At 38.0% G+C, this 132,430-nt stretch overlaps 1 protein-coding gene across 1 annotated transcript; it reads right to left on the bottom strand.

The window, feature by feature from the left end:
- Positions 1-26,527: 26,527 nt before the first annotated feature.
- Positions 26,528-100,422, bottom strand: LOC149782390 (uncharacterized). Its single transcript, XM_089935126.1, has 3 exons — positions 100,292-100,422; positions 30,452-30,805; positions 26,528-26,568 (listed from the first exon to the last, which is right to left on the bottom strand). Exons 1-3 carry the CDS (start codon positions 100,344-100,346, stop codon positions 26,528-26,530), a joined length of 450 nt encoding a protein of 149 aa, XP_089791252.1. The 5' UTR covers positions 100,347-100,422.
- Between the last annotated feature and the right edge of the window lie 32,008 nt (positions 100,423-132,430).

The raw sequence follows: 132,430 nt of genomic DNA, 5'->3' as shown, positions 1-132,430 counted from the left end.
TGGGAACCATGTTGGGAGGACTGGTGGGAGCAAGATAAAAAGGCCTCGGAAGTTCCAAGATCTCAGAATCGACCCCTGACAACCCCATGGAAGGACGAAAACTAGCTTTAGTGCCTTACAAACGATGGATGGAATACCATCGGTGGCAAGAACAACACACCCCGCATTTACCTCCCAATCCCCATTTGAGCGAGATGTCCCAGTTACAACACGAATTGCAGTCCTTGATGGATCGCCAAGATTTGTCCGAAACAGAAAAATCGCAAAAGTACGGTCAACTCTTGCAACGACTGCAACTCTTTCACCAGAAAGCTTTAGACGAAACAGCTCTACCCACTCTGAAAGATTTTAAGACCTTGATGAAAAGTCCAGCACCATCACCAGTACCAGTACCAGTACCAGTGACCAAGACAGAAAAAGGAAAAGAAGAAGAAGAAGAAGGGTTTCAAACTCCACCAGAAAAAGTACGCAAGTTAACAACACCACCTACCTCCAGAATTGGATGGATTAAAAAGATGATGACCACCCCTTCTTCATCACAAGAGAAAAAGAAAGTGAAGACAGAAGTGAAGACAGAAGTGAAACAAGAACCGATATCCCCCGCTCAGACATCCTCCTCCTCAACACCTATTGCCGGTCGCACACGCAAAGCATTGCAATCCAAGAAAATACCCCAAGAGAAAAAGAGTAGCATCCTCCAAGAGTGGGTGCCTTATTAACACACCAACCAACACAAAAAAATGGAAAAAGTCTTAGCCAGCATTTACTACGATCCCTCCCATCCTGCAGGTTACGCAGGAGTTCAAAAATTGTATCGTGCTGCCAAAACGCGACTGAAAAGTCTCCGTTTACCTCAAGTGCAACGATGGTTACAAGAACAAGCTACCTACACTTTACACAAACCCATTCGACGCAAGTTTGTCAGAAGTCGCACCCGAGTGGAAGGCATCGATCATCAATGGCAAGCCGATTTAGCCGATGTCTCACATTTGGCCAGCTACAATCGTGGCTACAAATATTTGTTTTGTGTCATCGACGTCTTTTCCAAATTTGCTTGGGTCGTACCCTTGACTTCCAAATCGAGCAGCGAGTTAGTGCGAGCCCTGCAACGAGTGCTGAAACAAAGCGGTCGTCACCCTCTTCGATGGCAAATGGACAAAGGCACCGAATTTCTGAACCAAGCTTTCCAAAAAGAATTAAAGAAACGTGACATTCATTTTTTTACCACCGAGAATCCCGAAACCAAAGCCAGCATCGTGGAACGTTTTCAACGCACTTTGAAAGAACGCATGTGGAAATATTTTACGCATCACCACACTCTGAAGTACATCGACATCTTACCGCACCTGGTGCAAGCGTACAACCAATCTTACCATCGAAGCATTGGACGAGCCCCGCAAGACGTGACTCCCGACAACGAAGTGTTGGTGTTTGAGCGCCTGTTTGGTACGTCCCCGACGAGGGCTGTCCCCAAGAAAAGTGGAGAGTTGGCCGTAGGAGATTGGGTGCGCATTGGCAAAACCAAACGCACTTTCGACAAAGGTTACTTACCTAACTGGACGACCGAATTGTTTCGCGTCACTGGACGAGTGCATGGCCGTCATCCTGCCGTCTATAAATTGGAAGACATGAACGGAGAAGTGCTCAAAGGAACGTTTTATTTGCCCGAGTTACAACGTGTCACCAAAAAAGAAGACGACGTGTACGACATCGAAAGCATTCTCGAACGCAGAACCCGTAAAGTGGGCAAACGACGTGTCAAAGAAGTCAAAGTACGTTGGAAAGGATACCCACCCAGTGTTGATTCTTGGATCGACGCTTCGCAAGTCATCGACTATAAAAAGAAGTGACCATCATGCCTTTTCACACAGACGCAGCTACGTCGACCACTCCTCCTTCCCCTAGTTCTTCTGTGCAAGATTTACAAAAACAACCCTTGTGGGTGTGGTGTGGAGAACGTGTGCCTAAAACGCAAATCGTCTTTTTCTGCCAAATCTTCGTGGTGTATTGTGTCATCGGGGGAGCCATCGCCAATTTGAGTTTGCAACAAGGAGACAAACAATTGTGGACCATTTTATTGAGCAGTTGCATCGGTTACCTGCTTACTAATCCCTCCCTGAAATTCACCTCGAACGGGAACCACGGGAACCTTGTGTCCAGTGCCAGTGCCAGTCACCACTCCAACCACAACCAGAACCCCATTTTGGGCGGAGACACGCATCTGACGTCCACTAACCCCTCGGACAGCCACAGAACTCTGGAATTATGAGTCACCAAAACCAATTGTACTTAACCTTACCCAGTGACAGTTCCATGGAGGTGTTTCCCAAGAACACGTTGTGCTGTTACACGGCCAAATTACCTCAAGCCATCCCCTTAGATCACGAAGCCCATTGGGAAGTGGCTTTAGTAGAAATGATTCACCCGACCCAACTCCTCAATGTCCTTCCCAATCAAATTTTTTTTGATGTGGAAGTTCATGACGAACAATTGCAACAGTGGATGGATAGCAATGTCAAATATGACAAGAAAACCCGTACACAAAAGTACACCACCTATCACTTGTTCATTTCCCCAGGCTATTATTTTAGTGGTCAACATTTGGTCAGCACCATAGCCTCCAGGTTTAATGCCGTGTTTCTGAAAGCTTTGGAGCATGTTAACAAAAGTGTCACCATGGAGTACCACAAAACAGCTCGTCGCTTCTTGATGAAATTTGAACGGAGTAAAATCCTGTCCATTTTATTTTGTCCTGAATTGTATGACATGTTGGGCGGAGACATGAACCTGAGAATGAGCATGATGAAGAAAAGCGAATTACCCATCGTTTACGACAACGAGTCTTTTAGCAAGTTATTTCGTGCCCCGGTAGAACTGAACCAAGGACTGAATTTGATGTTTGTGTACTCCGATGTGGTGGAGTATAACGTGGTGGGACACACCTCCGTACCGTTACTGCGTGTTATTCCTTTCAAAGTGGATTCTGCCACGAACACTGACGAGGAAGGTGGAAACACTTACCACGTCCACCGCGAATTTGTACATCCTCACTATTTGCCTGTCAGTAAGTCGTATTTGGACACGGTCAACATTACTATAAAAGGAGATTTGGGACAAAATATTCCATTCACCAAAGGAAAAGTCACGGTGAAACTCCATTTTCGAAAACGGTTTTCTCACGATTCGTAAGTCATGTATCCAGTGTACCGAGGGGTTGCTCGACAGCGAGGACACGGCTTAGGAGATATGTTAAAATCGGCCTTTCGTTCGGTGGCCCCGGTGTTGAAACCGATGGTGACACGCGGATTGCACGCCTTGAAAGATGCGGCACTGACGCAAGGCAAAGAATTTCTCCAAAATGTCATCATCGACAAACAAAACCCTAAAGACGCCTTCATGAGGGCAGGCAAAAATGTCTTGCTGCAAACGGGCAAAGACATTTTAGGCCAACGAGAAACACCTATAAATGCCCTGCACGCTACCGAGTCAGGCATTCAGCAAGGACAAGGCAGAAAGAGACGACGAAGAAAACACCCTTTCACCAGACTTCAAGCGAGAAAGGCCAAGAAAAGAAGAACCGTTCGAGACTTAGACGTTTTCGATTATTGAGAAAAGAGACAAAAAAATGATGCACCGAGAATCTTGCGCTTGTTCCAAGACGGAACTGGATCTGTTTGCCATGCCCCCCACGATGATGACGATGCAAGAATCCCAGTGGGTGGAATTTCACCCCCTCTCCTCACTGACTGATTCCGCTCCCATCGAGTTTGAAATCAAAGGACAGCCCGAAGATTACATCGATCTGAATAGCAGTTACTTGTACCTGAAAGTCAAAATTCTAGATAAGACTGGAGGTGCTATAGACGATGAAGCAGTAGCTCCCGTCAACATTTTCATGCATTCCTTGTTCAGTGGAGTGGACTTGTACTTGAATAACAAACTGGTCAGTAGCAGCATGGATACTTACCCTTATCGTGCCTACCTGGTAAATCTCTTGACGTACGGAATAGATGCGAAGAACACTCATCTCAATGCCTGTGTGGTATGGGAAGCTGACGAACCTACCAAGTTTGAAATATTGGAAACTGATGAAAAGAAAGACAACAATGATGGATTTGTAGAACGAAGAAAGAGAATCACGGGAGCCGACACAAGTTTAGAACTGATGGATCGTTTGCATTTGGACATGTGGTTGCAAGAAAAGTATTTGCTGAACGGGGTGGATGTCCGCCTGAGACTGAATCGTAGCAGTGCCGCTTTCCATTTGATGGCTGATAGTGACCGTTACAAAACCAAAATCCTAGAAGCCAGACTCTACGTACGCCGTGTGGAAGTGTTACCTAAAGTGGGAAACGACATCAGTCAGACGTTGAGCAGAACGACTGCCAAGTATCCCATACGACGCGTGGAAGTGAAAACTTTCACCATTCCCAAGGGACAGCGATCCATCATCGAAGATCATCTGTTCCAAGGACAGTTACCCAAACGTTTGATCGTTGGTATCATCGAGAATACAGCCTTCAACGGAGCTGCCGAAAAAAATCCTTTCCACTTTCAACACTTTGGCGTGTCCAAAATCGAAGTCAGTCGCGATGGCAAGACCTTGTGTACCCGACCTTTCGAACCTGACTTTACCAAGAAGAATTACTTGAGATCGTACTTGTCCCTGTACGAAGGCACCGGACAGTTAGGAACCAATACCAGTCATGGTATTACGTACGAGGATTATGCAGGAGGCTACGCTTTGTGGGCTTTCGATTTCACTCCAGACCAAGGCAGCGACGAGGGACATTTCCACCCTATAAAATCCGGCCAGATTCGTGTGGAAATTCAGTTTAAAGACCGAGACCCTGATGAAACGGTGAACGTCATCCTGTATGCAGAATTCGATAATACCATAGAAATCAACAGTTTGAGAGAAGTCATCCTAGATTACTAGAAACCATGGAAGACTGTTATCCCTCTTTACCTAGTGGAGAAACTTTAAAGATGGAATGTGAGGAGACTGTGGAAAAAATGTTGTGTTTTGAAAAAAAAATTGTTTGATGTTATGCTGTTGGATTATTGTTAAAAATGTTAGAGTTGTTGTTTAGTGTTAAGTGATTTTTGAATAAAAAATGTTGTGTTTTGAAAAAAAATGCCTTTGTGGTTTGTTTTGCAATAAGAATGTTGGATTGATGCTCTTTCATTTCTTACTATCCCTCGCATGACACTCACTGAACGTTGCGGCTCGAAAACCGTGTGGGGGATGTTTTCCTTCACGTCCGCGCTTTGACTTTAAGAACTGGGGTTGTTTCCAGTCTAACCATCCACTGTCGACTCATCCTCCTAAGAAGATGTGTTCCAAACTAGCTAAACTCAACGAAGCCTACGTGAATTTGCATAGGGTCAGACACAGTCTGATACCGAAGCCAGAAGAAATAGAGAATGTGAGAATGTTAAAAATCACTGAAGACCTGATAGAAGAGCTCTTCAGAGAAGAAATGAACAGGGAGAAAGAAGAATGGACGGAGGAGTACAGACTTCAGAGATAGCAGCAACAGCAGCAGCAACCTGAAGCTGACAGAGGCTTTGTCGATTGTCGTATCGACACCAAAGAATTCTTCTTCTCTTTTCGAAGAAGCAGACCTATCGCCAGAAAGTCTATCCTCAGAGGACATCGCATTCTTAGAAACTAAAAAAAGAATGCCATAGCAAACAAAAAAAAAAATAACAGCCCTTTTCAGGGCTACCCAATACTCTAGAAAAGAAATAACGATCGATTTGCCAATGTGTGTAGGTAGAGTAGTGTGAAAATAAACACTAACTCTTTTTTAAAAATGTGAGGGTATGTGTTTGTGTGTTTGTGTTTGTAAGTGCTTAAGTAAGTTGGTATGGATAGTAGATTAACATGATGTCTTTTTTTTTGGTGTTTGAGGTGTAAATTTGGGGTTAGATTGGATTGATTTGAGTATGTGGATAGTCTATTGAAGTGATTTATAAAAAATTTAAAAATAGTGATGGATAGCATAAAAAAGTGAGTGTTTCTTTTAGGTCCGCGCGTTGTTGTTTTTTGGTTATGATCTAGGTAAGATCAATTTTATGTTTTTAGGGGATGTTTTCCATCACGTCCGCGCTTTCACTATAAATTGAAACTCGCTGGGCAGTCTAGCTACCCTTGTTGATTGTTCAACACAAGAATGAATAGCAGAATAAGCAAACTTCTTGAACTCCAGATACATCTGGAATATGTCAGGCGCCTGTTAAATGAACTGGCCGCGGAGGCTATAGTAGAAGAGGAAAGAATGAAGAACGAAGAGGAGGAGAGAAGACAGAGGGAAGAGGAGGAAAAGAAACTAGAAGAGAGGATGTCGTACAATATTCCCGAGACAGAGGATTGGGGTGTTGAAGCGAATCATCCTCCCTCTGCGCTCCCCAGAAGAAAGGTGAAAGGAGACTGGGGAAGAAGATGCGTGTGTGGCGCCAGGCCAGGAAGGTGCAACCATTAGATAGGTGCATCTGGAGTTCAAACAAAAACAGCCCTTTTAAGGGCTAAACAATACTCTAGAAAAGAAATAACTATCGATTTGCCAATGTGTGTGTGTGTGTGTGTGTGTGTAGGTAGAGTAGTGTGATTATAAACACTAACTCTTTTTTCATAGTGCGAGGGTATGTGTTTGTGTGTTTGTGTTTGTAACTGCTCACGTACGATTGTGTGGATAGTAGATTATGGATTTTGTTTATTGTTTCTTAGCGTATGTGGAGAGCATAGTTTGGGTTTTGTAACCGCTCACGTAAGATTGTGTGGATAGTAGATTATGGATTTTGTTTATTGTTTCTAAGAGTATGTGGAGAGTATAGTTTGGGTTTTGTAACCGCTCACGTACGATTGTGTGGATAGTAGATTATGGATTTTGTTTATTGTTTCTTAGCGTATGTGGAGAGTATAGCTAGGGTTTTATTATATGAAATGAAAAAGTAGGGGGATGTTTTCCTTCACGTCCGCGCTTTTCGTATAAGAACCCACAGTATTCGTCGTTCAAACCATTCTGCAAAGAATAAAAAAAGAAGATGGCTTCTAACCAAATGGACAAAATGGAAAAATTGCAAAACGTCCTCGACAATTTAGGAATGATAGAGCAAATGTTGGTTAACCTAAACGAGGATCACTATTCTTACAGTCCCCATCGAGTGAAGATGGAGATAAACAATTTACGAAAAATGAAGGTAATCATCAGTGATCTGTTGAAAGAAATAAAGGAGGAGGAGGAGGATGAAGAGGAAAGGATAAGGATGAGAGAATGGAATGAAAAAATTGAAAAAGAAGAAGAAAATGAAAAGAGGAAGAAAGAAGAGGAGGAAGAGAAGAAGAAAGAAGAGCAGGAGAAAAAAAAGAAAGAAAAGAAGAGAAAGAGTGTTGGAGATAAAATAAGAACTTGGTGGAGAAAAAGAAGAAACTAGAAGCAGAAGAAGAAGAAGAAAACCCAAAGGCCCTTTTCAGGGCCAGCCATATTTCTCGAAAAGAGATAGCCTTTCCATTGCCTACCCCTTTTTTAAAAAAAAATAAAAAAAAAAAAAATCCCATATTCAATTCCCCTTTGTCCCTAAACAACCCCCAAACTCTATTCCCATGTTAAATTCCCCTTGTACGTATATCGGCCCACAATTTTTTTCCCATGTTAATTCCCCTTGTACGTATATTAACCCACGATTTTTCGCCATGTTAAATTTCCATTGTACGTATATTCACCCAGGGGTCTCTGTAATGCTAATTTCCATTGTACGTATAGTGCCCCACCTTACTACTAACGTTCAAGATTATACGCAATACTGTCAAGGACGCCACAATGAATGACAAGCGAGCGGCAACTATCATTAACTACATCGCTGAATACGAGGGCAATGAAAAATATTTCTTCAGAGTAAAATTTATTGTATTAACAGAAACAGGTAGTTGGATTATCCGTGACAAATATGATCCTGTCCTTGGCAATAATAAAACTGTCATATTAAGTAAAAATTCCAGACCGGGTCTACTGACGGGTATTGACAAACCGTATTATGAGCGAGCGTATCCTGTAACAGCAGTTATTTATGGAATCTATGAGATAAATAAAAAACCCAACGTTGATAAACTGGCACCAATGAAATTTTCAAGGTTAAATTGTGTACCCGAACGAGTAATAGAACACTTTACAAACGCGATGCGTGGAAATGGATTAACTGATTTAAGGCGTGAAAAAATAAACTCGTGGGCTGATTCAGTTAAGGATACCGGTGCTACAATAAAAGATGTTGCTGAGTTAGGAAAACTATTAAAATTTCCAATAACCGTAGCGACAATAACGGGAGAGGTACTGTACGAATCGAAATATAAATCGAAAGGAGCTCCAATAAATATTATTGATCATAACGCGCATGCATGGACTAGCGCAGTAACAATATTTCCACGTGATCGAACTGTTAGATTTTACCCCTCAGATATGAGTATGTTTGATTTTATTAACGAAATAAGTAAAAACGATCCTGTATCGGTATGGTTATTTAAAAGTAATGAGGAAGGTGAATTTGATCAGTTTGTCAGACCAAATGGTGAAATATATCGAACAGAATCTCTCCATGACGAGATGAAAAATCTCGCGGAGAAGTTTTTAGAATGCAAGCACGCGGAAAATACTGACAAATTACTAACTAATTGTTTTACAGTTCCATCTGTTGCGGCTCATTTTGCTAGAGAAAAAAATTCATGGAAACCAACACGATTTGATTTACTCGAGGACGTACGCGCAAGTTGCGTCGAATACGGACACGGTGGATTATGGAATACCAAATATAATTACAATGATGTTATTTCGGTTGATATGGTTGCATGTTATCCAGAAAGTTTTCTAGGATACGGAGATTGTTCTGTATACTTTAAAAGATTTGGTCACCCAACAAACGAGATGACGCGAGTGGCAATTAATGGACCATTACCTGATTTTGATCTGACTGGATTCGCTTGTGTTGAATCATTCGAATTTAACGAAAATCTTCATAAGATTTGTTATGTTTGGTTTGGTAGACATTTTTGTGAAAAACGTTGGGCACCTAAAGTTTTATTACGATATATGCTAGATTGTGCGATACTGACATCGTTGGTGGTCAGTGAGGCGATTATATCATATCATGCACAGACCAAAGTTTGGTTGCCCGTGTCAGATTCTATCAATCTCGATGAAGTTATTAGCGAGTTTAAGGAAAAATATCTTGATGTTTCCGAAGATGATATTCCTAAAATTCTCGAGAATAAACTCAAAACTGCAAAAGATCTCGGTAGAAAAATTATAGGTAAATTTACTCAAGGTGGTGCATATGATCATAGAAGACTTCACGCACGATTAATTCTAGATGATGCCGAGTACGATTTTATAATTGCTGATACAACAGCGAGAAATATATTTGTAAATCGAGAAAGTTTATTTATCCGACGGAACAAAATTGGGTACGATCGTTAGTTACATAAATGACGTCTCCTCACAGTATACTCATCTAAGATCTTCCATGTTGGCTTATGTTTCCATAAATTTATTATCGATGATTAATAGATTTCCTGAGACCGCAGTCAGAGTCGCAACAGATTCGTTTTATATTTCAAGTAAATATTTAGAATCTGTTATGAAATTTACAAGTAATGATGAACGATGGGATTCGTGGAGAATAAAAAAGAATTATTACACAATTATACAGAATCAGCAGATGTTCCAATGAGAGATTTTTATCGTAAGGGTAATAAAATATCAGAAATGTCGAAAGCGCCATCATTGAGTGATCCAATAACTAGATATAAGACAGTATATCTCAATGGACCTGGTGGATGCGGCAAAACGACTCGAGCAATTAATGTTTTTAGAAATTCAGATATGATCGTGCTGACACCCACACATAGACTTGCACGCGAGATGAAACAGCGGCAAGTACAATCGTGTACGTATCATAGTTTCTTTCGATGGCGCGGTGATACATGGACTCCTGAACGAATGGGAGAAAAGTATATACCTAAAATAATTATTTGGGACGAGATATGTACGGTGTCATTGGATACATTAAAAACGTTTCTTGATTGGTTGTTGACGAAAAATACCGCTATAATAATGTGTGGCGATCACGGTCAACCGCCGCCTTTTCTTGGACCATCTCCACATGATTGGTTAAAAAATTTCGTTGATTATTACGAAGAAATAGATGATGATCATAGAGCTCTCGATGCAAATTTAAAGGAGTTTAAAAAATTAATCAGATTACAATCAAACAAAATTCAGTGTGAAATAATACGTGGAGTGATCTCAGAGACCTCAATGAGTGATTTTCTTAATTTTATGGAGACCCACTGATTTGATCGTAGCAAGCAGAAAAATAATCAGAGACGATTTACAACAGCAGTTATTTCAACTATATAAAGAAAAATACTCAGAATTACCCATACCGTTGTGTTATAGACCATCAGATACACGAAACAGAATATTAATGTTGATATTCCAGGACAGACTGAAAAACAGAATCTCGTATTAAATGATATTGTCGCCGTTGATATCAGTGTGGTCGAAGATGCATTACGCGCTGACAAATCTCCATGGGTGTTTGGATACGCCATGACGATCCACTCGTCTCAGGGATTAACTATTTCTGACACACGAGTCTGGATTGTAGACGATCGCATCGAGTGGTCAAATTTAGTTTATTTAGCGGTATCGAGGGTCAGAAAAATATCTCAATTACGTAGAATTATAATTCCTGAAATCGTTGATAAATTTAACATCATCGATGATGATATAATAAGAAAAAAATTAATCGGATACAAACAATCTGATAAAAAAGATAAACGTGACTTGATCTTGATGTTGAATTTATTATTGAGTTTAAACAGCAGCAGAATAATCATTGCGCCAGTTGTAATTGTATAATGTTGTGGAGGTATTCGAGTAATGATTCAAGACAATTTACCGTAGATAGAAAAGATAATAGTCGCGGTCATACACGAGAAAATACCATGTTGACCTGTCTTCAGTGTAATCGACGTCGGGTGTGGCACTAGTGTGCTAGTTAAGAAATCGCGGTGGTAGTTGTGTATCCGCGGGGATTATTTGTAGTTGTTCACGTACAAATCCACGTTGAGGAGCAGCCGAATCTAATCTGTAAATTGCAGGTCTACCTGAGGATCTTGTCACGGTGGATATTTTGTGTGTGGTAACACTCCAAATAGGATCAGTCGCTCTCGCTTTACCACCTTCAAGTTCACCAGGCTCATATAAATATCTAACTGTAACATCACCCAATATTTTCTGTTTTTCAACATCTTTTCGTTGTGTTGGTATATTTTTTTTCGTAATTGCATTAATGGGTTTCATGTTGGTTGTTCGTGTAATCTCATTATTTAATGCAGCTATCACGCTTGGTAATCTTGCAACCCACTCGCGAGGTCTTTTATCCTGAATAAATTCCCTCGCGTATTGATATTCAAATAACCGCTCAGCGAGTGTTCGATTAAATCGCTCAACAATTGCCTGATCACGATGAATTGCAGTATGACCTTGTCGTATTTTGTTATTATGTTGTTTCATCAACGATGATACTGGACCAAGAAATTCCTTACCAGGATCAACCTGTAGTAGCTGTGGCCATCGTAATGGTCCTCGTTGATAAATTCGTTCAAACGCATCGGCTACTTCAGATGATATTTTCGCTGATAGCGGCTCTACTTCTTTATATCTACTTGCAACATCAACTACGGTTAACGCGTATTTGTATGTTTTTCTACGCACAGTATCATGCGGTAAAAACAGAATATCAGCTTGATGAACTTCATTAGGAACACTGACATCGAAATACGCGTACTGAATTCGTTTCGGTGGTGGTGGATAAATTTGCCATATTGCTTGTTTGGATAACCACGTTTTAGCAGTAGAATGTTTAATCGCTGCTGCATCAGCAAGTTTACCAATTACTGCTTTGCCTCTCCAGTATCCTCTTGGTGAATAATAAATCGATTCCATTATTAATTACCAGCCCCAAGCGCTAATTTACCTTTCATCGCGGATCTTACTAACCAATTAGCTAATGATTCTCTAATATTTTTATTTTTTATGGAATTTAACGCGTGAATTAATTCCACATCTGCAATATGTCTATCTTGTAGATTTTGACTTTTATAAGCTACATCATGAGCGTGACAAGCTCGATCAATAGCGTTTATTGATTCTTCGCCTGGTTTTGGTTGATCTTGATTATCGAGCCTGATATCAAGTCTGGTACCAGGACCGCAATAATTATATCCTGGTAGATGTTTTTCTCCGCTGTATTTAGTCCATGGAGCACCTGGAAAGTTTGACATCATTTTAGCAATATCACCACCGCGCTTATTAAGTAAAAACGAAAATTTCTTTCTACCGCATACAGAACATTTTCCACCATACGCTATCTTTTTTATTTTTTGTTGTAACCGTAGCTAAATCAGTAGTTGGAGTTTTAACTCTACAGCGTAAGCAATATAAATTCATGACATAATATATATGGATATAATTGATTTCTCAGCAACAAGAAAACGAGAGCCAGTTAAACATCACCCTGCGTTACCAAATTCCATCAGAATGATTATCATAGGACCATCTGGATTGGGTAAGACGCAGTTATTACTTAATCTGATAATGAGATGGTTGAAATGGGATAAATTGTATTTAGTAGCACCATTCGCTGATGATCAACGATGTTATGATGTACTTAAAGATTTCAATGAAAACGCGCGATTACTGGATGAAGGTAATGATGTTATAGAGTTTATAACCGATATTGATGAAGCACCATCCGTAGATTCCATAGACGGATTTATTAATAATTTAGTTGTATACGACGATGTGATGCTAGATAAACAATCAAATCCAGCCAGAATATTTTCCCGAGGTAGACATAAAAATACAGACGTGATCTATGTTACTCAACGATATAGACAAATTCCGAAGGTGATTAGAGACAACTGCAACATTTTAGTTGTGTTTAATGGCGTAGACACACACACACTTAGAAATATTCATCAAACTTGGTGTGGTGGTGACATGGATATAATTAAATTCAAAAATTTCTTCTCACGAGCGCAAGCTACTCCGCACGGATTTATAACAATAAATCTACATGATCCAAGAACAAGATATCGTGTGGGTCTTGATAAAATATTTGGATAAATTAATAAATTTAATTAAAAAGATATCATTCATATAATGAACAACTGTGCGTGGCTGCGTCAAGGAACTACTAACAAATGTGATAAAAAATGTCGTGGAGAATATTGCAGAAAACATAATTATCTTATAAAGAAAAATCCTCATGCTGGTCCACGAAGTTGTGTTGGATGTAACAACGGCGTTAGAGGATTATATCAGATTTGCAAAAATTGCGGTGGAGATAGATACAGAAGTTTGATGATATATTATAAACACAGAAAGAACATAAATCCAAAAATAGAAAAACCACCATCAGAACTTGAATATTACTTGAAACATAGAACAAATAAAGATGAAACAGATGAGGAGAACGCGTTAAGAAATATTCATCAAACTTGGTATGGTGGTAAATTTACATAAATTAATAGCAGCAGAGAGGGTTCGTCTACAATTCTGTTTGGGACAAACAATAATCGTAGACGTGGTATTGACCTCTATGAAAGGTCACTGTTGTTTTTTGGTCCAAACACAAGGGTGACCACTCCCTTAAGTGGTCTGATCGCCCTCTCTGCTGCTGATCTAAATAAATACAGATTGGCTCAATCTCTACTGAAACATAAAAGGTACAGTACATACATCATGGTTTATGGAAAATCCACATTCCCATGTTGGTCCGTAATCTTTTCACATTGTTTCTGTCATGGATTGAATATATATATATCTATATATATATATATATATATATATATATATATATATATATATATATATATATATATATATATAGAGAGAGAGAGAGAGAGAGAGAGAGAGGTCATCATGAATTGTTCACATTATGGCTCATTGTAAACCATATATATTTGAGAAACTTTGTCAAATACAGTTACAAACATATGATTCGGGGGATTCTGTAGAAAGCTTATTAGCACTGTCTCCCCAAGTGTAATTCATTTTTACATTCTTATTTATTAAATTTATCTCAACACCTATAGCTATGCTCAAGATATTTTGAAATTCACATTTTAAGAACTATTAACTTTTTGGGATTTACCCTAAAATATTACACCAGGAGCTGATTAAAAATTGAAATCTAACAATGGCACGTAGTTAAAAGTTTCAGAATTTGGATAGCAGCAGTTTTCTCAACAACAGAAGAGAACTTGCAAACATGTCAAAATGGTAAACACTTTTTGTAGTACCTTAAACGAAATAAATGTTGTGATATCCATACATTTCTTCAAGTGAATCAAAAAGATAGTGAAAACATGTATCCCTGTTATTTTTTGTCGAGAATAATCTGGTGGTAAATTGTTCCCAACTGTACATTAGAAAACTTTGAACTGATTTACCTGAAATAAACACATAGTCCAGCAAATCAAAGATAAGAATTTGTGTAACTATTCATTGTTTCCATTGCATGTGTTCTTGTACCTTAAAACTGTGTAGTATATTAAAAGTCGAGACAACAACAGTCCTCAAGAATATGAAGGGGTTAATCTTTGTTTAGAAGTCCATAGGTTGGCACTAACAATTGCCAAATGAACAGTCTTGAAGCTTATGCCTCTCAAGCTGGTGACCAGACCTATTAAAAAAAAATAGATAGCCCCCGAATGATGTCATCAGCAGCCATATTGGTTGTTGTTGTAGGGTTTAATGCCATTTTTCAGTACACCATAGGCTATGCATAGCGGCCATTATTAATGGTGGAGGAAGAACCCAGGAAAACTCCGGAAAGAACCACCGACCCACAAGAAGCTACTGGCAAGCTTTCTCATATACCCACATTAGCCAAATCCGAGACTCGAACCCATGCAGACAGAGGTGAGATGGCAGTGATCCGTAACGGAAAGCGCTTTAGACCACTCGGCCACTTGGGGGCCCGCCAGTCATATTGGTGGTATGCTGGCAGATTTACCATTGAGTTTATGTAGTAATTTGAAAGTTGAAATAAATTTATTGAATCTCAAGATACTGTTACAAATATAATTTATAAACATAATGCAAATTAGGCTTTCTGTTAGTATCTGTAATTGTTGTTTATAACTTGATTTTGTTTCAGTAAACAGTGTTCAAAATGGCCAGTTTTGGTGGTCGCATATAGGAAAAACTACCATCGTCCAGGTCAAATGGGCAGAATATCATCTGCTAGTGACCTTATCAGGAAGCATCTATTACACATCTAGTGTTTGAAACGTTATGACTTTATATGGAACGCCGATATTGATAAAAAACTTGACATACATTTGCAGTGGAACATATTTTCAAGCATTTAAAACTGCATCACTAACTGTATGTACTACTTCAGTCATGTTGACAATGTATCTTTCTGTTCTGAACTTAATTCATAACTCAATCTGAGGCAAGACACATCAGCAAAATTATCTTTAAGCACGTTTCCAGCTCCAATAATCTGATATACTTCATAGCTTTGAAAATAAATTGCCGTCATTACTATCATCAGCCAGTATTTGCTGAATTAAATCTTCATAGAATGATGAACTACGCTGGGATTCAGCCATTTGGGGTTTTCTAGGTAGCCCATATTGAAGCATGCATTTGTAAAACTTATATGATGCATGGTTCAAACTACAACCGAATTCTTTGTTCAGGCCCCAATGTGCCAATTAAACTTAGTTCAGTAAAACAGTGTACATGTGTTAATGACATCAAGTGTTGTTGTTGTTGTTGATGGGTTTAACGCCATTTTTCAGCACACGATACATGGCGGCCAGTATTAATGGTGGAGGAAGAACCCGGGAAAACCGTGGAAAGAACCACTGACCCACGAGAAGCTACTGGCAAGCTTTCTCACATACCCACATTGGCTGAATCTAAAACTCAAACCCACTCAGACAGAGGTGAGATGGCAGTGATCTGTAATGGACAACGCTTTAGACCACTCGGACACTCGGGGCCCCGGCATGAAGTGAAGAATGCTCTATACATAATATCTGATTACTTCCTGTGGATTGTGATAATGGTGGAATTGCTAGCACATGACAGAAAAATAAAATCGTACTTCAAACTGTCACACAATGTAAACTAAATGACTCGAAAATAAGATTTTCCATCATACATGGTTCCCACACTTTTTAAAAAATAATTTTCCAGGTCATTTCCAGGATGAAATTAACTTTTTCAAGGTTCAAATATGACCATTACTGAATGGAATTAAAGAACATTTTAGCTTAAAAAACATGCATTTAAAAAAAATCAAAGATGTTTCTATTCTGAGACTGCCAAAACATGTTAGAAAAGATGATTATGCATTAAACCACAAAATGTATCACACGAAACAAGTTCGACTCATTATATTCCTGTAAATCGGCATGAAAAGTCATTTCAATTTACATAATGCAAATTCTAACTTTAGTTTGCAGACCTGCATTATGTTGCTATGAGGAAACAACATAATTAACATGAATTAGTTTTGTTTCCTTTCAAACATTTAATTCTAATCAGATCAGAATAATCAGTTGTACGTCAAGATAACAATCTATATATGCATGTTATACGAAATAAACATTTCCTATCACAGTGAGAAGAAAAACAAACAAAACAACGGAGAGTATTAGAATCTTACTTTTCTACTAAATCATTTTAAACTGTCAGAGAATGAAACACAGTTCAAAAGGATAAAATATACTTTCCCCAGGTATATTTACCCTTGGATGTAAGAAAACTGCAAAATGATGCAAGTCGAACACAAAATGAATTCCATTTTATTGTTCAGTTTGGTTAAGATATTGATTGATGTAGTGGCATTGTGGTCTATATGATATTATAGGAATTCTAATGATCCATTTTGCTTTATGTATTATTAATTACTAATAATATTTATTAACGGACACTCTAAAGATTACATAAGTAATATTCAAACAGATTATTTGAATTTAACTATGTACAACTGATCTTAACATGGTTACTATCCCATATGAACAAATATCCATATATTTGAGAATGTTTGGGATCGAAAGTTCACATTCAGTACATCATATAGGCTGACATAGTACCTATAGTGAATCTGTAAGGCACATATCTGGATGTGTGCACTTAAAATGTCCCAAACTGCTATTTTCATTATGAATATGCCTATGTATCATACCCTATTTCAATTTAGTACTTTGACAGAGTGCTGTATTGTAACATGCTGATATCTGATTCCAATGAATCATTGAGCTTAATATGTAATCAACACTCCTAAAAATACACTAAAAATGTTCAAACAGATAATTTGAATTGTGTTTGCACATTTGATCTTAAAAAGTACATTGTACATGTCCCACATATGCAAATGTCCATCCTTGTGTGCAAGTTTTGGGGATCGGAATTTCACATTTAGTTGATGATATAGGATCTACTGGTACCTATAGTTCGATCAGTGTAGCCACATTTTCCTGTATTGTATTCACTTGCAATATCCAAAATTGTTATTTCCCTCTTGAATAAGATTGCTTTAGTACACTGTCCCTTGGCTTTCTTGTATACCGATATGTACTAATGTTTGCACCAATGATCAAATCTCACCGTCCCAACATTGACTTAAACCCTATGATATATAGTCTACCTAATTAGTTATTCAGCCTGTAAATGGCTCAATATGCTTCTAGAAACCTCATATATTTTTCGGATGAATTTATCACTATTATACATGCCCATTCAGCTTTATATTGCTCAGCGCCACTCTCTTAAGTTTAATATTTTTTGTATGATTGTACCATTCATGTTATTTTGAAATCACCATATCTAACACATTTCAACTTCATTTACCTACATCATTCTGTTCACTAGAATTAAGTGAAACATCCTATCTTTGCAGGTCTAGCCTGGTATCTGGAACAAAGTGTTAGAGTTGGATCAGCCTGGAAGCTCTCCAGTAGTCCGGTGGTGATAGCAAGGTTTCATAAGGACATGTGCAGGGTACTGCCATAAGTGACCAAGATAAGTTCATATCACCACACTGCCAAAATCATTGAACTTTCTTGCTCCACTAGCTCTGGGAAAAAATGCTATCAGTTGTACATACCCAAACTAACATTTGTTTTAAACAGCATTCATTAGTCAACTTTGCTGTCTAAAATTTTTCAGTTTGAATTATAAAACACCAATGAAAATGTAATTTTTCAAAAAATTTAGTATTAAAAATTTTAATGTTTATTTATATTGTTATGAGTTTAGGCTCTTACAAAAAGTAACATGAAAAAAGTTGAAACAACAAGCTTTGTAAAATTTAACAAATAATTTTTTCCCTAGAATATCAAGTAAAAATAAGAAAAAGGAACTTACGACTTTAGAAATCAAATCCAAAAATAATCCAAGAATTAAAAAGTAAAAGTCCTAGTAATAAAAAGTTCTGAATGAATCTTGATGAAATCCAAAATGGAAGACGATGATATCTATTGTAATCTGTGAAGTGCTGCAGTGTCAAGAGTCTCTTGCTGAATCACAGAAAATATTATTCCAGTTTTTAAATTCTGTATAAATTTTGATAAATGTCATTGTCCAAGAATTAATTTAGAGCCCTAGTATTTCCAGGGAAAATAATCACTTGAAATCCAATAATTTGAAGAAAATAAAATCTCAGCCCAAAATGGTCACAACAACACAACTTAACGTGTCAAAAGTTTAAAGCCCACTGACTACTTCTATACATAATATTGGGTATAAGGCTAACTTAAGATGCAAAACAGATTCCCAGATGGGGGTCAAGAGTTCAACCTTCCAGAAGACAATTTAAGTTTGTTACAATAAAATTATCACATAGTCCAGGTATGACCTTGGCCCAACTTAACAAATCTTACTCTGAGAAAGATTATTTTTTTTATAAATTGTTTATCAAAACTGCCACTGATTTTAAAACAAGGTCAGGAACTAGGTCAGCATTAGATACAATGTTACTATTATTAGTTGTTTACGTCAAATTTTAAAAAATTAGTCAGAACTGAACTCTATTCTAGACAATATCAAATACAGTAAATAAATTTACATTACAATAGTATGTAACAGAATTTTAAAAAATTAAAAAAATGAACAAAGAAATAGTTAAATTAAATATACATAACAATATTTCCAATTTAATTTATCAATGTTTTTAAATTTCTTGTATTACAATTTGGTTTTTACTGCATTGAAAAATTCCTATAATTAAGGAAGATATAGCAAATTTAGTTTTGGTTTCTCAAAGGACTTGGACCAAAACTTACACCCTGTGGAACACCAGCACTACACACTTTGTGACAGCTGTCACATGTCTTGTTTGCAAGGAAATTCAAACAGTCTTCTTGTATAAAGTTGAAATAGTTTGTGGTATGCAAAGTTTGCCTAAAAATTTAAAAAATGTGAGAAATGCTCAGCTTTATTTTTTTCATTCCCTTTTAAATTATTTACTTCAATCATTGCTCAGCAATGACATGTATATCTGCTGCATACATGTACCTTGCCTCCACCTGCTGGTTATGCTCTTGAGTCCATTGTGAAGAATAGATATGCCCGGTACGCCCATATTACAATTGGTCTTATTGGTCAGTAATGAGAAGTGAAAGAATATTTATGCAGAGTTAACAAATGATTGTTCTAACTAAATGTGAGCATCTTCTGCAATTCTGCACTATGTGTTAGTTTACAGCTTTTGCTTGAGATTCAGAATCATAATCTTAAGGTTTTCTGAGAACAAACTTGACAATATTTCATAAAGTGTTTTCAGTGACATTAAACTATCTTCTTTGTCAAGTCTATTTGAAATTGTGATAAAATGTGATGACGAAGACAGTAACGTATTTTAGATAGGGGCAAGAAAGAGATTTTTTTCTTGAATTTTTTCCCCCCCAAGCTAATTGAAGCAACAGTGGCAGAAACTAAAGGATATGCAGCAAGATGTATGGACAAAACCCCCAATTCACTCTGGCAACCCATGACAACAGAGGAAATGCTGGTCTTTCTAGGCATTCATTTCATCATGTCAGTTGTGGCACTTCTAACCAGTACTAACTTGGTGATCTACAAGGTCTTTCCAGATACAAGAAGTCCCACATTTATGACCAGAGTACATTTTGAAACGTTTTCCAAGTATATGCATGTAAATAACACCAGAAAAAGTCCACCAAGATGCCAGCCTGGACATGACAAGTTGTGTGTGACCTAAGACCATACAGTTATTGAAGAAGTTTGTTACATATTACAAAGGTAATAAAGAGCAGAATGGATGAAGAGATGATTGCTTATAATGGTGGTTTATCCTTCAAGCAATATTCGCCAGCAAGTCTAAATGAGCAGACACACACAACGGTTATGTGCATGAGTTCCAGGTGTATAGAGGAAGAGAAGGCCAGGCTAGATGAATGCTAGAAGAGGGCCTTGATGTCTGTGTTGATACAGATCTTACTGAGAAAATGTGTGAAATCAAGCCAAGCACTAGTTAAGTCACTAAGAAGAGAACAAATTTATTGCCTTGGTAATTAAAGCAAGTGCTGTATATGAAATTTGTCAATGTTTTATGTTTGTATTCTGGTCCTAATCAACATAGACTTTGCCCATTTCTTCCAAGATTTTCAGCAGAGACAGATTAGTAAATAAATGTAATTTGTCATACTGTCAATTGTAATTGTGACAAAAGAATACATACATTACACTTTTTCGCTTAAGCTTATACGTCTCTAGGAGTTACATGTACTTGTAGATAGTTTTTAGCATAATCAAAATTAATGACATGTTGGCTAATAGTGCTTTTATCTGACATTTATAAGGCATTGTCCAGTTTCCAATATATTTCATGTGCTTTGCAGTGAGTTGTCACACATCAATATTGCTTTCAAAATACAAATTTAAGTTAACTTCTGACTATTTCTGGCCTCATTTCAGGATACGAGAACTGTATCCATTTACATGTAACATTCTTTTATCTTTTTCACTTTATCTCTCCTGCAGATGAGCTGATGTTGTGCAATATTTAATCCATGCCCATAAAGAGATGAAAAATCGATACAAAACAATGCAAGTTTCTTAAATCTTCTGCAGTTGTGAATAATTATTAGTTGTTTGCCTTTTTATTCTTAAAGTTGAGACTTCATATGACACACAGGCGTATGCACTTATTTCTGCCATATTAGATAAATAATGTCGACAACACACACTTGCCTCCTAAAATTAGCACAAATTGACTCACTTTTAAATCTCCCTCCTTATCCCACCCCTTTGCCAATTCCAAACTAATTATTTCATTCTGTCATCATGTTCAGCCATTGATAACATATATCAACACATAAAGGAGACATCCCAGACTAGATTTCATGTATGATTAAAACATTTACTGAAACTTTAATAACCACTACTTAGATTGAATTTGAAAGCTATACTTCTGGTGTTTCTTGCAATGAAATATGTTATATTCAGTTCTGATTGGGTCCTTATTGTTTGTTCAAGTCCAGTGTAACATAATAACCACCAATTAGAACTGTAGGTTATTCACCACATGACACACCATGAAAATTGGATCAAAACTCAATCCAAGTAGATACAAAATAACAAAAACTCTTGGGAACAAGTTTGGAATATTTCCTAATCAACGACTGACAAAGATAACAGAATTAAAAAAAAACAAAACACAGAACTGGCGAGGGAACATATACCGTAGTGCAAGAGTTATATGGTCACCATGTTCATTTCTACAAGGCAAGTTGGTGTTGTCAGTACTTTCCTTCATCACTGACAAAAATGAGTGCTTGTGGCTGTGGCAGTTGTTTTGCATATGCAGTAAATACAATATGATGGATTTGGTTGTTAGGTATGCTACCACACTCAGATTTATTCCAGAGAGAGTTTTCCTTGCACAAGGAACGAGGAAGTTGCACTATTTTCTCACTTTTGAAGAGAAGATCATAATACCTTCCTAAATTAAGTGAAGACACGAAATAAGGTATTTTTAAGCATTCATGCAGTGCAGAACAAAGGGCATGGTGGCCAGGATGGGTCCTGCATCTGATCAAATGGAGCAGCCTGGAAATGGCTGAATGGTTAAATTACAATTACTAACACTATTGTGACTTTTTGGTCTTACATTAAGTAACAGAAAAAGCAAAACCAACAAGTTTAGTAAAATTCAACAAATAATTTATTATCAGTACAAGGGGCCCTGAGTGGCCAAGTGGTCTAAGGCACTCACTGTTAGAAATCATTGCAATCTCACCTTTGTCTGCATGGGTTAGAGTCTCGGATTCGGCTAATGTGGGTTATGTGAAAAAGCTTGCCAGTAACTTCTTGTGGATCAGTGGTTCTTTCTGGGGTTTTCCCGGGTTCTTCCTCCACCATTTATACTGGCCGCCATGTATAGCCTATCTTGTGCTGAAAAATGGCATTAAACCCTACAACAACAACAACAAGAATCCTAGAGTATAAAGTGAAAGTTTAAAAAGAACTCACAGTATTGTGAATCAATCTCAGATAATACTAAAACTTCTGTTACAAGTCCAAAAGTAGAGTGTTCCGAATGAATTCCAGTATATAACTGCTAATGTGCCAATAGTCTTGGTGTATCATAATGATATAATCCAGAAGAACCTTGAATGAATAATCCCAAAATAACGATTTAGTCCAAAATGTCAATAAGCACTTTGTAATTCCAATGAGTAAGTTTGAAAGAAATGATTTCTCTCAAATTATACCTGAACATAAACGTAAATAAATCCAGAGACTGAATTTAAAGTAGGGATGGTTAATTTCTGTTTACTTTATCATTATACAAAACTAAGACATGGTAATATGACTAGGATGTGGATCAAAAGCTTATTTCCAAAACATTGTAAGTCGTAAAAAAGATAAGGGTCTTTATCTTAAATTTCAGAAAACAACACGATATCTGATAGACCATGGTTTTTCTCCAAGTGAAAAAACGATGTCCAGGACTCAACTCCAAGTAAACATACTGTTTACAAATGATCATTATCTTAAGTAATAATCTTGTATCATGAAAACCAGTGATGTGTGTCATAGCAAGACAATCTGTGTTTAGAGAGTTATTAAGAGTCTATGCTCTTAAAATATATAACAGAAAAGAGTGAAAGTCCAGAATAAATCCAAACACTGAAGGTGATGATGTGTCTGTGATAGCTTATAGAGTATTGATGTGTCAACAATCTTTTGTTGAATGACAAGAACATAATTCCAGATAGAATTCATCATAATTTCTAGAGAATGTCTTGATCCAAGAATTTTATCAGAGCACCTTTGTATTTCCAGAAAAAATATTCACTTGAATTCAATAATTTGAAGAAATAAAATTTCCAGCCCAAAAATGAAATACCGTATGCAACATATAATACAATTTTAAAGTACTAGATCTTAAAGCATGACTGAAAAATCCTCTCAGTTACAAGATACTATAGTTCTCTACTTGACCCAGGTCACTGTATTTTCTAGATAAAAAAACAACTATTACCCAATGGAAAAGAACCTTCTAGAATGATCATTATGTTTACAAAATATAAACCATAACCGATTATGTAACCCACACTAAGGAAACTCCAAAACCTAGACCTAGACTTAAATAAATATATTTACTTCTATTAACATCATCCCTTGCTTCAACCAATTAAAGACTGCTATCTGACTCACTTGAGTAGGTGATTGGCTCAGTTTTTATCCTTAAAGACCTTTGTTTTTGATAGCGTAGAAAATCCCTCTAGCCTGCTATTTTTGCTTTAAACCTAAATATTTATAACCAATAATATGTTGAAATGTATTCACTAAAATTTCCAAGATTCATTTTGTGAAATTTTGTGATGATAAAATTACACTCTTGTAAGGCAAGATGAAGGATAAGAACATAGTAAATAATGTGCTATCCCCCTACTGGAACCAGGCATCAAGCCTGTTGTAGCTCATACGTTGCAATTATCAACACACTTTGGTGAATGAACAGCTCATCAGAGAAATATTTTGTACAATGTATGAAAATTTGGGAACCAAGTATTTCTATTTGAAGGAAAAATGGGGAATGAATCTTGGCTTCTTGCAGAATATTTGAGCTGGTTTGCCCTTTGGGTATGGCAAAACAATCGTAACTGAAGGACTGCCAAGTGCATGTGTTATTACTGAGAATAGTTTAAATGCAGTTTTTGAGCAGCCGACTTAGCACTGATGTGTCATTGATAACGCAGTCATAATAGCTCTTGAGAATCATGGAACTGAGGCAGAAGAGTCCTCTGTAAATGTGCGTGGATTAAAACATCAACAGTGGGTTTGAACAACAAAATGTTTAACCAACAGTAGACTCATGTGCTAAGGGTGTCATACCCTCAGTTTATGCACCACCATGAAAAATGTATATGTACATAGACCAAAACCACATATTCCCATGTGTAGAGAAGTGATTCAGTCCAACGTGTGGGTGGTACTAGGCTATTATAGTCTGCATATAAACAGTAAGGTCTGTGGTAATAGTAAACAGATGTCTAATTCTTCAGAAAATGCGCTGCAAGGACATGTATATTTGGGTTGCAAGTACAAAACAAGCATGACTAATAGCAGTTGTTTTTTGGGATAGTGCTGTGTATATATAGTGGAAACTTGTTAACTACTAGTAGTTGTAGTGGCTCACTGCTCTGCCTGGCTTCTGGGGTCACTACTATGGGCCGACTGCCAGAGCCTGATGCTGCTGCAGTCAAATGACATATGTCTTGTTGATACCTTGGGGAAATGGGCCAATTTTGTTAGTTATATTTTACTTAGAAATGACTAATTTATATATTTAAATCATGCATGTATTAAAACTGTAACTGTTGGTTTCTTTTATCCTGTTGGCATTAAAACCCATGAATAGAACACAAATAAAACTATTTTAAACACTAAAAAGTATCTGTCAGTCTTTTATACAAAGTGATGGTCAAATATATACATATAATTTATTTTAAAATGTCTACTAGTCATTGTTTTATACTGCTTCTCATGTTGCTATTCATTGTATTTAAAGATGCAGTTATCCTTTATACAGACGGACATCATATTTTTTAGACATGGACAGACCATTGGTGGCCTAAGTGGTTAGCGCTTCCACCTTGGATACAGGAGATCGCATGTTTCAACCTCGTCCGAGTCATATCAAAGATTTATAAAAATGGTATTAACAGCCACCTTGCTTGGCACTGATCATTAAGAGATTAGTGGTAGGACTGGTTGGCCTAGTTTCAGGATAATGTCACATGTCCGTGGCATGATACCTGGGTGCTAGACGTCACTATAAACTGCATACATTGTAGCGATATGACTGAAGAATTGTTAAAGCTTTTTAAAAATCCTACATGATAGAAAAAATCTGTTTGAATTTGTCCAAAGGATGCCATCTTTATCTGTTATTCAGAGAGGGGAAATAAGCATTTTGCCAGACTTGGCAATACCAGTTTTATGAAAGGGCAATGAATAAGTGACAAAATATATAAAAAGTACAGGCTCGTTCTTTACCTTATAACTCTAGGAAGTCAAAATGACCAAACCAGCAAGAGCATATCTTAAGTAAGGCCAAGGTGTATAATCTCTAACCCAAGTTACAACTATCAGCTATACACAAAATAAAGGGAATTAAAGGTTCTTCTAATTAAGATATACAAGGTCTTTTGTAAATAGATATGATAACCAGTCAGGAAAATCTGGTAAATTATTTTCTTTAAATATCTAACCCTATGTAAAATATTGAAACTGCTGAGTGTCATTTTAATGATTCACATCTAGCACCATTTAAAAAAAAAATAATAGTCTACTATCTTATTCTCTTCATATAATGAATTTATGACACAAGGTTTCATTTTGAAGAAAATGATCTGTTTTCTTCAAGATGTATCATATATATATATATATATATACACACACACACACACACACACATATATATATATATATATATATATATATATATATATATATATATATATAATAAGGAAAGTAAACATAGGTCTATATTGGTCAAATGTAGTCTTATGCTATTCTTACACAGCAGTTGTCTTTTTTTATCAGTCTCAAATTAATCTGTTTGGGGTTAAGAGATAATAATTAAAAAAAAGAAAAAACATTTTATTTCTTTCTTTTTCTTTTTAAAGTACCCAAAAAACTAATTCCTATACAAGCAGATGTAAAAGGTGTGTGTGTGTGTGTGTGTGATTTGGAATTTTAATGCAGCTTTAACAAGCTGATGTAAAATGTGCAAACAAGTATAATGATCACTCCAAAAGCGTAATGATTGGCTCTAAATATGAAATTCTATTCATTACTAAATGATATTTGTACCCAAAAAATGAAACTTGTACCCAAAACATTTTTGCTGATATGAATCATGAATACAGCATCAAAAGGTGATGAAAAAGAGAATAAATTCAAAATTTCAACTTACTAGGTGTTTTTGCTGTAGCTGTAGCTGAAAGAAAAAAGATAATGTTTAAATAAAAAAAAGCCAAAGCTATAATGGTTAACTATACTGCACTGGCAACAGTGCCAATTCACTTTTCTATACACTGGTTATGATAAAAATGGTGGAAACAAGAGCTATGGAGAAGCTTCCTCCATATTAGTCACATAAAAATATATTACTCCTGCTGGTATTACTTGTAGTTTAACTTTAACTTTACTTTCTACAATAATAAATTCCTTATGGCTTGAAACTGAAAACCATTTCACAACCACACATTTGGATTTGCCTAGTAAGCCATGATTTTCTATTTTTGGAAATTATTTTGAGACATGTGGCCAGTTTCAATACTTGCCATGAAAGAACACATAATCATCATAGCATTCTGTGTATTTATTACAATGCAGAGACAGTTACTTGTCATTATGTGTGAAATAACACCTGTAACTGTCATTTACAGTGTATTTGACATTTTGAAGCAAAGTAATTGCCTTTATGGAAATGCTCGATTTAGAGAGGACTTAATTTACTTATATTTTGCATATGTAATGAAGTGAGAAGTACAAGTATAGTACAAACGAAAATGCTTAAACAACAGTTTACTAATAAGTTACATATATGACATTAAAATTTGGTACAAGCTTTTATCATCTGAGTATAAGAGAACTTTAAAAGAAATCACAACTTGCAACCTGATTCAATAAAAGCCATATCAAACTAAAGCACAATCAGGTTTCAATTGAAATGTTTTATAAAAATAAAACTCTCAAAGGGACTGGAGCTATACTGTTATAAAGAATATCTAGGAATTCAAGAGAACACCATCAATTTGTTCTTTTCAGCTGCAGAGTGTTGAAACCATATATTATTGACAAAAGTTTCAAATTAACCAATACAGTAACCATACTTGATGAATGAATGACACCATTAAAGAACTTTTGGTGAAAATCCCATCTATATGGCAAGCCATTCAGGAAAATTAGTGACCAGATTTTCAACATGTTCATCGTGGCAACTGTACACAAGTTCAGGTCAGCACCATTTTCATTCAGGACCAAAAAGATACGATAAATAGTTTTCATGTGAAAATCATGTCAGTTTGACTTTCCATTTAGCAAAAACGAGGTTTTCATGATGGCTGTCATGGTAGCCATAATGTATATGAGATCAGCACCATCTTCACTTATTACCAACTAGACAGCACAAGAAGTCTTCTGGTGAAAACACACTGGTCATGTGATGTCATAAATGAAGAGAAGAGGTAAGATTTTCCAGGTGGCTACTCTACAGACAAAGATTGAATACTGAACTTCCTATCTATAATGAAAAGGGATGTAAATCATATCCATAGCTGCCAACCTTCCAGGCTCACAATTAGTGAAAATAGGGATAAAAAGTCGTGAAGTTGGACATGAATTAGTGAAAAATACCATCACAATAACTCCATCCACTCTGACCGTCAATACTACACTATATCAAGTTCGCAATATAAAACTAAAACACTACATATATGCAGAAATATTTACTGATCAAGACATGATACTGTGGCAGACTTGAACTTCCTCAACTGCTTGATTGTAAATTTGTTATCTAAACAGTTCAGATTTCTTGCCTGCTGGTTGATCTTGGTGACTAAAATTGTTGACAACTTTTCTGCAGCTAAGGAGGCCCTAAAGTCTGTCTTATTTTTCCTCGTTAGAGAAAATACTCTTTCGCTCTCACTCACAGTTGCTGTGAGGAATGCACAGGAGCTGCAGCACTTTTGGTTCTTCCACAGGAAAATTTGGAAGCGATTTTCGAGTCCGGGAACATTTGTCAGAACAAATGTTTAGCATGGTCTCCAGCTGATAAAGGTAGACTGTCTTCGACAAGGAAACTCACAAATAATGCTTCAGCACTGGAAGCCTGCAGGTCTTCCGCCGATGGCTTAAAATATTCCAGAGATTAAATCTGCGAATTCTTAATTTTCCCAACTTCTACATGTTTTTTGCAACTGACGTGCTTCCTCACATCGTCTCTGCGATGGCACACTGAGTGCAAAAAGCATGATGAATATCAATGTTTAATGGCAGAATGCACGGCCAATTTTTGATATATTCCAAATTAAACTTCACTTTTTGAGTAATACATTTATTTTTCTTTGGTGCTGAAGACATTTTCAAAATCTTACATGCGATTCTGAACGGTAACTCAAACCAGTGTTGTTGAGGCATGCGCGGAGCAAAATTCTGGTTAGGCCCCGGTTTCTCTCAAAAGCATTTGTAAAACTACTCTTATACATATAGATCAAAATAGGCTGAAATGCATGCTACCGGGCCAACTGTACTAATCGGCTGTAGATCTACTAATATCGTGACCAGCAGTACCAGACCGTTTCAGCAACTGCAAATATCAGGACTAGCGCTTAACGGGAAATCGGATATTTTATTAAAGATTTAAAATAATTGAGGATTGGAGAATTCGTGAATTTTTGGCTTGCAGCATGAATCCGGGAATCGATGAAAAAATCATGAAATTTATATCAAATTCGTTAGGGTTGGCAGCTATGCATATCTCTTCTCAAATAAAATCCTTTTTCTTCTGAGAGAGTTTTAATTCACAGGAAAATATACGAAAATATACGGGTCACATTAACACAAAAGGTGACTTCCGTTTCTGATGCTATAACAATTTTCCCACCACCGTAACTTATAACCTGCTTCAACAGTGTACCCTAATGACAAAAACTGCTTCACTTTTGAGTTTCACTTAATGACACCTCTGACTTATACTATTAAAATGACTGGAGTATGGTGAATTACTTAACGCCAATTTTCAGCATCAAAAGGTTAAAGATGGTGGCCAGTAAAACCAGTGAAGGAAGAACCCAGGATAACCCCGGGAAGAATCACCAATTCACCTGAAGCTACTGGCAAGCTTTCTCACATACTCACATTGGCTGAGTCAGAGCCTAAAACCTATGTGGACACAAGTGAGACTGCAGTGATCTGAAAAGGCACAGGCTGTGACTAAATCAAGATAAGAAATGTTTGCATATAGATTCACTTGATATTCCTTAGTCTAAACAATACCTATATCTAAAGCAAAACTGAGCAGTCACTGCTGCTGATATGCGCCAGACAGGGAGAAACTGCAGAAGACAGGTGAGCATTGCATGCAATACAATTATGGAGGAAATTTGCTGGGTTGTTGTTGTTGGGTTTAATGCCATTTTTCAGCACATGATAGTCTATGCATGGCGGCCAGTATTAATGGTGGAGGAAGAACCCGGAAAAATCACGGGAAGAACCACCGACCCACGAGAAGCTACTGGCAAGCTTTCTCACATTGGCCGAATCCTAGACTCGAACCCAAGCAGACATTGGTGAGATGGCAGTGATCCGCAACAGAGAGAGCTTTAGTCCACTCGAGGCCCCTGTGGGGGGGGGGGGGGGCGAGGCAGATGCATTATCATGGATGTTCTGAGACTGCTGAGTGAAGGTGAGCTACAGGACTGGTTTGGCTGTAGTTACAAACTTTTTTTAATTAGTAACTGATATTTGATGGCAAAGCTCCATCATTTAAATAAATTTGAAGAAGCTTATGCCTGTATGTAGTCAAATTTCGTCCAGTTCTGGTTTGCTGTGATTAGAAGTACTTTTAAGTTACACCTGTGAACAGATGATACAAAACAAACGATACAACAGATGACAAAAACTATTCCTTCATTGTACACATTATTTTCTTTGCCGTGGAAAGATTTGTGATATTATATATCTTTCTTTATTCATGTCAAAATATATTAGTTTTATGGATAGAAGATGTATGAAAAATCATAGAAACTGCAGTACACCTAGCAAGACAATAAGAAATGACCTTTCACTATTTTAGAATTTAGAAATATTAAACTTACTTGGATAAGTTACTCTAATCACTGTTGAATCCTTTGGTGGATCAGGATCAGCGGTTGTTAATGACACATCACAGTCCCATCTCTCATTATTGTTTGCCTCAGAAATAGTTAAAATTGTTAGATTTACATGTTTTGTACCACAGGTGTGATTGTACAAACTTGTGTTATAACCTATTGCAAAGAGAATTCTACAGGTAGAATTCCTTATTTGTAACCCACCAGTATCAGGAAACAAGTAGAAGTTGAATGTAGAAACACTGAATTCTCCCGAGTATATACATTGCAGCGTTAGTGACTCTCCTGACATGACATTAGCAGTGCCATTATTTGGCAACAAGGTCACATTATTTCCTTCTGAAATGATAAAAAGAGAATGCTTCTTTTAAATAAATAAAACGGTGAAAATAAGTGTGAAATGATTCACTGATACATTGATGCACCAATAAGTTTTCCATTTCAGTACAGCACAAACATCGATACTAAACATAGAAAAGCCATTCAAAATCAATCATATTTACCATATTAAAGTAGTTTAATCTTCAATGGCCATAATTAATTATTAATTACGTACCTGTTTTTCTTTACATGAATGGATATATATTATATTTTTTTCCTGTGGACTATGATAAGTATAATAGGCATAGGTGCATGTAAGTGAAAATAAAATCATTCATCTGTACACATGAAATTCACAATCAAATTCTGTTGAAAGTTTTCTTTTTAATTTTTTAGTAATGTTGGCCATATTTAATGGATGACATACATGATTTTAAAAAAATGAAATACATTGTTTTCAGATTTTCTGTCAAATTCTATCAAAGTCTTTTTTTAAAAAAAGTCAGTTTTATATCTGTTCAGGTTTTAATAACAGCAGCCATATTTCATGCTGAATCTGCATCATTTGTCAGGATACTTTTTGGATGAATTTAATGTAGTTTTGTCAAACATCTTTTGAGAAGAGGCAATTTCAAGGTTTTCTATATTTTAATAACAGTTCCAACATTTAATCTCAAATATATGTATCTACATTATTTGTAAAAACTTGAAAGGCATTCTGTTTGCTTTTAATGACTATACTGCATAAAAACCATTATTCTTTGTAAAGTCTTAGGCCTCAAATGTATACATGGCATTTTATTCTGCCACTGGTGGAAACGCGTTCTTCGAAGAAGGCAATTTGTTTTTACCAGTCACATAAAGTATCATATATAAATTGGACAAGGAAACATTTGTTTCATTGTTATTCTGGTGATGCAGAGGAGTGGTAAGATATTCAACTGGTAGCGCCCATTTTGTTACTATGGTTTTGTTGTAGCCAGCTTAGTACATAGTCCAAGTTATGGTTGTTGCGTGCATTATTTTTTCTTGTTCATTGTAATGGTTACAAAAGACGACAAAATCCTCTCAATTCCCGACTCAGAAAGTTTTGGTCCAGAAAATGTACCTATTTTTATGAGCTTGAGGCAACTCCCTCCAAGGTGAGAGGAGTTAAGAAGCTGGAAAACAACAAAGAAATAAATGAAATGAAACCTACTGTAACTAAGGTTCAAAAGTCAATAAAACACAATCCTGTTATGGTGGCCAAAAATGATGAAAATGTTGGACCGTCAATGAAATTCTGTCTCATATACTTAAAAAGCCTGTCTGTAACAGACGTCGACGATTTGAAGCATAAATTGTCTTAAAACGAATGCCTCTAGATATGGATAGTGAATAAGAATTTGACATCTTTTTCAAAATTACATATAGAGGTTGGAAATGAAGAGCCACATAGTGTCATTAATGCTAACCCTCCAGAGGCTAATCAAAAGTAGACCACATAAAGCAAACTGAGTAGCAAAATAAATGGAGCATTGTTTCATGTTTACAACTAGATTACAATGTACATGCAATCTTGATAGAATGTTGCAGTTGCCCAATCTGAAAGCTCCATAAAAAAATTGAACCAATATATAAATCTTTGTCAGAGTAGATCAGTGGGGCATGCACTTCTCTGTGCACAACAGATGAGATTAAGCATAGGACTCCAGAAAACTGTGACAAAGTTGTATCCCTCTACTTGTCATCAATGATTTGGAATGATATAAACAAAATAGTTATACTGATGACAAAGCCTTCAGGGATACACAGCACCTTGTTGCCTATTGTCAAATTAGGAGACTTACTGAAGTCATAATCTGACACTAATATGGAAGCAAAATCCTTAATTTCAGATGCTGTTATCCTCATGGGGCAGGTGCAATATCATTTATCGTTTATGAAGAGGTACATGATATATCCACACTTAAAATGAAAATATTCTGATCTTTGTAATATGAATACCCCAATATCATCAATGTTTTTTTGGGATGATGTTGCTGCTGAAATCAAAGATGTGATACTGGTGTTGGATAAGAATATTACTGTTTTAAAGTGATTTCAATAGAGGCAGTGGTACTAGGGGTAGTGGACCCATGAGAGGACAAGGTTTCAACCAGAGGGCAAAATATGGGTCTCAACCCTATAATGCCCAAAGCAATTTACAGGCACCAGTACCAGAATGCTAATAGGGGAAGAACAGCTGCTTACACCTGTGCCTCAAACAAGACCACAAATTAAAACCCACGGAAGTAAGTTCTGTGGGGAAGCTAAAGCACTGTATTACTATATTTAACAGTTTCACAAGTGATTTGTGGATTTTACAGACTGTCTCAGCGTACAAAATAGTTTGAATCCATGCCTTTCTAATCACTTTTTCAAAAGAAATTCCTTTTCCTAATAACAGAGAACCATTATCAGCAATGAAATCAACGAAGTTCTATCCAAAGAAGCTGTACTTCCATCCAAATGGGAGAGGGATCACTATGTTTCCAACATTTTTATTGTATCCAAACATAATGGAAAAGTCTGACCAATTATCAACCTGAAACATTTGAATAAATTTGGTCATTATGAACATTTCAAGTAAGAGACATTTGAAGTTGCTTAAGATCTCATCCAGGAAAATGACGTTATTTCTATTGATTTGGAGAATGCTTACTTTAGTATTACCTTACATAAAGATTATCAGAAGTTTCTGAAATTTATTTGGAATGGGCAAATTTGTCAATCTGTGTTTACCCTTTGGGCTTTCCTCTGCTCCAAGGATGTTCACTAAGATCCTTAATCCCTTTATACATGGTTCAAACAACAGTGCATTTAAGTGTTACTACTCCATATGCATGTAATGATGCCTCATTGAATCTGCACGGTGACACATTTGTTCACAAAAGGCATGGACTATGATTGAAACACTCAAATCTTTAGTTTTCACAATAAATGTGGAACAAGTGGTGCTTATTTCATCTCAAAGAATTTATCTTTTTGGTTTTATGGTGAACTCTATACAGTTTAAGCTTTTTCTTATGTGGAAAATACAACTGATCTCACCAAGTAACTTTTTCTATATAAAACATATGTTATAGTATGCCAGTTTGACATCATTTATTGGTATGCTTATAATGCTTTTTATGCAATACTGAAAGCCCCAATGCAAAACAGATGTTTGGAACATCATACACTAATAGGAATTTGTGAATGCAACAATTGTGATTATAAAATAAAATCATCTAAACATAATGTTATGTATATCTAAATTATGTGTGTTCATTTTCATGATTACGGATTGTAAGGGTCATTTAGTAAATAATACATTAAAAACTAATTTTCTTTATGGCTGTAGGTTTGTACTTTAAGATGAGGTAATTTTAGTAAACACATTACATTGTTTCAGGATAGAAGCAAACAAGTTGATGAGATCTGAGTACAAGTCATGTGTTTTCTTGAGGGAAAAAAACAACAGCTAACCCAATTTCTGATTTTTTAAAATAATGGATGATCGACTGAAAAATAGTTATTCCTAGTGGAGTCAAATAGTTGGGTTCAATTCAGTCCAGGATTTAATTATTTCAATTATTCATTGGAATTACAAATTGCTCAGACATTTAGGATTTAGTGTAGCTGTTTTGGAATTACTGTGTATTCGTTTAAAGACATTTTAGATTATAGTGTGCTACATCAAGACTACTGGCACAATAGTACAATAGATTGAGCTTCCTTCAGAATACCAATGGAACTCATTTGGAATACTCAATATTATTTTTGACTTTTGACAGAACTTAAGGACTATTTAGGATTTCGTTCACCATACTGAGATTGTTTAACTTTTCAATTGAATTTTAAGGAAATAAATTATGTCTTGAATTTTTTATAAAAAAAAAAACATGTTGCTTTCACTCTTTTGTGTTACTAAGTTTAAGACAACAGAGTTGTAAAAATAGTATCCAGGAACTGAAATGGTATAATCAAAAATGCTGCATATAAGAATGAAAACTTGATCAGACCAGATTGCTTTTACTTCTTCAACTGATGCATCACTCTCTGGGTGGGGAGCTTACATTTGTTTAAAAAGGTCAATCTATAGTAGATAGGCAAAGAATGAGGATAACTTTCCAATAAGTTACCTTCAGTTGTTAACAATTGCTTATGCCTTAAAAGCTTTATATTCAGATCACAAGAAGGATAAACAATATTTGTGCATCTCATATATTAACGATCTGGGTGAAATACCGCCATACAGTGGATCAATTACCTACACTGATGTTCGGAAATGAACATATTCATATTAGTGGTTCATATTGCTGGTAAACATAATATATAGGCCGATTTACTTTCCAGCAATTTTTCTAACTCCACAGAATGGCTGCTAAAGAAAGAAATTTGTCAAAGACTGTGCACTCAGATTTTTATCCCTGATACAGATCTCACTGCATCTCAATTAAACCATCAATTAAAGTAGTTGTATCATAGTTTCCAGAACTAGGCACTTTTAAAAATAAAACTTTTTTTTTTCTCATGCCACTGGTCAATCCCCCTTTTAATCGTGTTGCAAAAATATTGAAATATAGTCGCCAATTATGTTAGTAGAGCATTTTTAATTGTTCTGCATTGGACATCATAGTCCTGGTTTCCTCACGTCTTGTCATGTTTGATTTCTCTTACAATTATACTTCTAAGCATAAAATCCTACTGAAACTTATCACAATGGTCAACTTCATCCTCTCTTTAGCCACAATGACTATCAGGAGATTGCTCTAAAACTAAGGAATTCCAGGAACAGCCGTTGATGTCATAACCAATTCATGATGTCCAGAAACAAGCTATACAATTTGACATGGAAAAAATGGAGTGTTTGGTGTGAAGTGATGAGATTTGGATTTTTAACGTAGCTTTAACAATTTTTCAGTCATATCGCTGCGATGTCTGCAATGTGACAGTTTATAGTGATGTCTAGCACTGGGGGATCATGCCGCAGACATGTAGCATGATGTCCCACCCAGTCACATTATCCTGACACCGGGCAGACCAGTCCTAACACTAACCTCTTAATGCTGAGCGCCAAGCGAGGCAGCTGTTAGTACCCTTTTTGTAAGTCTTTGGTATGACTCGGCCGGGGATCGAACCCACGACCTCCCGCATCCGAGACGGTGGAACGTTTGGTGTAAGATCACATAAATTAGATTCTTTTGGTAAATGATGGTAAGTCTTACAGTGTCACCAACACTCACAAGGCACTGTTACTTTAGTCATTGATATTTTGTTTAAATGACCAGTGCATCAATCCTTTGCTTATCAGCAGATATTTGAAGGGGGTAGAACTATAGAAGTCCACTAAAACTATGATACACTGATGCTTAGGATGTAAGCCCAGTCATGAAATATCTATGTACAGTATTATTTTTCGTTTGGAAACTATATCTTTAAGGTTATTAACAATGAAACTGGTTGCTCTCATTTCTTTATCTACACCTCCTAGAGCACAAACTTTAATATCGTTGAATATATGTAATATAACAAGTATGACAGATAAATCCAGTAGTGTTCAGATTTTCTAAGTTGTTGAAAACTTCAAGACAAATAGCCGATTCATTATAATGTTGAGTCGCTTTGTTTAATGTTGTTGTATTATATTGACAGGACAAACAATATTCAGAAATCTAATAAAGTTTTCGTCTTAATGTTCATACAGAGCAGTGACAACAAATACTATTGCTAGATGGTTAAAAACAGTATTAGAATTTTATGTTCAAGGCTCATTCTTACTGAACTGCTGTGACATCAGCTGCTTTTAGACAAGGCTATTCCTTGCAAGAAATCTTGAAAAAAAAAACAGAATGGATGTCAGCAAAGACTTTTCACAAGTTTTATCTGAGGAATATTCAAGATGATAACAATGCTTGCAATAAATAATTTAGAACCTGTCTTTACTATTTAGAGAAATGTATGACAGTATATGAATAAGCCATAAGTAATGGTATCACTTGTTCTGATGTTGATTTACAAGTTGATATGTAGCAATTCTGTACACTTTCCATTTTACTGTAAATCTTTAATGTGACACGAAAGCTTTACAGAAAATAATGATCCCCTCATCCAAACATTTGTGAAGGATGATGGGCATTAATGGAGTAAAAACAGAAGCAAAGCATGTATACACACACCCTTCACACCCTTCCTTTGTTGGTAGAATAACATGCTATGTACAGGTATGAGGCTGATTATCATTGCAATCATAATCAATTGTAATTTATTATAGTGTGAGCTGTAATTGTAATCATTGATTTCAGAAACTCCATAATCATAATTGTCCTTTGTTGGCAGTGCAATTGCATAGTGTAATCATGATTACAACCAAAAAGGCACACATTATATTATTAACAATTGTAAGAATAATAAAAGTTCCCATGAACAAAAGACCATAAATGTTGACTATCACAATAATAAATGGGTAATTTTAGGTGGCATGTTAATTTGTACGTAAATGATTGTAAATAGATATTGACATAGTTAAAATTGTGTTTCAGTTACACAATGTATATCTGCCCAGAAGAAAGAAAAATAAATACAAAACAATCTTAATAGTAATAATGGTTTCCAAATAAAGTGTAATCATAATTGTAATTGAGCACCCATAACTGACCCCATGCCTGGCTATGTATACATGCTCAGCCTCTGGCTTTACTCCAATAATGCCCCTCATCCTGCACAAATGCTTGGATTAGGGGACCATTTTCTGCCAACTCTAACAATTTTCTTCACATGTTGTATATCTGACCTGTTTGGTGTGGTCTGTCTGACCTGTTAGATCTTTATGTTTACTTTGGGGTGAAGTGAGGACCAGTGGTATATTGATTAAAATACCAAGTCATGTTGTAATCTAAAGTTTATATCAAATATACACACAAGCTCTGTCCACCTCTCTAGATTCTACACTTATGTTTATCTACATTGTTTCTCACTATATTTGTGCACTCAGAATATTTGTCTATCACTCCATTATGTATATTAGGTAACCTTCCTCTTAACTCCCCATCTTGTATATCTCTTTTTGATTCTTATTTCCAACTACATCCTATCTCAGATGTCCCTTGTCCTTTCTCCACCCTTTTTCTTCTTTTCTTTTGCTTTGTGCCCTTCTGCTTTCTACCCCACACTATGTCTTGTATCTATCTATATACATATATCATAATCCGATACCCTTTCTCCACATTCACAATATGCCTGGCTAACCATTACTAGACGAATGACAGCTCCCTGTGAAATGATCATGAACAATTCATGAACTGGCATGAACTGTTCAAAAATTATTCATGAACTGGATTCATGAACCATTCATAAAAGTTCACAAACAGGTTCATGAACTGTTCATGAATATGCATGAACTGAAAATGGTAAATTCATGAAATTGTGAATTTGTGAACTGTTCATGAACCAACACTTCACAAACTAATCTTGAGACGTTCATGAACTATTCATGAACAGTTTATAAAAGTTCAAATTGGGTCATCATCATTCATGAACAAGTGCATGAACATATTCATGAACTATGATGAATTAGTTTCTTATGAATGATTCATGACTTTTAATGAACAGTTCCTATAAAACAAAAATGATAATCTGACAATCTCATAAATACCTATAGTTAACATTTCATCCTGAATCATAAAATCATTAGATGTGAGGGTTTTAAAATAGTATAAAATGCAACATACTATATAAAAATAGTATTTAATTTCAGATACATTTCTAATATGCAACAAAGAACATGTAAATTGACAAACAATATTTTTTAAAACTCTTCACAGCACTTTTTTATGTTCTGTATGATTTCTTTGCAAATTTTTCAAGAGATATTGGGACAACTGTGCTCAATCAACTGTTGAAGCATATTTAACTCTCATTGTCAAGGGGCTGTCTTTGCAGTTTCTCCTGACTTGACCAATCTTTTTCTCAGAGATTGACCCGTCAGATATCTTTTGTGAAGATGTCTCTTTCATTTTGGATATAGGATCCTGCAGTTTTCGAAATTTCTTCCATAACCTACAAACTTCATCCTCTAACAATTTTACTTTTCTGCTGCCTGATCTGAAAGAAAAATAAGAATAGTTAATTACAGATAACCTCTGATCAACATTGTCTTCAGCTTTTAGTACATTAAATAAAGTACCTCACTTTATTTACTGGAATAATTATGATCCAACTCAAAATTATTTAATCCCTTACACTTAATACACAACATACTGAGCATTTATGTGAGCCTGGCATTGCATCTCCTGTTATGGGGTTTATTTAGCGTCAACGATACAAGACAAAAGAAAAACAGATGGAGAAGAAAAAAAAAAAAACTTGAAGACCCTAAACATCCAGATACCACAATTCTTGCGAATTACATTTGTCATAATAGGCGTATACACAATGAAAGAAAATGGTGTCCAGAGATGATATGACGAGTGACTAGGGCATTTATTAAGTCCATGACGCTCGATGCTATCGCCCCTTCATGCGCCCTCGTACACTGATCGATCACTCACTTATGCACCTGGGTTACATACTCCCTCCCTACTGAGTGTGAACATATCATGACATTTAACAAATTTGCGCCTGCAGCCACAAACAAAAAAAAAAAAATGTACAGGAACAAATAATCAATCACTACTATACAGCATGTCTTCAGAAATAAAAACATTAATACGTAACAGTTATTCACATCTATCAAGATATAAAAGCAACAAAAAAAAAATATGAAAATTCATCTTTAGTTATATAAGAAAAGAAAACCATACAAAAAAATACGTATTCCCTTTCTTTTTCTCCTGTCGTGGTACTAGCGTGACTGACCTAGTAAGTCAGCCCCAGTGGGATTCGAACCCACCCGATTCTACTCCTAGGACAGGCCCCAGGTCTGAATTTCTCTAGATTCTATTGCTTGCCTGCCAGTGTTTGCTTTATCTGTTATCACCTTGTTATCAGCAAGTGTGACTTTCACTCATGTCAAATATAATTGCTTTTAGACTCCCAGCTAACTGTCCAGTTATAATGCCCCTGTTTCAGTTCCCTGTGTTTGAAAGCTAGCTTTAAATATGGGATTTTTATATTTATTGTATTGGGCATAATACATGGTAGGTCTATATTTTGTACCAAAATAAGATTAGCTGACTGTTGTTGCGATGTATTTGATTGACAGATGCTTCAAATACATTGTCTAAATAGTTTTGTGACTTTTTACAAGAATACTAACAATTTTATCTTGAAGACACGGAGTATGTAATATCATCAAGAATTTGAAGAGGAAGAAATGGTAAGAATTCTATATTACTTGCATTCAGTAATTTGTATTATCACTTAGTGTATCACATACATACACTTTCTATTGTGAGTTTCTATTTGAGATATCTATTTCATATATATATATATATATATATATATATATATATATATATATATATATATATATATATATGGAATTGTAGAAATATAATAGCCTTATACCACAGTCATTTGCAAATGTTTATAGAATTAATGTATCAATTCAGTTTAAGTTAATTGACAGTTCAATAATAATAAGTTAAGTTCAATAACCGTGCTCTCTCCAAAATCCACAAATTAAGAAACCCAGAGTTCATGTCGCTTTAATTCTCATGTTGACCATTTATTTGTCTAATTGCAGCAAGAAGAATTTAAGGCATAACATTGTCAATGTCGGTATATTGGGAGCGTTTCATCATTAGATAGTAGTACTTTTTGCCCAATGTATATTATAAGTAGCATAGATAGAGACTTTGGTAATTAGCATATATGTTTGTAAATGATCATGGAAGTTTATAAAGCATTTAATCATACAATGGATCATAACTGACACCAGCCTTGTGTAAATAGCATTCAGACAACAAATTGAAGCATTTGATATAATGGTCATATGTGTTTGTAGTTTATATTTCTATCCATCGCTCATATCATTGATCAGTCATACTTGTAATCTTTTTATCTTCCAATACATACAATCGAGTACCAAAATTCTAACTTTATATTTTAATATCTAGTTTGACAGAATTGTTGACATCAGATAGTTAAATAATTTCATTCTTCAACAGGTTTCCATCTGTATACCATCACTCGAGTCTCTACCTTTCAATAAAATCGAAGATGGAACTTTCATAGCCATAGATGATCTTGTAAAGTTCCTTAAATCTAACCATTCGATTCATGACAAGAAGAAAATTGTGAAGAAAGAAAATATTGTACAAAAATTACAGACACATGATACTGGGATAATCCAGAGAGAAGAAAAGAATTTGGTTTCTTTGTCGTCTTTATTTCGATATATGTTCCATCACTATGATGACTTCCAGGTTTGCAAAGTGGTATGTGATGAACTCTTAGAAAACAAACAGTCTGTATCTTCAAACAAATGGAATAAATCAACATGGAACCTTTATCAACAACTAGCGTCTGTTGAAATTTTAAGTTTGGGTCTGTATGAAGAAACAATTAATAAGCTACAACTTGAAGGGCTGAAGATTCCATCTTTAATTATTGATTATAAAACACAGCTCACCGACAGCTAATGGAATACAATTCAATTGTTTGAATGGCATTATAGATCCTTTTGTAAGAAATAAGCGTCAGACTATGAAGATGAGCAGGAAAGTAAATGGGAATTCTTTAGATTATGTAAAGAGTTGGCAGAAAAAGGACAAGAACTCAATCAGTTGTGCTTGAAGGTATGTCAACGGAATGTTGCTCGAAAGTTTGCTGCTGATGCAATAAATGGAATTACTATCCATCTTGAAAGTATCCATCGACCTGAGAAAATAGAAACCGACACAGAAAATGCTCTTAGAGACATACCTGCTCCTCAGTTTCAAAATATCATTTGTTTTCAGTGCACAAATGTGTATGCACATAAAGCAGGAGTACACATTGGTATCGAATTGCAGGAATTGCAACATAATGTTGAAATGTACGACAATATGTATCTGATAGTTCGTGCCTCTCTGAAGAAAAGTCACAATGTTTATGTGCCTGACATACTCTTCTTTCACAAAGGCTGCCTTCCGCCTGGTGAGCGTTTTCTTGCAAGAAGTCATCTAAAAATCTGGAAAACTACAACCCCATTATGTGTCACTTTCATCTTGTCTGGATGACCAAGATCTCCCAGATGAATATAGAATTATCGACTCCTTTTGCTTTCAATGTTTTAAAGAGGAGAAACATTGGTTTGTTGATCCCTTAGATATGAACCACTTTCAAATAATGAGAGAATGGCGCTTGCACGTTCCTTTACCATTCCAGTGTTTATTAGAACAAACACTACTGAACAAAGACAGCCTCAGGCGTCGATCATCAGATGATTTCTACACATCAAAACTATCCTCTTTATATTGCCATTTCGATTCATCAGTAGTGAAAGGGGTCACTTTACGGACAATGGGAATTAGCATTACAGGGACCCCTGGGTCACTTTACGGACAATGGAAATTTAACATGGCGAAAAATCGTGGGTCACTTTACGGACAAGGGGAATTTAACATGGGAATAAATCGTGGGTCACTCTACGGACAAGGGGAATTTAACATGGGAATAAATCGTGGGTCACTCTACGGACAAGGGGAATTTAACATGGGGAATAGAGTTTGGGCTTGTTTAGGGACAAGGGGAATTTAACATGGGATTTTTTTTTGTTTTAAATTTAAAAATTTAAAAAAGGGGTAGGCAATTCAAAGGCTATCTCTTTTCGAGATATATGGGGGGCCCTGAAAAGGGCCTTTGGTTTATGTTAATATGTCCTTAACATAAAGGGCATTTGCGACATCTTCTTGTCCTCAAACTTCGTCTTACAGCAGGGCCATACATCAGAGTCCTCTTGAGGCAACCTTGTCTCTCTATATAGACTCTTCTTATCCACAGGCTGCTGTTGGTCCTGTAGACAACGGTCCACTTGGATCGGACATACATGAGCATGTCCGTCCTGAACATCATTGTTGACACAAGGGTTGAAGATTCAACGTCGGTCCACATGTTGAGGCTCCGAGAATAGGTGAATCAATGCAGTGAACTGCGCTTATTTATAGGGACAGAAAGGATTGAAACGGATTGAGTTCATTCACCAATCCGAACACGCGTTACAGAATTCAGTCAGTCCGCATCCAATCCGAAGAGAACAGTCTGTGACGTCACGTAGTCAATATAGATTCGCTAGCGCTTGTGTGCAGTCAATCTATGCGATAGTGATTCAACATGACGGAAACTCAGAAAACGATCCAGTGGGGTGCACCAGCAGGGGAGACCGCCCAAGGGAACCCGGACTTACTTTCAGAAGAGGTGAATTGGGATTTTGTGGATTTTCTCTCCTCGCAAGAATTTGTTCCGGAACCTTCGTTACCTTCTTCATTACCGCAAGTGGAGAATTTTAGACAGAGACAGAAAGAAGAATTGGAGAAATTTATACAACGACAAAAGGAAGCGGAACAGGCTTTTCTCCTACAGCAACAGCAACAAGAAGAAGAGGTAAGAAAAAAACAACAGCAAGAAGAAGTAGCAGCAAAGAAACAAGAGGGTGAAAATCAAACGGTCACGGTACTGTTGGACATTTTAGCGGAGTTAAGAAGTCTGAAACAAATGTATCAGACTTCTTTATCACGACCGAAGAGAATACGACCTTCCCGAGCCAAACATGTCAACCCTGTGACTAAGCCTACCGTACCACCCTTAGTGATTTCAACCCAATCATTATCATCATTACGCAGTCCAGAAGTAGGCCTTGGCCGTGGCAAAGGCTTAAGGCAGTTAAAATTGATTGCTTAAACTCACCCCTACACCATAAAGAAAAAAGGCCCTTTTCAGGGCCACCCACATTTCTCGAAAAGAAATACAATTTCAATTTGCCAATAACTAAAAAAAATAACTCACCCATTTTACCCTTATAGTACGTGTCTGTGTATGAGTGCGTGAGTGTAGCTTCTTATTTTAAAATCAAAACTCAAAGACTCTTACCTTATATCATTCATTTATTCTTTTCTCCATTTTTTACAATCCAATTCACAATTCACAACACAACACTTTAATCAAAGTTCATTGATTTCTTCTTTTCTCCTTGTTTAGTCTCTCTGCTTTTTGAATTTCTTCACCGTCACACTCTTTTCCTCTTCTTCTTCCTCCTCGCTTTCTTCCCTTCTTCTTTTTTTCTCCTGTTTCTTTTTCTTCACCTGTCTTCTTTCTTCCTCAGAAGAATCCCTCTCTTCCTCAGAAGAATCCCTCTCTTCTTCTGAAGAATTCCTCTTTTCTTCTGACTCCTCTTGTTTCTTTTTTGGGCAATCTGGAGACCAATGTCCTTTTTCTTGACAATAATAACAGGTATCTTGACTTTTGTCTTTTTTATCCCCTGTTTTTTTTCTTTTTTGACGGTCTGGACACTCTGAAGACCAATGCCCTTTCTTCTGACAGATATAGCAAGTATCTTGACTTTTATTTCTAAAGGAAGGAGAGTAGTCCGTAGGCTGGTCTGAAGAGAATTTTCTAATGACCCCTCGCAAAGCTCTGACGAAACGTTCCATCTGGTTAGTCTCTTCCATCGTTGTGCTCGGCTTGAGAGTGAAATGAATAGTGAAAGGACAAGACACACACCCTTTTATATACGCTGGTCTGCTATGACTATAAAGTAGTTTATGGTGTTTGAACTTGAGTCATTTGACTTTTTGCTTTCAAGATGAAACGATCCCATTCATTCGAGAAGAAAGAAGAAGAAAGTAAGAGGCAGAAACGTGATCTATCGCCTCGTACCAGGGCTGAAATCTTGGCACAAATTCATGCTAGTGATTTTGAAGAGGACATGAGTGAACCAGAATCCCAACCCTCTAAACCAAGTTCACCACCCTTAGTCAACCCTGAAAAGTACTATTCCATTCGAGAGACGGAAAAGCGCTCCTCTAGAAAATTTAGAACCACGGCTTACAAATACACGGTGAAGTTTTAAGATTTCAAGGCTGAAGTGCCGTTAGAGAAAGCAGAAGTGTTCATCACCGAGGTGTGGGATTCTTTGCTCACTGCACTCAAGCGACAATGTCAACCCAAAGAAGACGATCGCTTGAGACTTTCCATACAACACGACGGTTTGAAATCCCCTGTTTGGATCGAGTTTAGCACCCCTGCAGAATTGACTGCTTCCAAAGTCATGGACAAGATTCAACACGTACAACAATCTAATGATCAGTTTGACATCACCGATGGTAAAGCCACACTGGACATGACCCACGTCTCTCCTCCTCAAGGGACAGGACGCAAAAAGATGTTATTGGTGGACGACCTTCGCAACACCAAAAAGAGTCTCGTCCGAATTAACAACCCTCATGACCAGATGTGTTTAGCCCGTGCCATCGTGGTGGGACGAACCTATGCCAACAAGAACGACACGGTAGAATGGAAAAGAACCTGGGACACTATTCAACGTTCCGACCGAGCCAAACAACGAAACGAAGCAGAAGTCCTGTTACAACAAGCCGGACTGCCCAAAGACACACCCTGTGGCATTCCTGAGATGCAAAAATTGCAAGATGCCCTAGCTCCACGCTACACCTTGAAAGTGCACCCTCAAGAAGTGCGCGGACCTCTGTTGTTTCGAGGCCAAGATTTTAAGGACGGAAAATACATTCACCTTTATCATCACGATGACCATTTCGATACCATTACCAGTATCACTGGATTCCTGAGATATGTTTATTATTGTGAGAAATGTGACTATGGTTATAATAATCGAGAGCAACACAAACATTGTGGATGGAAATGCTCAGGATGTTTGGCCTCTCCACCCTGTCTGAGCGAAGAACCAGTGCCTTGTTCCACTTGTCTGCGCACGTTTGTCAGCCCTACCTGTTACCAACAACATTTGAAGACGCAAGGTTCACAGAAGAAATGCGCTTGTCAACTGCTGAGATTGTGCCCTACGTGTGGACAAGGCATACGTACCAATAATACCAAGGCACACGTATGTTCAGGAAAGAAAAAATGTCACATTTGTCACCACATCGTGGACTTGGAACACGAATGTTACGTGCAAAAATACCAACCCCCACCAGAGAAAGAGGACGGTCACAAGAAGAAAGGCAATTTCATCTTTTTCGATTTCGAATGCATGCAAGAGACCGGCATTCACATTCCTAATTTCTGCGTGGCTCATCGAGCGTGCGAGAAGTGCATTCAAGAACCTATCTTCAGTCATTGCCCTCACTGTAGCAAGATTCCCGGAGGACGTGAAAAAATCTTTCGGGGACCGAACACGTTAGCCGATTTTGCCCAATGGGTCTTAGACCCCGTCGACAAGACGTGGAGCCAAGAGGACATCGAACGTTACGGAGATTGTCATCGCCATACCACAGTGATGGCTCACAATTTTTCCGGATACGATGGGCAGTTTCTTCTCAGATACTATACGGAACAAGGCACCGAGCGTCCTAAAGTGACTTTGAACGGAGCCAAAATCATTTTCATGCAAGTGGGACAAGTGCAGTTTAAAGATTCGATGAGCTATTTGGCCATGCCTTTGAGTCGAATGCCTAAAACGTTTGGAATGACAGAAATGGCTAAAGGGTACTTTCCACACTTTTTCAATACGGAAGCCAATCAACACGCCGTTCTACCCCATTTACCTGAGGCTCACTATTACGACCCCGACAACATGCGTACCGAACAACGAGAAGCTTTCTACGCTTGGTACCAGATTCACGCCTCGGACCCTTTCGACTTTCAGGAAGAAATGCTAAAGTATTGTCGTTCCGACGTGGACATTTTACGGCGTTGCTGTGGAAAATTTCGAGAACTGTTCATGGAACACGGAGGGGTCGATCCTTTGAAAGAAGCTTGCACCATTGCCAAAGCGTGTTCCTTAGTGTATCGACAACGATTCATGCCTGAAAACACAGTGGCTGTCATCAGTCCTCAAACGACCCACTTTGTCAAACGTCAATACTCGGTCAAAGCCCTACGTTGGTTACATTACTTGTGCGACAAGGAAGACAAATGGATTCAGCATGCCCGCAACGGAGGGGGTGAAAAGACCATCGGAACGTATTCGGTCGATGGCTGGGACTTAGAAAACCCCAAGATCGTGTACGAGTTTAACGGTTGCTTATTTCACGGATGTCCCGTTTGTTACCCTGACCGTGGCACCAAGAATCAGTTTTTGCAACGAACCATGGAAGACTTGTACCAGGACACTTGTCAGCGTCGCCTAAAGTTAGAACAGGAAGGATACCAAGTGGTGGAAATGTGGGAACACGAGTACGATCACCGTATGAAAACCGATCCCGAGTTTAAACGCCTCGTGGAAAGTTACCAGTTCATGGACCCGCTGAACCCGAGGGATAGTTTGTACGGAGGAAGGAACAATGCCACCTGTTTGCTGTACCAAGCCGACGAAGAGAAAGGAGAAGAAATCAAATACTTGGACGTGTGTTCGTTGTATCCCTACGTGTGCAAATATTGTCGCTTTCCTGTAGGGCACCCGCAATTGTTGACGGAACACATCGACCTGAAAAACATTCGACAATACGAAGGCTTGATCAAGTGTACAGTTTTGCCTCCCACGAACCTATACCATCCCGTCTTACCTCACCATTGTCAAGGCAAACTGATGTTTCCATTGTGCCGTACTTGTGCCGAAACGTGCAACCAAGACCAGCCTTGTCAGCACAGCCAGGAAGAACGTGCCTTGACGGGAACCTGGGTCAGCATAGAATTGTTCAAAGCTCTGGACATGGGATACCAACTGTTAGAAGTGTACGAAATTTGCCACTTTCCCAAGACACAACAGTACCACAAGGGTGATCCCAGTCAGAAAGGCATTTTCGCAGACTACGTGGATGCCTTTTTGAAACTGAAGCAAGAAGCCAGCGGCTATCCTTCCTGGTGTCACACTCCCGAAGACCAAATACAATTCAAAGAGAAATACTACGAACAAGAAGGCATCACTTTAGACCACATCGAGAAAAACGAAGGCAGGCGATCGTTTGCCAAAGTGATGTTAAATTGCTTGTGGGGTAAAATGGCACAACGACCGTGTTTACCCAAGACGGAATATTTGACAGAACCTTCCCGCTACTTCCAGATGATTCACGACAAAACCAAATACATGAAACACGTGGACGTCGTTCGAGAGAATTTGATCTTGGTCAATTACGAAGAAGATCTGGACTTTGTACAAGACGACCCTTTTGGAAATGTCATCATTGCGGCTTACGTGACAGCTCATGCTCGCTTAAAATTGTACGAAGCTTTAGAACTGTTAGAAGAACGCGTCCTGTACTTTGACACGGACAGTTGCATTTACATCCATCACCCGATTCAACATCACCCTAACATCGAAGGAGACCGTTTAGGAGCCTGGACAGACGAGCATCCCGACGACAAGATTCTAAGTTTCGTCAGTGGCGGTCCCAAAAATTACGGCTACGAATACCGTGACAAACAAGGAGAAGTGCACACGACGTGCAAAGTGAAAGGACTGACTCTGAATTATCGTACCAGTCGTGTGGTCAACTTTGGGGTATTGAAAGAAGCCTTGCAATCGGGAGAGGATGGAAACTTTAAAGTGACCACCTATCAACCGAACAAGATTGTACGTTTACCCACTCACCACATCGTCAGTCGACCCTTGGAAAAAGTCTATCAAATCGTGTACCAGAAGCGAGTGAGACTTCCCAATCATTTCACCTTACCGTACGGTCACGTCGGTATTGGTCTGTATATAAAAAAGGAACCCTAGGCAAGATCGATAGTTCATTGTGACTACCAAGACCGAGCGAACAAGATGAATACTTTGAAAGAGACATCGTTCCAGTTTGGGGATTGTAAAAAAGTTGTATCTTCCTCTAGTGTGACTAATACTGGATGGATAAGACCCAGGCATTGCGACGGAAAATGTCCGGAAGGAAACTGCGATTGTCCATGTGGTTACCATTGTAATTGCGTAACGGAGTTTGCAGATGAGTGCGATTGTGAGCCTTGCGATGGATACGATGCTGTACCTTGTGACCTGAGCGATGCCGTAAAGCATCATGGGAACTTTGTTCTCACTGCCCCTGTCATGGAAAGTGATGTTGTGCGTGTCAAACCTGAGGGATGCGAAAGCGATGCCGCTCGTCCTTTTAGACATTTTACCGGGTTTAAAGGGGAATGTTCACCTTCACGTCTACCCCCCTACGGATGTCATCCAGCCCTGAGCAAACTCCTGTTCCTGTCACCCAACCCTCATCGAAACGAACCTGTGAAAAACGAATATTCGTTCCCTGTGCGTTTGTCGGAATACTGCGACTTTGAAAATCGTCTTCAATCGTTCAAAGGAAAATGGCCAAAGTATCTGGGAGGAGCGACCCCCGAAGAATTAGCCAGAGCCGGATTTTTCTACTTGGGCGAAGGAGATAAAGTCAAGTGCTTCAGTTGTGGTGTGTCACTTCACCACTGGGAACCGCAAGATTCGGCCTACGTTGAACATGCTCGATGGTCACCGAATTGTCATTACTTACCTTTAGTGGGACCGAGACATTGAAGTAACTTTTTTACCATAATAATCTGTTCATGGATACTTTACAAGAGAACATTCGTGCTTTGCCTGTGGAGTTGAGAGAACGCATTTATCGAGAGCTGGTCAAAATACAAGTGAAACGTAAAGAACAATTGCATCCGTTACGTCACCGGTGTTTGAACCACTGGTACCTGAAGGCTATACAAGGACCGATTCAATTGAAAGTGTTCCATTGGACAGACATTGATCAACGATCCTCTAGTTTTAAAAAGGATTGGTTTGGTATGGACGATTGTAGTTACATCATTGTAAACGTACTGCATCGAATTCCAGAGGAAGAGTTAACGAATTACCAACATCTTGAACACAATGTCAACTTGGTGAAAGAGGAAACTTCTGAACGAATTGTAATGTGTAGATTAGTGACTCAACGATTTAAATTCGACACTGAAGTGAAACCATGTTTGTGCAAAGAGTACATTTCTTGTGTCAGACCAAAGAGGATTTAGTATGACCTATTCATGGATACTTTACAAGAGAACATTCGTGCTTTGCCTGTGGAGTTGAGAGAACGCATTTACCGAGAGTTGGTCAAAATACAAGTGAAACGTAAACTCAAAGTGATTCATCCGTTTTTAAATTATGCTCTGTTCCAAAGTACAAGAAGACTGATTATGAGTGGATATTACATTAGGCACAAAGTTAAACGAGGCTATTGGCTACCACCCAACGATTCCAAAAACAGTGTATATACTTATGGATACTTTACAAGAGTACATTTTGGGCTTGCCTGTGGAGTTGAGAGAACGCATTTACCGAGAGCTGGTGAAAATACAAGTGAAACGTAAAGAACAATTGCATCCGATACGTCACCAGATCTTTAACCACTGGTACTTGAATGGTATAAGAGAACTGATTCGTCAGAAATTCTTTCAATGGTCAGACCTTGTTCAAAACTTTGAGGTCGCTAATGATCGACATGTTCATGATTATGGTTACTTCGAGATTCACCTACAGCAATACATTGAGGAAGACAAGTTAAAGGATTACCAACATATTTTACGTGGAATCTACTTAGAGGAAGAGGAAACACCTAAACGAACTCTGACGTTTCGGTTACAGTATGCAAAATTTAGATTCCCTACTGGAGAACGAAGATCTCTGGCTAGAAAGTACGTCTATTGCATCCGAAAAAAAGAGAATATAAAAACAGGCTGCCATGCCACGATTTATGTCACATGTCATCCAACAGATTCCGTGGAAGGAACTCAATGACCATATTCAAACCGTGGATCATTACCATCGATTATTACAAGAACTGTATCCATTCAATTTGGGACGACAAGTGGTGTGTGTCTTAGTGACTTGTTTTCTGGGATTTCGTTTACCAGCCGATTCTTTGTGGACTCTTTACGATCAGTACTTACCACCTCCATGGCCTTAAATGGTCACGAAAAACTCCTTTTGCTCAAAGCCTTGCGTTTTCATCTGGATACTTCTCGACCTCAACAGGAAAAAAAGATTCGTCAACTTTTAGCGACCCAAGACGTGTATGACGATGTGTGTGTAGCTTGTGACTTACACCCGCATTGGACAGATGTTCGTGATTGGAAAAAGGGGGGTTTTGAGGCTTGGACCCAAGAAGTGGCCCAGTATGCACGAGAGTTGTTCAAGAAAAAAAGTTACTTTTCAACCCGTGTTAGTGACGGTGCCAGAAGAACCCGTCACCGAGAACAACCACTCGCTTCAGGACAGGACTGTCATGGACAGGCCTGAAAGGTCATTCCGGGAGGACACTTGTGTGACAATACCTCATGTAGAGACTGTAAGAACATTACACACTGTTCCTAGGACATCTTCGTTACCCAAAACATGTTGTACAGACACTTGTTTATATTCCACTTTGATTGTTTTGATGTGTTTTTTATTCATGTACATCACTATTTGGGTTGTATGTATTTTTGTCTTTCGTGTTCATATTTGAAACATTCAATAAACGTGTTCTGAAAAAAAGTATATAAACTCTTGTCTTGTTTGTTTTTCGTGTCACAAGTGACATTTCTCACACCATGGCTACCTCTGCTGTCTCTGCTCCCTCTTCCTCTACTGTCAAAGTCATCGACGAACACTTAGATCGTGCCAGTTGGGAGGCTTTGTATCTTCGCCATCCCTTTAACATGCTCATTGCTGGACCTAGCGGTTCAGGCAAAACCGAATTCGTCAAACGTTTGATCGAACATAAACATCATTTGATCGATCGACCCCCTCAACGGATCGTGTGGTGTTACAAAGAGTGGCAATCGGCGTACAGCCTCTTGCGAGAAAGTCAAGGCGATTCCATCGTGTTTGTGGAAGGCATTCCTAAAGAAGACGATGGCATCGTCTCTGACTCCCGTCTAACCCATTTGGTCATTTTCGACGACATGTTAGGAGAAGACGAAGAAGAAATTAAATTGTGGTTTACGCGCAAAGGGCATCACCGTAATGCCAGTGTCGTTTACATCACCCAAAATTTGTTTCAACAAAGTAAAGCCCATCGCACCATCAGTCTCAATGCGCATTACGTGGTCTTGTTTAAAAGCCCTCGAGATAAATCGCAAGTGCAAGTCTTAGCCAAACAGTTAGGAACGCCTTGGCTGACTCAGGGGTACGACGATGCCACTCAAACTCCACACGCCTATTTACTCGTCGATTTGAAACCTACGACCCCCGAGGATTTGCGATTTCGTACCCACTTGTTTCACCACTGGTGCCAAGACGGAGGGCCTGTCCTGTACACGTCTCCGTCCTCGACTTCATTTCACTCCTCCCATGAAAAAAATCTATAAAAACCTCAGACCCTTTTTCGTCTGTCTCACACAGTGTGAACATGACGTCCCTTCAGTCGCATCTTCCCGTCAAATTGATTCGTGCCTTGTATGGCATCAGTCGAGAAAAAGATCCACAAACACGAGCCCGTGTCTTAGAAGCTAGTCTCAAAGAAGTCTTACGATGATTCACGGTGACGGCACGTCAATTACTCCAAGGAATCATTCAGATTCCTCATCAAACCCAACGCTTTTTCGATCGAAACAAAGTCGCTTTGGTCCAACTGGCCGATCCCCGCATCGACACTCAAACCAAAAATCAAATCATTTTGAAACCTGGAGGGAGCGGTACTCTAGGAGGGGTCATCATTCGCTCACTCTTAAGATGGGATCCTAATGCCCCCAAAGTTATCCCCAAGACAAAAGTCCAACGAAGCCCCAAGAAGAAAAAGAAAAAGACCAGGTCCCCAAGAAGAATAACTTCTCCAGTGGCAGGACCCTCCTCTTACCAGACACCACCACCATCACCCCGGAAAAAGAAAAGAAGCCCCCAGACAAAGAAACAGAGAAAAAGTCCCCAGAAAAAGAAAAGTCCACAGAAGAAGAAAACTAGTCGAAAGAGAGGCACTTCGGCCAGGACGCAACCTTACACTCGCAAGCCACGACCTGCCACAGCGTCTCCGGCAGCCTCACGTTTGTCCACTTCTCCGTTGATGTCACCAGGAACTGAAGAGTACTTGGAGACGTTGATCACACCAAGAACATCTCCGTTGATGACCCCCAAAAGAACTTCCCCAGTGGCAGGACCTTCCAATTTAGCGGCAGTGGCTGCTGCTCACAAAGTACCTTCTCCCAAAATCAAAGTCCATGAAAGATCGGGCATGTTACAAAGTTTACTGGATTTGTCCAAGCAAGAACTGGCTCGATTTAGTCCGTTACGTACCCCTGCACGACGTGTCATGCCTGTCCTCAAACTGATAAAACGTAAAGACAATCAGTGGCGACGCGTTCCAGTATAAAAAAGACCTGTGACCGAGTAGGGTATCAGTGTTTTTAGGTGCTCCTAAAGACTCAAAGATGTCACCCTCCAGAAAACCGCAAGGAAAGAAAAGGAAAGGACTACCACCACGTTTAGCCAAACATGGGGACCTGTTATCTGTCCTGTCCAAAGCTTCTCCACCCCTACGAAAAAAACTCATTCAAACGGCCTCCAAAGAGGTCATCGATACCGTGTGCGAATGTTGTTTGAACGTTTTGAAAGGCACGATCCCTTTGTCCAAACACCAGAAACAATGCTTAGGCAAACATCGTCACGTTCTTCGGAAAATGGTTCAAAAGAAAATTCCCATTCGTCAAAAAAAGAAGATGTTGGTCCAACGTGGAGGCATTTTACCTCTCTTGTTAGGCCCCATACTGAAAGGAGTCTTGGGAACCATGTTGGGAGGACTGATGGGAGCAAGATAAAAAGGCCTTCGGAAGTCCCAAGATCTCAGAATCGACCGCTGACAACCCCATGGAAGGACGAAAACTAGCTTTAGTGCCTTACAAACGATGGATGGAATACCATCGGTGGCAAGAACAACGCACCCCGCATTTACCTCCCAATCCCAATTTGAGCGAGATGTCACAGTTACAACACGAATTGCAGTCCTTGATGGATCACCAAGATTTGTCCGAAACAGACAAATCGCAAAAGTACGGTCAACTCTTGCAACGACTACAACTCTTTCACCAGAAAGCTTTAGACGAAACAGCTCTACCCACTTTGAAAGATTTTAAGACCTTGATGAAAAGTCCAGCACCATCACCAGTACCAGTACCAGTACCAGTACCACCAGTACCCGTGACCAAGACAGAAAAAGGAAAAGAAGAAGAAGAAGAAGGATTTCAAACTCCACCAGAAAAAGTACGCAAGTTAACAACACCACCTACCTCCAGAATTGGATGGATTAAAAAGATGATGGCCACCCTTTCTTCCTCACAAGAGAAAAAGAAAGTGAAGACAGAAGTGAAGACAGAAGTGAAACAAGAACCGATATCCCCCGCTCAGACATCCTCCTCCTCTTCGACACCTATTGCTGGCCGCACACGCAAAGCATTGCAATCCAAGAAAATACCCCAAGAGAAAAAGAGTAGCCTCTTCCAAGAGTGGGTACCTTATTAACACACAAACACAAAAAAATGGAAAAAGTCTTAGCCAGCATTTACTACGATCCCTCGCATGCTGCAGGTTACGCAGGAGTTCAAAAATTGTATCGTGCTGCCAAAACGCGACTGAAAAGTCTCCGTTTACCTCAAGTGCAACGATGGTTACAAGAACAAGCTACCTACACTTTGCACAAACCCATTCGACGCAAGTTTGCCAGAAGTCGCACCCGAGTGGAAGGCATCGATCATCAATGGCAAGCCGATTTAGCCGATGTCTCTCATTTGGCCAGCTACAATCGTGGTTACAAATATTTGTTTTGTGTCATCGACGTCTTTTCCAAATTTGCCTGGGTCGTGCCCTTGACTTCCAAATCGAGCAGCGAGTTAGTGCGAGCCCTGCAACGGGTGTTGAAACAAAGCGGTCGTCGCCCTCTTCGATGGCAAACGGACAAAGGCACCGAATTTCTGAACCAAGCTTTCCAAAAAGAATTAAAGAAACGTGACATTCATTTTTTTACCACCGAGAATCCCGAAACCAAAGCCAGCATCGTGGAACGTTTTCAACGCACTTTGAAAGAACGCATGTGGAAATATTTTACGCATCACCACACTCTGAAGTACATCGACATCTTACCGCACCTGGTGCAAGCGTACAACCAATCTTACCATCGAAGCATCGGACGTGCCCCGCAAGACGTGACTCCCGACAACGAAGTGCTGGTGTTTGAGCGCCTGTTCGGTACGTCCCCGACGAGGGCTGTCCCCAAGAAAAGTGGAGAGTTGACCGTAGGAGATTGGGTGCGCATTGGCAAAACCAAACGCACTTTTGACAAAGGTTACTTACCTAACTGGACGACCGAACTGTTTCGCGTCACTGGACGAGTGCATGGCCGTCATCCTGCCGTCTATAAATTGGAAGACATGAACGGAGAAGTACTCAAAGGAACGTTTTATTTGCCCGAGTTACAACGTGTCACCAAAAAAGAAGACGACGTGTACGACATCGAAAGCATTCTCGAACGCAGAACCCGTAAAGTGGGCAAACGACGTGTCAAAGAAGTCAAAGTACGTTGGAAAGGATATCCATCCAGTTTCGATTCTTGGATCGACGCTTCGCAAGTCATCGACTATAAAAAGAAGAAGTGACCATCATGCCCTTTCACACATCAGACGCAGCTACGTCGACCAGTCCTTCTTCCCCTAGTTCTTCTGTGCAAGATTTACAAAAACAACCCTTGTGGGTGTGGTGTGGAGAACGTGTGCCTAAAACGCAAATCGTCTTTTTCTGCCAAATCTTCGTGGTGTATTGTGTCATCGGGGCAGCCATCGCCAATTTGAGTTTGCAACAAGGAGACAAACAATTGTGGACCATTTTATTGAGCAGTTGCATCGGTTACCTGCTTCCCAATCCCTCCCTGAAATTCTCCTCGAACGGGAACGTTGTGTCCAGTGCCAGTGCCAGTCACCACTCCAACAACCACAACCAAAACCCCATTTTGGGCGGAGACACGCCTCTGACGTCCAGTAACCCCTCGGACAGCCACAGAACTCTGGAATTATGAGTCACCAAAACCAATTTTACTTAACTTTACCCAGTGACAGTTCCATGGAGGTGTTTCCCAAGAACACGTTGTGCTGTTACACGGCCAAATTACCGCAGGCTATCCAGTTAGATCACGAAGCCCATTGGGAAGTGGCTTTAGTAGAAATGATTCACCCGACCCAAGTCCTCAATGTCATTGACGATCAAAGTAAATTTACGGTGGAAGTTTATGACGAACCATTGCAAAAGTGGATGAATGACAATAACAAATATCCCCATAAAACAAAAAACAAAGTCAATCCAAATTGGATGGACTATGAGTTGTTCATTCCCTCAGGCTATTATTTTAGTGGTCAACATTTGGTCAGCGCCATAGCCTCCAAGTTTAATGGCGTGTTTGGGGAGGCTTTTAAGACTTTCAAGTCCAAAGCTGTCACCCTGGAATACCACAAAACAGCTCGTCGCTTCCTGATGAAATTTCCTGAGGGGGAAAAAATCTTGGGTTTCTATTTCTGTGATGAATTGTTTGACATGTTGGGTGGTAACGTAAAGATGAGGAAGAAAGTAGAACAAACACTAAAACAAAAAACCGTCATTTACAGCAACGAGTCTTTTGGCCAGTATTTTCATACCCCGGTAGAACTGAACCAAGGACTGAATTTGATCTTTGTGTATTCCGATGTGGTGGAATACAACGTGGTGGGACACACCTCCGTGCCGTTACTGCGTGTCATTCCTTTCAAAGTGGACTCTGCCACAATCGCTGACGAGGAAGGTGGAAACACTTACCACGTCCACCGCGAATTTGTCCATCCTCACTATTTGCCGGTCAGCAAGTCGTATTTGGACACGGTCAACATTACTATAAAAGGAGATTTGGGACAAGATATTCCATTCACCAAAGGAAAAGTCACGGTGAAACTCCATTTTCGAAAACGGTTCTCTCAGTAAGTAAGTCATGTATCCAGTGTACCGAGGGGTTGCTCGACAGCGAGGACACGGTTTAGGAGACATGTTAAAATCGGCCTTTCGTTCGGTGGCTCCAGTCTTGAAACCGATGGTGACACGAGGATTGCACGCCTTGAAAGATGCGGCACTGACACAAGGCAAAGAATTTCTCCAAAATGTCATCATCGACAAACAAAACCCTAAAGAAGCCTTCATGAGAGCAGGCAAAAATGTCTTGCTGCAAACGGGCAAAGACATTTTAGGCCGACGAGACACACCTATAAATGCCCTGCACGCTACCGAGTCAAGCATTCAGCAAGGACAAGGCAGAAAGAGACGACGAAGAAGAAAACACCCTTTCACCAGACTTCAAGCGAGAAAGGCCAAAACAAGAAGAACCGTTCGAGACTTAGACGTTTTCGATTATTGAGACACAGCAACAACAAAAAATGATGCACCGAGAGTCTTGCGCCTGTTCCAAGACGGAACTGGATCTGTTTGCCATGCCCCCCACCATGATGACCATGCAAGAATCCCAATGGGTGGAATTTCATCCCGTCTCCTCATTGGCAGCCTCAGCTCCCATCGAGTTTGAAATCAAAGGACAGCCCGAAGATTACATCGATCTGAATAGCAGTTACTTGTACTTGAAAGTCCAAGTTCTAGATCAGGATAATGGTGGAGTAGATGCCGCTGAGATTATAGCTCCCGTCAACAATTTCATGCATTCCTTGTTCAGCTCAGTGGACTTGTACTTGAACAACAAACTGGTTAGCAGCAGCATGGATACTTACCCTTACCGTGCCTACCTGGAAAATCTCTTGACGTACGGACCAGATGCCAAGACAAGTCATCTCAATGCCTGTGTGCTGTGGGTAGATGACGAAGCGGGCAAGTTTAAGATAGCTGACGCAGATGACAATGACGGCTTTGTGGCAAGACGAGCCAAAATCTTAAATAAGAACAGTTTAGAACTGATGGATCGTTTGCATTTGGACATGTGGTTGCAAGAGAAATATTTGCTGAACGGTGTCAATGTTCGCCTGAGACTGAATCGTAGCAGTGCCGCTTTCCATTTGTTGGCTAATGCTGATGCTACTAAGACTGGCAATCCTAAAAGCCAAATCGAGGAGGCCAAACTCTACGTACGACGCGTGGAAGTGTTACCTAAAGTGGGAAATGACATCAGTGAGACGTTGAGCAGAACGACCGCCAAGTATCCCATACGACGTGTGGAAGTGAAAACGTTCACCATTTCTGCTGGACTGCAATCCATAACCGAAGATCATCTGTTCCAAGGACAGTTACCCAAACGTTTGATCCTTGGTATGGTCTCGAATGCAGCCTTCAACGGAGCCTTCGCTGAAAATCCTTTCAACTTTCATCACTTCGACGTGTCCAAGATCGAAGTCAGTCGCGATGGCAAGACCTTGTGTACCCGACCTTTCGAACCTAAATTTGGTGAGAAAAATTACTTGAGATCGTACTTGTCCCTGTACGAAGCCACCGGCCAGTTAGGAACCAACACCAGTCACGGCATTGAGTATGAGGATTATGCAGGAGGCTATGCTTTGTGGGCGTTTGATTTCACTCCAGACCAAGGCAGCGACGAGGGACATTTCCACCCTATAAAATCTGGCCAGATTCGTGTGGAACTTCAGTTTAAAGTTCCACTGCCAGCGACAGTGAACGTCATCCTGTATGCAGAATTCGATAATACCATAGAAATCAACAGTTTGAGAGAAGTCATTCTAGATTATTAGAAAGCCATGGAAGACTGTTATCCCTCTTTACCTAGTGGAGAAACTTTGGACATGAAATGTGAGGAGACTGTGGAAGAAGAAGTGATCATTATGAAGTCGAGATGGCCAGAACAAGAAGCCCATTTAGTCTGCTGTTTTGCCAAACACTTGGTCGACAAAATGACGGAATTGATCAAGAAAAATTGCTATGGATGTCAAAACGATCATCCCAGTCAAATTCAACACGATAAATGCCTGATGTTGAGTCAAGAAGAAAAATTGGACGAGTATCTGGACGAAGCTTGGAGTCTCATCTCGAACAAAGACGTGTTGCACCAGTGGTATAAAGACTTGCGTGAACATTCTTGTCCACCATTAACCACTCAAGAGATCCATCGTATCGAAGCTCTCCTGAATCAGAGTGAGGAAACAGAACGAATAACCGTTTATTCGTCAGACATTTTCAAGCAAAAAGTCAGGATCGAATTGACGACTTATTATTACCTGTGAAGAAGAAAACAAACACAAAACAATGGATACCTGGGAACTTTATTACCTTTTGAACCACAGTTCGTATACGGCTTCTTGGAATCCTGTCGTCTGTGCTAAAGATGAACTCCCTCATCGCAAACCTAAAGACCATCAAGCTTACGTGATCAACACGGACGAAAGTCATCTCCCAGGAACCCACTGGGTAGCCGTCTACTTTCCTCAAGAAGGCTGTGTGGAATATTTCGATTCGTACGGATTGCCCCCTTTGGAAGACGATATCATCGACTTTATGAGAAGAAATGCTCAGACCACCCGATTCAATAATGTGAAATTACAAGGCACAGATTCCTTGGTGTGTGGACAGTACTGTGTGTATTTTCTGCATCATCGCAGCCTGGGCTATTCCTTAGAACATTTAGTGACTCATTTTGATCCTCGTTCTTCTGCTAGAAACGATGTGAAAGTAGATCGATGGTTTTGTGACCATTATGCTTATCTTTTGTCTCAAGCTAGGAAACGTAGTGTCCATCAATGGCCTAATGATTTCCAACAGTGGAAATCACAATTTCATTCACAACGTTGTCAGCCCTGTTCAAAGTAGTTAGTAATTGAAGAAAAAAATGTTTGTCATTTGAAAAAATATTGTTTGATGTTATCATGTTGGATTATTGTTAGAGTTGTTGTTAGTTAGTGTTAAGTGATTTTTGAATAAAAAATGTTGTGTTTAGAAAAAAAATGCCTTTGTGGTTTGTTTAGCTATAAGAATGTTGGATTGATGCTCTTTCATTTCTTACTATCCCTCTCATGAACGTTGCGGCTCGAAAACCGTGTGGGGGATGTTTTCCTTCACGTCCGCGCTTTAACTTTAAGAACCGGGTTGTTCCCAGTCTAGCCATCCATTGTCGACTCATCCTCCTAAGAAGATGTGCTCCAAACTAGCTAAGCTCAACGAAGCCTACGTGAATCTGCATAGGGTCAGGCACAGTCTGATACCGAAACCAGAAGAAATAGAGAATGTGAGAATGTTAAAAATCACTGAAGACCTGATAGAAGAGCTCTTCCGAGAAGAAATGAACAGGGAAAAAGAAGAATGGACAGAGAAGTACAGACTTCAGAGACAGCAGCAACAGCAGCAACAGCAGCAGCAACCTGAAGCTGACAGAGGCTTTGTCGATTGTCGTATCGACACCAAAGAATTCTTCTTCTCTTTCCGAAGAAGCAGACCTATCGCCAGAAAGTCTATCCTCAGAGGACATCGCATTCTTAGAAACTAAAAAAAGAATGCCATAGCAAAACAAAAAAAAAACAGCCCTTTTCAGGGCTACCCAATACTCTAGAAAAGAAATAACTATTAATTTGCCAATGTGTGTAGGTAGAGTAGTGTGAAAATAAACACTAACTCTTTCTTAAAAAATGTGAGGGTATGTGTTTGTGTGATTGTGTTTGTAAGTGATAAAGTAGGTTGGTGTGGATAGTAGATTAAAATGATGTTTGTTTTTTTGGGCTGCTTGAGGTGTATATTTGGGGTTAGATTGGATTGCTTTGCGTATGTGGATAGTCTATTGAAGTGATTTATAAAAATTTTACAATAGTGATGGGTAGAATAAAAAGTGAGTGAGTGTTTCTTTTAGGTCCGCGCGTTGTTGTTGTTTTTTTGGTCATGATCTAGGTAAGATGAATTTTATGTTTTTAGGGGATGTTTTCCTTCACGTCCGCGCTTTCAGTATAAATTGAAACTCGTTCGGCAGTCCAGCTACCCTTGTTGATTGATCAACACCAAAAATGAACACGAGACTGGAGAAACTGTTGGAACTTCATGTGCATCTGGAATATGCCAGGCGCATATTAAATGAACTGGCCGCTGAAGCCATTGTCGAGGAGGGAAGGATAAGAGAGGAGGAAAGAAGAAAAAAAGAAGAGGAGGAGAGAAGATATAAAGAAGAGGAGGAGGAAAAGGGGAGAAGAAAAAATTTCAGAATCCCAGAGAGTGAAAATTGGGATTCTGAAGCGACATATCCTGCCTCTGCTCTCTCCCCCCAAAAGGTAAAAAGTAACTGGGGGATAAGATGTGTATGTGGCGCCAGGCCTGGAAGGTGCCACCATTAACCAGGTGTCCATGAAGTTCCAAACAAAACAGCCCTTTTCAGGGCTACCCAATACTCTAGAAAAGAAATAACTATTAATTTGCCAATATGTGTAGGTAGAGTAGTGTGAAAATAAACACTAACTCTTTATTAAGATATTGTGAGGGTATGTGTTTGTGTGTTTGTGTGTTTGTGTTTGTAAGAGCTCAGGTATGTTTGTGTGAATAGTAGATTATGGGTTTCTTAGTAAATGTGGAGAGTATAGTTAGGGTTATATTATATGAAATGAGAAAGTAGGGGGATGTTTTCCTTCACGTTCGCGCGATGTTTGGTCATCATCTAGGTAAGATCCATTTTATGTTTTAGGGGGATGTTTTCCTTCACGTACGCGCTTTTCGTATAAGAACCCACAGTATTAGTTGTTCAAACCATTCTGCAAAGAATAAAAAGAAGATGGCGTCAAACCAAATGGACAAAATACAAACCTTGCAAGACGTTTTAGACAACTTAGGAATAATGGAACAGATGCTAATAAGACTGGTTGAAGACCATTATTCCTATAGTCCCCATCGTGTAAAGATGGAAATTAACAATTTAAGAAAAGCAAAGGACAAGATTAGTGATGTGATGAAGGAAATAAAGGAGGAGAAGGAGGATGAAGAGGAAAAGATAAGAATAAGAACTTGGAACGAAAAAATTGAAAAAGAAGAGGAAAATGAGAAGAGGAAGAAAGAAGAGGAGGAGGAAGAGAAGAAAGAAGAGGAGGAGAAGAAAAAAGAAGAGAAAGAGTGTTGGAGATAAAATAAGAAGTTGGTGGAGGAAAAGAAGAAATTAGAAGCAGAAGAAAACCCAAAGGCCCTTTTCAGGGCCCCCATATATCTCGAAAAGAGATAGCCTTTGAATTGCCTACCCCTTTTTTTAAATTTTTAAATTTAAAAAAAAAAAAAATCCCATGTTAAATTCCCCTTGTCCGTAGAGTGACCCACGATTTATTTCCATGTTAAATTCCCCTTGTCCGTAGAGTGACCCACGATTTATTCCCATGTTAAATTCCCCTTGTCCGTAAAGTGACCCACGATTTTTCGCCATGTTAAATTTCCATTGTCCGTAAAGTGACCCAGGGGTCCCTGTAATGCTAATTCCCATTGTCCGTAAAGTGATCCCTTTCACTACTTTCATCACTGAACATACTTAACAGAAATTACAGTGGTCTCATACAAGATATTGTCACAGATGAGTTGTTCATCAACTACTATAACATCATATCTTTGTTCTATCACATCAGCTACCAATGTGAGTCGAAGTCTGCGAAGTGGAGACAGACGTCTTAAGAAAGCTGCAGATCCAAAACTTTGTCACTTTAAAACGTATCTGAAACCATATCCACTTTGCTATATAAAAGCAAGTGATGTCTCATCTTCTGAACATTTGGTTTGTCTCAGAGACTGACATCTTATATTTTTCATGGACAATCTGGTCCAGCTCACCATGAAAACTGACCCACAACCTGGTGAAAGGAGAATAAGTCAACTATGCACCCTGCCCATTACAATCAAAGGCATTCCAATGGATTCAAACGATTTATTAACATGGCATCTTCCACTGTGTGAAGAAAAAGAAGATTGTGCATGCAAGGAAGCATCACCGCTGAAAAAAGAAGATCTAGAATGGGTTATACTAAAGATGACCTCTGATGAAGAGTGTGCTTTGAACGTTTTCAGCAGCAAGCCAAATGGGGCCTGAAATACATATGGACAAGACTTACATCATTACAGCCCTTCACAAGCATTCTAGGCAAAGCGGCTTCGATGGAAAATTCAGAATTGCAGGAAATAAAAATGGATCTACATGAAAACTTTTCATCCTTGGCCATTCATGATTTGGAGAAAATGGATAAAATTAGTAATAATGATAGAAATGAAAACTTCCCACTAAACATCTCCAGTGAAGATATAGAGAGCATTAATGGAGCCATTACCTCCATTACATCAGTTGACAGTAATAGGGATACAATCGAGGATATGAAAAACATCCAGGATGATCCAAATGTATCTTATGATTTGTTGCCATATATTGATGTCAGTGATATAGATGAGGAGCATATACATCCAATTTATAAAAATAAAATGAATGAAAAAAGAGGAAAAGAAGAGGAAGAGGAGGAGGAAGAATATTCAAATATTAGGATAAAAGTTGGTGCTAATAAAGATATTCTCCAAGATGTTCAAGCCCTTGTTGAAGAAATACAGATACCATTTATGACAAACAAAGATGAAACTGTTGTCTGCAGTACTGATTGTAGCATACTAGAGTATCAGGATCTAAACAACACACCATCACCGCCACTATTATGACGCCATCCTCCACCCTCAAGTGGTAGAGATGACGACATAACCACATTGAAAGTGGTTCTCGATGATTTTTTGGAGAAGGCTGAACTGAGTGAACCAAATGATAAGGTTCTGTTTGCACCTGACTACAAGATTGCCAGAAATCTTTTTAAACTTATAGATGGGAACAAAAAGTATGCAACATTTCTTCCAGAATTTCCAGTGCTGCACTTGAGAAAGTCTAAAATCATGAATTTAATATCAGCTTATGAAACATCAAGCCTCATTCATATACTGAAATATATGAGAGATGATGATATTGAAAAAGACTGCAGTAAATTGGTAAGTATCGAGAACATCGAGGCAGCCACGGGAAATGTTTGGCGATTGTCAGCAGCTTTGCATATCTCGGTTATCATCACGTTTATCAACTCGCTACCACATTCACATGCAGAGGAGCTGGAAAATGTGTGTGATCAGGAGTTATCCGTCAGCCAGCTTGAATTGAGATTGGGACAAATGTTGAAAGAATTCATTAAGAAAACATCCACTGCGAATAAAACGTTTTCCCTGCATATTGATATAATGAGGCATTGTTACGAAATTGTAGCCATCGCCGTTGCTGAAAGACTAGGAGGAAAAGATGGATACAACTTACTACTGGTCGGTGTGAAGTCTTCACTTCCGTTCTCATTCTTAAATGGAGCTTCCAGTTATGCTGCATTTTGCACACGGCTTTCGATAGAACATTACAAATCAAGTCACTTTCACAGACAAATGAAACATGCTCTATTCAGTACTTCTCACAATGGTAGTATTGTCAGGTTTGGATTAGACACTGCTCGAGAGATTGACCACAGAGATGCAAAGAAATTTATTCGACCAGGGGCCACACTAAGCAATGTAATGATAAGGATGTCCACAGTAGACGAGCAGAGACAAGTCCATAAAGTAATCCAGTCTGTCATCTCAGGAGAGGATGCTTCGAAAATTAACTAAGATGAGACAAAAGACGAAGAGATAGCATCCAAAATTTCAGAAAGGTACATGGGAAGAAAAGCCAGTGATAATGACTTGGGCCATATTGTAGGAACAGTTGGTCTGATACACCTAAGAAAGGGAATGTCATCAAGTTTTGATCCCATTCTAAGAAAATCCAGAGGTTCAGCAAGATATGTTAGATTCAATCAAAGAAGAGATAGGAACATTCATGATTCACAGATATGCAGCAAGAGAGTGTCTATTGGGTATGACACTTAGTGATTGTCCTAACATTGAATTGATAAACGGACCCAAACATCTCATTAACAGAATAAAAAGATCAAAAGGGTCAACAATCAAGAGGGCTAAAGGCGTACCAAAAAAATGCATCATGTAAGAGCATGAAAGAAAAAAGCGAGGAGAAAAGAAAAAGGACAGTAAAGAAGATGACAATGATTGTGGACTGTCTAAGCTCTTCCATGAATACTTGTCAGTCAATCTTTAAGCCGGATGGGACAAAATCATCCACTAATAAATCAGCTGGTGTGAAAAGAGCTCTTCTCGAGTTGATAAAGAAAATATCTGATACTAGAGCTACAAGTGAGCAAAAGGAAGATTTGCCAGACTTAGCTGAGTTCATCCTAACAGATTTCAAAGCTGTTCCACCAACCATAAAGGAACAAACGAAAGCTTCAGTTGTAGAATTTGCCGGTGTGAAGTTCAAGACATCGGCTTCGACTGGAGACCAGTACTTAGAGTACGTATCAAAGGCAATTCTTGACAAGCTGATAGGACATCTTCCAAATTTACGTCACATTGTTATATGTGAGGAAAAATATTCCTTCACACCAGACACACTAAAAGCACATACAAGAAAAATGTGGGATTCTAAAGGAAAAATATCTATCTTACATTTGAAGGAAGAAAAAGAGGTGATCATTGAAGATAAATTTCACAAGCCCTCTGTCGTAGGAACAGAGACCGGCAAGAAACTTGTAGGTTCCTATTTAGGCAATCACACTGATCAGCTTCTTCTTAAGCAATATATTATACTGGATATAGACAGTGAAGTTCTGTTGACAGCATGTCATTGCCAAGAGGTCCCCTGCACATGTTATCATTTCACAACACCACTGAGAGTTCGATTTACTTCCGAATCAGGAATTGTTGGTACGGAGAAGCTGTCTAACATCAGGCAGAGAAAGAGAGAAGCAGAAATGGCTCAACTTGATTGGATGAAGGAGCTTGATGCTGAGTTGTCTGATGGAGATTCTGTTGTCAATTTGTATCATCAGCTGATATCGACACAGTCCTAATTCACCTATTTGGTATCAGTCTCCACTGGAAAAAAAACCAAACTGGAACCTTTACACGCCCTGTTTATGTTTGGTTACATAAACAAAAGCCTGAGCTGTACAACATCTCCAAAATCATAGAAAGTATTGAAAGATACTTCAATAAGAAGTATTCGGCGGCTCTGATTGCCATCATTTTGTGCATGGGAGGAAATGACTTTTTGCCACGACATTATGGAATTTCACACGAAAAGATTTTAATGAAAGCCACTGACAATCAAGGTCTTGAGCTTTTCAAACTCTTTCACATGGAAATCCATGAGACAGATGAGTCAGTTTCATCCATAATGCTAAATATTGATGCATACATTTCCTTTTTAAAGGATTTGTACTGTCCAAAGATCTACAATGCAGCTGCATTGTCCTTTGAAGAAGTAAGGTAAATGACAATCAAAATGCCTGGGAAAGAATTCCGACATCCACAAACATGGATGCCCCCGGAAAGTGCCCTGAGGAATTTAGGAAGCCTTATTCAAGTTCAGATATATTATTTATTGACTATATGGTGTCACGAGGCCGCTTTGCCAGATCTTCTTCGATACTGTTGTATTTACATGTGTCCAGACGGTGAAGTTTGTTACAGTTTTTGAGATGATGTTCATGTATCTGACAAAGAACCATTATTATCAATACCAGAGGAGCTACTCCAGGAGAAAATTAATTGTGCGAAACAAACTAGAGTACGAACATCAAAGAAATGTGCCTTGTATGATACACCATGCAAACAGAATCTGAGAAAACGACAGCCTCTAATGTCAACTCCAAGGTAAGCATACAAACATTTTTAACTCAACAAATTTCTTTTTATTTTTGTCTCTTTCTTTTTGGGTTCTAAATGAACAAGCTGTGCAGTTGAATTTGAATTGTAATTAAGCACACCACACATGCATACATGTACATTGCCGTTATACACAGTTTAAATTATTATATTTGATCATAAAATGCTTCAGTAAGGTTTATCAGATAGCTATTCATAAAATAAACAAAATTATTTTTAGACCATTTTAAATGTATAGTTACTTCTCATAGATTTTTGCTTCTCACTTTTCCTGCAACATCTCTGAAAGAAAAACTGTTAACTTAGCAGCTAAATATGGGGAAAATTTGTACTGGACTGTTTTGGTCAAACGTCCCATATCAAATATCCAATTGTAGATCAGTTTACATTTTGTCAACATCAGTACTTATTTCCCTCAGTAGATACATTCTTCTTGGGATAAAAACTTTGCAAGCATCTATATGTTAATTATCCGTATTAAACTGATTTACATACCTTACGGTGGTGTATCTATATATATACAGTTTTGAGGAACCCATAAATCGCATTCCATCAAGATCTATTTTTGAATCTAAGTTTCAATGTTTACCATACAGCAGTGTACTTGGATGAATTTGTGTTCTTTTCCAGAAAGATGAAGTTTTCCTAGTGATCAGCAATCAGACGTTGTAAAACACAACCAATAATGTACTACGGGACTTAGAAAGGAATGATGAAAATATTGAATGGCCATTAAAGTCCATTGCAATTCAGATAGGATAACGACTCGTACCTTAAAAAGGAATTAATTTGAAATGGAAATAACACACAATGTGGACAGTGTACCCCATAGGGCAGCATTTGGAACAGTTGTAAATGCTATGCTCAAATAATTCTAGGATCTTGTAATAAGCATGGATAGATAGACGCATATTTGATATTTTACCATAGATGTTACCTCTGATGTGTTCTGGTTCGGATGTACGAAACGTTTATGCAAACTTTGACAATACTTTTAATTTACATATCATCATTTGGAAAATAAATATCAAGTTCGTTCATTGGACTTTATAAATTTACAGTGCAGTCTGCAATAGATGTTGAACATATTTTGTACAAAAGTGTTACAGTAGAAGAGTCATATGTAAAAATGGGGCATAGCAAATTATTTTTTCTTAAGTTCATGTGTTTACCATCTTAGGATTTCTAAAGTATTATGCGATATTTTTTTTTTTTTTTTTTTTAAAATGCACATTCATTGAAATTAAAAAAGCAGGTGCATTATTCTTTGAGACCGACAAATTACAATGTGGGATGTAACAACATTTATATAGACTATTCATAGAACCATATAGAATGTTTCTATGTGGCTGGAAGAAAAAAAATCATATGAAGTAATAAGTCTTTATAGTAATGAAATGCATATAAAACGACACTCATTATATTGTCCAAACACTTGCTTCAATTGCAATATTTGGAGGTTCTGTGAACTAATAACCGGGTGCATACAGTAGTTTACACCAGCCTGGAAGAACTCATCAGGCTCGCACAGGCATGGGCTTGGGATGTTAATAGCAGAGGGCCATTCAGCTGGGGTGTCATATTACCTTGGATAGAAACTATCCAAATTTTTGGGGCCTGTCCTATGAGTAATTCGCCCCCCTCCCCCCGAAAGACCACTATTCCCACATTTATCCATCATTCCGCAGTAATACTGGTTCATAACATGGAGGACAAGTAAAAGATAAATGGAACAACAGAGCTTAATAAGTTAAATTACCCGATAAAAGATTAAATATTTAAAACCACTGAAATTGAAACTAGAATTACTTACATAATGATGTCAGACTGTGTCCTTATATTTACATTTTTTTGCTACATACCAACAAAAACATCGCTCATACGTGCTCGGTACTTGTTAAAAATGGCTTTCTCCACCCTGCTGCAATACTGGCAATTTTCTGGTCGTTGTTCTCAGAATATATATGTTGAGAATTAAGTGTGCATTATATTTATTTACAAACATTAAGTGACTTCTATATAATATTTCCAAATTCTATGTACAACAACTTTGGAAATTTGTTTATTGTTGATATCTCATGATAATGACCTCTGATGTCACTGACATGCAGGTTGCAAGATTTGTATAGTCGTGTGACTCGAAATGCAAATGGAGAGATCCAGGTAAATTTTCACCAAATGGTGTCAGAAAATTCCAACTGTTCGATAGGGACAGGACTCTGGCCCTACACCCTAACATCAATGTCCAAATATCAAAAATGGGATGGTAAGGGTCAGAGGAAACTCCGACTATACTGCGTCTTGTATCGAGATCGAATAAAAGGCGGCGGGGTATGATTTAGAATAAGGAAGCCGAGGAATATTTAGTGATTTTATAAATTCGAAGAGCAAGTTTAAATTGGGTCTGAAAAAATCATGTATCATTAGTTTGGTTTAAGCTAATATGAAGACATATAACAACCAATAAAATATCCATATAACCTCCACTGAAATAATCATGAATGACCAATAAAGATACTCACCGTAATTTGATGAACCTGGCTGGGTACACTTTTCTGCCTAATTGTTGCTCTCACCAAATCATTTCTTTCATATTCTTCATAATCCTGCTCTGCACTTCTACTTACTTAAAAAACATTATATTGAAAATATTCTCATTTGTCCATTCCATGGGAGTCCACGTTTTTTTTTTTGTTTGAGGTTTTTATGCGCTGCAGAGCTCTTGTTTGTGCTGGGAAAAGGATGCTCAGCTGCACAAATCTTGCTTGTATATTAGCCAATCATAAAACATCTTCTTCACAATCATCCAATCAGGATAAATGCTGTCTACACATTTCAGTTTTTACGGCAAAAGGCAACCGGTGATTGTTATAAGTCAACAGAATATGCAGTTTTTGACAGTAATGTACGAAAACGTTAGAACAAAGTCATTAAAAGTTTTTATAGCAAGTATATTTTGTTCATGCTGGCCAGAAAATATGTTCCTTTATTAATCCAGAACTACTCAGGTTAAGTACACAAGTATCGAATAAAAGATCTCTATCAACATTTATACAGTATCATATCATTTTTTAAAAATTATTCACCATTATTTATATTTCACAAATATTGTGAGGAAGTTTGTATAATGAATTTTCATGAACATTTTGTGAATATATTGATAACGAAATGTCATACATATTTGATGAATATCTTAGTGGTGCATCAGAGTACTTCAATTGTTCATAAACCAAGTTAATGACATTTCAGGAACTTTAAAGATATAATAGTTAGTAAAAGTTCATCAGTGTGTTCATGAACTTCATGTATGATGCATTAAAATTCATGAAGTGTTCATGAACATAGTTGTGGAACTGTTATGAACATTTGTTCATGAACTCAAATGATGAACATCTGAAGAACAGTCATGCACAGTTCATGAGTGTTCATGAAGTCATGAATTTGTTCTCTCTGGGGTTAAAATGAATAGTCTTTCTAGTGGGCATATCAATAACTGCTTGTGAGCAACTGCCTCTGATTTGTAGTATAAGAACACTATTCCACTTCTTTTTTAAAACAAATTTATCTTGTGATGAATGAAAGAAACAAACATAACCCAGTCTGAGAAAAGAACAATATATCTGCATACATTAAATGTACAGTCCCTTACAGAACACATGCAGTCAGAATTGAACTATTTCATAGTTATGTACATGCATATTCAGTCTCGTGACCCGGTCATTACTGCTTAAGGACAAAACAGGTGGTTTAATATGCAAAGACAGTGTTTTCTGTCTGTTTTTTTATTATTTCTTTTTTTTAAGCAGAAGATGTTACTATCTGGAATTTAATTTTCCATACCTCAGAGTATGTTTTGTCATGTTTCAACAGCAGGATACATTTACACTGTTCAAAAGAAGCTCAGTAAGGTGTGCCCAAACCCAAATAATACCCAATGACACCAATCTATAGGGAATCAAAAGTCCCTTGAATATAACCTAAGATATATATTTTTAAAGAGGATTACTAATGAGGAAAATCTGGAGAAAAATTCTTTAAAATCAAACTCTGTGCAAAGTTAAAGTTAAAAACTGTAAAGCAGAATCTCAGCCATGATTCTGATGGCATATTCCTATAAAAATATTGTTGCACGAGTGGTAAAAACACCAGATACCACATGCATGATCACCTTATAACTATGCATAAATGAAGTCTTACTCAAAAAAAGTCAGCCAACATCTTGGGAATATTAACCTATTTGACACGTATTAAAATCAGGTCCCTTGTGTGGTAAGAAGATAAGATCAATATGATTAAAGTCAGATATCCATCATCCCAAATTAATATCTGACAGTGACCACTTCAGGGTCATGTTCTGTTGACCTCTGAATTAACCAATTGATTGCAGTTTCCAGAAATTTGAAAGTGAATCTAACTGGCACACATTGATGCTCTTTAGCCATATATACTGCTCAGTCTCCCAGATGTGAACATATTAGACTTAATCTGATTGGTTGATAAAATTAGCAAATATGGTAATAACATAGGTCAGCAGAACAATTGATCCCTAAGCAGTTGCTGTCAGATCTTCACGCAGGACATTGGAGATTTCATTTTAATCAGATTGGTAAGAGCTCTAACCATATGCAATAGGCATAGATCTTGCTCATAATGAAAAATTTATGTTGTTGATAAAAGCCCAATTAACAAGTTTGATAATAATACAATAAGAAATAAAGTTAAGATGCTCGGTCAATTTTTTTGATGTAGCATCACAAATGCATCAATCCAGCACACTTTTGAAAGTCTTCAAGAAATTGATGAGATGAATCCATATTCCAGTTTTCAATTCGATCAGAATTATGGCTTCCAAGTAATAATAAGCTGTCAATCAGATGCTGGATGAGTGGATTATTATGCATGAATCTCGCTCATTACTGAACTCATCCAAGATGTTAATAATACATTAGCCCACATCTAAAATTTTGAAAAAGATCATTATAGAATACCATTCTCATTGGTAATAAGCTAATCAGCTATAAGGTTACATTATTTATAAGTTCATTGTTGAACTCATCCAAAACATTCATGATATCAATAGATATCTAGAACTGGTCACAATGGGACAATGGTTTCCAGGGAAGTAACAAACACAACCAATCTGATGCAAGATTACATAATTAGTATATATGGATCTCAATCTTATTGAACCCATCCAATATTTGGACGAGATAAACCCAAATTTCAAGTTTGATGAGCAGAAATATAAATTACAGAGTGGCAACAAAACTCAAGACAAGCCAACCTAAGATAACCTAGTTGAATTCATCATTGCATTTCTCATAGATTTTGATGATATAAGCTAAAATTAACCTTGCAAGCTGCTGCCATCAATATTTATTACACTACTTAGTACATGAATGCCATTCACTAGTGCTACTTTTTCAGACAGGTACATGTGGCTACAACATTAAAAACAGATGGCTGGAGCAAAGAAATTAAGTTCCTGAAATATATCAGAAACATTATCACATCAGCTCCAAGCCACTGTTATTAAATATAGTACTCGATTTTTAAAGCAGAGTGATATGACTTTTTACCCTACCATGTGTCTGTCTACAGATACTCCGGTTCTTAATAGATGTCAAAATTCGACCCTTGACACCAAAATCTAAATTGTAAAAAGGACAATCTTGAGTCAAACTTTAAGTCTCAAGAGTCATTTGTTTTTGAGTCATGATCTCGAAGTTGGGATTGTTTGTTATTCATGAACCAAACATATCTTGTTTCGTGTTAAACAAAGAGAAATACTTGTGCAGCATTTTGTAACTGAAGCTTAAACTATCTTAAAACTTTCAATTTTCTCTCCCTTCTCAAAACTGTTAATAACTTTCTGTTTCCTTTGGAGTCTGTGGGTCGGAATGATCATTACTGGCAGGTTGTTTCTGAGACCAAATCAAAAAAGAAAATATACTTCTTGAGCCATTGTGATTAATTAATATGGGCCAGTGTATGAAGGAAGAGATGTATTTCTTGTAGTTTAATAAGAACATTTTTTAAAACAGAAAATCCACTTTTTTAAGTTTCATTCACAAGATCGCTGACCACTGATAACAATAATAGTTAATCGTGAATAATGGAGAATGTCTTCTATCAGCATAATAGCCCCCTTGCCATACGTTTCCTATTGTACTGGTTTTAACACTAGGATAAGTAGGTATGTTGGTGTTTTAAAAAATATATACATTATATTTAGTATATATAATTTATTAAGCACTTCAAGTACTGGGTTAAACCAGTTCAGTTAGATACACAAATCAATTTCTGGATTATTTTTTTAACCGGGGGGGGGGGGGGGGGGGAGAGAGTGCTATGGTTAGCACACAAACAAAAAACAGGGCCAGTCAGCCGACCAGAAACATGTTTGGCCTTAGAATGTAGCAATGACAAAAACAATCATGCTTAGTCTCAAGTAAGATCAGTTGTTCTGCAGCTGTGTTGTTAAAGTTGCTGAATGCTGTCCTGGACAGAGTACTCATCCAAACCAAAACAATCCTAATTAGAAAGTTTCTGAGCTGGACATGAGATGCATTCCTGAATTTCATATTTCTTAGCCATTTTCTTTTTTTTTTTTTTGGGGGGGGGCTTTGTTTTGCCTTGTGTTGGCATGTTGACATGAACTAAACTAAAGCATATATCAATGTCCCATAACTATTTCTCTATAAACATCTTGAGCAATGCAAGTACAACAATACCAAAAAAGATCAACAGTCACCCAATTTTTTTATTAGAAGACTTGAAAGCCATCATGAACCACCATTGGTACCTTCATTACACCTTGTAAAAAATCCTACATTTGAGCTTCAACTCTCCAGATCACAACAGTTAGGTAATTAATTGCATACAATTACCAGCATTCGTAACCTAATTACTACACATTTTTGCACCATTATTACATTTCCAGTTGGACTGCTCCAGTGACATAGGTGGTTAGAGCATCCGCCTTCGATGTGGGATATTGTGAGTTATAACCATCGTCAAGTCATACCAAAGATTTACAAAAATGGTACTAGCAGCTGCCTCGCTTGGCACTCACCATTAAGAGTTTAGTGTTAGGACTGGTCATCCGGGTGTTAGGATTAAGGACTGAGTGGGACATGAATCTACATGTCCATGGCATGATGACCCAGTGCTAGATTTCACTATAAACTGCCACACTGCAGACATCTTAGCAAAGTTAAAAATCTAAATCACACACACATATTTCCAGTCTCTAGTAGATTGGTTCCTACTGGTTAATGTAATCTGGTAAGAATATGCACAAATCTAATGATTCTTTATCTATTAAAAAAGTTGTTATATTTCAAATGCGATAGACTGTAACTATGAAATAATATATGCAGATTTCAAAGTACAGTGGTATCGGTTGAGCATTCAAAAGTTAATCCAATCAAGTTGTAATAGATTCTCTCTGCTGCTATCATAAAAAACAAAGATTATAATCTCGAAACAATCTAACCATGATTTGGCTATGCCCATCAAACCATCACATTAGTGATATGTTGGCTCTGTCAAGTTTATATTGTATTTTCATTTGGGTCAATAAGGAATAAAACAGTTGTATAGCAAATTTTGATCACTGGTGTATCACAGTGAATTTGTTACGAACAACATAAGTGCAGTAGGAAATTACGCCAGGGGCGAATCAAGGGTAATTATGAATGATGCTCTAGACAAAATCAATGCACAGGTTAGAAATGCATCAGAAATGAGTGAAATTTAAATTCCAAACATCAAAAGGGTACGTGAGAACCCTCTGGACATACCCTACACATATTGTGGGATCTCTTAGGAAGTGACACAATATTTTACTTTCTGACTTCACGATTACACTTAAGTACAGAAATCTCAGAAATGCTTAATCATGCATATCTGGATGCCAATTTTTTATCAGTGACACATAAAATCACTTATGCAGGAGTCCTCCATACGCAAACAATAGCTTGGCGGCAAATTCAACAGCTTGCATGTACTCCTTCAATCACCTGCTGCATGGGAAAATGTGTTGATCAACTGATCATTTTAGCTGTGCTGATATTTAAAATGAGATAATTCAGTGGCTGAATGATCCCCAGATGTGTATGTTGTCATTGTAAGTAGAGTACATCAAATGAACAACTTTAGCTTCATTATTGTGTTCATTTCGGAGCGTAGCTGGATAAGCAATGTACGTGACCTCAAAATCAAGACGCGTCTCAATTTTGAGAAAATGCCATTTGCAAATCTGGATAAGTATTTTGCGGTTAAATGGCAAATTGACAAAGATTGTAAGGAGATTCAGAAGTGTGTTGTTAAAACTGATAATTCAGACACAATAGAGCCAAGCATAAAAAAGTGTGAAATGTCTGGCTTAGTGTTTGAAATAAGACCTTTCCTTGGATTGACAACATTCAGTCTCACTCTGATGGTCAAACTCAGTTGTGTAAAGAATTTGGAATAGTAAACTCACTGGCAACCACTGTTTCATCTCACCTGGACATTTAGCTACTTCAGATTTGCCTAATATGTTTCTGAGAGGGGATTGCAACTTTTGCTGGTGAGACTCAAATTTTTAACAAAATAGGAGCTAGGGACTCCCTAGTTTAATCTCTGTATATAGTTTACTATATTTGGCTTGGTAAAACATAGACAATCATAGATTTGTTTTGATATTGCTTCTTTATAATCAAGTTGATCCAGCAAACAGTTGTCTCTGAATATTTTCTTTAAGCCTTTTTTTGTTGGTTAAGGTTTGTTAGGTTTTTTGATGATATTGTTCCATTAGGTTACAAATTTGTAGCGATTTGTGAATCTCATTTGTCAGTAAGTCCTCTTCTAAAATTTAATCCCAGTCTCATTTGAGTACTTCCAAATCTCAATCCAGCACAACGTTTAGAAATCAAACTTCTGATAAGACTGATCAGAAAGCCTTCTCTCTTCCTATATGCATTTACTGTAAAAAGAGAGGACACATCATTTCTGAATACAGCATCTCGAAAAATAAATTACAGAATGAAGTCAAATACTCTTATTTCTAAAAGGTCATGGTCATAGTCTTTTACTGAAGCAATACCTGGGTTGGATCAAGGTTAAACAAAACCCTAGTCTGATTCTAGTTTGCAGACTTCTTAACCATTTATGTCTGAAGCATCCGTATCACTTCTTGATGATTCTGCCAAGCCTATCCCTCATAAATTATTAAGGGACACAGGAGCTTCTAGTGAAAATGTTCTTGTTTAGAGAGTAAAATCTTTATTAATGCTCCTGTCCACTGTGTTAATTTGGCATCAGACTTAGTTTCTGGACCCGTGACTGTTGGAGAAGTAACTTGTTTACCTATAGAAGGTTTTAATTTAATACTAGGCAACGACCTAGTTAATCCACAGGTAACTGACAAGCTTTGCTTAGATCCAACTGGTAAGTATCCTGCTTGTGCATTTACCATAGCTATGGCAAAAAAAAAGCTCTTGAGAATGATGCTGATGAGTAAAATATTCCTTTACGTGACACATTTATTGGACAGTCTTTGATGAGGTCACTTTTGCTCATGATATAGATCAATCAATATGTTATGATCACTGTGATCCTCTAGTTACCATTCATTCTTTTAATCAAAAGACAATCACTGATCGTTGAACAGGAACACCATCCTGAAATTTCCTGTTTGTCTCAGAGGGCTTGTAGTGAAACTGAATCCACACAAGTTCCAGTATTTTACTTTGTGAAAAATGGGGTCCTTATGAGAACATGGAGACCACCTATGTTACCTGCTCCTGCTGAGAGGTCAGCGAGCTATCAAGTTGTTGTTCCAAGGCCATATTGGCAGGACATTCTTAGACCAGCCTATGAAATTCCCTGGTAGAGTCTTGCAGGGTTAGAAGATGTAAAATATGGTTGTTCCCTGTAGAAGTGGGTTCTAGAGCCCAGTCAGTCTGGAGGATGCTCAGAGAATAAATGGAAGAGCACAAAAAAAACAAAAAAAACAAAAAAAAAACCAGATTCAAAGAGAGTGTCTATCTGGCTTTGGATCAAACATGAAGACAAAATATGGCAGCCATGACAGACAGGCAGTACCTGATCACTACTGCTGTCCCGCCATCTCAAGGCTGTTCCGAGATAAGGGGCAAAACACCGATAAAAAGATGGACACTTGTCTGATGAGTCTGTGGAAAGCAGTTAAACCTACACTGGTCATTTACGAGCCAATAAAACTCACCACAAGCTCTTGAATCATTTTTGTTGGCTGAAAAATAAAACTGATGTTTCAAGTATTATAGGTCACTTGTCAAATGGTACGAAAGCTCAATCAGATGATACCCCTAAGGGTCATTTGCTTTTGCAACAGTTTTAGTTTTAATTGGTGAAATATAAAAATCTGAGATTGTTGAGGTTTAGTGCCTCAAGAATATAACATTTTGACATTAGCCACATCACAAGAAATGTCATTGCAGATACTATGAAGGACACATGCAAAGAAGCATTATATTTCTTTATTTCATAGATTTTTTTGTGTAATTAAGCTGAGTGTTATTTATAAGACATCTTCCAATGTAATATTTATTATTATAGTATCAGAGAGGTCTCACTAGGATTTAAAAAATAGGAGTCCAGAACTGCTATTCTGGTAAAAATAGGAGTCCCACCAACAAACGTTGCAGTCCCCATAAGCATATCAGGCATACCTGAAGTGGATAATTGTCCAGAAGAAAAGAACAATTGCATGTCTTTGAGTCTAATTTTCCAAATTCTTTACACCACTGACATATAGCTCTTGTTTGTCTATTAGAGTGAAACTGAAGTTTGTAAATTCAAGGAAAGGCCCTATTCCAAACGCTAAGCCCAGCATCACACACTTTCTTACACTTGACTACTGTTCCATCCGTACTATCAGTTCTAGAAACTTCAACACTCTTCTGAACTTCATTACAAGCTTTAACCCTAAATTACTTATCCAAATTTGCAAATGGCATTTAGCCTAAGTCTCGATGTGTATTGATTTCGAGGTCACATGCACCACTTATTTCTGCTACACCATGAAATGAATGAACTCGATGAAGAAAGCTAAATTTGTTCATTTGATTTACTCTTATAATGACCACACGTACAACACTCTTTCTGCCTCTGATTTCAGTCACTGTAAACATCAGCACATTTTCCCACCACTCAGCAGCTATAAATTATAATAGTCAAAGTCTTTGAGCTTGCCACCCAGCTATTACATCATATTCTTTTGTTGTACTCTTATATTGACAACACGGACACCTGGAGGATCTTTCAGCCACTTAATTCTGTCATTGTAAATATCAGCACAGCTAAAATGATTACTTGATAAAATACATTTTCCCTCAACAGATGGTTGAAGCAGGACTGACAAGCCTTTGAATTTGCTGCTCAGCTATTTTCTGCACACAGACTCCTGCCCAAGTGATTTTCTGCATCCCAGATATAAAAAAAATTGCAACCAAAGACATGTAATTAAGTATTTCCAAGACCTCTGTATTATACGTATATTTGACAAATATGTAAAAGCTTTTTCTTTATCTGGGGAGGTATTATGTATATTTAATTTATATTGTGTAATTCACCTTTGTTGCCCACATAGCTAACTTTTGTCCATGATTGCAAGTCGTAAAAAGAGTGTTTAGATATCATTTGTGTTCAAGGCCAGTCTTCTTTACAATTATTACATTAATTCATTCCTGTTTTAGGCTAGTTTTTGGTAATCCATTTGTAATCAGAGTTTACAATTGTATTCAGATATAATTTTAGAGCAATTATTTGTTTAAAACATTCATCAGAATTACTAAAGTGCTCATTCACTTTTACACTTCTTTGCGGACTCTACAAGTTATTCTGGATTGCATCATTGTGTTACAGTAGGACATTCAATAACTGGAATTCATTCGGAATACTGTACATTCTTGGACTTGTGATGGAACATTTAGGATTATATGGACTTTTATTTTGTATTGCAGAGATCTGATTTGCATGTGGATTTTACTTAAATTGTTGGTTTCACTTTCTTCCTGCTACATAATTTAAGACCTAGAGTTGTGACAATATATACAATGAAAACATTATAAACACATATTCTGTCTTCTAACAATCATAATTTCACTCTTGCATATCCTATCTTATACTTAAAGTTCTGACCAATTAGACACTTATCATAGCTGTCCATTTGAGTAAAACCAAGTGCTACTGTCATTACATCCATTGTGCTAGAAATTAGACAAAATTAAATTGGTATAAAATCACCTAGATAAGTTTGTTTTGCTATTTATTATTATTGTTATTAAAACAATTACAAATCATAATATCAATGTATACAATATATACACTGAAAACATGTAAATACTTGTGTATTCGGTTTTTAGAATATTTCAGTGTTTTATGGTATTTGCACACGTAATTGTGTGTACCCCATCATATGGATTTAAAGAAATAAGAGGCGTCAAAGATATAACAAAATGCACAAAACGTAGTCATGTCATTGATCAATTTATAATTTCTCACCAAACTAAATTTGTTTAGCAACACGGCTGCCACCACTGCATTAGGCAAGACTATGTTTTCAAGTCACCGATGTCATGTAGTTCACTTTGAAAATCTCAGTAATTCAGTAAATTGTAGAATTACATCTCTTTGAACACATATATAATTAAGTTTGACCTTTTAATGTGTTCAATTTATTTTAGAATTATTAAAACTATAGACTGCAAATATTGGAGGCATATGAAACTGTATTCACTGAAATGGTTGTGGTTGTGGTGGGTTTTAACGCCATTTTTCAGTACACGATAGGCTATAGATGGCGGCCAGTATTAATGGTGGTGGAGGAACCCAGGAAAACCCCGGGAAGAACCACTGACCCACGAGAATCTACTGGAAAGCTTTCTCACATACCTACATTGGCCGAATCCTAGACTCGAACCCATGCAGAGATGAGATGGCAGTGATCCGTAATGGACAGCAATTTAGACCACTCGGGACCCTTTCATTGAAATGGAATGTTTTACCGTATTTTCATGTATATTAGACGCACCCAATTATGAGACACGGGTTTTGCCGATTTGTGTAAAAAATATTTTAAATAAGACGCCCATGAATATAAGAAGCACTCGGCCTCGCCATCTGCCGAACTGAGCAAACCCTATATTGACTGCAGATGACATAGCGTTGATTTTTTAATAACTTATAAGTTACTTACGATATTGATCTGTATCTAATATTACTTTGTTAAGTACTATTACATTATTGTACCAATAAAGTTTAATAAAATCTTTTGAAAAATTCTGTGTGTTGTTTTGTTCAAATATGTACCGGTAAACATCCGTTTTCAAACCACGTGCATCAAAGTGGCTACCGGTACTTCCCTTTGTCATAAACGCAAATATCTCCAATGTTTTGATCACTCACCTGATGTAGTTCTAAGAATTTTTTGAGGCAGGGCCGCAACAGTTATCGTTTGAACTTATCTTTCTCTAGGCCGCTAGACCTAGGCTTCAGCAGCTGGGGTTAGTATATACCGGTATATAGGGTATACGTGGGATCAGTCTCTTGTTATAAATAAATGAGTGATCAAACTCTTGAGCATTTATAAAATTTAAAAAAAAATTCACGATGACGAAGCGAAAATCTGACGTCATCAAGTTTGTCAAGGAGCATGGCAACAGAGCTGCTGGAAGAGAATTTAGTTGCAGTGAGAAGAATGTACGTGATTGGAAGTTGGAGGAAGAGGAGCTTAAGATGATGAATCCAAGGAAACGAGCTCGTTGAGGTAGAAAGGCAAGATGGCCGAACTTGGAAGAAAATCTTGCCAACTGGGTAGGTTCGCAACGTGACAGTAACCGTGCGGCTTCAACGATATCGATCAAACTCAAGGCTCGAATTATTGCTACAGAAATGAAGATCATGGACTTTCGTGGCAGTGCGAACTGGATGTACAAATTCATGAAACGGAACAACCTTGCAGTCCGGGCACGTACAGCGACTGGGAGAATAAACTGGATGTTTTCAACACCTTTGTTCAGAAGGAAATAACTGAACTGAAGTTAGCAGATGATGACATCATCAACATTGACGAGGTTCCAATGTCATTCGATATTCCAGCTAGCAGATCAGTGGCAGAGAAAGGAGTAAAGACAGTAGCGGTTGATACCACGGGACACGAACGAACGAACTTAACTGTTGTTCTGGCCTGCACAGCTGCAGGAGGAAAACTGAAACCCATGGTTATCTTTAAAAGGATAACCATGCCCAGAGAAACTTTGCCAGCTGGAGTAGTTGTTGTCTGCAATAAATAAAAAGGCTGGATGAATACAGAGCTACAGAGGTAATGCAGACCTGGACGGATAAGTGCTTCAGAACAAGAAGATGCGGATTTTTTCAAGAAGCAATCTCTTCTGATTTTCGACGCGATGGCTGCCCATAAGGAGACAACTGTGCAGAAACAAATCAACAATGCTGGAGCCCATATAGCCATTATACCAGGTAGTCTGACTTGTAAGCTCCAGCCCTTGGATGTTGATGTCAATCATCCACTTATGAGTTTTGTTCGTGAGGAATGGAATTGTTGGATGACTAGCGGTAAGCACACCTTCACGCCAGCTGGTCAACAACGTCGTACAACATACGCAGAGGTGTGTAATTGGGTTCTCCGGGCATGGGAGAAAATGAAAACAACAATAATCATCAATGGCTTCAGAAAGTGTGGGATAATTCCAAAACCGGCCGCCAATATCAGTTCTTTGGACGACGACTCGGCTGCATCCGATACCACTGACGCCAATGAGGATCGATTAGCAGCGGACATGGAGGTATTCGGCGACGAGAGTGAATTCGATGAAAGTTTCGATGGATCTGAAGCAGAAACTGATGACGACGAAGATGAACAGATTGATTTTAACTCAAGACAAACAGTATTTTTTAGTAAATGTTTATTATAAAAATTGCTGAGTTTTCGTTTGTGTAAAAAATAATTAGATAAGATGCCCACGAATGTAAGACGCACTTAGGGTGCGGGGTAAGTAAAATTTTATATAAGACGCGTCTTATATAGGCAAAAATACGGTAGAAACCAGAAAAGGTCAGTAAGTAGTCTCATTGTCTACTTCGGGTGATTCCATTTGGTTTGAAACACCAATAAGCTGACTTTTAGAGATTACTAGAAACACTGAAATACACTCAAAACCAAAATACACATATTTTGTATTCTAATACTCATTAACATTAACTTATGTGTATGTGCTTAAATAATGATAAATAAGCAACATAAAATTTTATTTTAGTGATTTTTATAGGAATTATTTAAATTTGTCTATTTTTGGCTCCATTCGTATAATGAAGTCACTTGGTTGTACTTGATTGAACAGCTTTTACCTCGTTTTGTATGTCTGTTACATCTTTATTTACTTTTAAACGCATAACAGCGTAGCGTGTTCCAAGGGTCGACTAACATAGTAACGTCAAAAACTTTTCAGGAATACCTCACAAACTTGGCTTCCCATTTCAATGCTTTTCTACAAGTCAGATTGTTTTAGTCAGACATGACTTACTCTGACGTATTTTTTCTAATAAATTCAAATCTCACACAAGCAAATGGACACGATTTCAAGTTCCATTGACCTGGAAGTGGGGAATGTTAAGTTGATGCGTGTTTCTTAAATGGAACGAACAAAAATATACTAATATTGAAGAAAGTGTTTTAGCATTTTTTCATTCAAGATACTTATAAACCTTTGTACCAATTTCGACATTCACGGCTTCCATCGCATTCCTTCCAACTGAAATGACATCGGAACACGCCACACAATCCGGTTATTTAGGCTGTAAGACAGCGACCCCAAAAACACACAGGGTAGGTATCTTGCACTAGCAACAGGGGACGCCGCTAGAGGGCACTGGCGATCAAGATTAACGTTTTCTCAAAATGTCATCCTCATTACACCCGGTACTTTCTCCACTTTAATATGTAAAAGGCCGATATAATTACATCCGAATGTATTCATGATTGAAAGGTCAAATGTCTATATTTAGCGTATATGACATTGGGCCATTTCTACAACTTCAGTGGAAAAAACGAAAACTGAATTTTTCAAAACGCTGACAAACTAAATAAACGAACATATACGCTCATCTATGCCTACTTTTTAAATACTCTGGAGTTCTTTTTACGAGAATAATGGTAAAATGTGTGCGAATATTTGCGGAAAACCCACGAATTACGTCTTTTTGAAAGGTTACCCATGCCAGCAAGAATGGTAACTCTTCCCGGCACATGGGTACGTACAAAATGTAAACAATGACAACAATACGACATAATTTGTGTTAAAAAACACTCGAAAACTTGATTGTATGAAAAGGCAGACGTTTATAGCAAGGAATCAGATTATACAGACGTACTGTTATTCATTATACCAAACTTATTACAAAATATTTGTACAACTTTTCTTGTGTAATATATTTTCAAGGTTAGACACTTGACGGGATTATCACTCACTGACTCAGTGATACTAAACGTATTGATAATATGTATGTGATTGTGATCACTGAGATATCATCAATGTCAGGTCGTCTGTTTTGTACGTACGATTCTTATCTAGAGACACTGGTATTACAATTAAAATGTTCATGTTTAGTAGGGACAGAAAAGAGGTAAAAGTTAACTATTTTTCAGAACTTTGAAGAATGAAAACAAATTCATTTAAAATTTTCATGCCACTTTTTTGTGAATATTAATATGAATATTGTCATCATAAGCCCAGGAATAGAGAATCGATCTGTAGTATTTCTCCATTTAAACAAAAAAATAATCATAAATATTTCTTGAGAACCAGCTCAGTGCCACTTTCTTCTTTATCTCTGATACCACAATTATCTTTACTTAATGATCCGTATAATATTACTCAAAACAATGGTCAGAATTATTATGAAAATATCGCAAATATAGGATATCCAAAATTTAATGTTTCACCGTCAGTAGTAAATGGGGTCACCCTAGGGACAATGGGACTTAGCATTAAAAACACCCCTGGGTCACTATAGGGACAATGGAAATTTAACATGGAGAAAAATCGTGGGTCACTCTAGGGACAATGGGAATTTAACATAGAGTTTGGGTCTGTCTAGGGACAAGGGAAATTAACATGGGAATAGAGTTTGGGTTTGTCTAGGGACAAGGGGAACTGAATATGGGATTTTTTTAAAAAAAATTTTTTAAATTTAAATTTAAATTTAAAAAAGGGTAGGCAATTGAAAGGCTGTCTCTTTTCGAGAAATATGGCTGGCCCTGAAAAGGGCCTTTGGGTTTATGTTAATATTAATATTAACATAGATGGCATCTGTCACATCTTCTTATTCTTCTTCTTAAACTCCTTCTAACTGCCGGTCCATACACAAGTACCCTCTTGAGACATCCTTGTCTTTCTATGTAAACTCTCCTCATCCATTGACTAGTATCTGTCCTATCAACAACAGTCCACTTGGACCTGACATACATGAGCATGTCCGTCCTAAACATCATGGAAGACACAAGCGTAGAAGATTGCACATCGGTCCACATCTTGAAGCGACGAGAACAAGTGAATCAATGCACCGAACTGAGCTTATTTATAGGTAGAGGTAGAATTGAAACGGATTGAGTTCATTCACCAATCCAAACACGCGTTACAAAATTCAGTCAGCCCGCATCCAATCCGAAGAGATTAGTCTGTGACGTCAGTTGGTCTATATAGATTCGCTAGCGCTTGTGTGCAGTCAATCTATGCGACAGTGATTCAACATGACGGAAATTCAGAAAACGATCCATTGGGGTGCACCAGCAGGGGAGACCGCCCAAGGGAACCCGGACTTACTTTCAGAAGAGGTACATTGAGATTTTGTGGATTTTCTTACCTCGCAAGAATTTGTTCCGGAACCTTCGTCTCATTCTTCATTACCGCAAGTGGAGAATTTTAGACAGAGACAGAAAGAAGAATTGGAGAAATTTATGCAACGACAAAAGGAAGCGGAACAAGCTTTTCTCCTACAGCAACAGCAACAGCAACAAGAAGAGGTAAGAAAAAAACAACAGCAAGAAGAAGTAGCAGCAAAGAAACAAGAGGGTGAAAATCAAACGGCTACGGTACTGTTGGACATTTTAGCGGAGTTAAGAAGTCTGAAACAAATGTATCAGACTTCTTTATCACGACCGAAGAGAATACGACCTTCCCGAGCTAAACACGCCAACCCTGTGACTAAGCCTATCGTACCACCCTTAGTGATTTCAACCCAATCATCAGAAGTAGGCCTCGGCCGTGGCAAAGGCTTAAGGCAGTTAAAGTTGATTGGTTAAACTCACTCCTACACCATAAAGAAAAAAGGCCCTTTTCAGGGCCACCCACATTTCTCGAAAAGAAATACAATTTCAATTTGCCAATAACTCAACAAAAAAAACCCCACCCATTTTACCCTTATAGTACGTGTCTGTGTATGAGTGCGTTAGTGTAGCTTCTTATTTTAAAATCACAACTCAAAGACACTTACCTTGTATCATTAATGTATTCTTTTATCCATAGTTACAATCCAATTCACAATTCACATCACTTTAATTAAAAGTTCATTGACTTCTTCTGTTTCCTTGTTTAGTCTCTCTGTTTTTTTGAATTTTTTCACCGTCACACTCTTTTCCTCTTCTTCCTCCTCGCTTTCTTCCCTTCTTTTTTTCTCCTGTTTCTTTTTCTTCACCTGTCTTCTTTCTTCCTCAGAAGAATCCCTCTCTTCCTCTGAAGAATCCCTCTCTTCTTCTGATTCCTCTTGTTTCTTTTTTGGGCAATCTGGAGACCAATGTCCTTTTTCTTTACAATAATAACAGGTATCTTTACTTTTGTCTTTTTTAGCCCCTGTTTTCTTTCTTTTTTGACGGTCTGGACACTCGGAAGACCAATGCCCTTTCTTCTGACAGATATAGCAAGTATCTTCACTTTTATCTCGAAAGGAAGGAGAGTAGTCCGTCGGCTGGTCTGAAGAAAATGTTCTAATGACCCCTCGCAAAGCTCTGATGAAACGTTCCATCTGGGTAGTCTCTTCCATCGTTGTGCTCGGCTTGAGAGTGAAATGAATAGTGAAAGGACAAGACACACACCCTTTTATATACGCTGGTCTGCCATGACTATAAATTAGTTTATGCTGTTTACACTTGAGTCATTTGACGTTTTGCACTCAAGATGAAACGATCCCATTCATTCGAGAAGAAAGAAGAAGAAGAAAGTACGAGGCAGAAACGTGATCTATCGCCTCGTACCAGAGCTGAAATCTTGACACAAATTCATGCCAGTGATTTTGAAGAGGACATGAGTGAACCAGAATTTGAAACCTCTAAACCAAGTTCGTCACCCTTAGTCAACCCTGAAAAATACTATTCCATTCGAGAGACGGAAAAGCGCTCCTCTAGAAAATTTGGAACCACGGCTTACACCTACACGGTGAAGTTTAAAGATTTTAAGGCCGACGTACCATTGGAGAAAGCAGAAGGGTTTATCACCGAGATGTGGGATTCTTTGCTCACCGCACTCAAGCGACAATGTCAAGCCAAAGAAGACGATCGCTTGACACTATCCATAGATCACGACGGTTTGAAATCCCCTGTTTGGATCGAGTTTAGCAGACCCGCAGAACTAACCCCTTCCAAAATCATGGACAAGATTCAACACGTACAACAATCTAATGACCAGTTTGACATCACCGATGGTAAAGCCACACTGAAAATGGCTCACGTCTCTCTTCCTCAAGGGACAGGACGCAAAAAGGTCTTATTGGTGGACGACCTTCGCAACACCAAAACAAGTCTCGTCCGAATTAACAACCCTCATGACCAGATGTGCTTAGCCCGTGCCATCGTGGTGGGACGAACCTATGCCAACAAGAACGACACGGTAGAATGGAAAAGAACCTGGGAGAACATTCGAAAATCGAACCGAACCAAACAACGAAACGAAGCAGAACTCCTGTTGCAACAAGCTGGCCTGTCCAATGACACACCCTGTGGCATTCCTGAGATGCAAAAATTGCAAGATGCCCTAGCTCCACGCTACACCTTGAAAGTGCACCCTCAAGAAATGCGCGGGCCTCTGTTGTTTCGAGGCCAAGATTTTAAGGACGGAAAATACATTCATGTCTATTATCACGATGAACATTTCGATACCATTACCAGTATCACCGGATTCCTGGGATATGTTTATTATTGTGAGAAATGTGACTATGGTTATAATAATCGAGAACAACACAAACATTGTGGATGGAAATGCCCAGGATGTTTGGCCTCTCCACCCTGTCTGAGCGAAGAACTAGTGCCTTGTTCAACTTGTCTGCGCACGTTTGTCAGTCCTACCTGTTACCAACAACATTTGAAAACACAAGGTTCACAGAAGAAATGTGCTTGTCAACTGCTGAGAATGTGCCCTACCTGTGGACAAGGCATACGTACCAATAGTACCAAGGCACACGTATGTCGAGGAAAGAAAAAATGTCACATTTGTCACCGCATCGTGGACTTGGAACACGAATGCTACGTGCAAAAATACCAACCCCCACCAGAGAAAGAGGACGGTCACAAGAAGAAAGGCAATTTCATCTTTTTCGATTTCGAATGCATGCAAGAGACCGGCATTCACATTCCTAATTTCTGCGTGGCTCATCGAGCGTGCGAGAAGTGCATTCAAGAACCTATCTTCAGTCATTGCCCTCACTGCAGCAAGATTCCTGGAGGACGTGAAAAAATCTTTCGGGGACCGAACACGTTAGCCGATTTTGCCCAATGGGTCTTAGACCCCATCGACAAGATGTGGAGCCAAGAGGACATCGAACGTTACGGAGATTGTCATCGTCATGCCACGGTGATGGCTCACAATTTCTCCGGATACGATGGACAGTTTCTTTTGAGATACTATATGGAACAAGGCACCGAGCGTCCTAAAGTGACTTTGAACGGAGCCAAAATCATTTTCATGCAAGTGGGACAAGTACAGTTTAAAGATTCGATGAGCTATTTGGCCATGCCTTTGAGTCGAATGCCTAAAACGTTTGGAATGACAGAAATGGCTAAAGGGTACTTTCCACACCTTTTCAATACGGAAGCCAATCAACATGCCGTTCTACCCCATTTACCCGAGGCTCACTATTACGACCCCGACAACATGCGTACCGAACAACGAGAAGCTTTCTACGCTTGGTACCAGGCTCACGCCTCGGACCCTTTCGACTTTCAGGAAGAAATGCTAAAGTATTGTCGTTCCGACGTGGACATTTTACGACGTTGCTGTGGAAAATTTCGAGAACTGTTCATGGAACACGGAGGGGTCGATCCTTTGAAAGAAGCTTGCACCATTGCCAAAGCGTGTTCCTTAGTGTATCGACAACGATTCATGCCTGAAAACACCGTAGCTGTCATCAGCCCTCAAGCGACCCACTATGTCAAGCGTCAATACTCGATCAAAGCCCTACGCTGGTTACATTACTTGTGCGACAAGGAAGACAAATGGATTCAGCATGCCCGCAACGGAGGGGGTGAAAAGACCATCGGAACGTATTCGGTCGATGGCTGGGACTTAGAAAACCCCAAGATCGTGTACGAGTTTAACGGCTGCTTATTTCACGGATGTCCCGTCTGTTACCCTGACCGTAGCACTAAAAATCAGTTTTTACAACGAACCATGGAAGACTTGTACCAGGACACTTGTCAGCGGCGCCTAAAGTTAGAACAGCAAGGATACCAAGTGGTGGAAATGTGGGAACACGAGTACGATCATCGTATGAAAACCGATCTCGAGTTTAAACGCCTCATGGAAAGTTACCAGCTCATGGACCCGTTGAACCCGAGGGATAGTTTGTACGGAGGAAGGACCAATGCCACCTGTTTGCTGTACCAATCCGACGAAGAGAAAGGAGAAGAAATCAAATACTTGGATGTGTGTTCGCTGTATCCCTACGTGTGCAAATATTGTCGGTTTCCTGTAGGGCACCCGCGATTGCTGACGGAACACATCGACCTGAAAAACATTCGACAATACGAAGGCTTGATCAAGTGTAAAGTTTTGCCTCCCACGAACCTATACAATCCCGTCTTACCTCACCATTGTCAAGGCAAACTGATGTTTCCCTTGTGCCGTACTTGTGCCGAAACGTGCAACCAGGACCAACCTTGCCATCACAGCCAGGAAGAACGTGCCTTGACGGGAACCTGGGTCAGCGTGGAATTGTTCAAAGCTCTGGACATGGGATACCAACTGTTAGAAGTGTACGAAATTTGCCAATTTCCCAAGACACAACAGTACCACAAGGGTGACCCCACGCAGAAAGGCATTTTCGCCGACTACGTGGATGCCCTTTTGAAACTGAAACAAGAAGCCAGCGGCTATCCTTCCTGGTGTCACACTCCCGAAGACCAAATACAATTCAAAGAGAAATACTACGAACAAGAAGGCATCTCTTTAGACCACATCGATAAAAACGAAGGCAGGCGATCGTTTGCCAAAGTGATGTTAAATTGCTTGTGGGGTAAAATGGCACAACGACCGTGTTTACCCAAGACGGAATATTTGACAGAACCTTCCCGCTACTTCCAGATGATTCACGACAAAACCAAATACATGAAACACGTGGACGTCGTTCGAGAGGATTTGATCTTGGTCAATTACGAAGAAGATCTGGACTTTGTACAAGACGACCCTTTTGGAAATGTCATCATTGCGGCTTACGTGACAGCTCATGCTCGCTTAAAATTGTACGAAGCTTTAGAACTGTTAGAAGAACGCGTCCTGTACTTTGACACGGACAGTTGCATTTACATCCATCACCCGATTCAACATCACCCTAACATCGAAGGAGACCGTTTAGGAGCCTGGACAGACGAGCATCCCGACGACAAGATTCTAAGTTTCGTCAGTGGCGGTCCCAAAAATTACGGCTACGAATACCGGGACAAACAAGGAGAAGTGCACACGACGTGCAAAGTGAAAAGACTGACTCTGAATCATCGTACCAGTCGAGTGGTCAACTTTGGGGTATTGAAAGAAGCCTTGCAATCGGGAGAGGATGGAAACTTTAAAGTGACCACCTATCAACCGAACAAGATTGTACGTTTACCCACTCATCACATCGTCAGTCGACCCTTGGAAAAAGTCTATCAAATTGTATACCAGAAGCGAGTGCGACTTCCCAATCACTTTACGTTGCCGTACGGTCACGTCGGTATTGGTCTGTATATAAAAAGGAACCCTAGGCAAGATCGATAGTTCATTGTTCATTGAAGTAACTTACCATGTCGTTGACGAAGAAGAAACCAGATTGGTTTGGCTTGGACCCAAGAGGTGGCCCAGTATGCACGAGAGTTATTCAAGGAAAAAAGTTACTTTTCAACCCGTGTTAGTGACGGTGCCAGAAGAACCCGTCACCCAGGACGGGACTGTCTTGGACAGGCCTGAAAGACCCTTTCGGGAGGACACTTGTGTGACCTTGCCCCCTACTATAGAACTGGTTAGAACTTTACCCAAAACATGTTGTACAGACACTTGTGTTTATTCCACGTTCATGGTTATCATGTGCCTTTTATTCTTGTACTTAAGCCTTTGGCTTTTATGTATTTTTGTCTTTCGTATTCATGTTTGAAACATTCAATAAACGCGTTCTGAAAAAGTATATAAACTCTTGTCTTGTTTGTTTTCGTGTCACAAGTGATATTTCTCACACAATGGCTACCTCTGCTGTCTCTGCTCCCTCTTCTTCTACTGTCAAAGTCATCGACGAACACTTAGATCGTGCCAGTTGGGAGGCTTTGTATCTTCGCCTTCCCTTTAACATGCTCATTGCTGGACCTAGCGGTTCAGGCAAAACCGAATTCGTCAAACGTTTGATCGAACATAAACATCATTTGATCGATCGGCCACCTCAACGGATCGTGTGGTGTTACAAAGAGTGGCAATCGGCGTACAGCCTCTTGCGAGAAAGTCAAGGCGATTCCATCGTGTTTGTGGAAGGCATTCCTAAAGAAGACGACGGTATCGTCTCTGACTCCCGTCAAACCCATTTGGTCATTTTCGACGACATGTTAGGAGAAGACGAAGAAGAAATTAAACTGTGGCTTACGCGCAAAGGGCATCACCGTAATGCAGTGTCGTTTACATCACCCAAAATTTGTTTCAACAAAGTAAAGCCCATCGCACCATCAGTCTCAATGCGCATTACGTGGTCTTGTTTAAAAGCCCTCGAGATAAATCGCAAGTGCAAGTCTTAGCCAAACAGTTAGGAACGCCTTGGCTGACTCAGGCGTACGACGATGCCACTCAAACGCCACACGCCTATTTACTCGTCGATTTGAAACCTACGACTCCCGAGGATTTGCGATTTCGTACCTACTTGTTTCACCACTGGTGCCAAGACGGAGGGCCTGTCCTGTACACGTCTCCGTCCTCAACTTCATTTCACTCCCCATAAAAAATTCTATAAAAACCTCAGACCCTTTTCGTCTGTCTCACACAGTGTGAACATGACGTCCCTTCAGTCGCATCTTCCCGTCAAATTGATTCGTGCCTTGTATGGCATCAGTCGAGAAAAAAATCCACAAACACGAGCTCGTGTCTTAGAAGCTAGTCTCAACGAAGTCTTACGATGGTTCACGGTGACGGCACGTCAACTACTCCAAGGAATCATTCAGATTCCTCATCAAACCAAACGCTTTTTCGATCGAAACAAAGTCGCTTTGGTCCAACTGGCCGATCCCCGCATCGACACTCAAACCAAAAAACAAATCATTTTGAAACCTGGAGGGAGCGGTACTCTAGGAGGGGTCATCATTCGCTCACTCTTAAGATGGGATCCTAATGCCCCCAAAGTTATCCCCAACACAAAAGTCCAACGAAGCCCCAAGAAGAAAAAGACCAGGTCCCCAAGGAGAACTTCTCCAGTGGCAGGACCCTCCTCTGACCAGACACCACCACCCCGGAAAAAGAAAAGAAGCCCCCAGAAAAAGAAACAGAGAAAAAGTCCCCAGAAAAAGAAAAGTCCACAGAAGAAAACTAGTCGCAAGAGAGGCACTTCGGCCAGGACGCAACCTTACACTCGCAAACCATGATCTGCCACGGCAGTGACTGCGTCTCCGGCATCCTCACGTTTGTCCACTTCTCCGTTGATGACACCAGGAACTGAAGAGTACTTGGAGACGTTGATCACACCAAGAACTTCTCCGTTGATGACCCCCAAAAGAACATCCCCAGTGGGAGGACCCTCCAATTTAGTGGCAGTGGCTGCTGCTCACAAAGTACCTTCTCCCAAAATCAAAGTCCATGAAAGATCGGGCATGTTACAAAGTTTACTGGATTTGTCCAAGCAAGAACTGGCTCGATTTAGTCCGTTGCGTACCCCTGCACGACGTGTCATGCCTGTCCTCAAACTGATACGACGTCAAGACAATCAGTGGCGACGCGTTCCAGCATAAAAAAGACCTGTGACCGAGTAGGGTATCAGTGTTTTTTTGGTGCTCCTGAAGACTCAAAGATGTCACCCTCCAGAAAACCCCAAGGAAAGAAAAGGAAAGGACTGCCACCACGTTTAACCAAACATGGGGACATGTTATCTGTCCTGTCCAAAGCTTCTCCACCCCTAGGAAAAAAACTCATTCAAACAGCCTCCAAAGAGGTCATCGATACCGTGTGCGAATGTTGTTTGAACGTTTTGAAAGGCACGATCCCTTTGTCCAAACACCAGAAACAATGCTTAGGCAAACATCGTTATGTTCTTCGCCAAATGGTTCAAAAGAAAATTCCCATTCGTCAAAAAAAGAAGATGTTGGTCCAACGTGGAGGCATTTTGCCTCTCTTGTTAGGCCCCACACTGAAAGGAGTCTTGGGAACCATGTTGGGAGGACTGGTGGGAGCAAGATAAAAAGGCCTCGGAAGTTCCAAGATCTCAGAATCGACCCCTGACAACTCCATGGAAGGACGAAAACTAGCTTTAGTGCCTTACAAACGATGGATGGAATACCATCGGTGGCAAGAACAACGCACCCCGCATTTACCTCCCAATCCCCATTTGAGCGAGATGTCCCAGTTACAACACGAATTGCAGTCCTTGATGGATCGCCAAGATTTGTCCGAAACAGAAAAATCGCAAAAGTACGGTCAACTCTTGCAACGACTGCAACTCTTTCACCAGAAAGCTTTAGACGAAACAGCTCTACCCACTTTGAAAGATTTTAAGACCTTGATGAAAAGTCCAGCACCATCATCATTACCACCACCACCACTACTACCATCCCCTGGGGTCACCAGAGATGCTACCCCACGAATGCCTGAGGAAGAAGAGATGCGAGAAGTGTTTCAAACACCGTCAGCAGCTCCCATTTCGAGTAAGATTGCAGCATCCTTGTTGACCCCGTACCCCACACCCCAACGAGAAGAAATGAAAGCTTGGGTTAAAAAGATGATGTCCACTCCTCCTTCGACAGAAGTGAAAAAGAAAGAAGGGAAACCAGAAGTGAAAAAAGAAAAGAAAACCAAAGCCATTCTATTGTCACCTCCACCTCGACCACTACCTTCGACTTCTACTCCCGTAGCCCATCGGACACGTAAATCCGTTTCCAAACCACCCTTTCGACCCACTCAAAGTAGCATCACCGAAGAGTGGGTGACTTATTAACAAACCAACAAAATGGAAAAAGTCTTAGCCAGCATTTACTACGATCCCTCGCATCCTGCAGGTTACGCAGGAGTTCAAAAATTGTATCGTGCTGCTAAAACGCGACTGAAAAGTCTCTGTTTACCTCAAGTGCAACGATGGTTACAAGAACAAGCTACCTACACTTTACACAAACCCATTCGACGCAAGTTTGCCAGAAGTCGCACCCGAGTGGAAGGCATCGATCATCAATGGCAAGCCGATTTAGCCGATGTCTCTCATTTGGCCAGCTACAATCGTGGCTACAAATATTTGTTTTGTGTCATCGACGTCTTTTCCAAATTTGCCTGGGTCGTGCCCTTGACTTCCAAATTGAGCAGCGAGTTAGTGCGAGCCCTGCAACGAGTGTTGAAACAAAGCGGTCGTCACCCTCTTCGATGGCAAACGGACAAAGGCACCGAATTTCTGAACCAAGCTTTCCAAAAAGAGTTAAAGAAACGTGACATTCCTTTTTTTACCACCGAGAATCCCGAAACCAAAGCCAGCATCGTGGAACGTTTTCAACGCACTTTGAAAGAACGCATGTGGAAATATTTTACGCATCACCACACTCTGAAGTACATCGACATCTTACCGCACCTGGTGCAAGCGTACAACCAATCTTACCATCGAAGCATCGGACGTGCCCCGCAAGACGTGACTCCCGACAACGAAGTGTTGGTGTTTGAGCGCCTGTTTGGTACGTCCCCGACGAGGGCTGTCCTCAAGAAAAGTGGAGAGTTGACCGTAGGAGATTGGGTGCGCATTGGCAAATCCAAACGCACTTTCGACAAAGGTTACTTACCTAACTGGACGACCGAATTGTTTCGCGTCACTGGACGAGTGCATGGCCGTCATCCTGCCGTCTATAAATTGGAAGACATGAACGGAGAAGTGCTCAAAGGAACGTTTTATTTGCCCGAGTTACAACGTGTCACCAAAAAAGAAGACGACGTGTACGACATCGAAAGCATTCTGGAACGCAGAACCCGTAAAGTGGGCAAACGAAGTGTCAAAGAAGTCAAAGTACGTTGGAAAGGATATCCACCCAGTTTTGATTCTTGGATCGACGCTTCGCAAGTCATCGACTATAAAAAGAAGTGACCATCATGCCTTTTCACACAGACGCAGCTACGTCGACCACTCCTCCTTCCCCTAGTTCTTCTGTGCAAGATTTACAAAAACAACCCTTGTGGGTGTGGTGTGGAGAACGTGTGCCTAAAACGCAAATCGTCTTTTTCTGCCAAATCTTCGTGGTGTATTGTGTCATCGGGGGAGCCATCGCCAATTTGAGTTTACAACAAGGAGATAAACAATTGTGGACCATTTTATTGAGCAGTTGCATCGGTTACCTGCTTCCTAATCCCTCCCTGAAATTCACCTCGAACGGGAACCCCGGGAACCTTGTGTCCAGTGCCAGTGCCAGTCACCACTTCAACCACAACCAGAACCCCATTTCAGACGGAGACACGCCTCTGACGTCACTAACCCCTCGGACAGCCACAGAACTCTGGAATTATGAGTCACCAAAGCCAATTTTACTTAACTTTACCCAGTGACAGTTCCATGGAGGTGTTTCCCAAGAACACGTTGTGCTGTTACACGGCCAAATTACCTCAGGCCATCCAGTTAGATCACGAAGCCCATTGGGAAGTGGCTTTAGTAGAAATCATTCACCCGACCCAAGTCCTCAATGTCCTTCCCAATCAAAATTTTTTTGATGTGGAAGTTCATGAGGAGCAAATGCAACAATGGATGGATAGCAATGTCAAATATGACAAGAAAACCCGTACACAAAAGTACACCACCTATCACTTGTTCATTCCCCCAGGCTATTATTTTAGTGGTCAACATTTGGTCAGCACCATAGCCTCCAGGTTTAATGTCGTGTTTCTGAAAGCTTTGGAGCATGTCAACAAAAGTGTCACCATGGAGTACCACAAAGCAGCTCGTCGCTTCTTGATGAAATTGGAACGAAGTAAAATCATGTCCATTTTATTTTGTCCTGAATTGTTTGACATGTTGGGCGGAGACATGGACATGAGAAAGGCCATGCTCAAGAAAAACGAATTACCCATCGTTTACGACAACGAGTCTTTTAGTACCGCTTTCCATTTATTGGCTGATAGTGACGGTTACAAAACCAAAATCCAAGAAGCCAGACTCTACGTACGCCGTGTGGAAGTGTTACCTAAAGTGGGAAACGACATCAGTCAGACGTTGAGCAGAACGACTGCCAAGTATCCCATACGACGCGTGGAAGTGAAAACCTTCACCATTCCCAAGGGACAGCGATCCATGATCGAAGATCATCTGTTCCAAGGACAGTTACCCAAACGTTTGATCGTTGGTATCGTCGAGAATACAGCCTTCAACGGAGCTGCCGAAAAAAATCCTTTCTACTTTCAACACTTTGGCGTGTCCAAAATCGAAGTCAGTCGCGATGGCAAGACCTTGTGTACCCGACCGTTTGAACCTGACTTTACCAAGAAGAATTGCTTGAGATCGTACTTGTCCCTGTACGAAGCCACCGGACAGTTAGGAACCAATACCAGTCACGGTATTACGTACGAGGATTATGCAGGAGGCTACGCTTTGTGGGCTTTTGATTTCACTCCAGACCAAGGCAGCGACGAGGGACATTTCCACCCTATAAAATCCGGCCAGATTCGTGTGGAAATTCAGTTTAAAGACCGAGACCCTGATGAAACGGTGAACGTCATCCTGTATGCAGAATTCGATAATACCATAGAAATCAACAGTTTGAGAGAAGTCATCCTAGATTACTAGAAACCATGGAAGACTGTTATCCCTCTTTACCTAGTGGAGAAACTTTTAGTGTTGGATTATTGTTAAAAAATGTTAGAGTTGTTGTTGTTTAGTGTTAAGTGATTTTTGAATAAAAAATGTTGTGTTTTGAAAAAATTGTTTGATGTTATATTGTTGGATTATTGTTAAAAATGTTAGAGTTGTTGTTTAGTGTTAAGTGATTTTTGAATAAAAAATGTTGTGTTTTAAAAAAAAAATGCCTTTGTCTTTTGTTTAGCTATAAGAATGTTGGATTGATGCTCTTTCATTTCTTACTATCCCTCTCATGACACTCACTAAACGTTGCGACTCAAAAACCGTGTGGGGGATGTTTTCCTTCACGTCCGCGCTTTGACTTTAAGAACCGGGTTGTTTCCAGTCTAACCATCCATTGTCGACTCATCCTCCTACGAAGATGTGCTCCAAACTAGCTAAGCTCAACGAAGCCTACGTGAATTTGCATAGGGTCAGACACAGTCTGATACCGAAGCCAGAAGAAATAGAGAATGTGAGAATGCTAAAAATCACTGAAGACCTGATAGAAGAGCTCTTCAGAGAAGAAGTGAACAGGGAGAAAGAAGAATGGACAGAGAAGTACAGACTTCAGAGACAGCAACAACAGCAGCAACAGCAGCAACAACAGCAACAGCAACAACCTGAAGCTGACAGAGGCTTTGTCGATTGTCGTATCGACACCAAAGAGTTCTTCTTCTCTTTCCGAAGAAGCAGACCTATCGCCAGAAAGTCTATCCTCAGAGGACATCGCATTCTTAGAAACTAAAAAAGAATGCCATAGCAAACAAAAAAACCCAGCCCTTTTCAGGGCTACCCCAATACTCTAGAAAAGAAATAACGATCGATTTGCCAATGTGTGTAGGTAGAGTAGTGTGAAAATAAACACTAACTCTTTTTTTAAAAAATGTGAGGGTATGTGTTTGTGTGTTTGTGTTTGTAAGTGGTTAAGTAGGTTGGTATGGATAGTAGATTAAAATGATGTCTTTTTTTTTTTGGTGTTTGAGGTGTAGATTAGGAGTTAGATTGGATTGCTTTGCGTATGTGGATAGTCTATTGAAGTGATTTATAAAAAAAAATTTAAAATAGTGATGGGTAGCATAAAAAAGTGAGTGAGTGTTTCTTTTAGGTCCGCGCGTTGTTGTTTTTTTGGTTATGATCTAGGTAAGATCAATTTTATGTTTTTTAGGGGATGTTTTCCATCACGTCCGCGCTTTCACTATAAATTGAAACTCGCTGGGCAGTCTAGCTACCCTTGTTGATTGATCAACACAAGAATGAATAGCAGAATAAGCAAACTTCTTGAACTCCAGATACATCTGGAATATGTCAGGCGCCTGTTAAATGAACTGGCCGCGGAGGCTATAGTAGAAGAGGAAAGAATGAAGAACGAAGAGGAGGAGAGAAGACAGAGGGAAGAGGAGGAAAAGAAACTAGAAGAGAGGATGTCGTACAATATTCCCGAGACAGAGGATTGGGGTGTTGAAGTGAATCATCCTCCCTCTGCGCTCCCCAGAAGAAAGGCGAAAGGAGACTGGGGAAGAAGATGCGTGTGTGGCGCCAGGCCAGGAAGGTGCAACCATTAGATAGGTGCATCTGGAGTTAAAAAAAAACAGCCCTTTTAAGGGCTACCCAATACTCTAGAAAAGAAATAACTATTAATTTGCCAATGTGTGTAGGTAGAGTAGTGTGAATATAAACACTAACTCTTTATTGATAGTGAGAGTGTATGTGTTTGTGTGTTTTTTGTTTGTAAATGTTCAAGGAAGTTTGTGTGAATAGTAGATTATGGGTTTCTTTATTGTTTCTTAGCGTATGTGGAGAGTATAGTTTGGGTTTGATTATATGAAATGAGAAAAGTGGGGGATGTTTTCCTTCACGTCCGCGCGTTGCTTGGTCATGATCTAGGTAAGATCAATTTTACGTTTTTAGGGGGATGTTTTCCATCACGTCCGCGCTTTCACTATAAGAACCCACCACGTTCGTCATTAGAACCATTCTACGGAATAATAAAAAACGAAGATGGTGGTTGCAAGTGACTTGTTCAACAATTTGGTACATATATACAACTGGCTAATAGATGGTATCTATGTAGTGGAGAGACTAGAAAAAGAATGGAAGATAGCAGAGTACCTGGACTACGCTAAATGTCTAAACATAGCAAAAGAACTGATAGCAGGAATGATAGAAGAGGAGGAAAAGAGATTGAGAGGTATGATAAATCCCACCTATGTCAGAGTGGGAAGCCTAAAGGAAGCACTTGACAATGCAAGCAAAGTCAGGTGTTTTCTTGAAAAAATGTCACATGGGACAGAGTGCTCTTATGTGGAGAGAGGTCAGGAAAGACTTAGGAAAGGAGAGGAGTTGATGAGAAAAGTGATGGATGTAGAGGTAAAGAAGATTAAAAAGAGATGGTATAAAGAAAGAAAAGATCAGGAAAACAAAAAGAAACAGGCTGATTTTGATAGGCTAAATCAGAATTGGATCAAAGTCCAGGAAAAGTTTAGAGCCTTGGGCCATCCAGACTGGATGCCAGAGGAGAAAAAGAAGAAGAAAGGAATAATGGAAAAAGTGAGGACTTGGTGGAAGAAGTTAAGGAGTTAGAAGAAGAAGAAGAAACCCAAAGGCCCTTTTCAGGGCCAGCCATATTTCTCGAAAAGAGATAGCCTTTCAATTGCCTACCCTTTTTTAAATTTAAATTTAAATTTAAAAAATTTTTTTAAAAAAAATCCCATATTCAATTCCCCTTGTCCCTAGACAAACCCAAACTCTATTCCCATGTTAATTTCCCTTGTCCCTAGACAGACCCAACTGTATGTTAAATTCCCATTGTCCCTAGAGTGACCCACGATTTTTCTCCATGTTAAATTTCCATTGTCCCTAGAGTGACCCAGGGGTGTTTTTAATGCTAAGTCCCATTGTCCCTAGGGTGACCCCATTTACTACTACCGTCCTAAGTTGACACTATAGAAATCCTGACTTAATGTAATGAAAACTTAGTGTTAAACCTTTTGTCATTGATTTTATATTATAGATATGAAAACTGACCAAATATATCTTATGATAACTAAATACTAAAATAGCAACTGTTATTTACTAAATTGTGATTTCAGATCAATGTTACATATGTATGTACAAGAACACTGTAATGAATATGCACTATTGGTTTTAAGAGCAACATACAATTTCGTCTTGGTGTGACTCATGATTATGCTATTTCATGCAAAAATGTTAGGGGGTGTGTGATAAAAAGGCACAGAAAGTCTTCACAAGTACCTGGAACATAGAAAAAGTGAATTTATTCTTGAAGCTGAATGTTCACTACACATTTATATATAACCATACATAAAAAATATGCAACTTTCAGCATGAAGTAACATGAGGTCAAGAATTAAAAAAAAAAAAATGACCAAAGACAAATATTAAACATGGTGGACAGTACATGTGTTTGAATGCTTCCTGTGAATTTATTTGAAAAGATATAAAGATGGGTTCATTTTTAAATCTGCACACTCAAATTAAGCAGAAAACATTCCATTTGAAAAGCAACATATAATTTCAAATTGCGTATGACTCAAAAACATAGTGTTTCATGCAAAAATGGGGGGGGGGGTGATAGAAAAGCACGGGGAGCTTCTGAATTACCAGGAACATAGAAAGGTAAATTTATTCTTAAAGCTGAATGTTCACAAAACATTTCTATATAAAATATATGTAAAAATATGCAAATTTCAGCTTGAAATAACATGAGGTCAAGAATTTAAAAAAAAATGACCAAAGACCAATATTAAAAATGGTGGACGGTACATGCGTTTGAATGCTTCCTGTGCATTTATTTGAAAAGATATCATTTCTGAAATCTGCACACTCAAATTATGCAGAAAACATTCCATTTGTATATATTTCATAATTATGAAAAAATCATCCCCTGTTGCTACTTACACTGTAGGACTAATTTACCCCCTTTTAATTGGGAGACATGATTTTACTGTCTTTTGTATTTATCTGTATACATGTACAATATCATGACATTTATTTAGTTTTAAGTATCATAAAAATGTTTTTAGTTTTGACATTTCTGCAAATTCCCCTCTGTTGACGAGGAAAATGATGATATCCAAATGTTCGAAACTTTATAAAATTGAGAATAAATTTGTTAAAAAAATTAATATTACTCCAGTTTTCGAAATATCTTCAGCATAGCTATCTCGAGATAGAAAATGAATATCAAAACTTACCAGTAAGTCTTAAAAAGGACGCAAAAATGATGCATAGGCCTGCCGTTATAGTCATTTTGTCCTCATTCAATGTCGCTGTCAAGAACTCGAGCCTTTCCACGGGTCGTACAATATTAAAAATACCTTCGCCGGAAGTCTGAGTAGCTCCGTTCGATTTGAAAACGCAGTTATATCTTCTGTATGGAAATCGGTTTAGGCACGAGCAGTGAATAAAACAACGAAACAACGGCAAAAAAAAAAAAAAAAAAAAATAAAATCGATCCAAGATTGTTAGTTGCAACTTAGGATTGTTGATTTTTTTCTCATCATCTTGCTTACGTCACATGTTGATCTGTTTTCTAAGGGAAAAGGAGAGGTGTACTCTTAATTTATACAACTAACCCGAGTGTTATGTTCTCCGGATGAGGATAGAAATTTGAGATCTCTGTACGACTCTTATATCAAATCGAATACGGAAAGAGGTGTGGTGGCACTCTAATGTTTCGTATTTTACACAGGTTTAGATTTTTAAAGAAAAAGCAACTTTTATATTGTTAAAATATCTGTATTACCATTTGTTTTTTATGTTTTGGTGTATGATTGATGTTTGTAGTTTGGGTCACAGAAACACATCTTGACCTTACATCAGTTGTGCATCTTTAAAAACTGCATTGTTACTTTCATTTCCTGGACTTGAAAGGTAAACTGCAAAATAAAAAAATTAACCTTCTTTTACTTTTTTATGCTTGGTCATTCAATTCATTGCATTTTAAGAAGCTAGTTTTGTTAAAGTTCGTTTTCACTATTTTAATTACTGCTAAAGATAATGTAATTTATATCTATAATTCATGCTGATTTGTCGAGTACATGGGAACAGCCATTTTGGTTAGCTGTGTGCTTAGATCATTGTACAGTTTTCACAATAACAATATGTAACGAAATTTCGGCCACAGTTAACGAAAGTAGCATAGAGGTATGCCAGCATTCTCTACATTGTGCAAGTTTCAAATACAAATAACTTAAGCTTAAATTAAGCCTCTCCGGAATATGTATTTAAAGAGCGCCCCCTTGTGTCTCTCTCGTCGTATTAGACTGGTCCCCATCCATGCTTTCAGCAAGCTCGTGATGGAACCAGGCTAAAGTCCCTTTCAAAGGTGTGTGATTGATTTGGATTTTTAACGTAGCTTTAACCATTTTTAAAGTCATATCGTTACGATATCTGCTGTTTTTGTTGTTTTTATAGGGTTTAACACCATTTTTCAGCACAAGATAGGATATACATGGCGGATAGTATAACTGGTGGAGAAAATGAACCCGGAAAGAACCACCAACCCACGAGAAGCTACTGGTACAGGAGTCTGACGATTTATCAAAAAAGTATGGCGAAATCTCTAACAACATGAAATCACCTTATCGGTAATATAAATGAACATGCTCATTTATATTACCGATAAGGTGATTTCATGTTGTCAGAGATTTCGCCGTACTTTATTGATAAAACGTCAGACTCTGTGCTGCTAGAAAGCTTTCTCACATGCCCAAAATAGGCCGAACCCGAGACTCGAACTCACGCAGACAGAGTCGAGTTGGCAGTGATACGTAAACGTGAGCGCTTTAGACAATTCGGGGAAGTATAACAGCAACTCTTTTCTGACGATCAGCTATAGCTTATTTGTCTCGCGATTTCTCGTATTGGCCGAGGGACCGATCATTGCAGCTTGGTAATCTGCGTAGATAAGGGGGCAGGGGCCAGTTTTTATGTACAAATTTAATGCCGCAATCAGCGACCTAGTATAAAAAATCTTAAAAAATCAAAGACATGTGAAGTCAAAAGGTCCATATTTTAGATACCTATATTAAAACAAAGCATAAGAATATTATCCACTTGACCAGAGAAGTCAATGGCAGTTCATAGCAGAAGAAGTTTATGCACCCCACCCCCTATTTTATACATTCATTTTTCACATCCGAAGGCCATTTTTGACAGCATGTGGTGCTCACATTGCAAACGCAAGCACTTTCTCAGGATGAAAATTTTGAAAAACACTTCTAAATAGCTAGATGCAATTTAGAATAGTTGTCATCCAAGCCATTGTTGAGATATTCTACTTTCTCTTGAACCCACGTGTCTGTTACTGCTATGGGAGGCTAGCTCTTATTCCTAGCCAGCTATTGGTATTTGACTATCAACATACTGCAGAGCAACTATGGAAGGTGTACATGCCTGACATCAATTTCAAGAACAACACAAGCCTGAAACACCTAGTTCACAAATATATCCATATCTATAAACAGTAAACAATAAAAGCTGAAAAAGTCACACCATAGTCTTAAGTTAAGAAATTTGCCAGAGGCCCATTTATGAAACTGGACCCTGCCACCATAAGAAGCTAATTTTGAGGTATTTAATATCATAGTGTACCACAGAACGTACTAAGGAAACAAAAGTAGAAGAAGAATGAGTTTGTAAAAATTATTTACAACTGTCCAAACATGATAACAAAAAAATATATATATTGAAGTATCACTTAACATTACCTTTTTCTTGTATCCTTACATCAGTATCAGTATGTACCACAATATCACTTTCATTCTTTAAATTTAATTAGTAAAATAAAATAATTAAATGACATTATAAAATTAATATGCTAATATATATCAAGAATGCTGACTTTAAAAAATCGATATTCAAAAATCAAATTTAAAATTATTTGCCATAAACTTGAAATTAAATATTTACATTCATTTAAACTTGCACAATTTTAGTAATTTTAAATTGTAGACTGAAAATAAAATAAGTTGACTTACTGGTTTGCGATTTGTCTCACAAGATAACATTCAATGACAACAACAAAATATTAACACTGCATTACTCATTAATAAGTCCATGCATAATATTTATTGTTTTGTACATGGAGAGGTAACTGTAATTAAGGTTGCATGAAGAAACAACATGGGAACTCCATAAGGTGCAGACATTTAACAGTCTAATTAAGGGGAGTGAAGACATTTGTATAATCTTTATTGTCACTTGTTTATAAATCAAAGCACCAAATTATCATGCTTTAGACGTGAAACAATTATTCCTGTTTTTAATCCATTTTAATTGAATTTTTTTGCTTTTGATGTCAGGACAAGTAAGATCAATTAAGAATGGAATAATTAAACTCACTTGTTATAATTAAATACCCTTAATGTATTGTAGTATAAATGTATTTTTTGATATAAAATTATGTTGTTGTTTTTATTATTATTTTATTATTATTAATTAATTAATTAAAACACATGAGATTAGTTAGTATTGGATTAAAAACATGTACTATTGAAATATCATGTACCTAAAAGTATTGTAATATGAAGTATGCATACTGTCCCTGTAATTTCTCACCACCTTTTTATTATATTTTACTCGCTCATTTAAAATCCATCTGCTCTATCATGTAGCTAATATTAAGCTATCAAAGTTTTGAATTATACATATACAGCCAATGATGTACCATGTACATAGCAGAAAGGAGAAGTTCATCTATGCAAATCTGCAAAATATCATGCTTGAAACGACGGTTTTCATTGGACATTTTGGTTTAAAAAGTAACGTAGTTCATTTTGAAATTAGTGTCTGTGCTGCTTGAAATTTATTATTATATTATCTGACCGGTAGTGTAAATACTTTAACCATAACTAATAATTCATTTTATGTTTCGTTTCAGTGCTGGTAGTTGCATTTTATTTTGATTTATAGTAAACAAAATGTTAAGTATGATTTGAAATTAGACCATCACAGTGTATCCCTTAGGGGTACAAGACTGAGAGGCAAAAATCACCTTGGTGTCGAAACTGGTGGTTAGACTGAGTAAAAAAAAAACATTGGTACCAAAAATGGGGGCCAAATTAAAGATTTGGGGGTCTCTGAAGCGCAAATGAGGGTAAAAGGAAACACTACCATCATTTGTAGTGTTATCAGTTTTCTTGGATTAGTTGACTTGTAAGATTGCTTTATTATTATTATTATTATTATTAGTATTTGAATCTGAACCGTAGTTATGAAATTCTTTGTACCTTTATATTTTTTAATAGATAAGTTTTGAAATTCGAATTGAAACTAAACCATACAGTATACATGCCATACACATTTGTGACCATTATCAGTCTTCATGGATAAGTAAAAAGATCTCATCTATTTTACCAGCATGGCAGTACTAATAGTAGTGTGTATACTGAAACCGTTAGTAAGAATTCATTTACTTTTTATTTGGGTGCTGGTTTGCATGGACTTCTTATTATTTGAAAGGTCTAAGGATGATTTAGAGCATATTCTTATGAACACAAATCATTTCACCAGGTATGCTCAAGCTGTTCCCTGCCACAGCCAGATGGTCCAGACAATTGCCAAGGCCCTGTATGATCATTTCATTAAGTTTTATTCTTTCCCTGAAAGGGTCATACAAGTTGGCGGGAGTAGCCAAAACTCGTACTACTCCATATCACCCCATGGGTCACAGTTCATCTGAGCGTTTCAACCAAACCATGTTAAAAATTATTGGTATACTGGAAGCTGACCAGAAATTGGACTGGAAATCGTACATCGGAGCAATCGTCCAGGCCTACAATGCCACCAGATCTGATGCCACTGGGTATCCCCCTGCCCATTATTTTATGTTGGTATCGCAGGCTATCTGTTGATGTCTATTTGGATACCCATTGTGGAGATGATGGTGGCAAAGATCTGGCTGGTTACGTGCAGAAACTTCACCAACTCCTGAAGTATGCTTACAGATGTGCTGCTGAAGAGGCCGGGAAACAGGCTACATGTAACAAGGATGTTGACAACCGAAAGGTTTGATCAGTCAGGCTAAAAGTCAACGATTGCATACTTGTCAAGAAAGCTGTATTCCAGGGAAAGCATAAACTGACCGACCGCTGGGAACACCACCCTTACATAGTCAAGCAGATTCCCAACCCTAACATACCAGCCTACATTGTACAGAGAGAAGATGGTAAGGGAAACCAGAGAACCCTTCACATGAACCTCTTGTTCCCATTTAATTTTCTTTTCACCTTTCCCTAGCTCTCCTAGTCCAAAAAATTACAAAAAGCCAAACCCCAGACATATTGCATTAATAGGTGTAGTATTAATTTTAGTCTTTAAATTTTTTGTTGTTGTTCATAGTGATGATTTAATATTTCATTTTCAGCTTCACATACTGGTTATGCACATGAGTTTAAATGTTCATGATCTCCTGTTTTTTTTTTTTTTTTAACAGCTGCAGTTCTGGTATAATGATGGCCTTTGTATGACAGAGCAAACTTTCATTTCTTACCTAAAGTTGAGAGTGAAAGCAAGTTTACTTTGTATGTAATAAATACATAGAGAGTTCACAGACTCTGGCCAAAGAAGGAAAGCAACTTACTATGATGTACACTGTACACTACACTTTGATGTAGCTTCTGTGAAAATATTTCTACTACAGAATTATCACAAAAGTTTACAGTCTAGCAAAGAATCTTATAATTGCCAGTCACAAAAATATGCAGTTATATATTAATTCTGTCAGAGACAGGGAACTATATCTGACTAGTTTTCAAATATTAGGCAAAGAGAAGAAAATAAAGTAAGAAGGAAAAATTAAGATAAAATAAATGAAAAACTATTGAAAAATTTGGTATTGCTTGTTCTGATCGCTCTTTCAGATATGACCCATTGTCACAATATCATTTTAAAAGAAGGAACAAAACAACCAGATCTAATTTGTGATATTTCTCTGCAAGCTTGTTTTCCAGAAGCAGTATTTCAAAATAAAATTGAAAGAAAGTTCTCTAACAATGGTTGTGAAAAAAGAAAATGAAAATAAATCACAGGTCTGAAAAATTTGAATTTAGTGGTATGTTGCAAACTGTAAAAAAAATTATATTTGCATATTTGCACACTAATTAATGTTAGCATATTTTTTGAATAAGGCCAGAAGTATGTTCACATCCTTGCTTCATGTATTTAAGAGTGGTTCTGTAACTTATTTCTTCCACTCTGAGCTTGGATTTTGATTTGTCCAGAATATTTATTGTGTAATGCATATATACACTGTGTTCTGATTGTATTTCCACAAAATAACCATGGAAGTTAATGTTTGATTAAAGAGACACTTGAGGGCAGTCTTGTGACACATGGGTTACCTACCAGGTACTCAAACAAATTACATGTAGGTGTATTTTTTATTTATTTCCATGCCATGTTTTTATTTTAATCCATATCTCTGCCTATATCAAAATTGTATGGTTCAGTCTGCATATACAATAATATCAGAAAGCATTATGTTACGGGTGAGTAAGAAATTTTGTATAGATACCCCTTATCCATAATACTGATGTAACAAACGAACTTAACACATCAAGCTAACAGTTATGTGGAGATTTAATATAGAATCGGAAAAGTAATTATATATTTAACTGTCAGTGCACAGTTCTTTTGGTATATTTACACAAAACTATCGCAAGCCTTTAAGGTAAGAACAATTCTTTGGGGATTTATTTTGACAGAAGCTGAAGTTTCAGTGCCAATTTATGTGCAGAAAAACCCAATGGAATTATAAACAGATTTGATTAGAGAGTCAATAAAAACATAGAACAGTCAAATGCACACACACACACACACATGCTTAAAACATGCTGTCTATACCTTAGATAAATTGGCAATGAAGTGTACATGTGGTATGTAACAGCTGACCTTTGTATTCCATTTCATATGATTTCAGATCCCCAAAACTTAGAAATAAACAATATTGGGATATGTCCCAAATGAAATCAAAGCACACAGTACTGTGACAACACAGTTTTGATTCAGAAAGTTGCCTTTTCACTGACTTCGCTGCTGCCCACTTACAGACAGCTGTCCCAAAGTGACACTGTTACAGAGAGTAAACAAAATTATTTCCAGTCAATAAACAAACAATATGAATACACTGTTGAACCAGTAGGAGAGGTGTGTGTGTGTTCAGAAGGTAAGGACTAATTTCTGAGCACTGACTTCAAGTGAACTCTGATCTAAATAGTGGTGGCCTAGTATTTCTACTAGTTAAAATAGACCTGGTACCTCTGATGCAATTAAAGGACATTTGCTTTTTTCAGTGAAATAAATTGTGTAAGATGGGTATGTTTTGATTCCTTTTTGTTTCAACCAATGGGATGCAAGGTGTGCAGACATCTGTTGCAATACATTTCTTCTTCTTTTTGTTCAGTGGTCCATTAAAGGCAGTGGGCATTTCCAGGAGGATTACATCATCAAAGGCCAGGAGAAATGCTGTGCTGCTAGAGTACAGTTGATATTTTTGGGTAAGTTAATAAGAATGATGAAGGTTTATGCGGATGTTAAGTTTTTGTGTTTCCTTAACACCCTGGATACTGTACACTTTCACTGCAATCATTCATGTTCAATTTTATTGATAACACTCCAGTTTCATGTATTTGAATGCAGTTAAATCAAGTTTTGGTCTGAATTTAGATAATGCAAGTTAGATGTATCATCTATTCCAATAGCAATGTAATGAGCATTGTTGACAGCACTTTGATTTTAGTTTACTTTTTTAACATCATTTTGTATTGTTTAAATTGCTGGAGAAAAAATAATGTATTCTTTTAATTACTGAATTTTTTTTAGTTCACTTTATCAACAGTGTTCAGTTTTGCTTTATTACAAGATATGTAATTTAATAGAGAATGTTTTAATAACTATAATAGATAAAACTTGATATGAATAATGACAAGCTGTTTATGCTGATTGAAAATGAGTTACTTAGCTGAATTACAGTCAGTGAAACTACCATAATGTTGCCATGATCTTACACACAAATGTCAATATTATTGTTACTACATGAATTACCATATATAGTCATGTATAAGCTTGTTTATGTATAAGCTGACCTCCAAACTGAACAGGTATAAACATTAAAAAGTGCTTGACCCGCTTATAAGCTGACCCACAACTCTGAGTCATCTCAGGATGCACAAGGTAAGTTATAAATGCATTTATTTAGGCAAACTTATATTTTTAAAAAAATTACATGTATACTTATCTCGAGGTTGGCGTGCATGATTATTAAAAAGAAATGGTATAAACTTGTTTGAAAAGTAATTTATTTAATTTCTGTTTTCTTATTGTTTCTGCCTAACTTAGATTTGTGCATAATTTGATTAAACGATGACAAGAATGTAGCAGTCGCGAGTTGCTGTAACACTACCTCTCCCTTTTGACTTGATTTTTGTTTGTTTATGCATTATTACATTGGACATTTTATATCACTGCACCGGTAAATATGTTTTTACTTTGCTTTGAAATTGTAAATACCTAACTCATTAAAATGTAATCCCAGTATGACAACACAACAAACAAACAATATGGTTTGATTCAATGCTCGCAATTAGGCTACTGAATGTCTTTACATAATGGCGCCACCACATGTACATTGTAGGTTTGATTATGTGCTAAATTAAGTACATCCCTTGGAGTCGAATCATGGGCATTAACCATTGCACTAAACTTTAATGATTTCTCCAGAATACAATAATAAAGTTTCAGAAATAATACTTCGAAAATTATGCTAATGCCGTAAAAACTCTGAGTTCTAGTTTGCTTTGATGTAATCAGCCTTACACCATACCTGTCAACTTTCATGTTGGGAGGAAAGAAACCTCCCGATTTTTTGGATTGCTCCATGCTTACCTCCCGATTTCATAATATCTTTAGATTTTTGCAGAGAACTGCTGATTATTACATTATGTCCTCGATTTTTATTTCTTCTAAATGGGGCTCTGAGTGGCCGAGTGGTCTAAAGCGCTCTTCGTTACGGATCACTGCCATCTCACTTCTGTCTGTGGCGGTTCGAGTCTAAGATTCAGCCAATGTGGGGCATGTGAGAAAGCTTGCCAGTAGCTTCTCGTGGGTTGGTGGTTCTTTCCGGGGTTTTCCCAGGTTCTTCCTCCACCTTTAATACTGGCCGCCATGCATAGCCTATCGTGTGCTAAAAAATGGCGTTAAACCCCACAACAACAACAATTTCTTCTAAACAAGAAAAAGTCCTACATGTTATGTTGTATCACCTGTGAATTATTGTTGTGACGAAATAATTACTTTACTATAAAGAATTCACTTCTTCACTAAATAGAATATTAAGTTTAAACATTATTCATGTAAATTAATGATTTTACAAAAAAAAAAAACAGAACAGAAAAATAAACCACAACAATAAAATCGTCCACAATTAATTTCAGTCCCAAGAATGACCACTATGAATGCTGCAACTCCATATGCTGTAGCACCATTCCCATGAAAGAAACTTACACCTGGCATTTTTATACCGTATATACCTATGTTAATTACATCGTTTAAATCGTTAAATTAAAAGAAGGAATAAAACTACACACCACGCAGCAGATGTGTCCTCAAAAAACTTAACACATGTTTTATAGTAAACAATACTAAATGCTTTACAAGTTGACAATAAGGGAATAAGGTCGGTTATATAAAGAGGCGAAAATAGTTGCCACATGTATGGTACCATGAGGCCCGCTATTTAGATACCTTTAGTTCAACAAAATTGGGAATCCTTTATTTACCAATCAATTGCTGTTGCTTGCATAGCACACAATAGTGTAGAACATGGTTTCTTTGAATTACGAAGGAGGACCAGTCATTTTCACAAAATAGTTGCATCAATAAGGATTAACTTTTAGTTAGTCGCGATGGCTTTCTTGTTTATTTAAGACTAATCTTTAGCTGTTGTACAGTTTGGCTACAGCTGACCAGAATATGAAAATAGGGCACTTCCTAGGGGAAAATATGGTGCATCACAGGGAGAAACATGGTCTTTCTATTGGACCAGAAAGATCGATCAATATTTAGTGAAAACAAGGCTTTAAAAATGCCACAAAAAAAACTCCCAATTTTAGGCCCCAGCCTCTATATTTTTTATTCAGTCTCTCTATTTGGCTTTTGAAAAGTTCATAGGTATGCCTTACATCATGTTTTACAAAACTACGGTAATTGTGCTAATATTATGGAATGAAAGGCAATTACACATCAGTGTACTGGTATAGTTACCGGCCAGAAATCCCTCTTAACACAAGCCAGTTTCAGGGTTTTAATGATTAACTGGCCTGTACTGCTGTCGCAAAACAAAAGACAAATTCGCCAACTATCAACATAGGAGATGCCGAAACATCAAGCTTTTTATAGTGTGGAAAGTTATGTTTGTTCAGCCAAAACACAAAACTAAAATTGATTGATGTTAATCTTAGTTGATCTGTATGAGAATTTTAGCCTTTATTATTACCACTCTTCATGAACATGTAAATTATGCTGGTTTTGTTCCTCGTACAATTAAATGTGAGTAACTTTTTTAAAGAATATTACCTCAAGTTGTAGGATCACTTATATCATTGAAAATGAGTAACTCGTGAGCACGTGATTCGTCGTAAATGAAACAGCTATTAATGACTAGCTGAAATTTTATCTGGAAGAATGCAATTTGGTCGAAACAATGAATAAAGCAAAATCTGCATCTAATATGTTTGGGAATAAATAAGTGATGCTATGCACAATTTGCACTGTGTAAGTACTGTACATTATAGTTCAGCCTGGTCTCCTGGGTAAACTCAACAGGCCCATGAATTATGAAGTCTGTATTTACCTTTATTTAATTTCGTGTTGGAGAAATCATAAAATATGCACATGCAAAATAATAACAAAATCAGTCATAGTACTTTATAACAGTTTATTAATTGTCAGGTCACTGAAAGTTACTTTTTTACATGCCTATGTCTTAGGACACTGAACAAATTATTGTTTCATGTCCCAAGATTTATAGCCAAGAAAGTAGTCAACAAAAAGACCTAAAACCTGTCAGGTTTAGACATTGGCCCGTGGATAAGCCACCCCCCCCTTCTTGCGGGCCTTTTTTTCTCCAAAATTATTCAGCTTATACGTGAGTATATACAGTACTTTCTAGTGATTAAAGAAAGATATATTTGAGTATTTTTCATGATCTTTATGTTAGTATTTGGCAGCATAAAATTGATTTTACAACACTCTTTGATGTAGTTCACTTAGCTCTATAACTGTTCTAATTTCACCAAAATGTCTTCAAAAGTGAAAAACTTGCTGCAGTTATACTGCAGAAAGAAAACAATCATCATTGCCTGTCTTAATGAGAGTCGCACAAAATCTATTCCTAATAAGTATTAGTTCATCTTAAATGCCATAACTATTTTATTTATTAGGATATTTTAAAAGGATTACTGTTCTGATCTTTTAAACGGATTCCTTCCTTCTTAGAAATTCAAAAACAAGAAATTTGTGTTCTGGCTGCTAAATAGAATCATTCTTATTCACTGCCATTATTTTTACCCATCCATTCCTCTTTTCTGGGAAAGACGTTATTTTATTTTATTCCGTCTGTCCAGTTGTCACACTTACCTATCCAAGCCATAGCTCCAAAATGCTTCAACGGTCTTCAACAGAATTTGTTATGGATATTCATCTCAACTACCTTTCTTGCCTTGATGACACAGAGACAACTTCTTGCAAAATTAGAAACTTGGATTAAGATGCACATTTTTTTTAAGGTATACATTTCCATCTTTTAAATAATGTATTTATTTGGATGAGTCTAAAAGATACATAGTAAAAAGGATTTTGTGGGTTACAGGTTCAAGAAGGTCATGGAGTGGGTCTTCATGTTGATATTTATAAATCACATTTTCATATGCATTCCATGTCAAAATGTGGAATATTTTTGTACACTTTATGAACATCTCTTTGCTTAACCCTTTACCTCACAGAGCATAGTGACAAAGTGCAGCGCGCTATAAATAGAACACATGTTACCTAGCCGACCGCATATGCATAGCCTGCCTCTGAACTGTTAAGCATTGTAGTGTATCTTACGTTTAACAGCAGTTTTAACCATTTTACATTTTTGGTACACATCTATTATATGTAAAAGTTTAAGAGTAAAGTCCGATTGTTATAGCTGTGTAATTATTTTTCACGGAAGAATTTTTTATGTGCTTTAAAGTTGAGACCATGTGACCTGCCCTAGCTGCCATTTCTCATACTCGAAATTTACGTTTTTCGTCTGCGTCTACATCACTAAGTCATCCGAATTAGATAAATTATAAAAACTAATTGCTGCTTACATCAGTATCAGAGCCTTTGCCTAAGTTATTGAATCTTTCATACTTGTGATTCTAATTGTGGAAACTTCGTAAGTACTGAATGAAATCCGCGACCACCATTTTGGAGAGTGGAGATTACGACCCAGTTACTTTAAATAGCAGATATCGACCAGTGCATAAACAGCGACCACGTGATCTGATATAATTGTCATTCGCAGAAATGAATGTAGTATCTAATAGGGGGGTTTTCCCCGAAGGTGGCACTACGAAAACCAGCTCAAAATGGCTGATGTTTACAGCATGCGTCAGAAGGCGCTTCCATGCGAATGGAGTAGAGGCATCAAAAGGCGCTTCCATGCGAATGGAGTAGAGGCGTCCAAAGACGCTTGTATGAGGTAAAGGGTTAATTAAAATGCCATCATTCTTTCTTGATACAAAATGGATTTTTTACACAAAATAACACGTGATCCACTGTTTACAGAAATGATGTATCATTGTGCAGAATTACCCGACGCGCAGAATTTACTGACATGGTGATATATATAATTATTTCAAGACTACTATTTCTCAGATGTTATGATTGCCTGGTTGCCCAGTGTCAGGATAATGTAATTGAGTGGGATCATTCCATTTTCTGCATCTTGATGCTCTAGTGCTTGACACCACTATAAGCAGGCCATCAGTGGTCGAATGGCTAAATTCTATTAACTAAAACAGGCCTTAAGATAGTCTGGGCTACTTAGTTTCTTGGCAGCACATGTATACTACTTTGTATGAAACAACTTGTCTTGCTGACCAGAATCTTAACCTATAAACACATTAAAAGCTTTCTCTATTTCCACCATTGACAATATTCTTCAGAATTCAGATATATTGAATTTCTAAAAGATGTACTCCTTCATCTACTTTCATCTACCACTTATCACTTACAGAAAACTTGCTTGAAGCATTTTGTTAAGATCACAAGATGATTAGTGTGATTAGTGTCGTGCAAGTCTCTTGTTATTGTTGTTGCAAAAAGTGAGCACACTTCATCCCACTCCTGCTTTTAATACAGAATTTCCTGTATGCATGTGTGAAAATTCTTTGTCATATGATGGAAGTTCCATTTTCAGAATGTCCACACCGGTCAATCTTCCAAAATCATTCAAATCCATTGAGTTTTTTTGGGGGGAGTAGGGGGTTAAAGTGGTTGCAAAGCATTTAGTAGGAATAAAATTAATGCTTAGAGATACGTCATTTTAAATGTATGATTTATCATTGAGCAAGCAAACAGAAGTTTTCATGCAGTATTCAGTTCACTTGAGGCTCCTCGGATATTCTGCTGAATCACAATGTTCATACTTTACTACATAATTCAGTGCCCTCTACAGAACCCAAATAACTCTGACAGAAACCCAAATAACTTGCTAGTTATATTCCATTGCAGCTATTCAATTCCTATATCATTATCATAGGAATGATAGTGAATAAAGGACTCTGAATTATTGGAGTGAGAACATTGGCTCATTTGTATAATAATAATAGAAATTCAAGTATTATGATCATTGTCTGGATAAATGGAAAATACTACATAATGAGACAAAATGCTTAAGAAATGAATACAGGAGGAAAATAGCACAAGTCGGTCCACTGCAGAAAAGGTGAGTTTCTGAGCTTTCTTGACAGATGTCACAGTTTCACTATTTTTAAGTTTCAGAGGCAGAATGTTCCCCAAAGTATTTAAATCTGATTTGGAGGAATGATGGTATGAATATCGGGAAATGAGTGCAAGCGCCTGGAAAGAGTATATACAAGATGAACCCAACAATGTATTTAGGGTTTGGCATATGGAAAGAGTTGTAAAATAGAGCAGATACTTTGTATTTGGAAGTAACTAGAAGCCTGTGAAGGATACCATGCATAGATGATGAGTACTCGCTAATAGGAATTCACCGACAAATTAAGAAGGAGCAGTTTGTACTTTTTATAGATTTTTGCAGCATGTACTGAGGTAAAAACGAGAGACTGGAATTGCAATAAACAGGTCTGGAAATTACAATTTAGAGATGTGTCTTGAGGAGACGAATCCAATGTTACCTCGTTAGTAAAAATCAGTCCAGGCATTTGTGCGGGGGAAAAATGTTGACTTACGGTTAGGGTTACGGTTTTCTGGCAGTAATGAATGGTTAGTGTGATTTAGATGCCTTTTTCACTGCAATATGTGTGTCATGGAACTGGATAAAGAGCTTTCATTCATGAAAATCGATCAAGTGGTTTGGGAGAAAATTTTTGTGACTTTCCATATGTTTATCACAGGTTAGGTTTAGGGTTACATTTTTCTGGTAATAATGTACGAACGGAGAGAGAGCAGTTTTGATACGTTTTTAACTGCAATACGTGGCTCATGGAGCCTAAGAGATAGATATTTCGTTCACGAAAATCGGCAAAGTGGTTTGGGAGAAAACTGGATTCTTGTGATTTCCCATTCGTTTATCATATGTTAGGGTTAGGGTTTTCTGGTAATAACGCACAAACGGATAGTGTGATTTAGATGCTGCTTTCACTGCAATACGTGTATCATGGAGCCCAATAGATAGGCAATTTGTTCATGAAAATCAGTAAAATGGTTTGGGAAAAAATTGAATTCTTGTGATTTCCCATATGTTTGTCATGTGTTTAGACATGAACGGCGTTTGGGTGGGGCAACCGCCCTAGGCCCCGCTCTTGAGGGGCCCCCGCGCTTCATGCCTAAGGTCATCCTTATGAGTTTGTCAAGCTATATTCTCTGGAAAATTGGAAACGCTGATACAGGTCGCACGTAATGCACGCAAAGTGATGTTTATGTGTGGAAGACTGTCATATGTTGATATATAGCCTAGTCAGCAGCTCTTTATTGCATGTCTGATATTGACTTATTGCCAGATGTGTTTGGCTAATGTAACGAGTTATGACCATGACGTCGACGTTCAGAGTGCACTTACAATTAAGCAAATTATTGTTCTTAATTTGTGTCTTCATGTTATTTGAAAAATGACAATAATAATCAGTTTATTAGGCCAAAGGCATTGTCATCATGTTATTATTTCGATTAAAAAACCTGTTGTCCACAAACAGGATTTTTTAAAAATGAATAATGAAAAAACTAAATTCGTGCGCAAAATCGCGAAAGTTGATATAGTCTAGACATAATCAGTATTTGCAGTAGCATACCAATCAAGATACCGATACTCTGGCCCTGCATGGACATGGTCGGCCCTAGGCCCCGCATACTCCTAACGCCGCCTCTTGGTTTAGGTTTACGGTTTTCTGGTAATAACGTACGAACAGATAGGGAGATTTTAATACGATTTGGATGCCGTTTTCACTGAAATACATGGCTCTTGGAGACCGATAAGTAGATACATTTTTCATGACAGTTGCCAAAATGGTTTTGGTTGAAAACTGGATTTTTGTGATTTCCCACAGGATTATCATAAGTTCGGGTTTTCTGGTAATAACGTATGAACGGAAAGTGCGATTTAGATGTTGCTTTCACTGCAATACCTGTATTGTGAAGCCCAGTAGATAGGTGTTTCATTCATGAAAATTGGTCAAGCGGTTTGGGTAAAAATTGAATTCCTGTAATTTCCCATAAGTTTATCATATGTTAGAGTTACAGTAAAGGGTTTCTGGTAATGTACGAATGGACAGGGTGATATATTGGAGCCTGGTAGATACTTATTTCATGACAGTTGGCAAAATGGTTTGGGAGAAAACTGGATTCTTGTGATTTTCCATAGGTTTATCATATGTTAGGGTTAGGGTTTTCTGGCAATAACACACGAACGGATAGTGTGATTTAGATGCCACTTTCACTGCAATACATGTATAGTGGAGCTTAATAGATAGGTATTTCATTTATGAAAATCGGTCAAACGGTTTGGGAAAAAATTGAATTTTTGTGATTTTACATAAGTTTATCATATGTTAAGGTTAGGATTACAGCTTTCTGGTAATAACTTGCAAACGGACATGACAATTTTAGTGCGATTTGGAATCTGTTTTCACTGCAATACATGACTCTTGTAGCCCAATATGTAGGTATCTCATTCATGAAAGTCAGTAAAGTGGTTTGGGAGAAAACTGGATTCTTGTGATTTTCTGTATCTTAGGGTTAGGATATTCTGGTAATAATGTACGAACGAATAGAATGATTTGGATGCTTTTTTGCTGCAATACTTAGCTCGTGGAGCCCGTTTTATAGGTATTTCATACACGAAAATCAGTCAAGTGGTTTGGGAGAAAATTGAATTCTTGTGATTTCCCTTTTGTATCTCATAAGTTAGGGTTAGGGTTTTCTGATAATAACGCACGAATGGACATAGCAATTTGATGCACTTTTCACTGCAATACTTGTCCCGATAGGTATGTCGTTCCTGAGGTCAGTTAAGTGGTTTGGGAGAAAATTGAATCCTTTTGATTTCCCATAGGTATATTTTAGGATAGGGTTATGGTTATGGTTTTCTGGTAATAACGAATAGACAGGACGGTTTTGATGCATTGCAATAGGTGTCTTATGGAGGTTGTTAGATAGGTACTTGGTTCATAAAATTCAGTCCAGAGGTGTTGTGTTAGGGTTTAGGGTTAGCCATGAAGCAACTAATTTCTCAAGCTCTTGGTAACACCTGGGATTTTTTCATGCCATTTGTTTTGCTTGATCAGGCTTTGAGAGACCTGTATAAAGGTGGTATGTATATTTTTCTGTGACCTGAAGCCCACTACAGTGTGAAATGAGTGTTTGTTATTGTAGTGAGCAGACAGATCATAAGAGTTTTCTGATACTGTGTGTGTCTCGAGAAGATAAATCTATCGATATCTTGTTGAGATAGCTTGATTTTTGGCCAAGTTATAATGTTACGAGCGAAAGTTCGATTTTGTCGTGTTTAGATGATTTTCATCTTTTTCAGTGCATATCTTGGTAACCCCTAGGAATCGTTTCATGGCTTTGGCACTACCAGATGCACCCGGAAAAGGCGCACGCTGAGACACCTAGTCCATGAAGGTAGCTTGAATGGTTACGGAGATACTCGGATTCTAGTGCAAAAACAGATCCTGTACGAGATAAATTGGGAAAAAGCATGTCTTCCAGGCTAGCATCGTAAGACAATCTGCTTGAAGTGAAATGGCCAAGTTACCAGATCACTATGTTCTCAATATATCTGTAACGAATGGGAATTTTGTCGTGTAGTTTTGCTTTGCTAGATCGACCCTGGCAACACATGTAAATATCATTCATTCGTCTGTCTTTCTGCCACCTACATTGCCCCTATAATGTGAAATGAGTGTTTGTTACTTAGCATGGGGATGGATCATCAGAGTTCTATGATACGGATCATCGGAGTTCTATGATATGTATGTCCAAAGATGCGTCCGGAGGAGAATAATCCAACTATACCTCACTGGTGAGAATCGGTCGATGCATTCGGGAGAAAATTGGATTCTTGTGACTTAGTGTTAGAGTTTAGGGTTAGGGTTACATGCTTCTGGTAATAATGTTGTAGCTGTGTAGGGTAGGTGGCAAGAGCTAAACTGGGGAATTTGCTGGTAGAGCCAACAAACAAACATCTAGGTTACATATTTCTTTAATTCAAATTCAAAAGCTCTCTCTAACCTATCTATGTTAAATTAAAGAGGTTTGCACTCTTCCGAGCATGCACCTCTGCTTTATGCCTACACAGTAGGCTGTTTAATTCCTCCTAGGGGAAGGAATTTGAGCCACATCCCCATGGCATTTATGTGTTCAGGGAGCACGTTTTAATTAAAGTCGCCAGGCAGTGGACCTTACAAGAGGTCCTAACTGTCTGAATGGAGGGCTTGAAGGCGAGCAGGAATAGACCCAGCACACACTCAACCTATTCAGTCGTCACTGCTAAGCTGCATTTAGGTATGTATGAGTGGGAATGGACCCATCACACACTCATATGTTTGGTACTAGATTTTCAGTATTAAGGGCGTGCACTGCACCCTGTTGTTTTTATGTCTGGCTGCGGCAAGGGAGGCGAGGGTGGAAGGGCAGCTCCAAGGTCACAGGTCGGTGCTCCTAGACTTCAGGGTATCTGGTCTAAAATGTCGCCATTCACAATTTTGAAAAACTCTGTGCTGTTTTGAGTTTAGAAGTAGCCTAGGAGAGTTATCTTAGGTGACAGTTTTGATAAAGATTGCCACCTTGTGTGGCTGGTCCTGATGGTCTTGGACTTTTGAGACCACCTTATATGAAGAATTGTGTTTTAGGGTCTTCCTTGTCTAATTTTACGTTGTTTTGTTTGTAGCCTTGTGCTGCTGGGCTTGATGGTCGTTGGTGTTTGGACCACCTTATATATGCAAACTTGGGGTCCATTATTCCCTAGAGTTGTTAAAAGTTTGCTACTTTGTGTAGCAGGCCCTGATGGTCTTGGGTGTAAGACCACCTTATATGCTCTAATTTGGGGGCCTAGAATTGCTTGTGGTATAAATATGGCAGTCACCATCGGCCAGAGTGTTTTCAGAGGTATTAGTGTTGTTATGTGCATGCTAGAAAATGGGAAGGATTGGTCAAGTTGAAGGTGGACTATTACACAAGGGAGAAAAGAAAGAATTTTTTCTTCTTTTTTTAAAATTAAAATAAAAATAAATAAAATATTTGTTCCCCTACCCCTGCCTATTTCAGTTCCCTGGTTGCCTTATTAGTATCTGTTTTGATTTGTTCGGTGTTATTTGCATTTTCAGGCTAAGTTTGTTTAAGACAGATATCCTTGCAGATTTGTTCGGGTCTCTGACGTGTCTGATCTGGTTTCCCCCCATATTTCAGTTTATTAGCTTGAATATTAATTATGTGATGTTTATTACTAGGAGAAAGGTCTATTTGGATAAGACAGATGTCCGTGCCGATCACTTGGGTCACTAGTATGCTTCACAGACATCTGTTCTTATTTGTTCCCTATGTTTAGGTTTGTTAGCCTAGTTGATAACGACTTAATTAAGTAATTTTGGTTTTATATTTCGTTTTCTACCCAGTTTCATGTATAAAGTTTATTTATATAGGTGAGATTGAGGTTAGGGTTGTTATTCATTAAAAATCCTGGGTATGTATCTGGGGATCCAGTCTTATTTTGCTCCATTTTTAGTTTAGTTCTTTCTTTTTTTAATTTGTGGCTGTTGTTGAATATATGTGATAGGTCTCCTGGAACTCGGCAGTGGTAGCAATTTGGGTTGTGGGGTTTGGGTCCTATGTATTGCCAAAAGCTGCTGGCTAATTTGTTTTTTCCGGTATAGATCCTAGTTATGGTTTTTTGATCATTGTTATTGATTTTAGGTGGTTTCTTATTCCTATTGATATCTTTTAGTATATAGTATAGCTTCCTGCCTTCGGTGTTTTGGTTCCAGTATTCCTGCTTTTTGTTATCGATAAAGTTTTTGGTTATGCTTAGGAGTTCGCTGACACTGTAATTAATGGCTATGTGGGTTGGTTCATTTAGTTTTTGTTCGCTATTTGGTCAGCTAACTCATTTCTTTGAATGTCAGTGTGGGATGGTATCCACATGAATTCGATTTGTTGTTTGTTGTTATATAATTCTTTAAGGGCTGTTCCAGTAAAGCATATATCCCCCCGGGGACGGCATTTCAAAAAAACTTCTGTAGGAGGTTGTGTTTCAAACTATTTTGATTCTGACAGTGGAAAGTTGGTTAGGAAAATCACTTCTGTTGTGGGTTGTGTTAACAAAATGAGAAATCGCCAGTGGGGTTGTCAGAAGAAAAGAAAAAAACGAATATATATTTAAAATCGCATCTAACCCCCTCCTAGCGGTCTAACGTGAATAAAACATTGGGTCAGAAAATGATGCCAGTACATGCGAGTGCACGTAATTTGTATGAATTCGTATACTTTTAAAGCAGTGATACGCGTTCAGCAAATTACGTCAACGTTGCGGATATAAAAAATGTGCTTTGAGCAGTATGCAATTTTTGTTAAAGTTTTAACTTTAAAAGTGCATTTTGCAATGTAATTCACACTGCCGCAGCTGTCTCACAGCATTTGCTGCGACATCCAGATATCTGGATACTTCGGTTTGACATGAACGGCTGTTAAACTAAATTTAATTGGTTCATTTGGCCCTAGAACATGCATTTTATGTAGTATTAGCCTTACTTTCATGATGAAGTTTTACAAATGCGTGTTTCGAATAAGGGCCACACAGGAAACCAAAATGGCTGAATCACAACACAGTTTGTCCTCAGACGACGTTTTCAGTCGGCAAATACTGGCTGGTGATAGCTATGATGACAATGAATTTCATGTATATCAGTCTGTTGGACATTGGGAAAATGTCACTGGAAATACCAGTGTGTGATTTTGAGCCCAAAATTGATGTTGTGTGTGAGTCCGATGTACGTGTTGGATGGACAATATGCCGGTTATATTTATTCAAGATACCCATGTCTGAACAAGCAGACTATGGGAATGTTGGACTTGAAACACTAATACAGCATTATGGAAGAGAAAAATCTGGCATTAGAGGCAGCAAAGCACTCAGTCAAGGAAGTGAATCTTTGGCAGAGTTCATGTTAGTGAAAACTGACAGAGGTCTCGGAAACTTTTATAATCACGCGTATTTGGATGCCACATTTTTTTTTATTTAGGTGGGCGGTAAAATTCAAAGACTTGCCAGTCCTGCTTCAGTCGCCTGCATAGTGGGAAAATGTGTTGATCAGTTAGCTGTGCTGATATTTACAATGACAGAATTTAGTGGCTGAAAGCCCCCCCCCCATTATAAGAGTACATCAAAAGAACATGCTGCAGTAGCAGAGCGGCAAGATCAAAGGCTTTGACTGGCAGCTGGGTGGGAAAATCTACTGATATTTACAGTGCTTGAATTCAGAGGCAGAAAGACCCAGAGATGTACATGTGGTCATTTATAACAGTACATCAAATAAACAACTTTAGCTTTCATTATTGTGTTCATTTCTGAGTGTAACCGAATATGCAGTGTACCTGACCTTGGAATCATGACATGTTGAAACTTAGACTTGAATGAGTATTTTGGGGTTCAACGGCAAATTGACGAAGATTGTAATGAGATTCAGGGGAGTGCTAAAGTTGCTAGAACTGATAGTTTGGAAGGGACAGTAGCCATGTGTAAGAAAGTGTGTGATGCCTAGCTTAGTGCTTTGTAAGACCTTCCTTGGATCAAAAAAATTCAGACTCACTCTGATGGACAAAAAAGAACTATGTCATTGTTATAAAGAATGTCGAAATTAAACTCTATGGCAACCAGTAGTTCTTATAATTTGCGTAGTTTTCTGGGAGGGTACTGCAACTTTTGCTGGTGGGACTCATATTTTTACCAAAATTGAGCCATGAACTCTTAGTTTTAAAATCCTAACGAGACCTCTGGTTCAAAACTTTTCTTTTTGGAACAGAGGTATCCAAGAGAGAATACCCATGGGGCCATACATATGAGATTTTGAAAATTGCACAACCATAAAGAACAGTAACTTGTTCAAGCTAGTTATGCATATGCATTTCAGACAGCAGGCAATGAAAGGAGTTCACAGCACAGAATAATATTCGTACAAAGAGGAGGAGGATCTTATTAAATTCAGAAACAATTAACAGATTAATGCTCATAAGGAACATCATAAATCCCCATACAACATAATTAAATGTGTGTAGATCTCTAGTTGGCAGAACCACTATGGCAACAAAAGAATAAAGAGACAAACTTTTATATCATGCTGATGTATGACCAAATGAAGTACATGTGCAAAAATTAAATGACATTAAACATAAGAGACTGACTGATCTGTGTAAACTCAAAGCAAGATGGATAGAATTTATCCTGTTTGTATGTACTGGCAGCCAAAATTTCAACTTAGAAATTCTGTGTGGATTTTATAACCAATAGATAGATCTTTATAAAACTAAAAGAACAAAAAAAAAATGGTTATACGTCTACCTCTTCTGGTTCAAAAGTTATGGGTAAAAGTATTCTTCATAAAATGCAGAGATTTTCTTCAAATTTGTCAAATTGCATAAATGGACAAATTAGGTAGTTGATATTATCAAAACTAATTGCAGTTTAAGTCTGGAACTTTCCAGATCTCTTACATTCTATACAGAGACTTTGCTCAATTTTTTGGGGAACTCAATTATCTGAAATAACAATGTAGCAGACCCCCCAAATTAACGATCTTCACTAAACTGGTCAGTGGCAAATACAGCCGCAAATATTAAAAATTCAATATCTTGGCCATTTATTTATCAATTTTTAAAATTTAAGGTGTATTGTGTTCAGATTGCTGTAATCTATCTAATGATTCTATATTCCGTGGATTTAAAACAATTTTAAAAAAAAACATCTCCCTACCCCCTGGGCAGAACTCACATGACGTCAACATACAACCACACAAAAAAGTAAAATCTGCACAACCAATAACAACATTTTATTGAAATATAAAAATTCATGTTATATAACAAATTCAATATCAAAATGTCATGTCTGTTTGGAAAATCCCCAGTCAGCTTTGCATAATATCAAAATCTCAATAAAACAAATACTGCAGGAAAACTTTAAGAAACAACAAAACATCTGATTCAGAAATTGATTCTAAATTTGCTTCTGCAGCAGCTGTCAGCGCATGATGCATCTCCTTCTGCAAATTTGTATGCCTAAAATCATCTTGACATGAGGCTGAGCAAATCTTTTCAAAAAGTTCTTTAATTTGATCAGAAGTGACAGGAAATTTACTTTTAAGCTGATGGAGCTGGATCAAAAATCTTGTAGGTGATGACATCTTGCTCTTGAATGCTCAAGGGCTATTTTTCTCCTTTGCCCATTTTAATCAACCATGTAGACATACGGTGGAAGTCTTCATTCTCTGTAAAAGTGCAAAACAGCACAGTTAATAAGTTATAAGACCTGTATCAGTGCAAGATTTGGGAAACTGAATTTTTTTCTTCCACAGTTTGAAACTTAAACATTGTAAACAATAATTATCAAACTTTTAATTATTTTTTTGTGTATATTCTAGACTGAGATTTTCAGGTGGTAGAATTTTAAATGTTTAACTTTGTGAGCATATTTTGTTTTGTTTTGCTTTACCAAAAAACGTTTGATATATTTATACATATTACCAAATCATGACATTGAATGATTGATTTCTAGATTGGGAGGATGGAAATGTGTTTTTTATTGATTTTTATAGCAAAGAAACAGACAGACATACAGAGATTAATTACTATTTGTGTATGATAACAGTATAAAAGTGTTGATTTCCCAGAGAGACCAACTAAAAATAACAATGAAACTTCGACCAAGAAAAATATTTGGATGAAAACAACAGAACGAAGAAATACATCGTAACAGAAACCTACTTCCTGTTTATAAACGTCCAATAACTGTGAGGAAATGAGCAAAAAAACAAGCACAACACAAAATATTTATGAACAGAATGATTAATTATTCACTCATTTTACTAATTCATCGAATCAATATAGGTAGTTACTATTTATTAAAATTAAATCACTCTCGCAGTCTCGGAATGCAAGATATGTTAACATACGGTAATTGTGAACTTCCTGTTGAAGTATACACGCATTTTATCGAAGAGTATCTTATTTAATCCATTAAAATTAAAATAAAAGAAATGCATAAAGATATTCATAAATGATTGGAAAAGCAAGAAAAACAATACTTGCCAATGTGCTTTGCAATTTCTCACAAACGAGACCAAAATCTGGACCACTTGTCGATGAGAGGTCAGCCATTTCATTTGGAATCACCTCACAGGGCATGACTTGAGACATTTGAATATGACCTTGCAGTTTACACGCTTGCGATTGGCAGCCTTTAATAAGATCTCGAAGCCATGCATATCATTAAATTCAGCGAAAATAGGGCTTTCCAGTGCATATAGGTATCATATATTAATTTTTAAAAATGGCCAAGATATTTAGCCGGAAAAGTGAACCTACTTTTTGAATGCTTACCAAGAAAAGTTAATTTAAACATACATATTTCAAACTTATATGAAAATAAAGGCCGTTCCCTGCTCTACCATGTGGTGCTATTTTTAGGTGTTGACCCGGTGACTTCGGAGTTTAAATGGAATTTCCCTAGCGAAGGCAATATTTCTTGCTTTCACTGCGTGGTGCTCAGCTGACCGAATCGTGCCCAACAGTGAAACTGTGGTTTTTTTAGATGAAAATTACTGTTCATTCTCTTATTTTTATCAACAAACCAAACAAACAGTTAAAAAGAGCAAGAAATGAACTTTATTTCAGCATAAATTGTAATGTTGGTGGTTCATCTAACATTGACGATATAGCTGGTAGAAGATGATCGTTTTTACGCTGCTCTGTCGAAAGTGCTACACGTCTTAAGGGAGGCTGCCAGTACATACTGTTTGTGTTCGGTTCTTCCTATGTATATTTTGATCATGGTGGTATTTTCTGCAAATCTTTTGACACTTGGTTCCAAGCCATCATTTGGTATTTGTATTACAAATTCGATAACTAAAAGTGTTGATTATCTAGTACACTACATTTTTAAGCAGTGTCATCAACTAATGATGAAATTGATAAAAAAATACTTGATGTCATTCTGGTATATGGTTTCTTTACTACACTACTAATCTGTTCATCCTGATTCTTTTTTTTACCATCTCGTTTAGTCTTACTGGTGCCAGTGCTTTTTATAAAATTGTAACTTCTATTTTCATGCAATCTGAATATTTGTAATGATGTGTTATTGTCAAAAAGTAAAATGTGCTTAGTATTGTAAAATCTAAAACTATTAATTAGCAAGGGACTAAAGTAAAAAGTGGACAGAAATTAATACCATATTACAGTGTTGTTAGACACAACATAATAGTTGTACCAGATGTATTTTTGCAAAGTTGTAGAACTGCTCATATTGTCACCACATATTCTTCTTAAATAGTAATATCATTATTTCTGTATATTTCTGTCCGTATTTTCCCAGTGGTAGTAATTTTCTGATCTGATGTTGTTCATTTCTTGTGCAGTTTTGACACATCAAGAATTCTCACAGTATCATTAAAAAAAAATGTAATCTGCACTAAATTGAGTTGTTTGAGAAAAAATTAATATTTTTAACCCAAAAATCACTGAAGCTATGAGTTCTTGCATTAAAGTCTCACATTAAATAACATTTGAAGTAGCCATGATAGTAGCTTAGGATGCAACTGTACTAATTTCACCTTTGGTATATCCAAATCTTGAATGTGATGGAGGAACATAGCTCCAAAATAAACACATCAATTTTAGAACCTGTTCATTGACTATGAATCAAGTATCCGAGTCCAACTGAATTGTTAGAAATTTTTTAATTCCTTTGACAACATCGTAATTAGCTGTCAAATATGGAGTAAGCCTATGGTCTTTCTGCCATCCAACCAAGATCCCCAACAACCACATGACCATGCCAATGACATCAAGGTAATAATCGCTGTACAACTAGAGATGAAGAGACGACATCTCTTCGAGAATTTTGATTTCAGTAGAGCCTTAACAGAGTGGAACAGTAAGAAAGAGTAGCAAATATTTAAGTGTTAGAGAGATAATTAACAATGGCTATTCTTTCCACCACCACTTCCTCATTGGAGATCACACACACACAAAACTTAGAGGAAATCCTGACAACATCCCTGGACGGGTGATAACTTGACTATTCAGTTATATTGGTCTCTGGTTATCCCATGGTATTTCTGTTACTTGAACATTATCTTACAGTGTGTCCAGTCAGCATGGTCGAGAAAGGCTTACAACCATTGAGAGTTGTTCAAAAACTCACATTACTACAGATGTGAAAGAACGAACCATACTATAAATCAGTGAAGATAAAATAGAGTATATATGGGCTTGACTGTCACTGATTGGTTGATAATGAAAGTAAGATTTTAGTAAAAACAATCTTTTGAGAGCTTGTCCAACTTGTAACTGAAAAAAGTGAGGGACATTGTTTTATTAACGTAATTTCCGTCCCTTTACAGACCTGAGTTTGAACGACTCATTACTGAAATCAGCAGCTGACTCTTTGGTGCAGTATTGAAAGCACACATTTCAAATTTGTATAGATCCAGAAAATGGTGCAGCTGTTATGGTTTTCTTTTCACAAAAGCTGTCGTCATAGATGTGTCTATACTGATACAAATTTGATCATGAGCACTCAAAATTTTAAGTTATTGAATTTTAATATCATGGTGTTTGCACAGGTTTACAGTGGGAACTGAATTGGTACAGAGAGTCCTGAACTCTTGAGTTTTGTGCAGAAATATGGAATCCAAGCAGAATACATCCAGAGGTTTTCAGTCTTGGATTTAGTCTCCCCGTTGTGTTTCACACTGATATGCATATTCACAGAACATTTCTATAGTAGTAGGAAACATAAGTAGTGTTTCCTTTTTCGCACATTTGTGCATTAGGGACACACGCTGGATAAAATTGACACACACATTTTGTTGCCGTGCGTTTTTTTGACGCAAAGGATTTGCATATTGCGACTACCTTGTTATAGCGGGGTCACACTGTATTTTGATCCAAGTCATTAATCATGATGTTGAAGAGTGTGGGGCTGAGTAAACTCCCTTGTGGGGTACCATTTTCCGGTGAGTGTATGTCAGAGTAAGTATCCCCAACTCTAGTTATAATTTTGCGGTCTGTCTGGAAGTTCTCGATGAAGTTAAATAATCGTCCAGTTATTCCAAGTGGTTAAGTTTAGCTAATAAGCCTTTTGTCCAAACGAGGTTGAATGCCTTTTCCAAGTCTATGAATATGCAATTAAGTTTCGTTTGGAGTTAAATGCCAGTTTAATTGCTGATTCCAATTGTATGAGTTGATCTGTAGTGGACCTTTTGTTTCTAAATCCACATTGGTTTTCGGAGATTAAATTGTTACTTTCCAGGTGGTATTTATGTCGATTGGCTATTATTGTTTCCATAATTTTGCAAATATTATTAGTCAGAGAGATTGGTCTATAAGAGTTTATGTCATTGGAGTCTTTACCTTGTTTGGGGATTGGGACTACTATTGCCTGTTTCCATTTATTGGGTAGTTTGTCTACTTCCCAGATCTTGTTAAGCAGTTTAACTATGGTGTTTGTAATGTTTTCAGGCAAGTTTTGGTATAGCCTATTTGACCTTCCTCTGGGGATGTTTCCTTTTTTGATGTTAGTGCCTTTTCCCATTCGTATAATGTTATATCACTGTTTAAGTTGGATTCTTTAGGGCCTAGAGTTTTAGAAAAGTGTTATTTCCACTTTATCCCTGTGTTTCTGAAAGGCTTGGGTGTGATTTAGGTTGCTACTCATAGCTGAGAAATGTTTGGCTAGTTGATCTGCCTTTTCAATATTTGTGAGTGCACCTGCTATTTTGGGAGTGGTGTTAACTGTTTTTCCTCTAATTGATTTGATCTTGTCCCAATCTTGTTTAGAGCTAGTCCTAATATTGATTTTTGAGCAGTAGTTTTGCCAAGTTGTTTCTTTAGCCAGCCTAATTGTTTTTTGCTTTTTTTAAGTTTCTTTCTTTTTCCTTATAATTTGCAAATTCTATGATCGTTTAAATTTTTGAGTGCCTGTCTTTTTTCTTTATGTGCCTGTTTGCATAGTGGGTTCCACCAGGGTACTGTTTGTTTAGTTTTTGTGCCACTAGTTTTGGGTATGTTGGTGGTTGGTGCTGTTTGTATAGTATTAATGAGGTTTCTGTAAAATGTATGTATATCCTCATTTTTAAGTTATTGATGTTTATTTTAGATAACTGTTCCCTAAATGTTTCCCAGTCTGCACCGTCATATTTCCATTGTGGGTGTTTTTTTTATGGGATTATGTTGGACTGTCATCTGCAGAGTTATAATGATTGGAAAGTAGTCAGTTTGATCCACTCCCCAGTCAGTCATTTGTGCTAAATTTGGCGAGCATATGGTTAGGTCGATGGCATAGTTCCATCTGCCGGGTTGAGGCGTGTATTTGCCCTATCATTGAGGATGGTCAGGTTGGATTCGGCTGGTCAGGTTGGATTCAGCAGCACATGCCTCAACCGTCCCCCCTCTTTTGTCTGTCATACAACTTCCCCCCCACCACAGCTCACTGCGAGCATTAAAGTCTCTGCAGCCGACGATATGATCTACTAATTGGTGTTTATTTATTTGCCTATAGGTGGCCAGATTGGATGCATTAGTGTTCCCCACCCCCCGGTCATCAGTTTGAATATTACCATTTCCTGTTTGGACTATTAAGGACTGAATTTCAAATGCCTCATTGCTACCTGGTGTTTGTGCTATATCATTTGGTATTATATTTGGTAGGATGTCTAGTATTAAAAATGGCAAGTCCTCCTCCCTGTCCGGGGGACCCCAAGTGGTTGAGTGGTCTAAAGTGTTCTCAGTGTTCTCTGTCACGCATCACTGCCATCTCACCTCTGTCAGCGTGGGTTCGAGTCTCTGGCACGGCCAATGTGGACATGTGAGAAAGCTTGCCGGTAGCTTCTCGTGGGTCGATGGTTCTTTCTGGGCTTTTCCCGGGTTCTTCCTCCACCATTAATACTGGCTGCCACATATAGCCTATCTTGTGCTGGAAAATGGTGTTAACCCCTATAACAACAAAAAAATCCTCCCTGTCCAGTGTTGTGGTTTTTAAAATAACCTGGGGAGTATCCTGATAGTGTTGGTAAATGTCTAATTTTATTAGATATCTTACTTTCTTGTATGCAAATGATATCGGTCAATGGAACTTGATCCTGTAATTTTATTTTTATTTCGTTAATGTTAGCTGCTATTCCTGTTGCATTCCATTGTTATATTAACAGATTACGTTTGATTGCACTATTCATTCTACATTGTGGTCATTTAAGTTGTTTCTTAAGTGGAGAAAAGGGGTGGGGGATTAGATTATTTTAGTTAACACTTGTTGGATTTTTTCCATTATTTGTTCTAGGCTTTCTTTGATTGAAAACAATTAATGGTGTCTTTTAGTATTTTGTTTGACTAATTGTTCGATTGGGGGTTCTAAATTGATTTTATTGTTTAACTTTATGTTGGTCTTATCTGGTGGGGGGTGTTTGGATGCCTTTTTCCTGTTTTGGGGTTGTTACCACTTTAGTCTTGGTTTTATGTGTTTGTACTTATTCCTAATTTGGGGTTTTGTGTTTGTTTCATTTGGCTTCCTGCTTATTTCTAAGTTTATTTCACTTATTGTCAATTTTTTTAGCTGCATAGTATGGTAAGTTTTTGATGTTCATTATTTGGATGATATTTCCTTCCCTGATAGCATAGGGGCATTTGGGGGATTGTGGTATGTGCTCATCTCTGCAGTTGGTGCATTTAGGTATGGCTCTTCGGCATTGTCCCTTGTGATTCCCCCCACATTGTTTTCATATTTTGTTAAATTTGCGATTGGACGCATAGTGCCCCCAATGCTGACAGTTGCTGCAGATCCTGGGTTTGTTTATGTATGGTTCCAGGCACTGGCATATTCCGTATGGGCCAAACCTTACTATGCCAGACAGTGGCTTTTTTAATTCTAAGACCGCTGTATTGGTCTTTTGCCCTTTGTAATTTTTAAGTTTTGTATGCCTTTTCAAGGGATGTCCCACTTTCTTTAAGTTGTTTAGTTAAAGTTCCATTGTTTATCCATTTGTTTGGGCCCTTTAATTTTAGGACTGACTTAAACTTGTTTGTGTTTATTGGTGGAGGTGGAGGGTTTTCAGTTTTTGTTTTGTTCTTTGTGTCTGGTGTTTGGGCTTTTATGTTAGGTTTAGGGTGTTGGGCTTTCTGATTGATTCTGTGGTGTCTTTCCACTTTAAGTTTGAGATTATTTAATTGTTCTAATTCTATGAATTTTGCCACCTGATTTAGAGTGCTGCAGTGCACAATTATGTATCTGGTGTTGGGCCAGTGGATAGTGAATTGCCCATGATGCACCCTTTGTAGGGCCCCTGCTATGCTGTTAAAGCTTAGGTTAAGCATCTGTGTGGAGTTACTGCTTATATAGACTGTATGTTCTATAGAGTGGAATGTATGCTTAGTTGGTTTTGTATTATTCTGTGTAGTTGGATTTTGATGGTTATCTGGTTTTATTGGTTGGTTAGTCATTTGTTTGGCTGGTGTTGTGGCTGCTTTAGTTTGGGTTGTAGGGTTGGTGTTTTTATTTTATTTAATTTCCCTATTCGGTGTTTTTATCTCTTTTGCTACCATATCCTTGTATGTATTACTTAATACTTGACTTTCACTGGGTGTCCTAGATGTTCCTGGGGTTTGGCTACAATGATAATTAGTTGTTTTAACTTCGACTGGCTTTTGGGGGGTACGGTTTTTGCTTGGTAGGTGGTGCTGCTGGTATTTTTGTTGTTGTTATTGGTGCCATTTGTTTATTATTTGTTATTTGTTTACTAAGTTTGCTGCAGTTTGTGGTTTTGGTTAATTTGTTTCCTTTTTTCTGTCCTTTCTTACTTTTGTTTGGTTGCTTCCCTTAACCACTGGTTTGCTTATGGTTAATAGGGTTTGGGGTGGGGATGATTTCCCTGTTTGGGGTGTTGTTTTCTGGGTGTTATATAGAATTTCCCTTAAAGTTAGTATTCTAGAGGTTCCTGGTGTTTGGTTGTTATGATACCAATTTTGGCAGGGTTTTACTAGATTTATTGGGGGTGAGGTTTGAGTGTTAATTGAATTTACTTTTTTTGGTGTTGATTTCCCTTGCTTATTGTTTGATGTTTTTAAATCAATTGGAGGTGTAGTCGTTGTTTCTGGTTTTTGTATTTTAATTGATTCAATTATTGTCGCAATTCGTTTTTTAATTGGTGACTGTGTAATTTCTAAGTAAATGGGGGTGGATGGTTGATCCTGAATTACTTGTTCGTCTCTGTTAGGAATTGGTAACTCTAAATCAAGAATGGGCAGGGTTATCGTCTAGTTCCCCGGTTTCGAGTCTTTTATTGATGCTTGGGAAGGTTATCTGAGTTGGGACTGAGGTTTTGAGCTTGCTCTTGGATGAGATCATATCCTACGGGAGTTGTGTATGAAATGGTTAATTTCTTAGCGCATAGTTCTTTGTGTTGTGGTTTAGCGCTAAGGTCCAATGTTCCCATGTTAGTTTTTGGGGTTCCTGCCCTTTTGTTTTTGGATTATTGTGTTCAGCCATTTTGTTCGTTAGTTTGTACATTTGACTGTTTTGGTTTCTCTTTAAATTTGGGACTAGTTATTGGTCTTTGGTGTTACAAACATTTATGTTGCTTTAAAGGCACAATAGTGCAGAGTGTCTGTAATTTTATGAATTCTGAATATCATGAAAATAATGAAATGTGTCAACTTATAAGCTGAAATAACGAGAGAAAATGAATTTTTGTGGGGGCCCGCTTTAACTGAAACTTGGTCACGAACTGTTACGGAAATCCTATATGACCACAAAAATGGACACGTCATCTTCGTTCAGTGGGCGGGTCATGAGTCACATGGTTCTAATTTAAATATCTACTATAAACATAAATGGCGGATGCACTTGAGAGTCAACAACAAAAAGGTCGCCCGTGCTTGTAGCTTTCTGAGAAGAAAAGTTGAAAAGCTGTCAGAAAAACCGAACGGGATCTTTCAAGGATTCGTCTTGGAGACCAGTTTGTTCCATGAAGAGCGCTGATGGAAGAGTTAGGACTGGCATCAGACACTGAAATGGCGAAGTTGGTTGTTGGACAGGTTGGCCAATGTCTACGATAAAGTATCTTTATCCTATGTTTGAAAGCACGCTGTTTTATAATTACTATCTTTGCACAAGGACTTGATTTGCTTTGTAAGATTTCCAAAGTAAAGGTGACTGTGATCGATATTTCACTCAGTGATTGCATTGTGTGTATTATATATGCTGGGGTGGAATTTTTTTTATATTTTATAACAGCGTGCTCATAAAGGTCATTTGTATACATGTCCATTAGGCTACCTTGTGAGACAGATTCTTTAAATTCCGTTAGGGAACTTAGATACCTATACAAGCGTTA

Source organism: Sinohyriopsis cumingii, chromosome 15 (assembly GCF_028554795.1).
Source record: "Sinohyriopsis cumingii isolate HCF-2022 chromosome 15, ASM2855479v2, whole genome shotgun sequence".
Taxonomy (NCBI): Eukaryota; Metazoa; Mollusca; class Bivalvia; order Unionida; family Unionidae; genus Sinohyriopsis; species Sinohyriopsis cumingii.
This window is presented reverse-complemented; position numbering and strand designations above follow the sequence as displayed.

What these genes read in the sequence shown, in the direction of transcription:
- LOC149782390 (XM_089935126.1), bottom strand. Translation starts at nt 100,346, where the DNA reads ATGACTATAACGGCAGGCCTATGCATCATTTTTGCGTCCTTTTTAAGA. An exon ending in GTCCTTTTTAAGACTTACTG is followed by an intron (nt 30,806 to 100,291) that starts GTAAGTTTTGAT and finishes TTATCATTTCAG; the next exon opens with AAGGAAATAATGTGACCTTG. An exon ending in GATTAGAGTAACTTATCCAA is followed by an intron (nt 26,569 to 30,451) that starts GTAAGTTTAATA and finishes TTTTTCTTTCAG; the next exon opens with CTACAGCTACAGCAAAAACA.